Here is a 144179-nt window from a genome sequence, read left to right as displayed (position 1 = left end):
ATGTTCTTCCTCAACTAATATGTTTGGTTGCCAAGGAAATTAAAAAAATCAAGAACATGCCAACATGGAACACATAAAATCAAAGGGCACAGATCTACAAAATACAAAGACCTTCAAAGATTCAAAATACAAAGAACACAAACCTAAACCCAACCCTCAATCTCTAGCAAACACAGAACATCACATGAAAAATCAAACCCTCCATACAAACATCAAACCCAGTTTTAAAAAAGCCTAACTGAATCACCAAATGCAACCATCTAACTAAATCACCAACAAAAAAACTACTACTTCAAACAACGCCGTTCTCCTCAGTTCTCAACCTTGCATGCTCTCTTCCTCTCTTTCACTTTTTCTTCTTCTTCACCTTCACAATTCTCTTCTACTTCAAAACCCTAAAACCTTCACAATGAAGGATCGATTACGTTCCTCCGCACCACCGCTTATGCTCCGTCATTACTACTCCCAACACTTCCTCTGCCACCACCACAATCGCTGGTTCCAAAGCCGGAGCAGCAGATATCGTCGACTCCAAGCTCTGCGAGCCTCCACAAACTGCTGTGATAAGCCCTAGACAGACTCATAGTCCTTACTCACAACAAGAACAGCTCCACAACAAGATTTCACACTTCAATTCGCCGCGGCCTCCGCCGCCCTGTGATGATTCCGTCTCTGAAGAAGGCTCTGATCGTGAGTTCGATTCCTTTCCTCTACCCCTAGATCTTAAAAAGGATAATTTGAGTTTTGTGGGTTTGATGTTTGTATGGAGGGTTTGATTTTTCATGTGATGTTTTGGGTTTGCTAGAGATTGAGGGTTGGGTTTGGGTTTGGGTTTGCATTTTTTGTGTTTTGAATCTTTGAAGGTATTTGTATTTTGTAGATCTGTACCCTTTGATTTTACGTGTTCCATGTTGGTATGTTCTTTATTTTGAGGAAGAACTCATGATGACTAGGAATAGCATAATGTAAAGAATTTTTTTTAATTTAATTTCTTTTTTAAACAATCTATTTTTAATTTTTTTATTTAGTTAAAATTAATAAATAATTTTTTTTAATTTATAAGCTGACGTGGCATTTTTAATATTCTTTTATTGGCCACATCAGCATTTAATGTGCCAATAGTAGACGTCGTTTGCCACATCAGCAATTTCTGTTGAATGAGAAACGGTAAGGACTAAAATGGAATGCGTTAATTGATTTAGGGACTAAAAGTGGTGAAATGAAAATGTAGGGACCAAAATGAAAAAGATACAAAATGTAGGACTAAAAGTGCATTTACGCCTTACCCAAAAGAGAGGTGCCCTAAGTACCCAAATCTCTTTTTGAGAGCACCCCTTCAAGGAGCGCGGTCTCTCACATGTGTGACTGGAAAATGAGTCAATTTTAAGGGAGTTACCAAAGGTAAGTGATGTTGCCACCAATCATTAGGTTTTCTCTAAGGTGTGATTGGTCACCTGACTCTATTTAATTTTATTACTGATCCTAGGCTAAAAAAAAGGTCGTTTTTCCTAATCTAATATGGATGGATAAAAAATCTTGATTCTTGAGTTCGGATGCCTGGTTACGTGTGGGTAAGGTGTCAGGCACCCTACAACGCTTGTCCGTAGACAGTCCTTTGTTTTGGTAAAATCCTAATTTTCGGACATTGACAATTGAAAATAAGCTATTGGCATTAGGTTTCGGGGCTTTAAACGAATTGGGTTTTGAGGTTTGGTTTCAGAAAGGTTGTGTTCTTGATTGATACTTCCCTAGTGTGTTTGGAATCAGTGCCAAATTTCCACGACGAAAATCCGGCAGCATTTTGCCATATTTTCATGGCAAAAATTTGGCAACACTTTGCCTCAGGTGCGTCATAGTACGCAAAACACTATTCTTACCAAGCTTTTGCTGTGAGAATACAGCAACGGAAGTGCCCCATTTTCATAGTGAAAATCTGGCGAAGTTTCACATTTGGTGCGCTATGGCGCACCAACAGAGTTCCATGCCTATGTATACGGTGCTTGCCAACATGCTCATGATAGGACAAGCCGGAGCCCCTTAAAGCAACAAACATATTGATGCATGTCGAATACACGGGGAAATCGATGTCACTTGGTGACATGGATCAGGACTGTCGATGCCTTGTGGCGGTTCAACCACCCATCGCAGTGACGCTCGCGCACATAGGCTTGGGAGCTCAAGTGTTGTGGAGGAGGGTTATACCTTTAGTGTGTGACTAGGATATGAGTCAATTTTAATGGAGTTACCAAGGGTAAGTGAAGTCGCCACCAATCATTGGGTTTTTTCTAAGGTGTGATTGGTCACTGGACTCTATTTGATTTTATTACCAATCCTACGCTAAGAAAAAAGTCATTTTTCCTAATCTAATATGGATGTATAAAAAATATTGATTCTTGAGCTTGGAAGTTTGGTTACGTGTGAGGAAGGTGTTAGGTACCCCATAATGCCTGTCAGTAGATAGTTCTTTGTTTTGGTAAAATCTTAATTTAAGAATATTGGCAATTGAAAAGGAGTTATTTGCATTAGCTTTCGGGGTTTTAAACAAATTGGACTTTGAGGTTTGGTTTCGGAAAGGGTGTGGTCTTAATCGATGCTTACCTAGTATGTTTAGATTCAGTGCCAAATTTCCACGATGAAAATCCCGCAGCATTTCGCCTTATTTTCATGGCAGAAATCTAGTAGCGCTTCGCCTCAAGTGCGTTATAGCACATAAAACACTATTCTCACCAAGCTTTTGCTGTGAGAATATGGCAACGAGGGTGCCCAATTTTCACGGCGAAAATCAGGCAGAGTTTCGAGTTTGGTGCGCTATGGTGCACCGGTAGGGTTTCATACCTGTGTATATGGCGCGTGCCAACATGCTCGTGCTAGGATGAGCTGGGGCCCCTCAAAGCATCAAACATATTGATGCATGTCACATACACGGGGAAACCAATTTCACTTGGTGACATACATCGGGACGATCACACTGCGATGATTGTGCACACAATATTGCATGAATATGCACCTACAGCAATTGCCTTGGGCACATACCCACTTTACAAGGTCAAGAGCACTCATGGCTAGAGAGGGTCGCTCATATAGCCATAAAGGGTCCATCATACACTGTGCACAATCACCCATATACAAGCATATATAGATATACATACATCATGCACAATACTATCACACAGAGTAGGAAAATAAAGCAGAAATTGCCAATGTCTTAAGGGTAGGGCCCAATAAGGTAGATGAAATGTGAAATAGACATTCTCATACCTAGGAAACGCGGCCCAAGCAAGGTGCATGAAAAATAAAGGGTACATGGAGAGGAAACCCTAATACAATGCTCTAGAGAAGAGGCTAGAAGAGAGGGAGAGAGAAAACCGCTCGGGGAGGCTAGGCCTCCTAATCTACTGAACATTGCCCTTTTTGGACTTGCGTCTTCTTGCTTGCATCCTTGCCCTTGTTGCTTGTGCCTAGGAGGTTGCACCCTCACTCCAAGCGTCCATGCTTCATGCATGTACATGAAATGACAAGGGAAATAAGCCAGCAAACAAGCAAAGGAGATAACAAAGAGGGGAAAGAAAGCATACAAAGAGACACGCTAACAAGGAGAGCCACACAGGGGCCAACAAATATGTTATCAAACAAAAGGGGGTGTCCTAGGAGGACAAATTTAGGTTTGGATTGGGTGTTCGGAGTTCCATGAGATTGGAGTAGGAACGACACACGTGCCATCAAACAAAATTCCTACAAAGGACTCGAGGTCTCGTGTATCAAAGACAGGTGTGAACTCGCACGAGATAGTAGGAATTAGGCTTGATGACCAACATGTAGGCAAGCGTGCAAAAATGCAAAAAAGCAAAGAAAGCCAAACGGGTGGCACAAAACAAGCAAGGCAAGCATAAAATCATCGCATGTAGTGGAGAAAGGTATGTATCAAGCACGCCAATATCACGTTGATGTGTCCCACAAGTGGTTGCATCCAAGAAATCCACAAGAGGGACGGATGTAACCGCACAAGCAAGTGGCCCCAAGGACTAACAAGCACAAGCCCACGAAGGGCAAAAAGCATGGCAAAGCCTAGATCTAGACGAGCAAACATGGATATTAAGCAAAGAAGCAAGCAAGCATAGCCATGCGTAAAGGAAATGATTCAAACCCTTTGATATAGGCCTAGGTGTATGGGTGTAGGCCTAAACCACAAGATCTAGATCTACACCTTACCTAAAGGGCCAAAACACAAGAAAAAGACATATCAAGAGATAAAAAGGCTATAGAAGCACATGACATAGCAACCAACATGTAGATCTAGACATGGCAAGGAGCATATAAACCCATAGATCTAAGTATAAGCATGGCAAGGAGCACATAAACCTATAGATCTAAGTACAAACACAATATGTAGACCTATCCTAGCCCAAGAAGGCTACGCCAATATCATCAAAGAGATAAAATATGATAGAAAGCAAGGAGACATGCTAAAAACGCTATAAAACATACTAGGAAGCAAGATAAAGCAAAGTTATACTATGGAAAGCAATAAAACTTGTTATGAAGCAAGATAAAGCAAAATGTGTAGATTGTAGCTAAAAAACTACATCTACACCCTTAGAACCTCAAATCCAAGGTCCTAAGACCAAGGAGAGAAAAAAGAGTGCAAGAACACTACCTATTGATTGTTGAGAAAAGAGAGGAATCAAAGGTTTTTGGATGCATTTGGGAGAGAATTTAGAGAGGAAAAGAGAGAGAATCTGCCTAGAAAAGTGCTCTAAAATGCCCAATTTTTTGTTGTTGTGAATTTGAGGGTCTAGAGGGTATTTACAACTGTTTGTCATGCGTTTTGAGGCCGGTGGCTGTACGTACCCCTTAAAACACAAATTGTTTAATCTAGTTATTTAGCCAAGTGATTACTTAGATAAATTATTCAGATCTAGGTTAACACAATCAAATTATATCATGTAAAGTAGTGCGGAAAAGTAAATAATACACGATATGATAACCTAGCAAAACCAAACCAGTAAAAAACCTGGAGATGATTTAACCTAGCTATCCTCAAGGTAAACAAGATCTACTATGAAAGAATTGAAGTTTTACAAAAAGACTAAGACCACTAACATCCTAATGCTACCTCGAGTAGAAAACTTACTACTACAGCCACATGACAGCTCCGAGTCCACGGACTACTTCTTTCTTAGATTCACAGCAGCCACAAGTTCCCTACTTGTGTTTTTCTTTAAACTCTTGAAAATAGCAATTGAAGAGATCACCAAGTTCTCGACATCAATCTTAATCTTGATAATCCTAAGTGTGTATAAAGGTAAACACCTCTAGATCTCACAAAAGATTTACACACACAGCATATCAACAACCTCTAAAATGTGGCTAGGGTTTTTCTATTTATATGAAACATAAAACATAAAATCCTACATGTTAAATGGGCTTGGGCTGAGTTGGAAAATCAGCAGAAAAAATAATCTGCACGAGGTTCGATTGATTGAGTCTAATTTTTGATCGATTGAGCCTTGCAGATTTAGTCCAATAAATCCTGCAGTACACTCGATTCCAACTTTATACATAAACACACTTTGAGCAGCCTAAATCTAGACTCTAAGTTTTGATCATGGTTTGCCAACATTACACATTAAAGTTCTAATACATTTAGATCTTGAAGTCTTAGAACCTAATAGTGGCCACTTAGTGGCTGCCAAGTCGGGTATGCTGACATCATCAATTTTGTCTTTTTCCTCCAACTTTTCGGTTCTGACTTCAATCACATATTTGAAGGCCTTCCCGAACTCCGATTAAGCTGATCTTAGTGTCCTTGGAAAGTTCTTGATGTCTAGTTTCTAGAATACTAAAACAATTGAAAATCAATGGTTGGATCGAAAGTTATGGCCTTGGGAAGCGATCTGGTGCGCCCAGCATGATTTCAAGATATCTTTACTGTTTTAACTTTGATTTTGACCCATGAATAGTCGTTAGAAAAGCAATTTGCTGCTCTTCACAATGAAGCTAATTTCAACCCGTTTAGGTAGTTAGATCAAAATTAAGGATTTCTGTGCCTTTGGGAGTCAACCTTGGGTCAAACTTGATCAAAGTTGACAAAATTTTCGAGTAGCTCGGGTTTGACGTAGAAGCATGAAAAATGTTGTTTTAGAATATTTTGACCAATTTTGACCTGGGGTCAACCCAAGGTTAACCAAGGGTATTTTGGTCATTTTAACCTAAAATGACACTTCTAGTGCTCCGATGCCTGAACAAGTTGTACCATGTCAATGTAGGTGTTTCCGAGGCCCATGGAGAAATGTTAATATTTTTTGGAATTTTCAAGGTTCGACACACAAATCGAAGGCAGACAAAATATGGTATCTACAGCTGTCCCTTCTTTGTCTAACATCTCGATTGCAATGAAAGTTGTTGGATAAAGAACGTAATTCCGCAATTTTTCACCCGCAAAACGCGGGCAAAAATTGCACTGTTCACAAGCTAAAACCGGTCTTACCTTGATAAGGTTGAGTTGCTACAACAGATCTGAGAATAATTCCATTTTTTTTAGGCAACATAAACGATCATGCAAACATTGGATGCTATGAAAACACACTAACAACTATGTAACAACTATGAGGAAAGCTTGGTAGATACGAGAAACTATGAATGATAAAACAAAAGATTTTTGGGAGATTTAAGACATGGTGATGATGCAACTTTGATTTAAAGGGGACACCAATAGGCTTGGCGGCAAGATATTAACATCAAACATACCCAATCATATAAGCATAGTATCCAAACAATAAACAAACATGTTCATCACCAAAAATGCATGTTCATGTGAATGCATAACTTACCTCACTTACCTTGCTGCATCACAACAATTATGGCATCAATGCATGATCATGTGAATGCATGTTCATGGCGTTGAAGCAACATATAAGAAAGAAACCCTAATCTAGGATGTTATAGGCAAGCAAGTAATTAAATAGATGAATAGAGACTCAAAAACATACAAGAAGGTCAAAACAGAGGCATATTATGTAAAAGAAATGAAGAAACAAAAGTAGAAAACTCAGATTACGGTTTTTGGGCACGAGTATGCGTGTGCATACATAGGCCTGCCTACACAGGTCAGTTGTATGCATACATATACTTCGAGCCTGTGTACGCATGTAGAATGCATGCGCACACAGACACACCCTAAACCTTAACCCAGAAACATGGAAACGCAAAAAATGAAAAAAACTAAAATCTAACAACCTAACATGCATGAAATCATAAAGCAAAGAAAACCTAAGCTAAAAAAACATATTAACATATAAATATAGCAAGAAAATAGAATAAAAAATAATCAAAATGAAGAAATGAAAAAGAAAATTTTTAGAACTCAATACCATAAACAAGAAGTTTTTCAAGCTTGATTTTGACCATTCCCCTCAATCAATCTATTCACAATCAAATATAAAAGTGATTAGTAATCTAAGATCAAGACCAGAAAAGGTCCCAATCAAATAAATTAACTTGAGAATGTTTTGTAAAAAACTCCCTCTTTGATTCATTATTTCAAGTAAATCTTAAGTTTTCCTTTAGGATTTTCTGGGTGTTTTTAAATATACCATGTAAGGCTTTATATAGTTGAAAATTTGGGGTTTGGAACTGCTCCCACACGATGTGAGATTCATTCCAAACCTCAGTCTTTAATGCAGAAAACTTGTCTTTCTTAGGTTTCTAAAACCCTAGCTGCATGCGCTGGTCCGTGCTTGCGTAAGCATGCATCAGACTTGCGTACGCAGATTTATTTGCTCATTAAAAATTATACTTTCCATTTTAACATATCTTAAGTCAATTTGTAATCTAATTGGGCCCTAAACCAACCTTGGGCCTTAGAATTTCGACATCATTGGGAAACGAAGGCCTAAGTCGTAAGGGGTATAAAATGTAATATCTACACAACCCACTGACTCAAGAGTATAAAAGGAAAATGATTCAAGGAAGAGGGTGTAGGACGGTTTCTGAGAGAGAGAGAGAGAGAGAGAGAGAGAGAGAGAGAGAGAGAGAGAGAGAGAGAGAGAGAGAGAGAGAGAGAGAGAGAGAGAGAGAAAGAGAGAGTTTTGGTAAATCAGGGAAACACTGAACCTAATTCCATTGTTGCATGCATATTAAGCAACTAGAAAATCACCTCGGATAGCTTGGAAAAAGGGTTTTTTTTTTTTCCTTCAGGTTTTATGCTAGTTTCACCATCAATGTTACTATTCTTTTCTTTTTGGGACCTCTCATTGTGAGCTATTCTCCCTAATTTCACATATAAATTAGTTGTGGTGTCTAAACAAACCAGGTGTAGTGGGTTTTAGCTCCCACAAGAACATAGAGAAGTAAATGACATAAAGTAAAGAACATGGAAAATACGTAATATAATGTAAAAAAAATAAATTAAATGACATAAAGTAAAGAGGGTGAGGGTAGTAGCTCTAGGAAGAACTTTGGAGGCTTACCTATGAGTTTTTCTTGGAGAAAAAGGGCTAGAATTTCTTGCAGGAGAAAGGCTATTGAATCCCATTCTAAGCTAGGAGGGAGGGAGATTGGGAGACGTTTGATAGGTGTTGGAATTTTTTTTTGGAGGTGGGATTATAGTTTGAAGATTAAGAGGGAGTCCTACTTATAGAAAGGGCCAAGTGGGCGCACACCATGGTGTGTGCCTACTGTCACCTCATTAACCTTCTAAAATCTCCTCTATTCTCTCCTTCCCCATATTTTATTTTTTATTTTTATTTTTTCCCTTTATCCTATTATGTTTTATGTGTTGCTGTTTGGAGGTTTTCCAGAGCTCGATTTTCTTCAAACTTGACATTGCTGAAAAGTTCTAGATGTCTAACTTCCATAGGTTTTAACCTTATATAGTTGTTGAGATATTGAGTTGAAAAAGGAAGTGATGCCGTGGAAAAAATTATGTAGCACTTTTCTTGAAAAATTAGTTCCTCTAATTCCATAGGAGATATTATCGAGCCCTTTTTTTTTCGTAGAGTATGTAATCTTTTTTTTTTTTTTGTTGATATAAGATAGAATTTCTACTCTAGCATAATCTAAGTGTATATGTGTGTAATACTCCCTCCTGGAGACTTGAACCCCGGCCCTTGCCCCCCACACCCCACAAGCATTTATACTTGTGGAGTAACCACCACACCAAGGGTGCGTGGTGGTGTATGTAATCCATTATACATTAATGTGGTCTAGGTTATTTGCACCCATTATGGCTGGATTTGTATAATTTATTGCGTGAGAAAGCCCCCAAAGAATATTTTTATAAAAAATAATGAAATAGTATTTTTAGTTAGAATTTTGATGTTTTATTGAATTTCATCTATTTCAACTTCGATTTTAGCCCAATAAATATCATTTTGAAAAAAAACTTTATCTCGATCAGACGGTCACTTTTTTGGTCAACATTTTAACTAGACCCGATTAGGGTTAGTCAACGTTGATCAATTTTGGCTAAAAATACTAATTTTGGAATTTGAACTCTTAGAGCATTAAAATGATTTATCTAATGTCGGATCGGGATAAATAGACTTTTCCATGTAATTTCTTATTTAAAAACATAATTTTTACTTTTTAAAACTTAAATCAAAATCTTAAATACGTTAATCGAAACCAAACAAAATACGGAATCAACATGGAATTTTTGCAAATGCTTTGTTGCTAATTCATTTCATTACAATTCTATATAACGTTGCTTCACTACATATATTTATAGAAGTACTAGTTCGGTTTCAAGCTTCAGCAATACTATAGAAAACAAACTCTAGAATTTGCTTAATTTCTCATTGAATGACACCCAGCCATTTGAGGTGTAAGTTTCATGTTGCTTCCATTCATTTTGCTGTCACATATAGATTGAATTGCCTCTTTCTTTGACAACTAGAGAGCCATTAGTTAATTACAAATTACTTTTCAGCATTTCTAGGGGGCGTTATGGCTATTTAACTACAAACAATTTGGCACCATAATATTCTTGAGAAACAATAAATTTGGTCTTGTGAGAGACTTTTAGTTGTGGCTATTTTTGTTTCTAAAGTATAATTTACGATTTCTAAGTCTTATTGATGGGTCTTATTAGTTGTTTTTTGATTGTTCGGTCATGTTTTTTACTCTAATTAAATGTTTTGGTATTGAAAATGTAAATTGTCATTCTTCATGCTCGGAGGGTTGTTCCAAGTTGGTGTAATATAAGCTCTAGCTCATGTGTGAATAGAAATCAGACAGAATGTCGAGTGTCATTTTCAGACTTTGGCTTGTGAGAAGAAGGAATTTCTTCTGGTTAAAAACTAGTCCCTCGGTGGATTTTGATAGGGGACGAGTTTCTTTCGCTGTATTTTTTAGGTGGAATATTCCTTAGAGTAGTGAGTGTTATATTCCCTCAAAAAAATTCTGGTATTTCATATCCCATCCACTTTTTGATTGAACAATGTATGTGTCTCCAACAAACCAAAGCATGCAAACCAAATTTATGCTACATTTGGATGAGTTAAATATTGGATTTTAATTTGCATCAGTTCCTTATATAATTTTAAATCGTCATTCGAAATTTGTCGTTCGAGCAAGCCATTTCTTAAAACATTTAAAAGTTAATATTTCTATTGAAATAAATCTAATGTCATTAGAGCATTTGTTTATAGACTAATTTAAAAAAAAAAAATTATTCTACTTTTATAGAAAATATAAAAAATTGTAAAAAAAACACATAACGGCATGTCTTCTGAAAATAAATCAAAATCGCAAGATTAAAGAAAAAAAAAATGTCAGAATTTACGTGATACAAATAAATGGCAACATTCATAGGTGGAGGCAAAAAAAATTTTACTCTAAAATGAAGACATTACAATTCATATGGGACAAAAAAAGTTCGGTTATAAAATAAAAACATTTATGTCAAAAAAATAAAATAAAAACACTTTTTTTTTTTTGGTTAACAAATAAAAACATTTAAATAGTACCACACAGACACAGTAATAGTATATTTATATTAGTATAGGTCGGCTGGCACTTACTGCACAAGTACCGTAGGCAACAAGACTCACCAACTCAATAAATAGTTACTCCGATTAAAATTCCATTAAATTAAATTCCAACTGGCAATTACTAGTTAATAATTATTCCGGCTAAAATTCTACTAGCCAGTTTGGTCCCTAGCTAACAACCAGCCTCTACTAATTTGTGCATGAAAGGAGGTATTTGTATTAAATGATACCCATGTCAAAGGTATTAAAATTTAGTAAAGGTGAAATACCTTAGTAAAAAATAACTACTTCTAATAAATGATGAATATATATTAATAAATAATTAATTTTATACACGTCTCTTATTATTGAGTTTTAATATGAATAACGTGGTATTTTTTGATACAAAATACTTTTTTCTATAAGAGGGTCGTGAATGTAAAGCGAACATAAATAGTTGCCACACTTTGTTAAAGATAAGCAGTGTGTGGAAAAAAAAATGATGATGGACACTGATATCATCTCAAGAGAAATCATCCGACCATCTTCACCAGCAATTCATCATCTAAAACCCTTCAAACTCTGTCTCTTGGACCAATTCACTCCTACAATTAACCTATGTTCCACTTATCCTCTTTTATTCCAAGAGTCCCCAAACGGCCCAAACGGCCAAACCTCTTCAACTGATCACCTAAAAAAGTCACTCTCAAAAACCCTAAATAGCTTCTATCCATTTTCCGGAAGGATAAAAGACAGTGACGGAGGCATTCATTGACCAAGGGGGGCAGTGGCCCCCCCTAATTTTAAAAAAAAATATTTATATATATATATATGCATTAATTTTAGCAATTTTGTTCTATAAAATTACATTTTACCCCTTTAACAATATTATTGAATTTTTTTAGAGTAACTTTAAAGATACAAACTTATTTACAATATTTTTATAAACTGTTGGAGTACAAATTCTTATTGGTTCGCATTTGGGTTTATTACTTGCATCACTTTTTTACTTATCAATAATCACTCGCTATATCATCAATATACTTCTAGCACTTTTCTCATTTTAAAGGCCATTAAAAAAATTTATAGATCTAAAATCTAAAACAACATATACTAGCCCAAAAACATTTGTGCAACAACAAAAATCACCAATAGTAAAGCTAAAAAAAATTAAGTCTAATTAACCAATTTTACTCAAATATACAACTGCCCTTTAAAAAGTTTTAAATAGAATAATTGTCTTTACCTAGCAAATGCACACATTAAAAACTAAAAAAAAAAACCTCTACAACTAAAAAGTTGTCAAACTAGAGGTCAAAGTCGCCCCCCTTAACTTAAAATCCTGGCTTCGTCCCTGATAAAAGACAACCTCTTTATTGATTATTATGAAGAGGGCATTCCATACAATGAGGCCTGAGTCCTTTGTTGTCTGTCTAAATTTCTTCAAAATCCTAAAACGGAGTCTTTAAAGTTTAAACCATTTTCTTCCTTGTTCTCCATTTCGCAAAGAACCAAACCCAATGGAAGCTGCCCAATTTGCTGTACAAGTGAACATATTTGACTGTGGTGGAATAGCAACCGGTTTATGCGCGTCACCTAAGATCATAGATGGAATCACCCTGAGTGCTTTCCTCAACACTTGGGCTGCCACTACAGGCGGGCCTTGTAACAAATTAGCACATCCTAATTTTTTTTGAGGCATCATCGTCATCACACTTTCCTCCACAAATAATATTGCCTTATATTGCTAAACTTTTAATGGAAAGGCTTTGGTTCAACGAAGGCAAGTACAAGACAAGGAGATTTGTGTTTGATGCAAAAAGATAGCTACTTTAAGGGCAAAAGCAAAGAGTGAACGAGTGGAAAACCCAACTCGAACTGAATCACTGTCTAGTTTCATTTGTAAACATGCTAGAGCTGCATCTAGATTAACGTCTGGTTCTCCAAGGCCATCTATACTAGCCCAAGCAGTAAGCATCCGGAGAAAAACAAAGCCACGCTTGTCAGATTCTTCCATGGGTAATATCTTTTGGTGGGCGTTAGCAGCCTGTGATTATAACTCAGCAGAGTCGACAGAGATAGAGCTGCGTCGCTTAGTGGCAACCCTTAAAGAAGATGTGGCAAAAATAGACAGTGATGTGGGAATTTTGCTAGGTCATGAAGGTTTTACAAGCATGATCAAGAAAGTAATCCAGAAAGCTACAATGGAACTATTCTCCAAAGAAAACCTAGAAATTTTTGCTTTCACCAATTGGATAACATTTGGTTTCAATGAAATCGATTTTGGATGGGGAAAACCCATTTGGGTTGGGCTCATGGGGGAAGCTGGTTCCGGCAGGAAACTCACTGTACTCCAAAAAACAATATCTGGCAATGGAATTGAGGCATGGGTAACCTTAGAAGATTACGTTATGGCCATATTGGAGCAGGATGCTGAATTCCTTGTTTTGGCTACATTAAACCCTAGTGTTTTAAGCCAATAAGGCCTTACCTTTGATAATACCTATCTCTATAATAGTCTCTATATTGTTGCATACCTATGCCTTCGAATCAAACTAATAAAGGTAGTGAGTTATATTAAAAAGGGGATGGTTATTACATAACACATTGAGTTAAACTCACGATTTCACTCACAATTTCAGCTTTTGAATATACACGTGTAATAGATTTTTCCCATACAAAAAAAAAAAAAAAAAAGGTTTGTGAGCACGTTAATTGCTACACTAAATAGAAATTATGCTAACTAGGGTGTTCATCAAACCGCAAATAGAGTAATTGCATTGCACCACAAATAACAATATATCGCACCGCACTGTGCAATGCTGTGTGAGGTTTTAATGATAAGAAAACTATACAAAATCATATCACACCATACTCATATATATAAATATATATATATATATATATAAATATATATATATATATATATAATTTAATATTATATGAAGTAAGCGGTCAGCCCATCATTAGTATGTTCAAATTTCATATTGGTATGGTCATTAATCACTGTCTAGTTTCATTTGTAAACATACTAGCTAGAGCTGCATTTGTGTTACTTTATTTGTTATATATATATTTGTTTTGAAACTTACTATCATATTTTTATGGTCATTAATTGTAAACTAGTAATTGGTCATGAAATTTTGAAAACCAGCTAAGCTGCGCCTTGTACACCACACCAAATTATACATGTGACTGCAAAATTGAGGTGCGCACAAGTTTTGGCCAAACTATACAGCAAAGTGCAGTACTAAAATAGACCAAAAACTGCACCGAATCCCACCGCGAGCATAACTAGTGCACATCATCTCATCCTTTATAAGTCGTCACCAAAACCCCATGGGTATGCTATCGGTGTCTTCCGATGTCAACAAACATGAAATCAAACTCTCATGTTTATCAATTTATTAGAAAACTATCCATGAATTAACCAAATTGGGTTAGACAACTACAAATTGTGTAGTCAATAGCCATTATCTCACTTAATTGTTTAAATTCAAGTTTTTGTAGTTTAAAATAATTTGTAAAATATGAGTTTATAGATCAAATGGTAAATTACATTCGATGGACATGGAAATTGACATTCATGCTAAGAACATATAGAACATGTAATAAAACAGTGAGATTTTCAAAATGTGAATTCAATAACAAGTTATTAGTGTTAGGATGTGTGCCCTTAAATCCTATTGTATGATGCTATGTATTTTATTATGTATGACTTAATGTTGTGTTTAAAAAAGTTGTTTTGCTATTATCTAAAATAATGGTAACATGAATATTGAGACATTATCATATAGTCCATGAAATGCATAATATGTGATTTATGTGAAAAGTCACAGAAGATATAAATCACAAGTTCTTTGTAAACTCAGAATTTTAGTTTGTAGTCGGTGATGAAATTGGACATTTCATCTGCGAAGACTATAACATATCAACTAAGATAATTTGTCTTAATCATGGAAATTGAGATTTCTAGTTGATATGTTGATATGTTGATATGTTTTAAGAGTTAAAACATATTGAATTGGACCGGTGTGAGATTTATTATTCTCTTAACGACTGTCAAATGAATAATAAACTCACGACTTATATTTGCATGAACTCTTAATCCTGAGAGAATAATGGACTTGATCATGAGGTGTAGGTTGCTTTGATATATCAGAAGTGAGATCTAGAGTAACGGTCAAAATCTCAGTATGTTGGGCAACTACATTTAATGTTGATGGAACGTATATTCTCAAGATGGAATTCATAGTCTCTTAACGAAGATACAAAATATTAGGCCTAACTACTTTAGTAAATAGTTACTAAAGTATATATTTATGAGATTAGATTTCATAAATATATGATGAATAACTTAAAAGATTAAACCGGGTACTTAATGATAAGATGTAGTAATTTACAAAGTGACAGTCTATATTTATGCCTTTGTGTTACTACGAATATTTTATGAAATGGTTGCATGTACAATAAAGTCTTGGGATATAATTTATAAATAAGGCCTAGAATGCAATTATATTTATATAGTGGCATTAAATATAGTTAATGGTAACTTTGGACTTGTCAAGAGTTGACAGAAAAGCCCAAGGCCCATTGAAGCTAGTGTCTTATTGGTCCCTTTTGGTCCTACTCCAAGCCACACACTTAAGCCCAATTGGAAAGGCCCAAAAGGCCAGTCCAATTAGATAATCGGTTAGACACAAAGGGAGAAAAATACAGAATTTTTTGTAGAGAATTTTGTAAGAACACTATTGCGAAGTGGTGTAAGAAGCGTTAGACACTCCTTGACCTTCTCCCTTTGGAACTGATTGAGAGACCATACATCTTGGGCGTTAGTGGAATTGGAGTGAAGATTGAAAGTCTTCCCAAGCGTTTTTGATTTTCAGTTTTGAAATTCACCGCTTCAAGGTACACTCTCTTGTTCTCTAATTCTGAAACTTACATAGTGCATGTTAACATTTATGAATGAAGTAAATCCGTTATTTTTCCACTGCGCACATGCATATTTCCTTCAATTAGATGGTGTAACATTATTTAAAATGCACTAGGTGTAACTTGAAACTTTCTGTATGTGTGTGTGTATACACACACACACATTGGTTATTGTTGTAGTTGTGGAGTTTGAACATTAGATCTGTGAAAATAAGTAGGCCGAATAAGTGTGTTGGGTCATGGGCCGTGCCCAAGGACACACAGAAGCCTGAGGATGGTTGAAAGGTTTGTTAAGTGTTGGAGCCAATGGGCCGAGGACAAGGGAAGATAATAATGGGCTGGCGATAGTTCCCGAGGAGCCGAGCCTCCTTGGGAAAGCGTTATGGAAGGTTGGAACCCAGCTATCTCGGGAATGCTTTACAAAAGGTAATCATTCTTCTGAGAATAAGCATCAAGAAATGTAGCCAACAACAAAGGAAGAAATATCTTGGGAGAAGGCTGCCACCACCACATTAAATACTCTGCACCAAACCAACTGGCTGCATTTATAGGGAAATGACACTTGAACAGTGCTATCTCAATTTACAGCTATTCGCAAAGTTTCCAAGAGGTTTTTGATAGGACAAGAATCTAAAAGATTACCTATAAGATCAACAAGTGGAAGGCTGGGATGGAGGATGGAAGGACTATATAAGGGAAAGTCCCTCGTGAAAAATGGGGCAAGTAATTTGAGGAGGAAGAAAAAAAGAAGAACACATTGTATTCAGATAAACTTGAGCTATTATAAGAACATCTCATCCTTGGACTTGACCGAGGAGTGTTATTTCTCCCAATTTGTGCTTTTTGTCTTCTTGGCATGAATCCTGTTAGTTATGGCCCATACTTAATTTGCTGAGACATTTTCCTATAAAATCTATTTTTTAACAAATATATTGTTTTGGGCTTGTTAGGCTATCATCCATTGTTCTTGGTGGGTTGAGGTACAAACACGAGTCCTTACAATTGGCACCGTCTGTAGGAAACAGGGAATCACTTACAAATTTGATTAGCCATGGTGGATTCAGGACCAAATAGAGAAGAATCTGTGGGATCACAGCGTGTAGATTAGTTTGTTAATCTTGAAAGGAGGAGAGATTGCGAGGTTAACCACCCTCCCAGTGTGCATACATTCATACCAATAGGAGCCACCCTAGAACTGGAAGTCATGTCTCACATAGGGAGGAAACTCAAAACCTTAGGTTGGAGATAGATCACTTGTGTAGGAAGCTACATCATAAACAACGAGAGATGTCCCCTCTTAGCTCCGGAACAAACTCAAGTGAAGATGGTAGTTATAGGACAAGGTCTAGTACACCTCCTAGTGAATCCTTTTCTGTACCTTCACAATTGGATAGAGAGGAGCGATATCACAGGCAAAGGGATAAAAGTTCGACCCTTAGGAGCTTGGGGAATGACGCAATGAGTAAGGCTTTGTGCTAGATTTCAAAATCACCGTTTACCAGCAGAATTGATAGGGCTAAACTCCCTTGCTAGTTCACACAACCCATTTTCATTATATATAATGGGGGAACCAACTCCGTGGAGCATGTCAGTCATTTCAATCAGAGGATGGCTATTGATTTTAGGAATGAAGCTCTGATGTGCAAGGTTTTTCCCTCTAGCTTGGGACTAGTCACAATGAGGTGGTTCAATGGGCTAGATGAAAGCTGAATTAGCTCTTTTGAAGAGCTCTCTAGGGCTTTTAGAGACCGATTTGTTAGATAGGGTTCCTCGTTCTTTAGATTCTTTGTTGTCCATGGTGATGAGAGAAGGTGAGACCTTGAATACTTATTCAGATAGATACTGAGAAATGTTTAATGAGATAGATGAAGATTTTGAAGACGTGGCAATAAGGACATTTAAAGTTGGCCTCCTTATTGAGCATGATTTGAGAAAGTCCTTGACAATGAAGCTTGCGTGAAGCATGCGCCAACTAATGGATCGGATTGACAATCACAAACGGGTTAAGGAGAATCAGCAGTAAGGGAAGGGGAAGGCAAAGGTGATTCCTCCTGACCTAAGAGACTTTAGGTTAGAGAGATATAACAACAATCGACCTAAGAGTAATTTTGTTGGACATACTGGGCATCCTAGTGATGGAAAATAACATGCTTGTATCGCATACAAAACATGCGTAACAGTGGTCTCTCAATCAGTTTTTAAAAGGAGAATAAGAGAGTGTCTCACACTAACATACACACCATTTCATGTTCATACAAAAATTATGTATGTCTCTCTCCTTATAATTGATTATCTAATTGGGCTAGCCTTTTGGGCTTTTCTAATTGGGTTTTAGTGTGTGGCTTGGAGTGGGACCAAAAGGGACCAATAAGACACTAGCTCCAATGGGCCTTGGGCTTTTCTGTTAACTCTTTACAAGCCCAAAATTACTATTAACTATATTTAATACTATTATATAAATATAGTTGCATTCTAGGCCTTATTTATAAATTATGTCCCAAAACTTTATTAAATATTCGTAGTAATACAAAGTCATTAATGTAGACTGCAACTTTGTAGATTACTACATCTTAATCATTGAGTACCCGGTTTAATCCTCTATGTTATTTATCATATATTTATGAAATCCAATTTCATAAATATATACTTTAGTAACTCCTTACTAAAGTGTTTCGGTCTAACACTCTGAATAACCAAATCCATTAAACTTATCTCAAGGGAAAATTGTGTATCTCCGTTAAGAGACAATGAATTCCATCTTGAGAATATATGTTCCATCAACACTAAATGTGACTACCCAACATACTGAGGTTTTGACCGTTACTTTAGATCTCACTCCTGATATATCATAGCAACCTACATTTCATGATCAGGTCCATTATCCTCTCAGGATTAAGAGTTCATGTAAATAGAAGTCGTGAGATTTATTATTCATTTGACAGTCGTTAAAAGAATAATAAATCTCACAACAGTCCAGTTCAATATGTTTTAACTCTTAAAACATATCAACACATCAAGTAGAAGTCTCCACTTCCATGATCAAGACAAATCATCTTAGTTGATATGTTATAGTCTTCACAGATGAAATGCCCAATTTCATCACTGACTACGAACTAAATTTTGAGTTTACAAAGAACTTATGATTTATATCTACTGTGACTTTTCACATAAATCACATACTATGCATCTTATGGACTATATGATAATGTCCAATATTCATGTTACCATTATTTTAGATTACAATAAAACAACTTTATTAATACAACATTAAGTTATACATAATGTCTTACATAGCATCATACAATGGGATTTAAGGGCACTAATCCTAACACCTAGTGCGTAGGTGGTTAGTACAGTGTTTAAGGAGCCTAATGATCAGATTCTTGAGAAGATAAAGTTTGAATCATACTTTAAGTGGCCAAATAAAATGAGACGTGATCCCATGAAGCATAATTAGGGTCTTTACTGTCAATATCATCAAGATTTTGGGCATAAAAAAGAAGATTGTAGAACTTTTTGTGATTATTTGGTGCAATTGGTCAAGGTCGGGATACTAAGACAGTTTATGCATCAGCCTTCTAGGCAGATGGCCAAGTTGGATCGGCACACCAAATGGAATCTATCTCAAGACCATCCCTGGGAAAAATTAATATTATTCTTGCGGCCCTAGGTCGGATTGAGGGATGTCCCTCCGGGGTTATGTTCATAGCAAGACCAAACATCGAGGACTGGGTCCTTGAGTCTAAACAAGGGAGAGTGGAAATCTGACCAGCTTTAAGCTTTTCTGATGAAGACAAGGTTGGAACTTATCAACTAAATGACGATGCCCTAGTGGTAACCCTTCGGATTAGAGGGTACGATGTAAGGAGGGTCCTGGTCGACCAGGGCAGTGGGGCATAGATTATGTATCCCAACCTGTACAATGGACTTAATCTGAAACCCAAGGACTTAATTAGTTATGATTCCCCTTTGGTAGGGTTTGATGGGAAGACGGTCATCCTAAAGGGCCTGATCAAGTTGCTTGTTCAGACAGGGTTAGAAATGGTTGAAGTAAGTTTTATTGTGGTGGATGCTTATTCACCTTATACTGCTATTTTGGCCAGACCCTGGCTCCATGCCATGGGGGCCGTCTCTTTGACTTTGTATTTGAAGGTGAAGTACCCTTTAGGGGGGCAGGTTAGGGGGTTGATAGGAAGTCAGACCATGGTAAGGCAGTGCTTGGTCGCCACTATCAGACATCAGTCCGAGGTGAGCATCTCAGCTACCCACAAAAAAGCCTTGTAGCAATTAGCAGAAGTAATTGAACCCCCAGATATTGGAGATGAGGGGGTAATGTGTGAAGCGCTTAAGAAGGTTATAAGTATTTTCAAGTTGGGGTTTAGTTGCCTTCTCGGGAGAAAGAGGGTTTATTAGTTTTCCTGGAGTGCATATGAAGCTCTTATGGTGGATCCAGATTTCAACTGTCATCATCTGAATATGAACCCGGCAGCTGTCCCTAAATAGAAACCACCTCGATGCTCCTGTAAAGAGCACGTTGAGGCTGTTAAGGAGGATGTAAATAAACTTAAGCGCGCGGGGGCAATCAAGGAGGTGTTCTATCCAGAATGGTCGGCTAATACAGTGGTGGTGAAGAAGAAGTCAGGGAAATGGAGGGTGTGTGTGGACTTTACTGATTTGAACAAGGCTTGCCCCAAGGATCCCAATCTGATTCCTCAGATTGACTAGTTGGTTGATGCTATGGTCGGCCATCCTCAAATGAGTTTTTTGGATGTCTTTCAGGGATATCATCAGATACCATTATTTTTGGCTAACCAAGAGAAGACTGCCATCTTGACTACCACTGGAAATTATCACTACCGGGTGATGCCTTTCGGTTTGAAGAATGTTGGATCCACCTACCAAAGGATGGTGACTAGAATGTTAGAGTTTCAACTTGGAAAAAAATGTAGAATTCTATATAGATGATTTGGTCATGAACAATAAAGTAGCAATTGAGCACTTAATTGATTTGGGAAATGTGTTTGAAATATTAAGGAAACATAAGTTACGTCTTAATGTGTTTGAAATATTAAGCAAATTTTTGGGGTATATGATTACGTATCGGGGGATAGAGGTTAATCCTAATCAAATCTGAGCAATAAGTGACTTACAACCTCCTTGAAATCCAAAAGAGGTGCAAAAGTTGACCGGAATGACGGCTGCCTTATACAGGTTTATCTCGTGGTCAGCAGCTAGATGTAGACCATTTTTTTAGCTCCTTCATAAATGGAAGGGATTTGAGTGGACTAAAGAATGCGACCTTGCTTTCAAAGAGCTGAAGGAATAATTGTCCCAACCACCTATTCTTTCCAGGCCGAAAAATGAGGAAGTCCTTTTTGTTTATATTGTAGTAATGTGTCATGCCATGAGTTTAGTTTTAGTAAGGATGAAGGTCAGGGTGCAGAAATCGGTCTATTATGTGAGTAAATCGTTGTAGGAGGCAGAGGTCCGTTACTTGCCACTGAAGAAAGCCATTTTAGTCATAGTGCACGCTACGAGGAAGCTCCCTCACTACTTCTAAGCGCATACCGTTGTGGTCCTCAACTCCTTTTGCAATCATTACTTTTGAGGTCTGATTATATGAGAAGGTTCACCAAGTGGGGGATGATTTTGGGAGCATTTGACATAAAGTATATGCTCGTACTACTATTAAAGGGCAAGTGCTTGTAGACTTAGTGGCAAAATTTACTAAACACCCAAGAGTAGTTGTTACCGAGGAGGGGGAATCAGTATAGGTGCAGGTCACAGTAGTTGCTGTCCACAGACATCTAGCATGGAAGCTTTATGTTGATGGGGTGGCTAACCAAAAGGGGCCTGGAGTTGGGATAGTGATAGTATCCCCAAAAAGGATTACTATTAAGAAATCCGTGAGGTTGGGCTTTTCAGCCACTAATAATGAGGCCAATTATGAGACCTTGTTAACTGGGGTAGCTATGGTGAAGAAACTAGGTGGCAAAACTGTTGAGATCTTTACAGACTCAAGGTTGGTCGTCGGACCAATTCAGGGTGAGTTAGAATTCAGGGATCATAACATGCAGGGATATCTTAATAAAGCTCGACAATTACAATTTGGTTTTGAATCTTTCTCTATACAGCAGGTCTTGACGAGCAAGAATACTCATGTAGACTCTCTGGCAACTTTAGCAACTTCTTCAGAGCAGGGGCTTCCTCGGGTCATCCTCGTCGAGGATTTATTAATGCCTGCCGAGGCAGGATTAATGAGGGTTGGAGTGCACCAGATAAGGGTTGGTCTAAGTTGGATGGGCTCCATAGTTGCATTCTTGAAGGAGGGAACGTTGCACACTGAGAAGGGAGAGGCAGAGAAAATATGACGAAAAGCTCATTGTTTTTAGCTGTCTGAGGAGCAAAAATTGTATAAGCGCTCTTTTTCAGGGCCGTTTTTACTTTGTGTTCACCCTGAAGTGATGGAGCCACTACTGGAGGAATTGCATGAAGGAATCTGTGGTAGTCATACTCAGGGCTACTGGTGGCCAAATATGCAGAAAGAAGCTCAAGATTATGTTAGGAAGTGTGATAAGTGCTAGAGGTTTTCCCCGAGCATCCATCAACTTGGGGGCATGCTAAATCCTCTTTCTAATCTGTGGTCATTTGCACAATGGGGCTTGGATATTGTAGGACCATTTCCTAGAGTAGTGGGAAACTGAAGATGGCTTCTTGTTGGAACAGATTACTTCACAAAGTAGGTTGAGGCTGAGCCATTGTCCAATATCAGGGGTGTTGATGCAAAAAAAAATTTGTGGAAGAATATGGTTACCAGATTTGGGATTCCCCATACTCTTATCTCGAAAAATGGGCTCCAGTTTGATAGCAAGGCTTTTAAGAGATATTGTGGTGAGTTAGGCATTAGGAATAGGTACTCAACCCGGCTTATCCGCAAGGGAATGGGCAAGCTGAGGCAGTTAATAAGGTCATAGTTAATGGGTTAAAGAAGAGGTTAGATGAAGCTAAGGGCAGGTAGGCTGATGAGCTCCCACATGTTCTTTGGACATATCGTACTACTCCTCGTTAGTCAACTAGGGAAACCCTGATTTCCATGACCTATGGCTCCGAAGCTGTGATCCTTTTGTAGACAAGATTTCTGACGTTGAAAACAAGTCTATTTGATCCCAACAAAAATGATCAGTTATTCTGGGAGAGTTTGGATTTAGTTGATGAATGGAAGGAAGTGGCCATAGTCCAGTTGACACATTATTAGTTGACACATTATCAGCAAAAACTTAAACAGGGCTACGATATGTGGGGTGAGGGTCAGACCATTAGCACCAGGGGATTTGGTGTTGAGAAAAGTGGTAGGAACTACAAGGAACCCATCTTGGGGAAAAATTGGTCCTAATTAGGAAGATCCATATCGCATCACCTCGGTTGCTGGAATAGGTGCTATTTTTTGGAAGATCTGGATGAAAATGTTGTACCACGTTTGTGGAATGTAAATAACCTTCAAAGGTATTATTATTAATGAAAAGTAGTGTTGCCATCTTTTGTTCAGTCATTATTGTTAAGAGTTCTTTTTGCTAGTGTAAGTGTTAAACAGAACCTCGGCTATGCTTGGTTCCTCGGATCACATGTCTTGGGTAAATTAATGCATTTTATTTTACTAAGTATTAAACAAAACCTTGGTCATGCCTGGTTCCTCTGACCACGTGCCTTGGGTAAATTTACGCCCTTTCTTTGACTAAGTGTTAAACAGAATCTTGACCATGCTTGGTTCCTCGAACCACATGCCTTGAGTAAATTAATGTTTTTTATTTGACTAAGTATTAAACAAAACTTTGGCCATGCCTGGTTCCTCTAACCACATGCTTTGGGTAAATTAATGCTCTTTCTTTGACTAAGTGTTAAACAGACCTCGGTCATGCTTGGTTCCTTGAAACATATGCCTTGGGAAAATTAATGCTCAATTATTTGATTAAGTGTTAAACAGAACCTTGATCATGAATGGTTTCTCGAACCACATACCTTAGGTAAATTAACACTGTTTATATGATTAAGTATTGGTTTACTAACTACTTTGGTTTATGTAAGCATGTTGGAGAAGTGTTATGGCAATTTTCAATCTTAAAAGCTTGCAATTCATTTTTACGATTTAAACCTTGGGCAAGGCTAAAAGTGGGTTGTTAATAGTATAGATTACGCTTTGCCTGAATGAGTTGTGTTTATTCTCTAAAAAAAAGGGGTGTAATAGTAGTACATACTTTGAATGAACTGAAACCTCTCATTAAGTTAGAAGGAACTAAAACTTCTTATTAAGTTCTTCATTGGTAAAAAAAAGGGGAGCACATTTACTTTCTTTAAAAAAAAACAAAACCAACAAAATAGAAAGAGTGAAACAAAAGTAATGTGGAGCAATGGTATCCTAACTGCCAATAGATGGTGGAGGTTGGTCTTAGCTGCTACTGGTGGGTTAGAGTGCTTAATTTCCTTGTCCTTGGCAACCTCCTTTTCCTTAGAAACCTCTTTTTCCTTGGTAGCTACCTTAGTAGGTTTTGAGCTGGCTTTGATGGTGCTAGCGTCAGCAGGCTGAGTAGTTGCAGGAGCTTTAGGAGCAGTGGCCGCTTGGGAGGTTGGTTGTGTTGCTATTCGCAACACTGAAAGGTAGAAGATGTTCTTTGTTTTCCTCAGATCTGAGGAAGCATCCACTCCGGCCAGATTCAATGCCTTGATCATACCTGAAGGTAGTAACCTCGGCTTTGTGAATTGGCCCCTTAGAGCATCCTCTGTCTCTTTCACTCCAATGTCATAATTGGATTTCTCGGCCTGAGCAAGAGCCTCCTCTTTCTTCTCTAGCTTTTTTTTTTTTTTTTTTTATAGCTTTAATATGCTTTCGAGCAATGGCCAGTTGCTCCACAACTTTGTGAAGTTGTTGACGTAGATCCTTAGCCTGCTTCTCAGTGCCGGCTAAAGCGGCTTCAGCACTTTTTCTCTCTCTATCTGCCTCGGTCAACTTTGTACCGAGGACTTTAATCTTCTTTTCGGCCATGGCCAGAGTCTTGATAGCAGATACTCGGCGTGCCTCCTTATCTTTCAACTGAGCATGGGCATGATCCACCCATTCTTTAGTGATGTTTGGTGTTTGGATTGCTTGCAAGAAAGAAACAATGTAAGGAATGGCCAAGAAGTCAAATTTTCCAATTAAAATGTGTGTGTGTGTGTGTGTGTGTGTGTGTGTGTGTGTGTGTGTGATACATGAAATAGGTTGAGGTGCATACCACGGCTAGGTCCCTCTTCAGGGTTAAGAAGATCTCATGCTTTTTTAAGGTCCTCAAATCAGCCATGGCCTCTGGCAAAAGCAGGGGTTATTCTAGAGCGTTGGCCACATAGCTCGTTTTCTCCTTTTGAAAGTTCCTAATGGAGGAGTCCAATGGGAGTGGGGCTCCTTCTAGCTCAAGCGATGGGTTCTAGATTGGAACCCTAAGGTGGCAGTCAGAAACCATCTCAGTGCCCGAACCCTCCTTTGTGTTTTTTTCTTTTTGCCCCTTTAGAAAATTTTCCCCTTTCTAAGGCTCAAGGTCTTTAGAGGGAGCAACTTCACTCTCCGTAGATACTTATTTACCCTTTTTGTCCATTTTCCTCTTCTTTTCTGGTTTTTTGGAAGGGGACGTATGGGTAGGAAGGGGAGTTGGGGGCTGAGGTTGGACGGCTATCTCAGGTGTGGACCCTCTTACGTGTGACTCCAGTAGCTTGTGAAGACTGGTGTTCTTTTTACATTGAAGTACCATGGCTTCTGGTATGTCAGCTGGCTCTTGATTGCTACTGATTTGAGCGGAGGGTAGAGGCCTAGAAGTGGTGCCTGGAGATTTTGTAGGGTCTGGTCAGTCAAAGACTCCAAAATCTTCTTTTGAATCTACCATTTCAAACACTTTGACCATTTCTTCTTCTTGTGCCAAATTTGAAGAAGTCTTTTTTTCCTCGATTATGTGTTGGATGGGCAGACAACTTGATGAGTACCTTTAGAGGGAGAACTGGTGAGGAACCTAGGTACTGCAACGATGATTTAGTGCAGCTGAGGATCTTTCACTTTAATGATGTTCTTAGGGGACTAAAAGCTAGATGAGATTAGCTTGTACCCGAGGACAACATGGGTAGCACGCAGTTGGCCGTCCATGTGAAGGAAGATCTCAAACTAAAGAATTTTGTTCAAATCTGCTTCGTTAACTAGACTAAAGTTGGAAGCTATAAAATTATTATTTGCAAAAACCCAAAAACAAAAGTATGATTAGAGAAGGGGTAGGAAAAAGCACTCATGAACTAAAAAGAGAAAGGGCCTACAAAATTAAAGTTTTCACTATTGGGATGGGAAAGAACGGGGTACTTATGCCTAGAACATCCCACTTGGCTTCCCATCCATCGGACAATGTAAGCCATCATGCCATTCACCCGAGACGATCAAGAAATCCTAGTCTAAGCCCTTGTTGGATTCGGGGAGACACGAAATGAGCCTGAATGACCCAAGTTTTGAGGTAAAACTCGATGTCCTTAAGGTATTGACTATTATATACCTAGTTAACATCGTGGTGGGTAAGGTTCACCCCCATTTTTCGGTTAAGGGCATCAACACTACCTAGTATCCTAAACAAATTTGGTGAACATTTAGTAGGGCAAAGTCTATGGGCAATTAAAAAATCCCTAGTTACCCTCCTTATAGGTATTTGCATTCCCCCTTTATAAAAGCTATCATAGGGATTACCACAACCCCTTCTGGCCTAAGAGCATGCCAATCTCCTAAAAGGCAATGCTGTATGGTAACCCTAGGTGGTATGTTGTGTCAGGTTTTAAAGGCTTCTATGCCCTCAAGAGTATCTACCAAACTAGCGAACCTACCCATCTAGGAAGTAAAAGGAAAAACTGCTAAAGAATAAGGAAAAGAATTGTAGGCCAAGGAAGAACAAGAACCTAAAGTTGATATATGAACTAAATGGTACTTACAAAGAAGTATGTAAGGAGCACCTCAGACTACTTCTTTGGAAGACTGAAGATTTAGGAAATGGAGGAAATGGACCTCCCGCTTCCTTTATATAGGAAGGCAAGGTGAGCGGGAAAATTCCCACTCGAATTCCCATGGGGAATCTCCACCATAGGATTTTTATCGCATTGTAGAATGTTAGGGACAGAGCGTTGTGTGAAGCAATAAATGGGGTGTTGTGGATTCCAAAGTATCAAAAGCGTGTTCAGAGCAGGTTAAAAGACATTATCACGTGGGAATGTTCACTAGGTGTGTGAAGTTTAGAAGCAAAAATCAAAAGCCGACTTTCATCAGTGGAGAAAAAAGGTGGTGTTTTGAGGGGCTATTGTAAGGATAAGTAGGCTGAGTAAGTGTGTTAGGCCGTGGATCGTGCCCGAGGATACATAGAAGCCCGATGATGGTCGAAAGGTTTGTTAAGTTTTGGGGTTAATGGGCCAAGGACAAGGGAAGATAATAACGGACTGAAGATAGTTCTTGAGGAGTCGAGCCTCCTTAGGAAAGCATTGTGGAAGGTTGGAACCTAACTATCTCAGGAATGCTTTACAAAAGGTAATCATTCTTCTGAGGATAAATATCAGGAAAGGTAGCCATCAACAAAGGAAGAAATATCTTGGGAGAAGGCTGTCACCACCACATTAAATGCTTTGTACCAAACCAATTGGCCGCATTTATGGAGAAATGACATCTGAATAGTGCTATCTCAGTTTACAGCTATTCACAAAGCTTCTAGGAAGTTTTTGATGGGACAAGTATCTAAGAGATTACCTACAAGATCAACAAATGGAAGGTTGGGATAGAGGATGGAAGGATTATATAAGGGAAAGGCTCCCGTAAAAAATGGGGCATGTAATTTGAGAAAAAAGAAAAAAAAAGAAAAAAAGAAGAACACATCATATTCAGATAAACTTGAGCTATTATAAGAACATCTCATCCTCGAACTTGACTGAGGATTGTTATTTCTCCTAATTTGTGTTTTTAGTCTTCTTGGTGTGATTCCTGTTAGTTATGGCCCATACTTAATCTGCTGAGATGTTTTCCTATAAAATTCATTCAATAACAAATATATTGTTTTGGGCTTGTTGGTCCATCATCCATTGTTCTTGGTAGGCCGAGGTACAAAAACGAGTCCTTACAACATCTTTTATTTGACAACAAGAAATTTTACCAATTGAGTTAATTGAAATCTACCACTATAATCAAATTTATAGATTTTTATTTTTTACTTTATTGAAATGCGTTAGATTTTCTGCCTGTCAAAATCTATTTACAAATCCTGTTGTTGTTGTTTTTTTTTTTTTTTTTAATTTATGAATGAAACTTTGAAAATCATATGAAAAATACATAGCCAGACATTAACACTTGAACTGAATTTAATATAAAAATAAAGAGATGTGAACACTACATGTTAGAAGGTATACAGCTTGAGAACATATAATAATGGGTGCGGAATAGAAATCACATATGAGCATAACCTATTAGTGGTTTATTTTATTTTATTTTTTATTTTTTATTTTTTATTTTTTATTTTTTATTTTTTATTTTTTATTTTTTATTTTTTTGAACTCTCACACATTGACACTACTGCAAAGATAAATTTGTGTTTTTTAAGTAATTTATAGTAGTATCAATGTTGAATGCACCATATGATTTTTAACGTTTTTTTAATAATAATTTTCTTGCAAGCAAAATAGGTTGATACTCATGTGTCATGACTTCCCGTCCATTGAAAATGTTGATTAAATTGAAGATTGAATGTATAATTTTAGCTGGCGATTGCTTTTCTATTTTTTTTTTTAAAATCGTTGTGATGTATTAAAATGTTTTGATTTGCAATTTACATGATGCTTATTTTCTTATTCATTGAATATGATTTATAAAGTATTTTTCTTATAATTTTTGACATTGACAATTAGTTAATAAATCTGATTTGTTTGTGTTCATTGGTTGTCTAATTTCGTCTGAATATACAACCTTGATTTTAAAAATGATTGATTAGTTATGATTTTAATTTATACATTAATACAATACGATCTTTTAAATGCAATATATTATAATTACAATGATATTATTTATAGCTGGTTTGTCTTAATAAAAGTTTGACCATCTTTCTTCTATATTTGAAAAAAAAAAAAAAAAGACACTATTTATAGAAAACACATTCAATAAGGTTTTCCACGTAGGTCATTGCATATATGGTATATATCTCTGGTGGTTGTATAAAAAATTTGAGATTCAATCCTCGCCTATACCAAAAACTGATTAGTGTCTTGGTCTATTATTATAAGCGGATGTCATAAGTTGAAACTCTCTAAAAAAAAAACTAAACTACACAACCTATTTTTCTAACTAGAAACATAATGAGGCTAGTAGTTATCAAAATGTGACCAGTTCCTATGTGGCTATAAATCTCACTACTATATTCATTAACTAGTCTCTAAACCCGTGCAATGCACGGGAAAAACTATAGAATGAGTTTAGAAGAATATCATTATATTTAAGTTGAAATAGTTAGCATAACAATAATTATAAAAAAATATTTATCATAAATGTATGAAATGCTTGAAAATAGGAGATGACAAAATTTTTTTTTTTTTTTTTGGGAAAAAATAGGAGATGACATTCACAATACAATTAAATTAAGTAAGATACATGTAGGGTCAATGGGCCCCGGAATATGTGTTGGGTTGGCCCAAGAGTATGTGTTGGGCCAAAGGCCCAATCCGAGGACACCAAATGGTCCGAAGATGTGAAATGTGTCAACCCACAAAGCAATACTAATAGGTAAAAAAGTGATATCTGGTCAGGTATATTTAAGAGTGTGGTCCGAGGAAGAGTATGTCCTCGGATATGCAAAGCCGAAGTAGAATAAAGGCTGGTTAATCTCCACGGACAATATTCTAGAAGATCCTATAGGTAAGGATAAGCATGGTATACATAGAAGATAAGAAAAAAGGCGGTGGGATATTTAAGAAAAAGCTGTTACCACCGCCACCGCATTAAATACTCTGACACTGCTTCTCTGGCCGCATTAATGAGGAAGTGATGCCTAAGCATCAGAGTTCGATCTTACAGCTGCCTCCAAAGATTTCAGGGGAGATGGATGAAATAAGGATCTAAACCAGCAATCGAACCCTTATGTGGAGGATGAGAAGAAGAAGAAGGATGATATAAAAGGAAGAAGGGACCTTCAGAAGAGGGGAGGGAGAAAAGAGAGAGAGAGAGAGAGAGAGAGAGAAAACACTGTATGCATCACCATCCTTAGTTGTAATCTATCTTTGAAAGAGATAATACAAATCATCATCGGCTTGTGTTCGAGGATAAGATTCTTTCATATAAACAGTTTCTTGTGTGTACCATTGTGATCAAGCCCATCATTTTTTGTTATCTAACATCACTAAAACTTAGATTAAAAGCCCACTCTCTACAAATTTCATTATATTGGGTTTTTTGGGCCCATCACCTTCTCATTGTGGGTTTGGGTGCAAATTGTGTCCTTACAATATCAATTGAAAATTACTGATATAACTGTCCAATAGACATGGCATTCATTCTAAAATGAGTTGTAATCATAAATAACATCTTTTTTTAGAAACAAATCATAATAATTTTGTATAACAAAAAGAAAAGAAATTGACATAATAAATTTGACTAAAAAATTAAATAATATATTCATAGGTAATTGCATTTTTTGTTATAATATGTTTTCTTTATAATTTATAATATGATGTGACGATAAATATAATTAGTTAATATCAATAACATAATAAGTAAGCTTAAAAAGAAAACATAATACATAAACCTTTAAATTATTATTTTTTGTTTTTTGTGAGTAATGATGTTTTAGCCAAATCTAGCAAAAATTTATATTTGCCTTAGCATTACTATTTGTTTTTTTATTGTCTATTCCATAGCAATTTTTGTTTTAGAAACAAATCCATGCCAATTATTTATATAAGGCTAATGACAGATAGTTGGAAACTAACGGCAAGCACAAGTGAAAGATTAAATAATAATAATAATAATATTAGTAACCAGATTTTGTTTATGAACACCACCACATTTACTCCAAAAAATAATAATATTATATATATATATATATATATAAATTATGAGGAAAACAATTTTTGAGCACTGACTTTTATAATACTGTACGCTACAGTAAAAAAGTGTAGAATAAAAAACAAAAAAATGGAAATCATAAGAGTATGGATATTCTCGTGATAGTGAAGAGTCATTGGAGCTTTACAACATTTTGGACTTTTCACTTTTGGCAGGTGAGATAGCCAAAGTCCAAATCCGGTCCATCCGGCCATTAAATTTTGGACCTACTATACTACGACGTGCGTTACACTTCACAACACGGTTTTATTATTAATAAATTAGATTTTTAAAATAATTACCAAAAAAATTAGATTTTTTAAAATTAAAAAAATAACTAATGTGTAAAATTATGGAAATGTCAACAAAAAGTTAGAGAGGCCTCCATCTGCTAGACAAAACGTTTGTTGCAACAGAGTTTATTGGGAGATAAGAGAGGATGCCGGAGACATCAGGTAGACTGCTTATTATGTCATTGTCATCTTTGTCATCATCTCTTTCAATTCTTTGTTTCTTTTGAACCTTCAAGCTTCCTACCATGGCTTCAATTTGTTGTGTGTGTTTTCTTTGTGAAAATTTAAGTGAGTATGAAGGGTTTCGACCTTGGCAGGGGTTTATATTTGTTGAAATTTTTGTTTTAGAGTTTTAGTTGAAATAAAATTTTCAAGCTCTTGAAATATATATCTAATAGAACTTTACTTAAACTAAACTATTGTAACACTTGAGAACATAATTACGGCGTTAAAGAAAAATAATAAATATATAAGATATAAAATCTAAAATAAAAAGAATCTAAAATAAAAAGAAAAAGAATATAGTGGTAATGTGGAAAACTGTGGGAGTTTTAGAGTTTTACTTAAATTAATATTGTAATATTTGATAAGATATTTACGCGTTAAAAAGAAATAATAAATATATAAGATGTAAAACTTAAAATAAAAATAAAAAGAATATAGTGGTAGCGTAGAAAATTGCGAGAGTTTCAGACGCTTCGGTTATATATATATATATATATATATATATATATATATATATATATATTAATGAATATATACTGTGGTGAGATTTTAGCAAAAGTAATGTATACTAGTGAGTTTCACACACACAACCTATAATCTCACTAGTATACATTACTTTTGCTAAAATCTCACCACAGTATATATTCATTGACTATACAACCTATATCTTTCTAACTAGAAACATAACGAGGCTAGCGCTAGTTGTTGTCAAATTGAGACCTGTTCATGTGTGGCTTTAAATCTCACTAGTATAGTCATTAACTTTACAACCTATCTTTCTAGCTACAAACAATTCAAGGCGTGTAGTTGTCAACATGTAACCTGTACATATATGGGGCTTTTAACAAGAGGTGTTGCACAGGTTTGAGTCGTTTCCACAGTAAGTCACCTAACTGACTAGTGACTATTTGGATTTCTATTCCTACAAAGCTGTAGCTCGTTTTGGAATTTTATGATATATATTTTTCGAAAAAAGTCAAAACATAATTAGAATTCAAATTAATTTTAAAATTATTATCTAATTTTCTGCCACTTATTCGAATTTATTTTCTTAATTGTAGTGTCTAGTGATCCATTCATAATATGCAGTTAAAAGCCGAAATGATCTCCTTACTCACTTAGATAAGAGTATGACCACCTTATTATCACTACTGTATTGTTTCCACTTTGCATGCATGATAACTAGTTACAACCCAGTCTAGAATGTGCTCACGACAAGCTAACTTTGGCGTATTTCATAATTAATTTCATAATTGCTGTGTGAACTTGTAAGCCACATGTCCAATTCTTTGCGAAATCTGGAAAGGGCCAAAATACCTTGGAGACAACCTGTGAAACCCTTAGAATTGAGGGACAGCTACCTATAAGGCAGCCTAAGGAAAACCCACTCACCAACTTGGAAAGACTTGTCTAACTTATGCATATCAACTTGAGCCTTCATCCTGGCCTGGGCTGCAATCAAATTCTGCTTGAGAAGGTTCAATAGAACAGTCCTATCATGAAGCACAGCATCCACTGCAGCAAACTTAGTAAGACCAAGCACATAATCCAAGACCCTAGTAGGGGGAAAACCATAAAGAGCCTCAAATGGAGACATCTTTGTAGAAATATGATAGTTGGTATTGAACTAGAATTCAGCCAAGTACAACCATGAAGCCCAAGAATGAGACCTGTCACCTACAAAGACCCTTAAATACTGTTCCAAGCTTCTATTCACTACCTCAGTTTGCCCATCAAACTGAGGATGGTAGGTTGAGGACATACCTAACTCAGTGCCTTAAAGTTTGAACAACTCCTTCCAAAAAGCAGAGGTGAAGGCAACATCCCTATCACTTACAATGGACCTAGGCAATCCATGTAACTTAAACACCCCCTTCATGAAAGCTTGAACTACTGTAGCAGCAGTATAAGGATGGGACAATGGCATGAAGTGAAAAAATTTAGTAAGCTTGTCAACCTCTACCAAGATTACTTCATAACCTTGAGATATGGGAAGACCAAATGAAATCCATGCTTATATTCAATTAGGGTTTGTCTAGAATAGGGAGTGGCTACAACAGACCAGTAGGTTTAATTGTATCCACTTTGATTCTCTGACAAGTCTCATAAGTTTTGATATGCTCTTTGATGTCTTTCTTCATACCATGCCAAAAGAAGTCCTATTGTACATGATGCACAATCTTCAAGTACCCTGAGTGACCTCCCAGTGGACTACTATGAGCATGCTGAAGGACCAAAGGTTTCATAGGTGAAGTGGAACTTAGAAACACCTTATCCTTATAAAGTAGTAGTCCATTTTGAATAGAGAAGGGTGTATCAGATGGGGCAGCAGCTGGTAAGTTAGAGAGCAACTGCTGATACTCTGAATCAGTCTTATAACCATCCTTCAAGATATCCAGCTAAGTAGGACAAGGAAAAGAAATAAGGTATAGTTGAGCAGTTTGAGTACCAATCTCTGTCAAGTCATTAGATGAAGCATCAGGGCCCTCCAATCTTCTAGAGAGTGCATCTGCAGCCTTGCTTTCCATGCCTTTCTTATATTCAACTAAGAAGAAGTATCCCAAAAGCTTGGTAATCCACTTCTATTGAGTAGGAGTTCCCACTCTCTACTCCAAAAGAAACTTCAAGCTTTACTGGTCTATCTTGATGACAAAAGGCTTGCCAATTAGATATGGTCTCCATCTCTTCACTGCAGTGATCATGGCCAGAAATTCTTTCTCATATGTGGACAAATGTAAGCTTCTTCCCTTAAGGGCTTGACTGTGGAAAGCCAAAGGCCTATGATCTTGCATTAAAACAACTCCAATGCCAAGTCCAGAAGCATCATACTCTACTACAAAGGTCTTAGAGAAATCAAGAAGATGTAGAACTGGTGGATTTAAAACAACCTGTTTAAGAGCTACAAATGCTAACTCAGCCTGTGAGGACCATTGGCATGCATCTTTCTTCTATAAAGCAGTCAATGGTGCTGCAATAACACCATAATTCTGAATGAACTTCCTATGGTACCCTGTAAGTCCCAAGAAACCCCTTAAAGCCTTCATTGACCTAGGAATAGGCCACTGCTACATTGCCTCAGTTTTATTAGGATCAATCCTAACCCCTTCAGCAGAGATAATATGGCCCAAATATTCCACCTCACCACAACCAAAGACACACTTGGACTTCTTGGCATACAATTGATTGGAAAGTAGCACAATAAGACCGTCCTTAAGTGAAGTATATGATCTTCCAAGGACTTACTGAAAACCAATATGTCATCAAAGAAAACTACGACAATTTTCCTCAAATAAGGCATAAAGATTTTATTCATTAAGGACTGGAATGTGGAAGGGGCATTGGTCAAACCAAGAGGCATAACAAAGAACTCATAATGTCCCTCGTGAGTCCTAAATGCAGTTTTATCAATGTCACTCTCATTCATTCTAATTTGATGATAACCTTACCTAAGGTCCAACTTAGAGAAAAGGGCAGCACCACACAATTCATCAACTACAAGGATAGGGTACTTATCCTTGACAATGGCCTTGTTTAAAGATCTATAATAAATGCAGATATGCCAACTTCCATAAGCCTTTCTAACCAACAAAACAGGAGAAGAGAAATGACTTTGGCTAACTATACTAGAACTAGTTTCAAGCAATTCATGCACAATTTTCTCAATTTCAGTTTTTTGATAGAATAGGTCCCTATAAGGCCTTTCACAGATTGGTGAGGAACCCTCCTTAAAAATGATTTGATGCTCATGCCCTCTTAGGGGAAGTAAGCCAACTGGTACTTCAAAAAACTTAGCAAACTCCAAGAGCAGATCATCAATGGTTGAGCATTGTTGTACAGCTAGCAGTGGAGAAGAACTGGACATAATCTGCAATACCAAGCCTTTCTTAACAGTAGGTTTGAAGAACTGATCCCCATCTTGAAATGTAAGAACAGAAGGCTTGAGACCTTGAAGAAGAATTTATTTGCCAAGGTAAGCAAATTGCATAGTGAGTTTCTTGAAGTTCCACTGAATCAAGACCAACGAGTACAATCATTGTGTTCCCAATACTACATCATAGCCTCCTAGAGGTAAAACATTCAAATCAACACCAAAACCCGCCTTGAATCTTGAGTTGAACATCAAGGCATGCTCCCTCAGTCTTGAGAACAGCCCCTTTAGCTACCTTAACCTCAAAGCAATCCTGAGTTGATATAGGCAACTACAACACCTTCCATAATGTAACATCCAAGAAATTATGGGTGCTTCCACTATCAATCAAGATCACCATCTCTTGATGGTTAATTCTGCCCCACACCCTCATGGTGCCTAGTGATGGACTTCCCAACAATAAAGAGTTATTTCTACCACTCACTTAGTAACTCTGTCCAACTCATGCTGCAATTCCAATTGAGAAGCTAGTTTATCACATACTCCCTCCAATTGAAGATCTTGCACACTCTGGTGTCCCACTTCTGAAAAACATTCCATATAGAAAGTTCTTGGAGCCTTACACTTATGCCCCATAAACCACTTGTCATCACAATAATAACATAGTCCCTTCTTCCTCCTTTCCTCCATTTGAGAAGGGGAAATCTTCTGGATGGCTATCTTTGCACTTTTAGGGTCATTCTTGATCATTGGTGGAGGACCAAGAATTGAAGCTTTAGGTCCTTCACCCCAAAGATTTGATATTCCTCCTACTAGCCAACAGATATTCTTCTTGGATTTTAGCTAATCCAAATGTTGCATTAAGGTTCTAAGGATTAAGCATTCTGATAGGCAGTCTAATCTCATCTTTCAGACCATTCAAGAAATAGCTCAATTTATGCTTCTCTAACAATTCCTTGATTCTGTTTGATAAAGCCTCAAATTGTCCCTTATACACAACCACATTGCCCACTTGTCTCAACCTAGTTAGGGTCTCCATTGGATCATTGTATGTTGATGTTCCAAACCTCACATGCAGGACCTCACAAAGGCCTCCCAACTAGTGAATTGGCCAACCTCTTCTACTTCTTGAAACCAAATCAAGGCCTCCTCCTCCATATGGTAAGAAGCTAGTAGAATCTTCGGATTAGGGGGAGTGCCATGCAATTGGAAGAATTGATGAGCCTTATAGACCCAACTTGAGGGATTTTCACCCTTAAATATTGAAAATTCCAACTTCACACTTCTTGGAATGGTTGCCAAGGTTGTTTCTTGATGACTTGGAGATGAAGGTCTTTCTAGTGAGGTTGATTTCTGTCGCCATTGATTGCCAGCTTCAATCAACCCTTGCATAGTCTGAGATAAGGTCTGCAACATGCTAGTAACAGCATCCAACTTCTGGTGAATTCCATGGAGTTCTTGATCATGTTGTTCTGAAGTTTGGGAAAGAGTATTGATCTTATCATTAAGAATAGAAAAGGATCGAGTCTATGTCACGGTGGCAGAGATAGGCTCTGACACCAATTGATAGGAATTAGCTTATTCCTATCCTAATCAAGAAATGAGCAATGGTGGCAATTTTTCGAGGGAACTAGGCCTCCTTAGAGAATGAATGAAACAGTGAGGGGTTAGAGAGAGAGAGAGAGAGAGAGTAGAGAATAGGGAATTGCATGACATTCTCCATTAATTGATACCCTTAACAAATTCACCCCTTTATACCTGAGGGATTAGCAATGCTATGGTACAATGATATCTCCCTATAACTACTTCTAACTAACTAACTACCCATCCAATCACTTTATAGCGGTAACTAACAGAATAATCCCAATTATAACTACTAACTACTCAATTAATGCGACTATTACATTCTAGCTTACAATAGCTTATACAACATATTAACACTCATTACCACATAGTAGTAGCAAGACTTGATCACAGCCACACTTGATCACATCAGCATCTAATGCACAAGAACATTTAAGCAACTCCTATCAAGCACCTTTGTTGGCAACACCAACTTTTACCAGTAAATTAAACTGCTGCAGATTGTGGTTCTGGCATTGGGAAAGTCACAAAAAAAAATCTTCTCATATATTTCAATGAAGTAAATTATTTATGACCTTAACCAGTAAAGCTTACAACCTTCGGCACCTTATTCTTTCTCTTACTTCTAGAAAGGAAAGAAACTTGGACTTGTATATCTTTTTTATTTTGGCTCCACTTGGTAATCTTCTTAACAGATTCATCTTAGGGTCCTTTTATTTATTCACTTTTAAATCAGCAAAAGTCAATGGAAAATAAAACTTATCCTAGTTGAGTTAAGCATATGCACCCAGTATTAAATATGGCTAATTCCTACCTTTTGTGTTCTTCCATGGTTTTTCTTTTATCGGGCACAGGATTTTATTACCTATATAACACAAAGGCATTCCTATATTTCTAGTTTTTAGTGTTTGGATATCAAGATCTCTACCCATGCATGCTAACTGTTATCTTTACTTCACATTTGGGGAGGTTTCTAATAAGGATAACTTTATAATTAGATCTTGACGAAATGAAAGGTGACGGGAATAACGAGCTCGTCAGCTTCGCTCATTAAACTACCTTCTTGTAACGACCGCGGCTCCATTTCATAGCTGGCAACATTAGGCTGAAGGGAGTAAGTTGACGGCATTAAGCTGAAGGTCGTAAGGTGACGACCCTAATGAGATCAACACTGCAAGCTGACGACCCTAATAAAGGGACAACTCGGCCGGCTGACGGGGACAAAGCTGAAGAGGATAAGTGAACCTCCATCCATAGCCTTACTTGGTCTCCACGCATATGTGTATAAAGAGAGTTCTTGCGCTACACGCTTGACCCTAATTAAAGAGACTCCTATAAGGAAAAGAGCTCTAAGAGATATGCAAAATCCACGAGTTACTCTCCTAGAAGGAAAGAACTTCTTGGCCAAGGCGTAAATTTCGGCCCTACACCATTATAAATACCCCAAAACCCTCATGAATCAAGGTACGCATAATTCATCCCACACTGGTACTCCTCTTAAGGTCTTCAGCTTTTTGTGTTGTGCAAGTTTTCTTCGAGAGCACGTGAGGACCGTGTGGTTTACTGACGATTTTCGGCATCATCAATTTCCATCAGAATCTGGAGATCCTGCTTTTGTCTGTCTTACTTTACATTACATGATGCGTATTAGTTTTATTAAACTTTAAAAGAGATTATTACCTGATATATATAACCTGTACAAAATTCGGGTCATACGTCCTCAGTCTAGAGACCACAGCATCCCAAAGAGTAGTAAGCTGTGTATTAAATACACCATCCCTAATGCCCGATTTAGGCAGCCATGAGAAATGGGTAAGAAGGGCGATGACCTATTGGCTAAGAAGGGCTGCTCTATGAGGGATGATTTTGCTCAGTTTGATTTTCCCCCTTCTCCTGATTTTGACTCTGTAATAGCCACGGATTGTAATGGGTTGTATGTTTGTAGAATTGTATCTGCCAATGTGGCTGCTGTACTGAACTAGCTTTGGCTTCTTTTGTTTAATAATATACCCTATTAACCAAAAAAAAAAAATTATACCATGTATTCTTGACAACGGCCTTCGAGCTTGCACCAACTTGCATCTGGGGTCTAATCCCTACATACTCACTAAAAAGATATGTAATTTTTATGATCAAATGGCCCATCATGTTGCTATAAAAGGACTCTGCTTGAGTTCAAGATTTGTCACAATGATGACATGGGTCATCATTGTGACAAGCCCAGTGTAACTGGATAGGAGACCCAATCTTCATCTTGCCATAAAATGGTGTTTTAGTACAAAGGTACAACCCATTAGTAACCTGTCTCTTGCAGGTGGCAGGGTGGGCTTTAGGCATGCTTCCAATAGTGAGCCTTAAACACATCATTCCTACACCTTAGTTTTGTGCTTTGGTAGAAAGGGGTGGTCAAGGCTCCGCTGCATGCATTTAAAAAAAAAAGAAAAAAGATAGAAACATGCATCTAATTTCTAACTCAAAATATATACACCTGCACCATTAGTAGGACATTCTTCTTCACCTCCCATTACTTGAAATATATACATCTGGTATAGTGTATTACTGCTGTATTCTTAGGTGCAGTAGATGCATATACAAAGTTAGTTGGATCATGCATTAGAAGATTGTACTTGGTTAGTTAAGGGACTAAGCTGCAATGTATTGTACTTTGTAGTAAGCAGTAGTTGTACTCTGTTAGTTAGTGAGTATAACACTAAACTGATTGTAATGTGAAGTTCATTGAAGAATAATACATTGAATAGTTCTCTTTTTTGAGATACTATTGGAGGTTGATTCCCTCAAAGAATCAGTGGAGGCATAGTTCCCTCAAAGAACTGCTAGAGTGAGAGTAGAGAGAGATTAAGGATCATTTGATTCCTATCATTACAACATTAATTTAAATTGTGTTTTGAAATAATTTAATTTCATGACTTCAAGATTCATTTGAAATAATTTAATTTCAAAACTTCAAGATAATTGATCTATTTCATAGTTTATATTAAATATTATAAATTTAAAGATGTACCAAACATGTTATAATGTGCCCTCTGTATTGTTTTAGAGCTAAGAAATGAAATCTTAATTATGAAATACTCTTTCAATTTTAGTGGGCATAAATAAGTTTTCGACAATAAAATCATTTTCTTCCAAAATACGTTGCCTAAATACTTAACACCAATATATTTTACGCAAATTGTAATTAGATTTGACTTTCTCATTAATTCTAAGTGAAGAGCACACAATCTAATATGAGAATTACTGTAACTTCATACTAATATCCTCTCTCTCTCTCTCTCTCTCTCTCTCTCTCTCTCTCTCTCTTTGAGGGGCAATGTCAGGTGTAGTTCAAGGTGGTTAAGAGTCAAGACAACCCTGACTTGAAAAAAAAATTGTATACCTGTGGTGGGCCTTTTTGAGATGTTGGGCTGGACTGCCTCCCACTGCACTAAGGCCCAAGTATTCTTGGTAAGAGAGTTAGGACCGATCCAATTGCAACTCACCTTGGTTTGACTTGTGCACAAACTATGCCCATTTTTGCTGAAACTTTGATCACATACCCATGGCAGGCATAGCTGTTATAACAGAGTTATGACAGGCAGATGTAATAAAATAATAAAAGAAATATGTTTGCTGTTAGACAAAGTAAATAAAGAATCCTTAATTAAAATGAAGAACGCAACAACAGGAAACAAATCTTAGATGGAATGGTAGAAATAAGAAGGGAAATAATAATAATAATTAAATCAAAGAAGGAAAAGATTAGTCTGCCGTGTTAAATTGTGTTACGGGGCTAAGACCAGGAAGGGAACCACTTTCTCAACATTAACAACCTCACATGGAAATCTTGCTGCAGAAATTATCCACTTTAAGGGAACACGCCTGAATGGTTTATGCCTAAGCAAATCCTTTTTCCTTAACAGAGGATGGACTTTTAGAGGGAGGGAGGGGATTAGCCTACTGGTACATACCTGTCATTCCACGCTCTTCCTTTTTTCTCTGATTCTCATTTTTCCTTTCTTTCTTAGTGTTTTACTCGTGTAATGCTATGGTGATGGTGATACTGTGATTCTTTCCTAGTGGTTGTTATTGTTCTTCCCCCCTACTATGCACGGTGAAGGCCCTATATATACTGTCTGCTGTTACTGGTTTTTACCCTTTTATCCTTTAACTACTTTTGTCTAGATTTGAGTGTCCTTCCTAACCACCCACTGGTTTGTCAGCTGCCTAGCCACCACCACTTGCCTGTGCTAGCTGTGCCACTACCTATTACCAAACAAAGAAAACTATTTTGTTTGCTTGTTCACCGTGGCATTTTTATCCTATACGGTGTGAGTATTCTCTCCTGCTATCCCTTATGGCATGCACCTAGTGGTTCCAGCTCATCCTCCCTCTTTTGAGTGGTATGTTATCCCAGCAGGACATTTCTCCAAAAAGAGTTTGAGTGAGAACCTCAGAATAGACTTTCCCTTCTCTCCATTACTAGACCATAGCCTCTCTTACCTCTGACCCATGACCCACCACTCTTGTATTGGCTGGGTACAGGTTGGTGGTGTCTGGGCCTTATGTGTGCTCCACTTCCATTTATGTCCAAAGCTTATTTGCTGTTCATGTGTTCGTCGTGGACTGGAGGTTGGTCTATGCGTTCTGCCGTTCATTCTTGACCTTTTACGGTGTGAACTATCTTTAATTCTTTCATTCTTTATTGGCTTACTCTTTTCAAGGGCTGGGCTTTACTTGATTGTGGGTTTTCCCCTCTTGAGCCCATTCTTCGCTCCTTCCGTAATCTTGTTGTTATTCTTGCCATACCACTCTGCTATTCCTGCCGTGGTGTTATTTGACCCGTGCTTATTAGGCTTTTTTAGGCCTGTTGCATGTTCTCCTCTCAATTGGTTACAATGACCCAGTATGATCATTGGACTTATATTCATGCTACTTTGGGTTTTCTTGACCTATTACATTGTTTGTAGGCTCCTTTGGCTCATTTCTTTCTCCTTGGGCATCCTTAGCCCATTTGCTTTCCTTGGGCATCCTCGGCTCATTTTCTAATTATGCATTCTCATGAGCTTCTACTAACTCTTTTGGGCCCTCCTAGCCCAATTACCTTATCCTTCATCCTTGGGGCTCATGGGCTTTCCATCGACCCCTTACTTTCTTACTTCATTACTTCGGGCCTACTGTGGCCCATTCTTACTTTTCTACATCACATAATGCCCATAGGTTTACTACTTCTTTCTCTGGACTCCTCTAGCCCCATTTGCTTTCCTTAAGGCCCATTTATTTACTTTATGGGCTTATGATCCATTATTCCTGTCATTTGGGCTTAATGGATTTTTTTTTTCTATCGATCCATTAACTCTTTTCTATCTATATTGTTGGGTTTCTTCCCGCTGCTGGGCTTTTCAAAATGAGCATCAACAATACCTAAAAAAATAAATTTTAAATTAATATGAGTTGTTGACCACACAAGAGAGAGAGAGAGAGAGAGAGAGAGAGAGAGAGAGAGAGAGAGAGAGAGAGAGAGAGGGGAAAAAAAACTTGAACAACCAAAATGAAAATTCGAGCCCATTAAAAATATAATTTGATCTCTCCAAAATTTTGGTTCATTGAAGATTGAAACAAAAAAATTGCATGAAATGCCATGTTCACAACATTTCCACAAAGGATTTGTTAAGAAAAATGTTGTGAACATAATATATCTCAAAAATTGCCCAAAAAAAAAAATTGCCTAAAAGCCCAAATCAAATGTTTAATTATGATATTTTAAATTTATTTTTCAAAATACATATTTTAAAATCGCTATTTAAAAAACTCTATGTGTGTGTGTGCATATTTTCAAATAGTTAATTAGTGCTTGCTTTAGTCTTTAACTGAATTTATTGGATTTATGTGATACATCTTGTACATATGCATATGCACTAAAAGAATGTTTCAATACTTTGTTGAACATGATTAATGTAATGGTTTAATGCTTAAGTTGAATATGTTGAATGATCTTATAGTTTAACATTTATTCTTTTACTAGCATTATGGGCAAATTTCTTATAAGAAAATCAATAGTATTGCAAGATTAATCTTCTAAGCAAATTCATATTGACGTGAATAATCTTCTTTCAAATTCTAGGCTATGAGAAAATGTCTCATCTTTCCATCCTAATGATTTGGGTGAAATAAAAAGAGCATATTTACAAAAAGGTTATTTTCTTAGGGAGGCCAATGTGTAAAAGTGAAGATATACTTTTTTTTATTTTTTGTAGGAATTGCAAAGAAGTGGAGGGATTTTTTCAAAACCTAGGGGGGGGCCATGCCCCCCCCCCCCTTCCCTCCGCCAATGGTTAGAACAAATTATAAAAAATGATTGAATGAGAAATCAGTAGTTTAAAGATTACTTGGTTGTATGCATTGAAAAAGATGTAGATGATAACACTAATAATGAAACTATCATATAACGATTTTAGAATATGAAATTCTCATTTAACAAAATTTTAAAACTCTATATATTTGCATGTTTTATTTTTTTGTGATGTCGATATTTTCAAGTTTTATTTTTATTAAATTTTACTTAATTTTTAATCTTCTTAATGACCACCTAAAAAACATTTGGCGGCTTGGGTGCTGCCACTGCTCTCTCTCTCTCTCTCTCTCTCTCTCTCTCTCTCTCTCTCTCAAAAAAAAAACAGTTGCTTGGTTCAATAGGAAAAATCAAACAATTTATAAGTTTCATTGCCTTTTGTAGTGAACGCATGTGAGTTGTTTACCACTTTTTCTAACATGAAAAACTGATATTGGTTGATTTATGGCCGAGCACTGGAGGATACTAAACTGTAGAGGAGTATTGTAGGTTGCTTTTATGTAGTTTCTTTCCATGCTCTTGTGAAGAAAAGGAACAACAAAATCATCATTAAGTTGAAATGGAACCTCTGCTGCCGCTTTTGCTTGGTCTAAATATTGGTGCTCCAAGCTCCAATTGCAGGCTAAAGTTAAACTTAAACTACTTTCTTTGATAAATAGGAGAAATGCATTAAACGTAAATGGTTAAATTGTTCTAGTAACAAATGAGACCAATTACAGGCCAAATTACTTTTACTAACAAGAAGAAGTCAACCTAGTCCTTCGAAAAGCTTTATCCCAATCATCTAAAGAAAAGCTTTATTCCAATCATTCAAGAATATAATTTCAATAAAGTCATAAAGTAAAATGGGACCAGTGTCCGAAACAAATGCATAATCATAACTGTGTCAACCACTTTTCTTTTTAAAAGCAAAGAGTTTGCTTTTTTTATTAAAAGCAAGTTTTGGATACAATAGAAAGAAGATAGATTTGTCTACATCATCAACTAACATTGCAAATGGCAACTGTTCCTACTATAGACTAAACTCATTGGCTATTGCTATGTCCTTAATTTGAATTTGAGTTCGTTTAATAAACAAATATTTATAAACTTTTTCTTTGAATAAGAGTCCGGGCAAACCTGTAACCATATTAAGTACGGAAATGAGTTGTCTATAAAGCAAGATTCGATAAAGGTGGAACTACACAACTAATGAAGTTTCAAACTCTTTTTTTTTTTTTTTTAAATGAAAGAAAAACTTTCTTTTTTACCTAGTAAAAGAAATGAAGTCTGTGTAGTGGTTTGTGATTTTTATTAAGGTTATCTCCAACTACCTCTAGGCTGCTTGCTTCTGGCACAAAGAAGTGTTGGTTGATTGGAGCAATAGGGTTAATGAGTCAGATTGTGGATAAGTTTTGAATGGGGACCAACTTTGCTTGGAAAGCCAGCCATATGTGAGGGGATCTCTGTATTTGTTTGTAATTTCTACTAAGGTTATCTCCTACTCTCTCCAGGTTGCTTGTTTATGGCACAAACAAGTGTTCATTGATTGGAGAATCAGGTGAATGATGAACCACTTTACTTGGAAAGTCAGCCATGTGTGAGGATATTTGGCAACTTCACAGATTTGGCTGCTATAAAAATGTCTGCAAAATTTAGCTAAAGTTTTGGAATGCATAAAGCCTAAAAAATAATTAGGCCGAAGTATGGCCTTCGCAACAAGTCCTCAGCCCACAAAGATTAAAAATGAATTACAGATGTCTATAAAGCACTCATTTGAATTACAGATGAACTGTCTACAAACTACAAGGCACTCGTTGGAATTACAAATGAAATTCATTATTTAAACTTGTTCCACCAGAGCGTGTTATAACATGATGTTCTACAAATTACTAGCACCCGTGCCATAAATAGGACTCTAGATCCAGGGCCTTGACTGCAGCTGTGTCCTTAAGGCTGTAAAGCCACTGTTTTGGTGCATTGGAAGAGGCCATGGACCTGTCCCCTATAAAGAGAAGATTATCATTCCCTCCACTAGCCAATTGTTGGTCTGAGGAAGACCATTTTAGTCCACACCTCCTGAATGTGTCCCTCCATAGGTTTCAACAATGTGGGATCTCAGCCTCACATCATTGTTGATAATTTTACCATCCATTCCGCCAGATGTAAGGACATGATTTTTCCAATCCAGTGAACCGACTTCTTGGCTGTGACCGCCTATCAATGTTCTTAGCTGCATTGACAAAATCACAATATATCATCAAGCATTTCACAGGAAAACCATTAACAAGCAGAAAATATTTTGAGTTAGATATATTTAAGACCCTGTCTGTTAGTAGCAGAATCCCCATAGCTGGACACTATGAGGCGACGGGGCCATCCTTGTCATCAATTGTGAAAAGTTCTGAAGTGGAGCAATTTGAAGAATCCCAGAGGTATACTGCGCTGTGTAGAGCAATGGCAAGAATATTGCATTTGCTGCTACCCCAGTCAAGTAAATTCAAACTGAAATCGTGAAAATATTGGGAGCATCCAATATCCTCTCAGAACTCTGTCAGAATCAAGTTGGAACAATTAGGAGTAGTACACAAACATGCATCAGAAGCACAGAGACAAAGGCACCAAAATACAATACAGATTAAGCCTTTTACTAATTTCGAAGCACACCCATGTTCCAATCAACAATTCAAAATCCTAAAACCCATGTCTTAAAATAAATCCTCAATTTCAATCAATCATCGATTCAAAATCCTATCCTAAAACCCATGTCTTAAAAAATAAATCCTAAATTCTTTCATTCAAACACATGGATCAATCAATCATCAATTCAATAAATTTGAGAAATGTTATGCAAATATACCTGAGGAATGTGTTTCCGGGGTTTGTCAGGTTTAGTGTGTGGAATAGATTATGATGATGATAAAAGCCATTCCCGTGGGATTGGGAAGGCCAAGATTCGAGTCCGAGACCGGTTCATGTTGAAAGCCACGGAAAGTTTTCCTTGGAAGCAGCGGAGGGAACCAATGGATCCTGCATAGAGAAAAACAAAGAATGATTATAAATAGCAAAAACAGAAGATGAAAAACAAGAGAGAGAAATAGAGTACAGTGTTGATCGTGGCGAGAGCTCTTTGTTGTTTGCAGAGAATGAATGAGAGACTTCAAATTTGATCGACATTTGCGAGGGAAATGGACTGTCTCGGTGTGTGAGTATTGCGTAGAGTAGGACTATGAGTGGTTTTTGTGTTTTTTTTTTTTTTTTTTTTTTGAGAATGACGAGTAGTAGGCCCTTAAATTTATGACAAACTAACGGCTAACTCCTACAATGCACGGAAACTTAAATTGATTATGAAATTATACAATTGCATAAATTGCTCCTATCTAACTTAAATTTATGTCATAATTTGATGAAAGAATCAAAGATTAAAATATTCACAAATCAGAAAATTCATTGCCTAGGAATTGTTAAAATAAAACAAAACATATATGGCTACACAATAGAGAAATATAAGAGAAATAGTAGTTATCTTCAAAAAAATTATTCATAGTATGGTTGTTGAAAACTACCAAACACGTTCAGATATTGCTAAAACTAATGCAAAAAGTCAGATGTTAAAACTTCTAAAATGCCAAAAAAATCATTTTAAAAGAGAAATATAAGAGAAAGATGCCGTTGAAATATGCCAGACGATTTCATATAATGCAAAAAATAAATCCAGAAATTCAGATGAAACTAAAGAATTAGAAAATTTGGTGCCTACAAATTAATGAAACAAAATATAAACAAAAAAAAATATGGAACTACACATAGAAAAATATAAAAGAAAGATATTCTACCCTCAAAAGAATAATCCATTGTTATAATTGTTAAAATCTCAAAGAAAATTTTAAATGTTACAAAAAATTAACCAAAAAGTCAGTAGTTAAAACACAATGAAATTATCTAAATGAAACAAACTACTGGTGGGTTGAACCTAGCGCCAAGTTTACCCTAGGATAATAGCTTGTTGTTAAGACTTGAGATCAAAATTATATACATAATGCGACTTCTTTTTCTTCCTCACCAATCATGCCGTCACCATTGAGAGCCATCTATGCTGGTGCCAATAATTTCTCCACCAAGCGGTTAGTCTCCCAAAGTTCTAATATATCATGATCTTTTAGTATTCGAAGAGTTCAATTATTATATATACATAATTTAAAATAAAATAAAATAAAAAACTCTTTCAATCTGTTTAATAATATGATTCAGATTTAGATGTTGGTTTTGATGTAGGTTTGTTTTTACCCTTTTGTAAGTGCACAATTTGTACCCGGTCCAGTCACTAGATGGATTCAGGCCCAAAGAACCTTATACAATAAAATTTGTAGAGTGTGGGCTTGAAACCTAGGTTATGGATGTTGGGTAAAGAGAAAAAATAGGCTAGATTGCCGTTATCCGCGCATTCAATAGATGAGAATAGCAAAGAAACTATCCTCGGACATAAGCCGAGGATCACTTGTATTGCCTTTCCTTCTTTAAAAACAATATTACAATTACCGTCCAAATATTCAATCCCCTCCCCCTCTCTTTTTTCTTCTCTTGTTCTCTTATATCCATCTTATTCTTCCTTTCTTCTTCCACGTGTAACAAAGATCTTCCCATTAGATACTTGTCCCATCCAGCACATTCTTGAAATCTTCAAACACTAGCTGGAAGGCTGAACATTACTATTCAGAGGTCATTTCTCCATTAATGCGACCAGGGAGGTAGGTGCAAGGTCTTTAATGCGGTGGTAGCAGCCTTTTCCCCTCTGATATTTCTCGTACATTCCTCCTTCCAATAACTGTGTGGATCACGCCTTTACCCAACAGATCTTCCGAAATTCTCTCTTTAGACACCTTGGCATGTCCTATGACCTTTACTTGACCCATCCGAGAAGATACTCCTCCTCGGCCAGCTCCTCCAACCCTCGTAACATGAATTGGCTTGCGGGCCTCAAAGGCTCTGCTTGGACAGGTTTACTCCACCAAATCAAGTCCAAGACCCAAATACATATTTTATTCATTTTACCCCCACAATAGCCCCTCAAAACTTCATTTTTCTCCCCATCCGAGGAGAGAAATGGAGTTTTGAACCAACAGCACAGCCTTCACACGCTTTGCGTATCGCCACATGTGTAAGGGTCACTTCGCTTCTTTTAAACCGCCCTTGACGCTTTGAAATCCGTAACATTTGCATTAATGGTTGCAAGTTACGTCTTGTTCCCCACGTTCAACGGTGAGATGCGCATCTAACGGTCTGGACCCCTTCTAAAAATTTGGGCAGAATAACTCCGATTTGAGGCCGCCTCCCACACGCCAAAACGCTTAGGAAAATCGAACTTCAATCTATCCTTTCAGAAATCAATCAAACCTAAGAATTGCTCATTCTCTTTCCTCTCAAGAAGCTCGTGAAGAATCGTCTAGCTATTTCCCGTAAGTTCTCAATCTTCTTTATTCATTTCTCCTCGGCCATTGTCCTCGGCCACTAATTACGTCCTTTCCCTCTCTAAACATCCATTCTTACCCCCACCAAATTGGTAGATTCAAGTGTTTAGTAGATACCGATGCCGGTATGGAGGGTTTTCGGGCCAAGTACCATATTCCCCAAGACGTAGGCTTAAGATACTGCCCTTCAGAAGCCATAGGTAACGCTAGAGAGGAGGGGGAAGTTATTATCCCCATTATCGTACTCTTAAAGGGTGGGATGACCCTTCCTATGAAAAACGTAACCAGCGAGTACCTACGCAACCATAGGTTATGCCCAAATCAATGTACACCCAACGTGTTTAGAATCCTAGGTTGTGTTGACGCTCTAAACGAGCAAATGGGTCTGAACCTAACATGGCACGACATTGTTTATATGTACGAGTGCCATAAGCTTAAAGGCGTATGGTATTACCTTAAATCCAGATCTAGCATTGTTAGGCTCATATCCTGTCTTCCCAAATCCAACAAAGGCATGAAAGACGACTATCTAATCGCTTCGAGAAACTGGTCTAACGGTCCTCATTGCCCAGTCAAATGGGGAGACCCAGGTGTGACTCTATAGGAGTTAGATTCCTTAACCTGTGACTTAGTCCTATTAACTTCACCATTTCTGGTTACATTGTTTGTTATTACATTTTTAGTTGGCATTCATTGTTGACCTAACCATACTTGTCTCTTCGGATGTTTTTTGTATACAAACAACACGTACGGCCTCGTCTAAGTCTTTGCAATGTCGCGGACTTCAATCGTGTTCTTCGATCCGAAGTGTTCGTAAGCAAAGACCTGCAAGTGAGGGCAGCCCATCTGATATTAGGATACGATCCTTTATCAGATGACTTCCAAGAGATTGGCAACGCGATCACCACAAGTGACCAGAGACGTAAAAGGATAGATATTTCAAGACAGGGCTTTCTTTCTGCCCACGAACTTCCGGAAGACCCCTCCATCATCTTGTACTCACACCCCATCGCAGCAGTTCCTCTCTCGGTGCATTCTCAGACGACAGCCATCCGAGAAGAACCAACATCTTCGCAACAATCGCTCGAAGAGGAAATTGATCAGTTTCACCTTGAAGAAGCTGAAAGACCTCAAGAGGATCACCTCATCATCCTCTCGGATGAAGAACACGTGCCTGGGGAAACTTCTGGCATAAAGGGTTTGGTAATAGCACAACCCGACATTAGTTTTGAGGAAGACGACATGTCTACCCGTAGAAAGCTGATGACCAGGAAGGGCACACAAGCTTCTAAAAAGGGCGTGGTTGGATCGCAACCCCCTCCCATACTGCCACCATCCCCTCCTCCCACTGATCCTAAGATTCAAGCCCCGGACCCAAAGAAGAAGAGGAAGAATGAAGCCGAGGAGGCAGAGATGGAAGGGCAGAAGAATCCTAAGCAACAGCAACAACAACAACAACAATAGAAAGTAGGCAGAGGTAAAACACGTGCCTCTTCAGTAGAGAGTGGCGAAAGCCGTGACCTGGCCGAGGTACGCCGTACATAGGCCAATTGGTCTCCTACGCTGAAACTGGATGGCGCCCCCATTTCTTGCTAGTCCAGTATCAGGGCGTTCCAGCAAGGACATGCTCATCACCTGGCTGACGCTCTGGAGCAACCTCTTCTCCTACTGAAGGACATGGAGGCTCTAGATAAGATGACGCAACCACATCTCTTTCTCTCCCTCAAAAGGGACTTGGCTTTGGTGAGTGTCCTCCAATCACCTCCATCTTATTGCTTTCATTACCCTTTAGCGTAAAGTCGTTCATACGCATTTTGAATTTGCTTTAACAATAATGCATTTGTTCAATATTTCAATGTAGACCATTCAAGAAGTCTGTGCTGTAGAAAAATGGGAGAAAGACTCTCGAAAAAAAAAAGGCTATAGCTGAACTCCAAATCAGAGTTGAGACTGAGAAGGCCTTAGGCCAAGCCCTGGCGAAGAATGAGGATCTGACCAAAAAGTTGGCAGATGAAAAAAGGGAGAGGAACGGTGCCGAGGCTAGCCTTAAAACTACCAGAACCCAGGTGGAGGGGCAACGTAAACTCTTGCACCAAAAGGAAGAGGACTTGTCCAAAGCTCAACAAGAAAACTCTGACTTAAATAAGAAGCTTGCTCAAGCGAAGGAAGATGCTCGTACCCTCAAGGAAACCATGGAGGCTGCCAAGAAGGCTGCTTACAATGAAAGGGTCGAGGCGACAGAAGATTGACTGACAGAAGAGTTGGCCGAGTTATGTAGAGAGTATTGCCAACAAGTGTGGGCAGAAGCCCTGAACGTGGCAGGGATCCCCATGACTTCTGAATTAAGGAAACCTGATAACATTTGGATTCCCCGGGACATCCAAGTGTTCGAAGAGCTTCCTCCTGTCACTCCTACCCCCGAGACAGTGCCTTCAGCACAGCCATCCACCATTCAAGAACCCATTCCAACTCCTAAGGAACCTGCTGGTTCCGACAAAGAGAAGGAACAAGGTGATGAAGCCGAGAAGCATCCAAGCAAGGATGCCGAGCCAAATGTTCCTACACCAGTGGCAAAGGATAAAGGGAAACCAGTCCAAACCTCTTTCGAAGTGGAGCTTAAACAGACAAAGGAGGAGGACAAAACCAAAGAGGCTGCCAGCAAGTCCAAGCAGGACCTCCCCACCAAGACTTAAGGCATAGGCCAGTTAGGACCCCTTTTCTTTATGTAATAATTTTTTGTATTAGGGCTTTTACCTTAACCTTTTTATTTCAGAGTTTTATTTCCAATGTATCCCTTGACAGAATTAATGAAAAACTTGAAAGGTTGCTCTTTAACTAATTTCCAATCTCTAATAGAAAAATACTAATTCGCTTTACCTTAATGTAAATTACATGTATGGAACAACTAACTCAATATTCCAATGCACAGTGAAGCCTTTACAATACCTCAATCATCAGTAACCTTACATAAAAGTACATTCACTTTATCAATCTCAATTATCAGCAGATAAATTATGCATCGAAACTGTAATATATGAAGTACAACAACACACAGTCTAAGGCTTAACTTGGTATTTAGTTTGGGGCATAAAGTAAACCGTCAAACTTACCATGGTTTATCAATACGTCAATTTCCATGAGGCATGTAACCACAAGGCATGGTTTCTGTTTGATGCTTAGAGTAATGGATCGAAATGTTAATTTCCCCAAAATAGAAGGTCCGAGGACCTGACGTAACTAAGGTTCTGTTTAACATTCAATAGGATATCAATTTCCACGAGGTACGTGGTCCGAGGACCATACATGGCCAAGTTTCTATTTGATATTTATAATAAATAGATCGAAATGTTAATTTTCCCAAAGTAGAAGGTCCGAGGACCCAACGTAACTAAGGTTCTTGTTTAACATTCAATAAGATATCAATTTCCATGAGATACGTGGTCCGAGGACCATACATGACCAAATTTCTGTTTGGTACTTATAATAAATAGATCGAAATGTTAATTTCCCCAAAGTAGAAGGTCCGAGGACCCGACATAACTAAGGTTCTGTTTAACATTCAATAAGATATCAATTTCCACGAGGTACGTGGTCCGAGGACCATACATGACCAAGTTTCTGTTTGGTACTTATAATAAATAGATCGAAATGTTAATTTCCCCAAAGTAGAAGGTCCGAGGACCCAACGTAACTAAGGTTCTGTTTAACATTCAATAAGATATCAATTTCCACGAGGTACATGGTCCGAGGACCATACATGACCAAGTTTCTGTTTGGTACTTATAATAAATAGATCGAAATGTTAATTTTCCCAAAGTAGAATGTCCGAGGACCCGACGTAACTAAGGTTCTTTTTAACATTCAATAAGATATCAATTTCCACGAGGTACGTGGTCCAAAGACCATACATGACCAAGTTTCTATTTGATATTTATAATAAATAGATCGAAATGCAACATAATGATAATTGAACAAAAATGACAAAAGTGTCTTTCATTAATAGTAATACCTTCGTAGGTTATTTACATTCCAAGGGCGTTGTACAATTTTTTCATCTAGATCAGCTAAGCGATACGACCCTATTCCCGCTACAGAAGTGATTCGGTACGATCCTTCCCAGGTAGGTGATAACTTTCCCCACGCTGGATTCTTGGAAGTACCCATGCTTTCCTCAAGACCAAATCTCTAGGCGCAAGTGGCCTTAGTTTCACATGAGCATCATATCCTCATTTGAACTTCTGCTGATAATAAGCCAGTTGAATCATGGCGGCCTCTCGTCGTTCCTCAACTAGATCCAGGCTTTTCTTTAGCAAACCATCGTTATCATCTGGGCTGGAAGAGCTCGTCCTTAATGTCGGAAACCCAGATTCCAAAGGTATCACTACCTCGGCCCCGTAAGTCATGGAGAAGGGTGTTTCTCCTGTGGATCTTAGCAGTGTAGTCTGATATGTCCACAAAACGTGTAGTAACTCTTCTACCCATCTACCCTTTGCGTCATCCAGTCTCTTCTTGAGTCCACTGACTATTACTTTGTTAACGGCCTCGGCCTGCCCATTTCCCTGAGGATAAGCTGGAATGGAGTATCTATTTGTGATGCCCAAGTCACTACAATACTTTCTAAAAGCTTTACTATCAAACTGCACACCATTATCTGAAATAAGTGTGTGAGGTATCCCAAATCTAGTGATAATATTCTTCCAGACAAACTTCTTGGCGTCACATCCCTAATATTTGACAAAAGCTCAGCTTCAACCCACTTGGTGAAGTAATCAGTTCCCACGAGTAGCCACCTTTTATTTCCCACAGCCCTCAGGAAAGGTCAACTATGTCCAATCCCCATTAAGCGAATGGCCGGGGACTAGACAAAGGATTAAGGACACCACCAGCCTGATGGATGTTGGGAGCAAATCTCTGGCATTGGTCACATTTTCTCGCGTAGTCTTGAGCCTCTCTCTGCATATTGGGCCACTAATATCCCTTGGTCAAAGCTCTATGGGCTAAGGATCTCCCTCTAGTATGACTTCTACAAATCCCCTCGTGCAATTCTTCCAAAAGTGCCTCCTTCGCTTCAAGGTGTACACACAGCAGGTATGGTCCAGAAAAGGAGCGTTTATACAGATTTTGATCCTCGGACAACCAGAATCGAGGTGCCTTTCGACGAATCTTATCTGCTTCAGACTTCTCTTCGGGCAAAATATCACCTTTTAGAAAAGAAACTACGGGGTCCATCCAGCTAGGCCCGAGCCTTACCTGATGAATACGGATGGCATTTGTAGTGGTTAAAGCAGGTTTCAGCAAGTCTTCGATGAGGATAATCCTAGGCAAACCGTGAGCCGAGGATGTTGCCATAGTGGCCAATGAATCTGCATGTGTGTTTCCACTTCTAGAAACATGCGTCAGGATAAAAGAATCAAACTTGGATTGTAAACATTTGACCTTGGTCAGGTATTCTTGCATTCTTAGATCTCTTGCCTCTATGGTCCCCATCACCTAGCCCACAACTAACTGGGAATCCGAGGACATATGAACTGACTTTCTCCCCATTTTCTGGACCATACCCATACCAACTAAGACAGCTTCGTACTCAGCCTCGTTATTAGTGGTCGAGAACGCCAATCTCAACGATTTTTCAAAGGTGATTTCTTCAGGGGATACCAAAACAAGTCCGATACCTGACCCTCTTTGGTTCGCCGTGCCGTCAACATATACTTTCCAGACCGGAAGTCCTTTACATGTGATTATGCCAACTGATTTTTCATCCATGTGTAACTCCTTTGCAGTTTCTTCTAATGAGGGTTCGGCAAATTCTGCCACCAAATCGGCAAGGACCTGGCCCTTCACGAAGGTGCGAGGCATATATTTGATATCGAAAGCTCTCAGAATAGTTCCCCACTTGGCTACCCTCCCTGAGTAGTCAGCACTTCGCAACACCGACTTGAGAGGAAGTTGAGTCAAAACCACAATGGTGTGGGATTGGAAGTAATGAGGAAGCTTCCGTGTAGCATGCACTACGACCAGAATCGCCTTCTCCAAAGGTAGATAACGTACCTCAACTTCATTCAAAGATTTGCTAACGTAGTAAACTGGTCTCTGTACTCCACTGTCGTCCCGTATTAAAACCAAACTGACTGCATGGATAGTTATAGCTATATATGCAAATAAGAATTCATCGACCTCTGGCCGAGACATGATGGGTGGCCGAGAAAGATACTCTTTAAGTTAATGAAAAGCCGAAGCACACTCCTCAGTCCATTCGAATCATTTCCACTTATTCAGCAACTGAAAAAAGGGTCTGTACCTATCAGCGGACCGAGAGATAAACCTGCTGAGAGCAGCAGTCATCCCAATCAACCTTTGAACTTCCTTTGGATTCCAAGGTGGTTGCAAGCCATGGATGGCCCTGACCTACGTCGGATTTACCTCTATTCCTCTATGAGTCACCATGTAGCCTAGGAACTTACCAAAACCCACCCCAAAAGAGCACTTAGAGACATTAAGGCGCAACTTTTACTTCCTAAGTGTTTGGAAGGTGTCATCCAAATCTTTCACATGCATAGGTATCGTCCTGCTTTTCATCACCATATCATCCACATATACCTTAATAGTCTTTCCAAGTTGCAACTCGAACATCCTGGTCATCATCCTTTGGTAGGTAACTCCTGCATTTTTCAAACCGAATGGCATCATTTTATAATGATAATTTCCCGTGGGAGTAATGAATGCGGTCTTCTCCTGATCATCCAACGCCAAAGGTATTTGGTGATAGCCTCGGAAGGCATCTAAAAAACTCATCCGAGGATGCCCAACCGTAGCATCCACCAGCTGATCGATGCGAGGCATTGAAAATGAGGCTTTGGGACAGGCTTTGTTCAGGTCTGTGAAATCCACACATAGTTTCCACTTCCCGTTCTTCTTCTTTACTACAATAGTATGCACCAACCATTCCGGGTAGAAAACTTCTTTAATAGCCCCAGCCCTTTTGAGCTTGAGCACCTCCTCTTTGACGACCTCGGCATGTTCTTTGGAAGAACGCTGAGGTGGTTGCCTCCTGGGAATAATAGCAGGATTGACGTTCAAATGATGGCAAATGAAGCTTGGATCAACCCCCGGAGACTCATAGGGATCCCATGCAAATACATCAATATTGTTTTTCAAAAACATCACCAATTCCATCTTCTCTCGATGTGGTAGTCGTACCCCGACCTGGAAGAACCTTTCAGGATCATTATTAATAAGAAATCTTTCTAACTCTTCACACGTTGCCTCCTCTACTGTCACCGCACTAGGCGCATCCAAAGTCGTTAATTGTTATAAGTTTTCCGCAGTGGAGGCCAAGGATTCCGGTTTAGCCTGACACAGTATTGCAGCCGATATGCATTGCCTTGCTACCGATTGACTCCCAAGAATCTCCTCAATTTGTCCTCACGATGGGAACTTTACTTTAACATGTAGAGTTGAGGAAACGACACCCAAAGCATGCAACCAGGGCCTTGCGATGATGGCCGTATATGGGGAATAAGCGTCAACCACAATGAAATCCACGTCAACCGTTCCGGACCTGACTGCACCGGTAAACGAATTTGTCCCTTTGGTATGACGGCCTTCCCTTCAAAACTTATCAGTGGTGAATCGTAAGCCGTAAGATCTTCGAGCTTCAAATTAAGGCCCTTAAACAAATTAGGGTACATAATATCCGCACCACTACCCTGATCAACCATCACCCTCTTTACATCGTAGTTCCCTATATTTAAAGTAACCACTAGGGCGTCATCATGCGGTTGGATGGTCCCAACTTATCTTCGTCTGAGAAGCCCAAGATAGGCGGAGAAGCACCTTTAATTCTTTTTGGCCTGGAACTAGACTCCTCGGCTAGAATATGTGATACGGACATCACCCTAGTAGGACAGGAATCGGTCTTGCTTGGAGCTGCGAGGATGACATTAATCGTTCCCAAAGAGGGCCGAGATGAATTATTCCTCTGGTTAACCGAACCCGAATTGCTCCCTTGCCCATTGGGCTGATATAAATGTTGCTTCAACTTTCCTTCACTGACTAGCTGTTCCAAATGGTTCCAAAGCGTCGGTAGTTCTCGGTAGTATGGCCTACATCCGGATGGTATTGGCAAACAAAGTTTTGATTCCGCTTCGTAGGGTCCCCAGCCATCTTACCAGGCCACTTGAAGTAGGGTTCCTTGCGGACTTTCTCCAGCAATTGGTGCACTGGTTCTTGAAATACGGTGTTAACTACTTGAGGAGTGGCTGAACCAGATTGCCCAGAGTAATCTCTCCTCGACCTATTGTTATTGTACCTATCCGACCTGAAATCCCTCCCCTCCTGAGGGATAACCTTCGCCTTACCCTTACCTTGTTGCTGATCTTCCTTAACCTTTTTATACTCTTCAATGCGATCCATGAGCCAACGTACACTCCATACGGACTTTTTGGTCAGAGATTTCCTTAAATCGTGATTAGTTGGGAGGCCCACCTTAAAAATGTTAATCGCCACTTTGTCAAAATTGCCGTTGATTTCATTAAACATCTCCTAGTATTTGTCAGAATACGTCTTCAAGGTCTCACCCTCCCTCATGGCCATAGACAACAATGAGTCCAAAGGCCGAGGAACTCTGCTACATGTAATAAATCGAGATGCAAATGCCCTAGTGAGTTCTATGAAAGAATCAACAGAACTCGCCTTCAGTCCATTAAACCATCTCATAGCAACAAGTCCCAAGCTAGAGGGGAAGACTTTGCATATCAAGGTCTCGTTCTGAGAATGTACCGCCATCCTCTGATTAAAATAACTCACATGCTCAACTGGGTCTGTCCTGCCATTGTAGATGGTGAAAGTGGGCTGGGTGAACCGTCGTGGAAGCTTTCCCTTCTCGATCCTACGTGAGAAAGGGGACTTAGAGATCTGGTGCAACGCCCTACTCATAGCGTCGTTTCCCAAGCCCCTGAAGGGAAACTTTTTATGCCTTACGACCCGGAAGCTCATCCTTCTCGTACGAGAAGGTTTCACTAGGAGGAGTCTTGGACCTTGGACTGTAACTGCTTCCTTGGGAGCCCCTAGAGGAAGGATCGGAAAGAGGTGATGCTTGCCTCCGTCTCACACGGCATAATTTTTTCTTAAAGTGGTCAATCTCTTTCTGCATGGCCTTAGCATCATTCTCATGGGTGGCTCTACTTCCACCACAGGAATGGCTTGCACCGGGGTGCACCGTATGCACACTATCCTCTGGAATCCTCTGACGCTCGAGACGTTCGAAATGATCTTCACACTAGGACCCCTGAGACTCTGCATGGTGCGAATCTAAGCCTGCCATGATGTTCCAATTCCTTCCACTAAGTTCCCGCAGACGGCGCCAATTGTAAGTGCACAATTTGTACCCGGTCCAGTCACTAGATGAATTCAGGCCCAAAGAGCCTTATACAATAAAATTTGTAGAGTGTGGGCTTGAAACCTAGGTTATGGATGTTGGATAAAGAGAAAAAACAGGCTAAATTTCCATTATCCGCGTATTCAATAGATGAGAATAGCAAAGAAACTATCCTCGGACATAAGCCGAGGACCACTTGTATTACCTTTCCTTCTTTAAAAACAATATTACAATTACCGTCCAAATATTCAGTCCCCTCCCCCTCTTTTTTTTCTTCTCTTGTTCTCTTATATCCATCTTATTCTTCCTTTCTTCTTCCACATGTAACAAAGATCTTCCCATTAAATACTTGTCCCATTCAGCACCTTCTTGAAATCTTCAAACACTAGCTGGAAGGCTGAACATTACTGTTCAGAGGTCATTTCTCCATTAATACGATCAGGAAGGTAGGTGCAAGGTTTTTAATGCGGTAGTAGCAACCTTTTCCCCTCTGATATTTCTCGTACGTTCCTCCTTCCAATAATTGTGTGGATCACGCCTTTACCCAACAGATCTTCCGAAATTCTCTCTTTAAACACCTTGGCATGTCCTATGACCTTTACTTGACCCATCCAAGGAGATACTCCTCCTCGGACAGCTCCTCCAACTCTCGTAACATAAATTGGCTTGCAGGTCTCCAAGGCTCTGCTTGGACAGGCTTACTCCACCAAATCAGGCCCAAGGCCCAAATACATATTTTATTCATTTTACCCCCACACCTTTCAATCTTAGGGTTTCAAAAAAGTGGTTTCGAAGTAGCATCCAGTTTTTAATTACAACTTTAGTAAAAAACATGATTATGTACATTCTCCGTTTGTATATATCCCCCTCCAAAAAATAAAAATAAAAAATGTATGATATATACATGATATTAAGGTAGAGTTCAAGAATTTTAAGGCATTTGATTTTTACTTGGACTCCTTTTAAGTGGAGAATGTATATATATATACATGGTTAGTTGGTGTATTTTTTCTTTGGATGAAATTTTGTGTTCTTTAGAACTCTACTTTGGATTGATACAATTTATGTTTGTATTTTTAAGTTTTTTTTTTTTTCAATCTAATTGAAGAAATTAAAAAATAAAATAAATTATAATGAGGTGTAAAAAATTTAAATAATTTTGTTTTTAAAAAATAACAATGATGTTGCAAGTTTGGGAGAAGTCAACAAAAAGTCAAAGGTTTCGGTTTAAGTTTGAGCTTAAGTTGGACTTGTTAGAAAGATAGAGTTTTATTTCTTGTTAAATTTGGATTAAACAAAAATTAATTTTCTTTAAAAAAATATGATAATGATGAGTTTGAGTTTAAGTTGGACTTGTTAAAGAGATAGAGTTTCACTCCTTGTTAAGTTTGGACTAAAAAAAATAATTTTATTTAAATATTATGCTGACGTGAAAAATAATGGAAGTTTCAGAGGTTTCAGTTTTATATATATATATATATATATATATATATATATATATATATATAGATTGCATATTTTTAACTCTAACCCATAATTATGAAAATCTTAGGTTATGTTTGGTAATAGTTTTTGTTTTCTAATTTTAAAAACTTGTTTTGGGAAATATAAAGAAAAAAAAATTTCTTGTATTTTTGAAACCAAAAATATGTTTGGTTAGTTAAAATTAAAAAAGATAGTTTTTTGAAAAAAAAAAAACTAAAATATGTTATTATTAGGATTTGAACTCTAATGCTAACTCATTAAATGATACAAATTCATTAAATCAAATGCGTGTTTTCTTTGACTTTTGAAAACTAGAAACTGAAAACAGTTTTTTACATGTTTTCAGTTTCCTTCACAAATTGAGTTTTGAGAACAGTTTTTGTTTTTTGTTCATTTTGAGTTGCCGAACAAGTTTTTTAGTTTCAAAAATAGAAAATTATTTTTAAAAATAGAAAATTATTTTTAAAAATAGAAAATAAGGAGAAAAAATAGTTACTAAACATACCCTTAACATTTTTTCTTAACTAATATAAATCAGATTCAAGCATTACAGATGACCTCTCTTGGAGAAATCTATCAGCATGTCCTTAATTGGTGTGGGGCCAATTATTGGGGGCTATAAGAGGCTGAGATGTGTATATGGTTTGGATTTCTGGATCTGAATCATCTGTAATGCTTGAATCTGGCTGCAAAAGTATCTGGTACTTGAGAGGCTCATCTGTAATGCTTGAATCTGATTCTTCTTCTATATATATATCCTTAAGTTCTCTACCTACAAAATCAAAAGAGTATGTAAGAAGAAAAAAAAGGAGTTTGTTTTTGGAAAATAAAAATAACTTTTACTAACACTTTTTTTTTTTCCGGATTTCTCAAAGGAATAAAGAGATTTACTTAGTTATATATTTTTATGAACATATGCTTAATTGACACCTCCTCTTAGTATTTCCAACGGAAACATACATGGCTTGAATCTTTCCAACCTCAATTATCAATGTTAACAAATCTAAAATAAATGAGTTAAACATGGCAAAAAATTTGGTAAATTGCAAATTACACCCCTATAGTTTGGGAGTATTTGGATTTTACACCCTAAAATTTTAAATTTTAGAATTTACCCCTTAAAGTTTGGGAGTATTTGGATTTCATATTCTCAAATTTTGAAATTTTGGGGTGTAAAATCCAAATACTCCAAAACTTTAGAAGTAAAATCCAAACATCCATAAAATTTAGGGGGGTAAAATTCAAATTTTGAAATGTTAGGTTATTAAATTCACACACCCCCAAACTATAGTGGGTAAAATCCAAATTCTGAATATTCAGAGTATAAAATCCAAACATCCCCAAACTTTAGGGGTATAATTTGTAATTTATCCCCCAAAAAAAGAATAAATTGGAAGGGAAAAAAAGGAGACAATAATACTTTAAATCAGTGTTAGTACAATTTTTAAAAAAAAATATAAAGATGTTCATTAATACGTATATGTTTTTTTTATTAATATATGCTATAAATACTTCTAAAATTATTGAGTTATATATAGTAAAAAAAAAGTGAATTTTAGAAGAAAAAATTTTTAATACTCATGAGTTTTTTACAATTTCTTTTGAAGTATGAGGAGGGGGCAAATAGTAACATTTAAACAAAATTTTAAATTTTTATTAAAAAGTATAAGGGAAGGGGTAGAAAAAAAAAACTAGGGGACAATGTCCCCCCCCCCCCCACCCACCACCTCTACTATTGATTCTTAATTAAATCCATCAGACTCATTATTTTAGGATTAAAGATTTTATAAGTTTTTTTTAGGAAAAGATTTTACTAGTTGAATTAACTGAAATTCACAATTTGTTAAATATATAAATAAAAAAAGAACATATTATCATGTCATAATTCTGAATTATATCTATAATACCCACTATTATCTTGATCCAATGTTAATATACAACTAACATAAGGTACATGGATTCAAAGGATCAAAGTTGTGGGTTTCAGTTAGCTTAATTGTAAAATTTCTAATAGTTGAATAAAAAATATGGTGTTCAATTCCTGTTTATACAAAAAATTGATTGGTGTCTTAGATTGATAATAAATAGCTATTATCGCAAATGAATGTCATAAGTTGAAACTTTTTAAAAAAATATTCAAAGTTTAAACTATATCCTTTGTCCTACAAAAACATTCTAATTGCTTTTATTTATGTAAAGAATCATTATTCAAATCTTCATTTTCATTATTGTAATTATCAAATTATTATTAAAAATGAGAAAAGCTAACTAATTTTCTAGAGGTATTGTTATAGAAAATAGTTTTTAAAACTTATTATTGAAGAAGGGAAAAATAATTGATTTTTTAAAATATTTTTTACATTGCTCATAAAAATGGTATAAAATTTTACTTAACCAACAAATGCTCAAAGGATTGATGGCCAAGTTCTACAATTATTTAGGAGGGATGTTACGTCCACAATATTTTCACAACAAATTATAGGTGGTTAGTTGTTATTGGTTCAAATTTGAACCTAAGACTAAGATTACTTTTTGCTCCAACAATAACAATCAATAACAACCTGCCACTTAAGACTTGTTGTAAAAATATTATAAAAATATTGTGGAGATATTATTTCTCATTATTTTAAGAGCAAAAATGCATAGATTATGTAAATCTACTGAGAATCTATAATAATTGCAGAGGATATGAAGTACAAACTCCTAGTTCGACATATATAGAACAGAAAGGGAAAGGTAATCCAAACAATGATTCATTCCATCAGAGTAATATTTGACTCAATCCTTCATCAACCTCCAATCATCACCATTAATTTTATTTTCTTCCCAACAACAAAAAAAGAAAAAGAAAAACCATTTCACTAGGTAAATAAAATTCCATCATCAATTCAATAGAATTCACCATATTCCCCTATCTTCTCCAACCCCCACCCAAAAAAAAAAAGAACCCAAAGTCCCAGGAAAAGAAAGTTTATGCTGTGATTAGTTGTAGGGCCCGACAAATCATCAGTCACCAGATCAAAATTACACACATCCCAACCAACCCCAAGTCCATTTTTACTCATCCACAGCCGTCAATCTCTCTCTCTCCTCAAAATTATCTCTATTCGAAAATTATGGCTCTCTTTCTCTCTCTCCCCTTCAACTACATCACGAAAACCAAGAAAAAAATTAAGGAAAGCGAATAATAAAAGAGAGAAATCGACTCAGTCAGTCCACGAGGAAAGAAACCAAAAAAACAACAAAGGAAAAGAGAAAAATCTGTAGGGTTCCTTAAAAATATCCAAATCTCTCCCTCCCTCTCCCTCTCTCTCCTCGTCGATTTTTCTTTCCCTCCAAACAACATTTCCTTCTCTTTCTCAAATTTTTTTCCCTCTTTTTTTTTGGTTTTTTCCTAGAAAGCGAGGGAAAATATATACCCATTTTCCCCGGGTTTTTCGTAGCTAGGCCTCTTCCGGATCCGAGTTTTCTGTGAGGAAGAAGATTTTATTTTCCCGGGAAAAAAATAAATAAAATTCGCCTCCATTTTCAGCTCTCCCCATGAAGGCCTGCTCTGCTCCATGGCTCTTTGAATAATAAAGGTAATCGTTCCTCTCTCTCTGTTTGTTTCAATGGAAAGTTGTTTGTAGGAGATTGTCCGGGAAAGTTTTTGATTTCCCGGGAAATTGGAATTCTTCGATTTTGAGGGTTTTTTTTTTTTTTTTTTATATATTGATTTTTTTTTTTTTAATAAATTTTTTGGTTTAGGAGTATTGCGTGTGATTTTGTTGTTTGGATGAAAAATAGGCGCTGGTAGTTGAGGTGAGGGATAGAGAGGGGAATTGTTGTTGGAAGATCTATATTCAAGAGGGAGGATTTGGGTAATCAAAGATTAGATTTTTCTTTTGGATTTTGTTGGGTTTCTTTTCATTTGGGATTTAGCGGAGGATTTAATGCGAAGTAGTTTATGGATTCCGAAGCATTTCCATCTTCGAGCGATTTGGGTAAATGCTGTAATTGTGGATGTAGTTGTTCATTGATCAGTAGTTCTTCGGGGTCTTGGCTTCGATCCGTAAAAAGAAAGTATGATGAGTTTGAGGATGCAAACCGATTCATTATACCCGGGCTCAATTTACCCTCAATTGCACGGGTCCAAATTGAGAATGAATGTGTTGCACTGCGTGAGATGGTTGGTAGCCAACAGCAATCCATACAGGATTTGTATACTGAATTGGAAGAGGAGAGGAATGCGTCTTCGTCAGCTGCAAATGAGGCCATGTCAATGATATTGAGGTTGCAAAGGGAGAAGGCAGAGATTCAAATGGAGGCCCGACAATTCAAGCGTTTTGCAGAGGAGAAGATGGCACATGACCAACAAGAGCTTTTGGCATTTGAAGATTTGTTGTATAAGAGAGAGCAAGCTATTCAGTCGCTTACTTGTGAAATACACGCATATAGGCATCGGATGATGAGTTATGGGCTCACGGAGGCTGAGGCGGATGGTGAGAGAGGTGGGCTTAGCCGTGACCCTAGTATGTTGGAGTTTGATGCCCAATTTGAACTCCCCATGTATAACTACCCGCCTTTGAAATGCAATCCAAATGAACCCCATGGCCCTTTGGAGGATGATAATGATGTTGAAGATGTTGAGAAATATGCATTTGGTGAGACCCCACATGCTAGAGATCATTTGAAGAATTTGGATAATAGGATATCTCAGATGGAGAGTCCCAGCACCAGTAGGCTGGATGGAGATGTCTCAGGTTCCAAGAACATTTTAGAAAAGGTTGTAGTTGGTCACTCTCCTAGGCGAACACGACATTTTAGGAGGTTTTCCAATGATTCAAGTCCATCATTCAGGGGTTTGGCAAGAGAAACTGGTAGAGATTTCCCCACAGAATCTCCAATGACCATTAAAAGTTACAAGAGGACAGAGTATGCCTCACAGACAGAGGACTATGCCAATTTTAGAAAGTTGGATAATGCGTCTGAAGTTGAAGATGACATGAGTGACAGAGTTTATACCATTGATTCCGTCCATAATGGTGCACCGAATAATGGTTTTACTGATCCAAAAGCTGGAGTTGGGATTGGTGAAGATTATGCAACCACTCCGAGGTCACTGAATCAAGTTGATTATGCGGATCCAGATATTAAGAAGCTCTACATGAGGCTTCATGCACTTGAGGCAGACAGGGAATCAATGAGGCAGGCAATTGTTTCGATGCGTACTGATAAAGCTCAAATGGTGTTATTGAAAGAAATAGCTCAACATTTGTGTCAGGAAATGTCACCAGAAAGACGAATGACTGTTAAGAAGCCATCTCTTCTTAAAAGCTTTTCATTCATGTCAGTTTTTAAGGTAATTCTGATGTTTTTTTTTAGTGTAACTGTTTATCAATGGGAATATACATTTTTCTGCAACTAGTATTTGTAGAATTTCTGTCAATTTTTTTAGTAATATATTTTTGTTTGGTGTCACCATTATTCTGTCGATATATGGATCTGAACAAGCCCTTCTTCCATTCATACCCTGAAGATCTTTCTATTTTTTATTTGAATCTGAAACTCATCATAATGGGTTTGCTGTTTTATAGTTGAAAAGTATGATAAACGAACACATTGAATGATGTTGTAGCTATTATTTTTTTCCCATTAACTTAGCATTCTACAGCATGACTTTTTTTAGCTTTAGCACTTATGTTATGTATTATTTTTCATGTTTCATGTTCAGTGGATCACATCATTCTTTTTCTGGAGAAAGAAAGCCCGTCGAAGCAAGTAAGTAGATTCTAGTACTTATTGGCTGGCTTTTTTCCTGAATAGATCACATTGTTCCTTTTTTTTTTCCCCCCCTTTTATTAATATTCAATTAGCTACAAACTGCCTCCGTATGTTATTTAATAGCCTTTAAGATTAATTCAGAGAAAAAAAAAAGTCCTAACTTAATTTTTTTTTTTTTTTTTTAAATTCCTGGAACCTTCAACACCATTGACCTCAAAAATGTAATACTCCACATAGATCCATTAGCAATGAGACCCATACCATCTATGTCTTCAGAGATTTTTCATCTTTCTTTTACCATAGTTACTTGCATAAATATTCTTTTATTGAATCTTAGAATAACATGAAAAAGATGAAATATATATATATATATATATATATATATATATATATATATATATATATATATATATACATACACATATATATTAAGGGAGAAAACAATTTGTTTAATAAAACAGTGGCTTGTCTTTTTCAGAATGCTTAAAAATTTGATGATTATCTTGGGAACCCTATGCATTACTTAACCTGGAGAATGTTGTCCCCTTGGTGGCAGAATTTGTAGTGTGGATCCATAGGATACAAGGTGTTAATTGTTTGTCACATTTCAAATGTAATTGCAGGTACATGAGTGGGTTATCAGCCAGCAATGTGGGCTTGCTAATGCTTCTAGACAAGGGCCCTCACGTGAGGTCGTGGAGATGTCTTACAAGCACGCAAGTTACATAACTTCACAAATTTACCATATCCATTTGGAGTCTATCCTCATATTTGTGAACAGCGAGTGGATTTTGGTCACACTACTACGTTTAGATTTTGCATTCTTTTTCTGGATTTCTGGTTGCTGCAAAATTCGTTGAATTGTGAGGTTTTTTTACCTTCATATTATTGGGATTGAATGTATTTGGCTGGTTGAAACATAGATGCGGTATAGGCATGTTTGTTCTTATAGTTGGAGTTAAGCTTGAGGTCCTCCTCTGTATATTAAATCTTCCTGTATGACTTCCCAATCAAAATATGCAGTGCATTCTTTTTGCATTCAAGCACAAAACCCCCAATTCAGGCTTGTTCCATTACTAGGGTTGCCCTTGTCTTAATTCTGGATTTTGTTTTCCCATATTTCTTTATCCTGAAACTGATCTGTGTGAACCGTTGCTGCTTCTCTCTGCCTGGTAAAGGTTGTGAACAGCTCCACAGATTGTTGATTTTGCCAACAAAATAGCGTGTGGATAGGTTTTGTCAACCCAGTAGGGGAAAAGAAAAGCTGAGCCTGCCAACTATTTTCTGCTGAGTGAGAGACTGCCAACTTGGTCTAATTAATATCAGTCTTATTATTAAGGGGTCCTGAGGGCGTATGTTTATTCAACTATGAATTGTAATATATGTGCCTTTGAAAGAGAAAATGTACCTATCAAAAAAAGGGTTAGAAAATATACCGTCCAGAATTCATTGGTTGGTGTAAAGAAAATCAGGGTGGGTGAGTGATTTTTTTTGTTATTTGTGTAATTTTTTTGATTTTATTTTCAGATGAAAGTATTAAATGTATCTGAAGTCGTACTTCTATAGAGGTAAAAGAGGATATGTTGTACTGTGCACATTCGGTAAACTTTTGGTTATTGCGATTTAATCCATTTATTAAATGTGCGTTTGGATATCGTTTATTTTGTTGAAAACTAAAAAAAAAAAAAAAAATTAGTGTTCATTCTGCGGTTATTGTTCATATGCGTTGATGTACTGTTCATAGTGCACCATGCGCTGGGGAAAAAAAAAAAAAACAAACTAACAAACGCAAAACGTGAACGTGAGATAAGCTATCCAAATGGAGCTGGAGGTTTTGCAGGCTGAGTCTTTGGACCTTAACTTATCAGCTACAAGAGTGACAAATGTAGAGGAATGGATGTAGAATCCTAATACTCAGATTCCTTCATGGTAGACCGTAGTTTGTTCTTTGTGCCCGTGACAAAGTGACATCCTGACTTTTGAACTATCTATTGTTGGCATCAATTATGAGCCCATATTATCAATATTAATCACTGAGAAATATTGCGTTTACAAAATATTCATAATAAGTTCATAAAAAATTCTAAATGTTAGGTCGTTACCGGTTCTAATCTGAATATAACTGAAATTACTTTTTTGCACATGTTACCGGTTTTAATTTGAATTAAATATTGAAATTATTTTTTACTCACCAATAACTATCTGCCATTTAAAATTAAAATTTGTTGCGAAGTTGTAATCTAACATTTCTCTTTCTAGTACTCAGTTTTCTTCCTAGCAAAGGCAACAATTCTGATGAATAAAATAGCCCAGGATGTGCACTTCTAATTCTTGCGCTTTCCCTCACCAGCCAAAACCACGGAGTGAGGAAACTTCGTGTTGAAGTACTAATGTACAAACTTTCTGAACAAGCAAGCACGAAATTTCCATAATGCTAACACGTCTCTATGGTTGAATGCATGCCTTTTGATCTACTTTGTCCTCTGTCAAAGAAGATGAAGACAGCTTTACAAAATCTATTTCAATACCTTTCTCATGAGTATTGACTGAAATGGATTGCCTTTGTCCGAAACCAAATTTCACCAGCCAACCATTTTGTATTATTATTTGGCCTCAAGGCTCAAGCACTCTTGAGCTGTAGAAGGCATGAGGCTGGGTGAAACTCAATATTAAAACAGAAGACAATGGCTACTAAGCCAGCCAGGAGCAAGAAATGGGCTATCAAACAAAGTAGAGCAGTTTTGACTTTTGAGAAATTTCTACAGGAAATAATACTTGTCAACAGATAGATGATAAATCACAGAAGTTCTCTTAAGCAAAGTCTAAGAACCATAAGCTTGAACTTTAAATGAGAGAACCGTAATAAAAGATTTATTTGCCAATGAGCCCAAATTCAAATGTTAGTTCCTACTCTACTAAAAATGATAGAGAGAAAGGTAATAAATTCAGGACTCACTATTGCGTGTATATCTAGGAAATTAAAAACAAAAGAAAAAAAAAATTTATATGATTCATTTCATAATTACTGATTACCTATCTATTTAAACTTTCCAACTGCCTCCAACATTTAAACTGTTTTCTAGTTTCTTGTAACATTGTATGTTTCTATATACAGGAACGGACCCAGGATTTTAAACTAACAGAGACCGGAGTATAAAGAAAAAAAAAACTTCAAATAAGCATTCATATAGTATTAAAAAATTATAAGTACACAAAATCATTGTTTCTAAATATATTAAGATACAATCATTCACCAACAAAAACAAAACCAAAATAATGTTTTTTTTAATACTAGGCTAGCTAGGATTTTTTTTTTTTTTTTGGAAGTTAGAGCATTCACAATGGTATTGCTAAAAACTTTAAACTTTTAGCACCTTAAAAAGTTACTTTATTTATTTTATCACCTCACTTTACAATACATCTAATATTAAATGTTTTATTTTTTTTAACACTTCATTTAAAATAATATAAACAACTCATTAAGATAATAAAAGAAGAGGGATAATTTAAGTTTTTTAATTAAAAGAAGAGATATCTTTAAAGTGGGTTTGAGTTTATTTTGATTTGATTTTCTTTTACCTCCTGAAGTTCTTAAAGTTCATTGTTTGATTAGAATTAAGTTGTTCAATTTTTTTTATTTACACATCGCAAGCCTGGAGGACGCAGGATTTATTAGCCTCTTCTCTGAAAAAGCCTTCAATAATCATATTGAATTGATCGCATCATTATTAAGATGAGCCTCTAAAAGTTTATTACGGCCCACTCGCTTTATAAGTATTTAGACTTGTATTGGTGGGGTGCGCCAGGCCCGTGCAACAGTGCAACGCATGGGCGACGCTTAAGAGCCCCAATAGCAAGCTACTGTGGTGGGCTCTCCCCCTCAAGAAATAAATTTAATATCGTGTGGGCCGATGACCCACATATCAGATATTAAACTGATAAGAACAGATACTACACTTGATCTTAGCCAAAAGGCCGAGAAAGGTATGAATTTGTGCAGAGGCCTGACATGGTCTTTTATTCCTTGATTTACTTCCTTCTCCTGTTTCTTATACGACGTGGGATTAATCAATTGAAATAGTTTGAGACCAACAACGGCAGCGATGATTCATTGTGGCCGTATATTATCTTATCTCTATGCCTGTCCCTTATTACAGTTCCAGTGACTGCCTTCTTCAATTGGCATTTAGATTCTTTGTTTTGTTCTACCAACTTGCAGCTTTTCACATCAAAACCAAAGGCAGTTTCAGTGTGGGCAAATAGATATGGAGGGGGATGGTTTCAAGTAAAAGGTATTTACAGCTAGTACCCCTCAAGGTCCCTTGGTTCATAAAATGCAAACCCCTTTCGCTGCAGTAGACCATTAATGCCTGGGTAATTAGCTATAGCACAATACTGTTCACTTACCCCACGTTACTCCCACGCACACAGAACACCTCCCAGTAACCTCTTGTTGTTTTTTTTTTTTGATAAGTTTCCTCTTGTAGCTTAGTTATATTTATCGGTGGCTGGCTGCATCTCCTAGCCTTTAAACCACGGAGACCTTGCAAAAGTTGAATAATTTTTTTTTTTTTTTTAAGAAGGTAAGAAATTTTATTAAAATAAATCGGCCAAAATTGGAAATTAACTCAATTTGCCAAACAATATAATTAATAGGCACTGTTACAAAACTATATTTTTTACTAACATCTCGACTTTTAAAGACTCGATTTTTTGCCTAAAAATCGAGTCTTTGAGAGTTGATTTTCATGTTCTGATCAGATCTGAGTTGGCATTTTTTCCACGTGACATCTACATGAAAATCGAGTCTTAGAGACTCGATTTATATCTCGATAGTTGAAAGCTCTATTTATCCTACAAGCCACAAACAGACTTATACGGAAAAAAAAAAAAAAAAAAAAAAAACCCAACTGAGTTCTTGTTCTTCTTCTTCCCAAGTCTCTCCCAGCCTCCTCTCCATGCTTTTTGACAAAAGCACGAAATGGGTTCGCTTCGTATATGGGACTGCATCTGTTATGATCGATACAGGCTCAACCTGGACTGGGTCATCAAGCGTGTCACCTACGAGCAAACCAGGGCCACGCGCCGTCGTACCTGATCATAACCAACCACCGTCAAAGTTCAACCCCGCCACTGTAACCAATGCCCATCAAAAACAAGTGAAGAAGAACCAAAAAAAAAAAAAAGCAGAAAAACCACAAAAAAAATTAGTAGATTGACAACAACCCAGATCAGAAACACAAAATGAGAGGCCGAAACCCACAGATCGACAACAACCAGCAAAAACCACGCCCGAAACACAAACCAAGAGGCTGAAAACCCACGCCCGAAACATAAGAGAGAGGCTGAAACCCATGCCTGAAACACAAACCCAAACCGAAACCCATGCCTGAAACAAAAACCCAACCCGAAACACAAACACAGCCCAAAACTTAGCCCGAAATCCACTTCGAAACACAAGCACAAACGTTGAAAACAGAGAAGAGAGGCCAAGATGGGTCAGCGTGGGTCGGCGGCGATGGGCTGTGGCGGCTGGGCTTGTGCAGATCAGCGTGGAGGAAGAAAGAAGCAGATGAAGAGGTAGTGAAGAGAAAGACATGAAGAACAAATGCACAGAGGAAAATGAAACGCAGAAAAAAGAAGGAAAATAAGGCACAGATGATGAAATGCAGAAAAAAGAAGGAAAGGAAAGGAAAATAAGAAAAGTAATGTGGAGGCAATTTTACGGATATAAATCAAGTCTTAGAGACTCGATTTTCAGGTAGACGTCACGTGAAAAAAATGTCACATCAAACGTGATCAGAAAACTAAAATCGAGTCTCAAAGACTCGATTTTTAAGCCCAAAATCGACCCTCTTAGACTCGAGATGTTAGTAAAAAATATAGTTTAAAAACAGTGCCTACTAATTATATTGTTTCGCAAACTGAGTTAATTTCCAATTTTGGCCAAATAAATCACTTTGGAATACACCCTTGATCCTCCAAGTCTAGTGGTAGATTTTTTAACCACACATTGGTGTTTGCAAATAGAACTGCTTGTCTAGCAAAAGCATGGGCTAACTTAGTAACTTGCTACCCTCCACTTTAACAGGATGAAAACTACAACAAAGCATAGAAAACATTAAACTATCTAGTCTCTTCAATAAAATGGCCAAACATGGTTCTTGTAGGCTTGGGCTTATTGATAGTATTTCACAAATTGAAGTGGAGCCAACCTCCTGTTCAATTTGTGAAATACTAATTTGTTTAGCAAAACTAAGAGCCCTGTTAGCAACCATAGACTCCACCATATCAACAAAATTAGGGAGTCCAATCTTCTGACTAAGAGCTGCAATAACAAGTCTTGAAGAATCCTGAATGACTATGCCTAATCCAACCAAAGAAAAATCTTGAAAAATTGCACCTTCAAAGTTGACACTATATCCCTTAGGAACTTCCGTTGCATATTGGGGTACTCTTGAAGTAATTCTGAGGCTCTCTTCACCACTTCCCCTTCACCCCATGACGACTGCTATTCCTTGAGTTTGTTTCGGCGTTGCCACACACCCTAAGCTATCATAGAGAAGAGAGCAGCCTTACGTGTTGATGTAGCCAAAAGCACAAAACCAAACAACTCACTAAAGTTTAAAAAACTTCTTGGAATGAAGGAAATTAAAACTGTGATCTGGGAACTATATAGTTTTGACATGATCACACCACTACAACACATGGATACTATCTTCTGAATTATCATTACATAGATTACACATCTCATTTGGGACTACATGCCGCTTGTGCAGATTAGATTTTGTAGGAAGAGACTCTCTTGAAGCATGGCAAAGAAAATGCCTAACCTGATGGAAAAATACATGTCTGTATCGCATACAAAACATACTTAGCGAAAAATTAATGGATCTACTTTATTCGCAATTGATAACATGTACTATGAAAATTTCAGAATACAAGAACAAGAGAGTGTACCTTGGTATTGTGAATTTCAAAATAAAGATTAAAAGTACTTGGGAACACTTTTAATCTTTACTCTAATTCCACTAACGCCCAAGAATTGTGGTATCTCAATCAGTTATATGTGTTTGTTCAAGAGAGAATTAGAGAGTGTCCAACACTCACATACAAACAATTTCATGTTCTTATATGATCTTAATGAAAAACCACTTATATGAATTCTCTTATTAAAACCCCTTAATTAAAATTCTATATATTTCTCTCCTTATATATAACTGATTATCTAATTGGACTAGCCTTTTGGGTCATTCCAATTGGGTTCTAGTATGTGGCTTGGAGTGGGACCAAAAGGGAACAAATAAGACTCTAACTCCAATGGGTTTTGGGCTTTTCTGTCAATTCTTGATAAGTCCAAAATTACCATTAATTATATTCAATACCACTATATGAATATAATTGCACTCTAGGCCTTATTAATAACTTATATCCCAAGATTTTATTATACATGCAACCCCTTCATTAAAATATTCTTAGTAATACAAAGTCATGAATATAGACTGTCACTTTGAAAATTACTACATCGTAATCCTTAAGTACCCGGTTTAATCATTTATGTTATTCATAATATATTTATGAAATCCAATTTCATAAATATATACTTTAGTAACTCCTTACTAAAGTGGTTGAGCCAAACACTCTGAATAACCAAACCCATTAAATTTATCTCAAGGGAATATTTTATATCTCCATTAAGAGATTATGAATTCCATCTTGAGACTATATGTTCCTTCAACACTAAATGCGGCTGCCCAACATGTTGAGATTTTAATCGTGACTTATAGATCTCACTTCTGATATATCAAAACAACCTACATCTCATGATAAGATCCATTATTCTCTCAGGATTTAAAGTTGATGTAAATAGAAGTTGTGAAATTTATTATTCCTTTGACAGTCATTAGGAGAATAATAAATCTCATAGCGGTCCAATTCAATATGTCTTAACTCTTAAAACATATCAACTAGAAGTCTCCACTTCCATGATCAAGACAAATTATCTTAGTTGATATGTTATAGTCTTCACAGATGAAATGCCCAATTTCATCACCGACTACGAACTAAAATTTTGAGTTTACAAAGAACTTGTGATTTATATCTTCTATGATTTTTCACATAAATCATATACTATGCATCTCATGGACTAAGATAATGTCTCATTAGTTCATTTATAGATAGTCTCATATAATTAAGCAATTTAATTATTTATGACATGCTAAGAAATTTAATTATTTAGTTTCTATATGTCATTCCATAATCTTTTGCTGGCGTCAGTATTTGAGGAGCTTGGTTGAACATTATGTTGCTCTTGTTAAGGACATATTTTATGTAATTGGCTAAGCCTTTGGCAAAATACATTTTACTTGTAATTTGGTAGATCTATGATGGATTTAATACTTTAAGAAATAAGAGTTCAAGTTAAGTACTAAAGCCATGAAGATTGGACCAAAAAACAAGTGAAGAAAAGTTATTCATTAAAACTCGATAGATACCTCAACAGAAAAGTATCTATCGAGATTTAAGAACGAAACTCGATAGAAGCTGAATTTGTCAAGATCTACAAAATCAGAATTTTCAGATCTGATTTTTGGCCCTAGCTGACATGTATGTGTAGGGTTTCTTTTCTCACAATCCTAGACATATATAAAACTTATTTTAAAGGCCGTTATACAGGGAGAACACATGCAGAAAGTGACCCAGTGCCGTATTCTCTCTACAAGAAGTTATTACATCTTTTGCGCCTTAAGGTTTTGTAACCAAGTACTTCTTGATCTTTATTGTTGATGAAGTGAAGAACTTTGCAGCTAACAATATCTTCAAGTTGTTGGAGTTAGTCACGTACTGGGATCCGTGCAAAAGGGTGGCGTTTATATATTGAAGAGTTTAGAAGTTCTGAAGCGGTAAAAAATTGTGTGAAGACAAATTTTTCACACCATATGGATTTATTTCATTGGCAACCCACCACATCAATATTATCATGGATTTTAGGAAAATCTCTTTTAAAGCCCAAAAGAGCCCATATTTACACAAAAATGCGTCAAAGCTCATGGTTCAAGCTCATGACACATCATCTCATTTTCAACTTATGATCCAAGCTCATGAGTTTCATCGCGGGAATTTTGGGAGTCTTGGTTTGGAGGACCAAGAAGTATGTTCAGTAAAGCTCTAGCGATTCAAAGTGGATAAAGGAAAGTGTGTTGTTTGGCATGTCTTCCCCAATTCCCTGAACTCTGACGGGTCAATGTGCAATAGGTAACATTTGGTAAGCCTCTCATATCACATAACACTTAAAATGATAAAACTCTCCATGCTTAATACATAAAAATTAATGTTCATCATATAATATAAGTTTTAAAAATGTAATTATAGTATTTCTTATAAATTATATTATTATTTTCATTTAAATCAATTCCAAGCACATGGCTAAATATATATTAATATTTCATATCTAGTATTAAATACTCTCCTTACTCTTCAAGATTTGGTTAAAATACAAAAAGACCATAATTACATTTCTAAAACTTTATCAAATATCAACCAACTAGTCTATTACATACCAAAATTATATATGGACTAAACATATAATTTTTCAAAAGAGAAAATTTAGCCAAAAATACCAACAACAGCTCCAACAGAAGCTACAACAGCTCCAGCGGAAGCTACAACACCTCCAGCAGAAGCTACAACACCTCCAGCAGAAGCTGCAATAGCTTTAGCGGAAGCTGCAGTAGCTCCAGCAGCAACTGCAATAGTTCCAGCAGCAACTTAAGTAGTTGACACATGTTCTAAAATGACATCACTTGCCTATTAATGCCCAATTCTAGTAGTTTGCTGCCATACCCAAAGAAGTAAGGATCCTATAAAAGAAATCCTACCATTTTAAGCTAAGATTCTTAGCTTCCAGCTGCAGTACCAGAAATAGGAAGGTCCCATGAAGGTTATATTACAATTTTTAGCCAAACCATGAATTTAATGCTAAATATTTTCCTCCAGTAGAAGATGTCATTCATATGACATCATCCGACAGCTACTACTGTAGAGCTGACAGTTGTAACAGTAGCTCCAGCAGCATTAAAGGCTCAAACTTTCTTCTTTTAGCTAAAAAACAAAAACTCACTAATGAAACCACTTACTTTGTCAAAGACTTTTCTTTATTTGCTAAATTTCCCTTCAACTAGTTCTAATCTATTTACAGACTTGGCTCTATATAAAGAAGACCAAGCCACACACCATGGAACAACCATCCAACCCTCTCTCATCCTCAATATTCTAAAACTTCATTCACTTTGCTGCACATATCTCTAAACATTTCCATACTTCTCCATCTCCCTTACAAAAATATCTCTTTTTAGATAAAACCATTACATCACACCTATTACACCATTCCATTACACACTATCCATCTCTCCCACACTTTAATATTCTGAAACTTCATCATTTTGCTGCCCAAAAAACACATCTTCATCTCATTCTTTATTTCTCATACAAAATCTCCCTTCTTAGAAAGCAACATAACCCATGACATAACACAAAAAACCACTCTAGTAGCAACTATAATCTCATGTATCTACTATATTTAACCTTCATATTATCTATCTCACACTTCTATATATTTCACAAACACATTCCTCACAAATTACCCATACTTACTTCTCATATATCTTTAAATTCCATGTCTCACAAAGTATACATATACAAGATCCATGTTCAACAAAGTATCTACATATAATTCCTATACATATTACAAACACCATATCTCACAATATATATATTTCTTACCATACCATCTCGACACATCTTAAAACATATCAAACACTCTTCCAATAACTTATTACTAAAAGTTCTTTCTCATAGAAGACATATATTTTTAATGCTAAAAGCCCTTCTTATGAAAGGCAAAAACTTATAATACTAAAAGTCACTCTCATGGAAGGCAACATCACTCATATTTGACTAAAAACTAAAAGAGCATCACATGAGAAAAGTCATTTAAGTGCATGATGAAAGGGGATAAACTTAACCAACCTATGTACACGGCTGGACATACTCTCTCTCCCTCCGGTTGCATCCATTTTTCCCCTTTAATTATGAAGTCACCATGGAATGACTCATAATATCATATTGGACCACTGGACTCATTTTATCATGCTGCTAAAATGTCATAAGTCCACTTCTGTTCTACGGCTGGAGCTACAAACTGTGAAGATAAGTCATTATATTTTTACTTCCAAAATTATATTATTGAGTATGTTTTAATTTATTATCATTATACTGTTGTACTCATATTTTTCTGTTGTTGGAATGTTATCAGCTCATTAATGACATGCGGCTGAAGTCACAAATTATATAAAGAACAAAGTGATGCTATACGGCTGGAGTTAGAGACATAAAAGATAAGTCAATGTTTTCTCCATCTTGAAGATTACATTATTAAGAACATGTTAATTCATTGTTATTATACCGCTGGATGCAAGTTACTTTAATATAATCTCACTATTTAATAAAACATGATCTCACTAAGAGCAACCACATCAGCTCGTGTAAAAATTTCGTCTATTTTACACAAAAAACCTCCTTTTAAAATTTTACACATTCATTTTTACAAATCACCCACATCAGTTCATCTATCCTACCACCTCTATTAATTAAATAATAATTTTCTCACTTTTTTTTATTATTTCTCTCTAACTACCGCGCGCCTTCTCTTCATTTTTTGGCAATTTCTCTCTCTCTCTCTCTCTCTCTCTCTCTCTCTCTCTCTCTCTCTCTCCTTCTCTTCATTTCTGATTCATGTCTCTCTCTCTCTCCTTCTCTTCATTTCTCTTTCGCTCTCTCTCTCTCTCTCTCTCTCTCTCTCTACCCATCTCTCTACCCATTTTCCAGCTCCGATCTCCGATCTACAGCACCGATCTCCGATCCCAACCGCGATCTCCGATCCAAGCCGAGCCCAGCCGCGATCTCCGATCCACACCGAGCCCAGCCGCAATCTTCGATCCACGCACCACCAAGCCCAGCCGCGATCTCCGATCCACACCGAGCCCAACCGCGATCTCCAATCCACGCAACGCCGAGCCCAGTCGCGATCTCCGATCCACGCACCACCGAGCCCAGCCGCGATCTCCGATCCACGCACCACCGATCCCAGCTCCGATCTCCGATCCCCAACACCACCGATCCTAACTCCAATCCGCAGCTCCGCCGACCAAAGCATCATGGGTGTGTTTGTGTATCTGTGTGTGTGTGTGTTTTTTTTTTTTTTTGGAGCAAGTGTATGTCTGAGTTTGTTACTGAGTATCTGTGTTAATTTCTCTGTGGATGATACTGAGTTTGTTGAGTTCGTTGAGAACGGAGAAGAGAGAGGAAAAATGGATCGAACTATTCCTGGAATAAAATAATCCATACACGAGCTACAGTACCCGTGTATATTTACACGGTACTGTAGCTCGTGTATGGATTTCCACATTTTTGGCTATTTATACACCCACTGATGTGGGTGTTTTTTGCATAAAATGTGTAAAAATTGTACTTTATTTTATTTTACAAATTTTTAACTGAGCTGGTGTGGATGCTCTAATACTTCATTAATAAACATATATATTAATAAATCGATCTACCATCGTTGGACATATTATTCAGACATAAACCACCGCTGGGCATATATTATTTGCACACGAACAACAACTGGATATGAACTATTTGATGTACACAGACCATTGCTGGACATACCTTATTATATTGAACATGAATTATAAACCGCTGCTGGAAATGGACTATTTTGGACTCATTCCATTACTGGACATATGCCTCCTAATTAATTATTCTCTAATATTGAAAATTATATAATATATATATATATAATAATGATATTCAACTCGTCATTTAATCAAATATATCCAATTAAATATACTATTTATTTATTTCAACTATTATTATGATTCTAAGACTTTGGGCTTTATTTATTTTGTAAACTTAAAATGCATAGGAAGCAATTGGTCTATGCAGCCCAATGTCGAGTTCCGAATCGGACTCCCCAAAACAAATTCGGGTTTAGCAAAGTCACACTTCCGGCGAGAGACACGTGGCTACATGCTGAAACTGCCTCGACAAAAGTTTCTGCCCTAAGTTCATCTACGGGGATTGTAAAGTCTAGGGACAAAAGTTTTGTACTAGATCTGAAACTTCTCTTTGCTATAGTAAATTGTTTTTCGAGAAGGTTTCCCCCCAAGTTTTTTATTGTAAAACTAGTTTGTTTCATTGGTTTTCCTAGATCATCATATCTTGTCTTATTTACTATTTCGTTGTGCATAATATTGACATGATATTGATGTTTGTTTGTTTTGACAAGGTTTATTCATAATAAATCTAATTAACAACTTGGGTTTTTTATCACCTGTCCTTATACTAAGCCATGTTCCTTATGAGTATAAAAGGAACAAGTAGCTGAACTTCTAGGGCAAGAACCTAAATAGATATTTTGAGATGAAAGTGGAGAATTGGTAGGAAAGAAAAGCAACTTCATTGTAAACTAATCTCTTTTTGATACATAATACAAGCTGAGCCAAGCAAGAATGTTATGTTCATGCTCAAATCGTGGTTTTTTATCCCTTCTCTAGGGTTTTCCACGTACGTTCTGTGTTGTTTTGATAGTCAACTTCTTCTTCTTGTCTAAATGTGCGTCTTTTTCATATCCTACCATCACTTTCTTTATTTCTTGTTTGAGTGTGATGTCAAAAATTTCATCTTTACAAGCTTTCTTATGTAAATGTACTATTAGATAACTTATTTCACTTGCACAAATAAGTTCAAATCCAACTTGCACGTACATTTTTGGCGACTCCACTGGGGATCTCTGGTTATTTTCCTTTTTAAGGGTGTTTTTGTTGGGTTGTACATCTGTCTGTAGTCATTTCTCATGCCTCCGAGGAAGAAGGTGGTTACTGGGATATTGACTGGTGTGGGTGAGAACCATCAGTCAAAACCAACTACAGACCATATATCCATGCATTTTGAGGGCACAAACTCTTCAGGTGGAACTACTCATCATGAGAGTAGGGAGATGATGACTGCCATTGAAGAACTTCAACGTTCTCAAGCCACTATGTGGGCAGAGTTTCAGTCTTTACATTATGAGACAGTTGTACCTGACTAGGGAAGAGATACATGCTATTCTATTTGAAGCTAAGAAGATGGATAGTGTTGTTTATGTTGATACCATGCCTCTTTATTATGAAGAAATAGCTGGGAAACCTTACCTTGCTAACTACACACCTTCTATATTCCCTAAGTATGATAGCATAACAAGGAACGCTAGAGAGCATATCAGACAGTATGTAGATGCGCTAACAGCTCACTCTCACGACCACGAGTTGAGGCTCAGAGAGTTCTCTAAGTCCTTAGAAGGTCGAGCTTTTACTTGGTACACCAATTTTTCACCAAAGTCAGTTCTAAGTTGGAATGATTTGGCAACACAATTCATGAAAATTTTTTTTGCTTTGGAAGAGAAGCTCATGTTGTCAGATCTTCAACACGAGAAGCAAAGGGTGTCTGAGGGATTGTTGGAGTATATTCGCAGGTTTCGAGATCTATCTTTGTTGTGTTATGATCCTATGGAGGAAGAAAGGCTGGTGGATGTTTGTATCGCGGGTATGTTGTATGAATATCGGTCGTACTTAGAGAATCTTCAGATCTCTATTTTTACGAGACTTGTAGAAGCTGCAAAGAGAACAAGTATGTCTGTAAGGAAGCCTTCAAAAGGTTCAACTTCACAAGCTATGAGTGCTCCTAGACAACTGTGGAGAAGAGAAAACAAGAAAGTGGAGGTTGTTGTGACAAAAGAACCTAAGAAGGTAACCAAAGGAAAGAAGAGGGATAGAGGTGGCATTCCCCCTCCTTTTACTGTGTCCACTGAAAATTTGTATAGCATCCAAGAAACTTGGGTGAAAGATGGTGTAATGACGTTGCCTGAATGTAAACATGAGCCTACAGAAGAGGAAAAGTGAAGTCCACTTTATTGTAGGTACCACAAGAAATGTGATCACCATACTATGGATTGCTATGCTTTGAGAAATATCTTCCATGATAGGGTAGCCAAGGGAGATTTGGTTATCAAAGCTGGGAAGAGAGCTAACCCAAGAATACGTAGACCAGAGGTAGCAATGACTTTCTTCATAGGTTGAGAGGATCCTATGGAAGAAGAAGCAGAGAATATGGCCATCAATAGCTCAGCACCGCCACCATTGGTAGACGAAGAGATGATAGCAAGAATCTAGCAGGAAGATAAAATACTTTCATTTCTTGAAGGAACAGGTCTTAAACCAATGGCTGGAAGAGAAACAGCCCAAGCCTTGACTAGGGTGATGGAAAGGAACCATGAAGTGGCCGTTGTTGAAAGGAGTTTAATGCAAATGGCATACCAAGAAGCAAAGGATTTAGTCACTTTTTCTAATAAAGATCTAGTCAATCGAGCTGTTGATGGAGATAGACCTTCATATGTCACTGCCTTGTGGGAGCATCTCAAATCAAAAAGGCATTGGTAGACACTAGTGCATCCACTAATATTCTACCTCTCCCAACTTTTGATGCCTTAAGAATTTCGAGGGAAAGAACTATTCTAGAGCCAATGGAAGTGGCAGGAATAGGAGCTTTATGTTAGGATTAGTGCCATTAAATCCTATTGTATGATGCTATGTATGTTATTATGTATGACGTTATGCATGACTTCATGTTGTGATTAATAAAGTTGTTTTATTATAATCTAAAATAATGGCAACATGAATATTCGGACATTATCATATAGTCCATGAGATGCATAGTATGTGATTTATGTGATTTAGTCACAGAAGATATAAGTCACAAGTTCTTTGTAAATTCAAAATTTTAGTTCGTAGTCGGTGATGAAATTGGGCGTTTTATCTGCGAAGAGTATAACATATCAACTAAGACGATTTGTCTTGATCATGGAAGTGGAGATTTCTAGTTGATGTGTTGATATATTTTAAAAGTACATATTGAACTGGACTACTGTGAGATTTATTATTCTCCTAACGACTGTCAATTGAATAATAAATCTCACGACTTCTATTTGCATAAACTCTTAATCCTAAGAGGATAATGGACCTGATCATGAAATGTAGGTTGCTTTAATATATCAAGAGTGAGATCTAAGGTAACAATCAAAATCTCAGTATGTTGGGCAGCCACATTTAGTGTTGATGAAATTCATAGTCTCTTAACGGAGATATAAAATATTCCCTTGAGATAAGTTTAATAGGTTCAGTTATTCAGAAAGTTAGGCTTAACCACTTTGGTAAGAAGTTACTAAAGTATATATTTATGAGATTGGATTTCATAAATATATGTTGAATAACTTTAAAGGATTAAACCGGGTACTCAAGGATAAAATGTAGTAATTTACAAAGTGGCAGTCTATTCATGACTTTGTATTACTACGAATATTTTATGAAGGGGTTACATGTACAATAAAGTCTTGGGATATAATTTATAAATAAGGCCTAGAGTGCAATTATATTTATATAGTGGTATTAAATATAATTAATGGTAACTTTGGACTTGTCAAGAGTTGACAGAAAAGCTCAAGGCCTATTAGAGCTAGTGTCTTATTGGTCTATTTTGGTCCAACTCCAAGCCACACACTTAAGCCCAATTGGAAAGGCCCAAAAGGCCAGCCCAATTAGATAATCAGTTAAATACAAAGGGAGAAACATACAGAATTTTCTGTAGAGAATTAAGAAGAACATCATTGAGAAGTGGTGTGTATGTAAGTGTTAGACACTTTGACATTCTCCCTTTGTAAACTGATTGAGAGACTACACATCTTGGGCGTAAAGTGGAACTGGAGTGAAGATCAAAAGTATTCCCAAGTGCTTCCGATCTTTGTTTTGAAATTCACCACACCAAGGTACGCTATCTTGTTCTTGAATTCTGAAACTTACATAGTGCATGTTATCGATTGTAAATGAAGTAGATCCGTTATATTTTTGCTGCGTATGTTTTGTATGAGATACAAATCATGTTTAATCCTACACTTTACAGCAGAATACTCTGGGGCATGTGTCTTTAGATCTTAGAGTTTGGCCAATTCGGGTACTCACTTTCATGCATATGATGGAAGGGAATACATCTTACCACATCATCTTAGTACGTCCATGGCTGAAGGCATATAAAGCAGTGGCTTTCACATATCATCAATGTGTGAAGGCTATTTGGAGGAACAAGTAGGTAGTTATCGTGGCCACCAAGATGCCTTTTGATAGAGCAGAACTTCATTTCACTGAAGCAGATTTATATCAAGAGTACGAACCTGAAGGTGAGAATAGAATTCTTCCTTTCAATCCTATTGCCTTGCAAGCAAAAGAAGAAGATGATGGTGAAGTGGCAAAATAAGAAAGGCCTTCCACGATAAGAAGGATCACCGGGCCTAATGGCTGGGTGGTATATGAATTCTAACGGTTAAAGGAAGGGGATGAGAAGAATGGTGAGCCTAATTCCCTTAATCCAACACACCAACCAGAGAAAGTTCATACAACTGAGGAGTTTGTGAAAGAAGCCCTTAAGTGTATGAATGATGGTGTTAAGAATGTGCAAGAAGAACTCATTGAAGTCAACCTGGGTGATGGTGAAAAAGATGAGAAAATGGTAAAAATTAGCAAGAATTTGTTCGAAAAGGAGAGAGGAAAGCTGATAGCTTTGTTGAAAGAATACAATGATGTTTTTGCTTGGAGTTATCAAGAAATACCAAGTTTAAGTCCGAACCTGGTAGTGCACAAACTGAAGGTCGATCCTAATGCTTGATCTGTGAAACAACCACTGAGGAAATATCGTTTAGATGTGGAGGAAAAGATAAAACTTGAAGTGCAAAAGTTTTTAAAGGAAATATTCTTTGAGGAGATTGAATACCCAAGCTGGTTAGCTAACATAGTTCCTATAAAGAAGAAAAATAGTCAGATAAGAGTTTGTGTAGATTTTCAAGATCTTAATAAAGCCTACCTAAAAGATGAATTCTCATTTCCTAATGTTGATATTATGGTAGATGCAGTGGCTAGTCACTAGCGTTTCTCTTCTATGGATGGTTATAGTGGGTATAATCAAATCCTTGTGGACCCGACAGATGCTCTGAAAACTGCTTTCAGGACACCTTTTGGGAACTACTTCTATATGGTGATGCCTTTCGGACTAAAGAATGCTGGTGCAACGTATCAAAGAACCATGACCTTGATCTTTGGAGACATGCTGCATAAGTAAGTGGAAGATTACATTGATGAACTTGTAGTAAAAGCGAATAATCCTTTTAAGCATTTGGTGCACCTGAGACAAGTCTTTAAAAGATTTAGAAAGCATAGTTTGAAGATGAACCCTTCCAAGTGTGCCTTTGGGGTATCTTCAAGGAAATTCTTGGGATTTCTTGTTCATCATAGGGGAATTGATTTAGACCCTATGAAGGTTGAAGCAATAACTACTCTCAGTCCTCCTACAACTCTAAAAGAGTTGAGAAACTTTATGGGAAAAGTTTCTTATTTGAGGAGATTCATTCCAAGCTTAGCCGAGATCTTAAAGCCTCACGTGGAGCAAACAAATAAAAGAGTAACTTTTGTATGGTGTGATTAATGCCAATATGTATTTAAGAAAATTCAGATGATATTGGCAGATCCCCACACCATGGTGGCCTATGTACCTAGGAAACCCTTGCTATTGTACATAGCAAATATGGAGCAATTCTTTGGAGCAATTGTTAGCTCAGGAATAGGAAGGGGTAGAGAAGCCAATGTACTATATAAGTAGGCTTATGAAGGGACTAGAGCTAAGATACTCAACTGCTGAGAAAGTATGTTTGTCTTTAGGTTTTACTGTGACGAAGTTCAATAATTACTTTCTAGGACATAATGTGCAACTGGTGACTAAGAGTAATCCTGTGAAGTATCTTTTGACACGATCTCAATTATCAGGAATGCATACGGCCAACCACCATTAAAGGCCAGGTAGTGGTTGATCTGCTAGCTAATTTTCTTGTGACAAGTGATTTTTCACCCCCTTAACAGGAAATTATGGTGACAGAGGAACAAGAGTGGTCAGTGTATTTTGATGGGTCATCTACAGTTCAAGGAAGAGGGATAGGAGTAGTCTTAAAGTCACTAGGGGAAAAGCATACGTTTGCCTATAAATTAGATTTCCCTGGTTCTAACAATGAAGTAGAATATGAAACCTTGTTGGTAGGACTGAAGGCTGCTAGAAGGTTAGGTATAAAAGGGTTGAAGGTATTTGGTGACTCTGAGTTAGTGATAAAACAAGTTGAGAGAATTTATGGAGTGAAGAATCCTAATCTGGATGCTTACAGATTTGCGGTGCAAAAAGTCATGGAACACTTTACTTTCATAGAGTACAAGGTGGTTAACAGAGATAAGAACAAGCTTGCTGACTCGCTAGCTACTCTAGCCACCAAGTCTGTACTAAAGAAAGAAAATATGACCCTTCGAATTGAGAAGTAGCTTAGTTTAGTTCAAGATGAACTATGTTTCCCTTAGGATTTGTGAGAACCCTTGTTAAAAGCAATGGCTCAAGGAAAGTGTGTTAAGTCAAAGTTACTAGCAATTATGAAAGACTTCCTTAGGATCAATGGAGATTTGTTTCTTAGGGGAGTAGAAGGTTTGCTAAAGAAATGTGTTTCAAGGCAGGAGGGATTGACGTTGTTGCATAGATTGCACTATGATATTTGTGGTGTAAATCTTGATGTCAACCTCTATAGGAGATTGCAAAGGCTAGGGGTCTTCTGGCCAGAGATGGCCAGTGATGTTAAGGATGAACAACGGAGTTGTAAAACTTGTTATGTTATTCCTCTAGATCAAGCAAAAGTGCTTAATGGTGAGTTATTGGAAGAAGATTGGTAGGATCCATACTTAAGATACCTTTTACAAGGTATTTTTCCTATTGATGGTGTACAAAGAGAGAAGTTGAAAAAATATGTGACTGGGTTTAAAGTGGTAGATGAGAAATTGTTCAAAAGAAGTTTCCAAGGGAGATGGATGGTATGTATTCCTACTAAAGAATTTAATAGCGTTCTTTCAGACTTGCATGAAGGAGAACCAGCAAGACACCCGGGTGGGAGAAAGCTATGGTAAAAGGATGCTCAAGACTTTGCAAAAAAATGTCAAGAATGCCAAAGGCTGGGAGATGAAATACACACCAACCATCAGAGTCTTCATCCAACTGTGGCTCCATATCCATTCCACAATTGGGAGCTGGATTTTATAGGACCTATAAACCCCCCCCCCCCTCTAAAGGATGTACATGGATATTGGTAACCACTGAGCTATTTACCAAGTGGGTAGAAGTTGTGGCTCTAAAGAAGGCAACAGGTAGCTCAGTGGCTAATTTCTTGAGGGAGAATATAATATGTCGTTTTGGGGTACCCAAAAAAATTATTTCTGACAATGGTATGCCATTCCTAAATAAGGTGCATCATTTAATAGACTGATACTCCATTTCTCACACGACATCTACACCTTATTGTCCCAAGGGAAATGGTCAAGTTGAGGCCTCTAACAATAGATTGCTGAAGATATTGAAAAAAATGACTAAGGAGAATGGAAAGGGGTGGAAGGAGGAGCTTCCTATAGCTTTATGGGCTCATAGAAAAGCCAAATCACAAGCTACAAGAGCTTCACCCTTTTCTTTAGTCTATGGCACAAAGGCTATTATCCCAATAGATTTAGTAAGGCCAGCGGTGAAACTGGCAAAAATTGCAGGAATACCCAGAAAAGACACTTTGAAAATTATGGAGGAAATGCATGACAACGCTACCTCTCATTACCGCCTTTACCAGGCTAACATGAAGGCTAAGCATGAAGGCCAAGTCAAAGAAAGGAAGTTTCAAGTAGGAGAACTTGTTAGGAAAGCTGCCCCGCATGTACAAGGAGTTGCTAGAGTTGTAAAATATAAGTTTTCTCCAAAATGAGAAGGACCATACATAGTAGAGGAAGCACATGCAACAGGACATTATTGGCTAAAGGATCAAGTAGGTATAAAGGCGTATAGCCCTATTAGCGGAGCTCATTTTAAGAAATATCATGCTTAACCTTGTAAAAACATTTTTTGTGGCCATCATGTCAAAAAAGATTTTATGTTTTGCAAAACTCATGCTATAAACTCATGTTTTGCAGTTATTTCATATGATGTTGTCCATAATATGCATGCAAAGTCTAAATAGTTTGGTAAAATAAGGCATGGTAAAGTTAGAGTACAACCGCATGGCCTTTCAATACCACAAAAATATTACAACTTGAAAATTAGAGAATGTTTGTGAAAAAACTAAAATTTTCAAGGGAAAAGTCTGGATCACTCAGAGCTCCTAGCTCGGCTTCTAACTTTTCAATCTCTCTTCTTAAAGAGCTACGTTTTATAGTGACACCTTCTATTTGATCTTGAAGGGTAGAACTTACTTCTTACTGAGATGACAATTCCACTTGAAATCTATTGATTAAGGGTGGCAAAGTAAGCCTAAACCCATTTGCCCGCCCAAACCCATTTGCCCGCCCAAACCCACCCACTCTAATTGAACCCAAATCCACTCAATTATTAGTTGGGTTAAATGGGCATTAACCCAATTAGACCCAGTGATTTTTGGGTTTTAACTAAAAACCCATTGAGACCCATTTAACCCAAAAACAATATATCTAAATTCAACCCAGCCCTTCCCATTAAAAAAAAAAAAAGCCCTTAGACTTTTCAGTGTTTTAGGGTTTTCATTTTCCTTCATTTTCTCAACCTCCAAACACTTCTCTCTCTCTCTCTCTCTCTCTCTCTCTCGCTTGAAACAAATAAAAAAAATAGAACCAAGCAATCGGAAATTTCATATAAACTAATACCGATTTCTTGCGCTAAATTTCACACATGAAAAAAAGGTTAAACAAAAAGACAAAAACGCAAAATTTCCTACATTTTCTCATCAAACAAACAGATCAAACAAAGAGAGAGAGAGAGAGAGAGAGAGAGAGATCATGTTTTTCACCGCCAAGGACTTTGTGGACGGGCTTTTCTCTGCCGAAGAGCCTGTAAACCTTGGCTTTGGCAGAGCCAAAGGAATTGAACTTGTCGTCGGCTGGGCCAGTCAACTTCGATGGCTGCCATTTCCAGTCGCCGTGAAATCAATCACAGCCATCGACCTAAGACGAAATCAATGGCCCTGATCTGCCAGATGCAACTCCTTGTAGATAACGACGACTACGAGATTATCGATGGTGGCAATCCTGACTATATCTTTGAGTTGCCTGATGAGTGCTTGGCTTGTATATTTTAGTCTCTGAGCTCTAGTGACCGGAAACGTTGCTCTCTGGTTTGTCACCGATGGAAAGTTTTGAGCTTGAAATGATATTTCTTTGTATTTGTTGCACTGTTTGGTTGCCAAGAAAGTGAGAGAAAATAGAAAAGAAAAGAAATTTTTTTGTATTTGGATTTTTAATATAATTGCTGATGTGGATGTGCTTATGTGGAATTTTTTAATCCCAAGAATGGAGACTAGAGAGAGTGGAAAAGGGAATCCAAGAAAATGTTGGGGTTTTTACTTTAATGGCATTCTGGTAATTTTGATAATTGGGTAATTGGGTGAGTTGGGGCTTACCCATAATACTTGGGTTGGATTTGGGTTAAAAGTAATTAGTTAAATGGGTTTTAATGGGTAAATGAGTTTTATATACCCAACCCAAATATGCCTACCCCAAATCCACCCATTTGACACCCCTACTGTTGATTGATTGAAGTGATATGCACCTGTAGCACTGATTTTGCTTCCTTCACTTTGTTGATACACAAGTTCTCTTTAACTCTTAATTCACGAAGTGAGGACCAAGAAGCATGAGCAGAGGGTCCTTCCTTCTTTAAGTCCCTTAATGCCATGACGCGGCTCTTTAACCAAGTGACATTGACACTTAGGCTCTCAGCCTCACTCAGTGTGGAAAGGAAATTGTCAAGGGGGAGAGCCAGACACTTCTCTTTACACTTTGACTGCAATTGGGATATGATAGACCCAATTTGCTATAAGAGAAAGCCTCTAAGTGACAGGGTCCACTTGCTGGTTTCCCTCATGGTTTCGAAATATTTGGAGAGTAATAGAGAACAAGTTACTCTTAGATTGGGAGAAACCAGAGAGAGCAATGGATCAGATGCTTTCAGAGCACTTTCACCCTCTTGTTCCTTGGAAGTGGCTTCTGTTAATTCTTCTTTCTCTTGAGGATTTTTGGTGTACACTCAATTTGAGTCCTTCCTTTTAGTGTTAAACTCTGTCTCTTCATTGGAAGTTATTTATTGTATAGAAACCTCTAGGGTTGAAGAAGTGACTTTAGCTTTGGGGTGAGCTTGAGGAACGGAGCATGTAACCTGTCAAAAGTCAAAAATAGAGAAAAGAAGAAAAGTTACTTGAGTTCAAGGATAAAAGAAGAGGTTACAAGAAAGTCACTATAGAGAAAAGAATGTACCTTGGGCTTCTTATTAGAAGGGTTTTTGCATTCTTCTTTCTCTTGGTGCTTAAAGGTTTGGCTTTTGGAAGGGGTTTCAAAGTCAAGTCTCCCTGAAAGATAGGTGGAACTTCCACTCATTGGGCACCACTTTCCCCAAAATTCCTAACACGTTCTCTAATGTCGGACCACCATGACTTGAACCTGGGTGAAGGAAATTCATTTTTGGTAGGGGAAGTGAAGGGGATCTCAGGGCTTGATACTAAAATCTTGATGAGGGTTGTAGGTTTGAGTTTCATACTCATCTTGAAAGCGAGCCTGAAAATGAGAAGGAAAAGCACAAACAACAAAAGAAAGTTCTTCCTCAGACCAGGGGATGTCTCTGTAACAAAAAATAGAGATGCTTTCTAAGGAAGTGAATAGTGGAGAAAGTCCACCCTCCAAAGTAGAATAAGGTCTAGCTGTCTAGTCAGTTGGGTCATCTAACACTTTGCTAAGGAAAATGTTGGAAGATACTGCTACTTTATTCTAATGCCAAGATCGTGGCAAACCTTAGGGTGATGGTAGACTGGTCTCATAAGAGCTTAACGCTCTAAGGATAGGAGCATAATTTCTAAAGTGTTCTCATAACCATATTTGTAAAAAAACAACGGGTACGGAAGTTTCAACTTGAAATCTACCCCAGGAGCGTTGCAAGTCAAGGGTAAAATAATCTAGGTGAGAATATAAAGTTCCTAGAAAATATGGGGCAAGGGGGAAAGATTGTTCTCTAGCTAGTTTAACAGCTAAAAGGAAATGTCTACTTAGAATCTTTTCATGATATCTCTCAAACAGATGGCAGAAAAGTAAAAAGGCAATAAAGGCTTCAAGTTCATAGGAACTAAAGTTACCTTCTCCAACAACAAAGTCAGTACCTTCCTTCAGGGAGTCTCCATTGGCTTCCTCATCCACGCCATCAGCATATTCCCTCCAAAAACATCTGATCCACCCTACGAAGTTAGCACTGGAGCCTTTGTCTCTGCCAACACTAGCATCCTCTGGTACTTCCTCGTTGGGGGCTTTCCTTTTCCTTGCCTTTTTTAGAACAGCTTTCTTCAAAGTTTTTTTCACTACATCTTCAAAGAACTTCACAGCTTTAGACTTATTAGGAGATAAAGAAATGTTAACCACCTTACCATCTCCGAACAGGGGAAGTCTCAATATCTCATGGACATCTACTAAAAATATAGAGATTTCTTGACACCCTATGAAGTGTTAGGACATATGTGGTTCACTTGATAAGAACATATGTCATTCATTTATGTAATTGACTAATCTTTTGACAAAAACACACTTTACTTGTAATTGGGTAGATCTATGATGTTTTTGATACTTCAAGAAACAAGGTTTCAAGTTTAGTATTAAAGCTATGAAGATTAGACCAAGAAACAAGTGAAGAAAAAGTGTTCACAAAAGCTAGACACCTGCGGACAAATAGCTGGACACCTGTGGACACCTGCGGACAGCTGCTCGACAGATAGCTATCTATCGAGATTTAATAAGGCTTGACACCTGCTATCTATCGAGGCATCTATCGAGGTTACGGAAATCAGAATTTTTAGATCTGATTTTCGGCCCAAGCTTTTGTATTTGTGTAGAGTTTCTTTTCTCACAACCCTAGGCATATATAAGGCTTATTTTAAAGGCCGTCACATAAGAGAATACAAGGAGAACATATGCAAAAAGTGACCAAAGCCTTATTCTCTCTGGAAAAAGCTATTGCGTCTTTGTGCCTTAGGGTTTTGTAACCAAGTGCTTCTTGATCTTCATTGTTGATGAAGTGAAAAATTTTGCAGCCAACATTCTTCTTTCTCAAGTTGGTGAGTGAGTCACATACTGGGATTCTTGCAAAGGAGTTAGTCACGTACTGGGATCCGTGCATCAAAGGGTGGCGTTCATATATTGAAGAGTTTAGAGGTTCTAAAGCAGTAGAAGGTTTCTGTTGTAAGTTCATCTACGGGGATTGTAGAGTCTAAGGACAAAGGTTTTGTACTAGATCTGAAACTTCTCTTTACTATAGTGAATTGCTTTTTGGGAAGGTTTCCCCCCAGGTTTTTTACTGTGAAACTGGTTGATTTCATTGGTTTTTCTGGGTCATCATATCTTGTCTTATTTATTTTTTCGCTGCACTTAGTTTTGACATGATATTGATGTTTGTTTGTTCTAACAAGTTTATTCATAATAAATCTAATTAACAACTTGGGTTTAAAACTTGTTAATTCTATCTATCGGGGTCTAAATTTCCCAACATGAAGAATGTGTGAGTAACAGAATTCCAGCAATATAGAAGAGAAAGTAAGCTTTCACTATCCTTGCTGATCTCTAAATTAGAGAATACAAGAATGGTCTCCATAGGCTTTACTTTCTGCAAGATATCCATGAAAGGAGGATGAGCTAACACCCTTCGACACTAGCTTCTCCAACCTCTGGAAATTCAAGTGAGATTTGAAAACCACATCTATGGTGGGAGCAAAATCTCCCCTGTAAGTGCCAAGCCTTGGAATGTGCTTTAATTCCAAATTCATAGTTTGAAGATCATCACGTTCTCCACATGCTATATAGGGAGGGTCTTCAAAGCAAGGAGTTGAGTCCCAATTGAGACTTTTGTCAAGTAAGTAATCTTCAAAGATGGGAGGGGTGATCCACTATTCTTCTATAAAAGGATATTCATCTCCTCTTAGAAGGGGTTTGTTACCTTTTGAGGCAGAAAATTCTACAAATTTGGCAGAGCTAGATCGAAGACCGCGTTTCATACCCATGGTTTGATCTGTGAGAAGAGTTTTGGGTTTCGGGTTAAAGAATGAGAAGATAAGGGAAAAAGGAGAAAAATAAGGAAGGAAATATTTGTTTTTCCTTTTATACTTTGAGAAGTTAGTGTTTTCCCTCCAAAAAAAAGACATCTTTTCAAAATTGACACGTGTCAACATAAGGACGAAACTGAATTTTTGACAAGGAATGATAGTTAATGGTGCTAAAATCAAGAACACCGCATTTACAATCCAAGGGCAAAGGCATAACCCTTCACTAACAGGTATGATTTAATTCATTGCATTTCACATTTTATTAACTGATATGTTTATCCTTATGTGTTATGTAGGAATTTGATATATGATAAAATAAACATATAATACAACATTAAAGAAAGACAATAAACATATAGTAAATAACTTTCTTTCTTTTATATATTTTTGTGTCTAAAAGTTTTTTTCTACAAAACAAAAAAGAGGGATTTACATGATTTGGCCCTTATGGCCTATCACCTCTATCCTAATTACAAAAGAACACAAAAATTTATACCCCAAAATAAGAAAAATAAAGTTTTTTTCTTTTTACAACTTAAGCCAAAAGATTGGCTAAACAAAATAAACCTAAATAATAAAAAAACAACAATTAAAAAAAAAAAAAGAAGAGAGAAATAGCAGCAAGTTCAACGATGAGCAACTCAAGAAGACCTTGGCATATAGGTATCCGTGTCATCCCTAGAGTCCTCTTGGGGATAAATCGGAGCCAAATACTCCATCTCCTCTTCATCATCATCATCATCATCCTCTTCTTCCTGCTCTTCGCCTTTATCATCCCCCAAGTCGGAGCCATTAAAGGAGCCCTTAGAAGAGCTGTCAGAAAAGTCTGCCTCTTGGGAGTCAGAGAGCCCTGAAGCGCTGGACTTCAAGCTTGAACAACCAAACCTTCGCCTTCTCCTACGACGAGTGGGTGCATTCAAGAACGCAACGGTTGCTGCCTCTTCAACCTCCTATTCGGCCCTCAACCAAAGGTCTTCAAGAGTTCTCCTCCTTCTCGTCACTCCAATCAAAGGGAGCAACCTCCTCGAGAATGAAAACCTGAGGAGGCAGAGGGTGAATGGAAAAAGGGAGAGGAGGATGCACGGGGCTTGGTGGTGAGGAAGGAGTATGCTCACTTGAAGCACTCTCGAAAGAGCTGGAGGAGTGCTGTGGGGAGTTAGAGCCATCGGAGGAAGAGTTTGACATTTTTTTTCGTAGAGGTTAAGGTTTTGAAGAGAGATTAGAAAGATACAAAGGGAATGAAGGTTGAAGAAGAAACATTCCCTATTTAAATCTTCAACTGCAGTTAAATGAAGGGACATGACATTTATGAGGAGTAATGTCTGTCTACCAAAACGCAAGAAACGAAGAAGCACCAAAACGGCTAGGAGCACCCTTTTAAGCCACATGTCCATTTTGAACATCACAAGGCATGATTACTGGAGTTTTAATGCTTGAACCAATGTGACTGTCAAAGGCCTTTGCCATTAAATGCCATTGACAGTCAGGGGGCCAATGTACATAACACCACTAAGGCATGGTAGAATGCATAAGTTGTTGAATCTAGACTCTACACATGGAGCAGCTGTGAGGTAAGGGTGAGTAGGTGATTGAATCTGGACTTCACACGTGGAGCAGCTGTGAGGTAAGGGAGAGTAGATGCTGGCTAAGAGATTTTGTCTTGGTCAGTGCTAAAGGCATGAATGCCTTGGGAAGGAAGTGAGATCTACACCTGACATGGTACTCAAGTATTACCAAAAAGGGACATAGTGACTTTTTAGCGTTGAAGGCTATGAGGACAACCCTTATTGGTTGAACCCAAATAGAATTTTGAGGTGAAAGTGGAGAATTGGTAGGAAAGAAAAGCAACTTCATTGTAAACTAATTTCTTTCTGATACATAATACAAGCTAAGCCGAGCAAGAATGTTATGTTCTTGCTTAAATCATGGTTTTTTATCCCTTCTCTAGGGTTTTCTATGTACGTTCTATGTTGTTTTGATAGTCAACTTCTTCTTCTTCTTGTCTAAATGTGCATCTTTTTCATGTCCTGCCATCACTTTCTTTATTTCTTGTTAGAGTGTCATGTCAAAGCTTGCATCTTTTCATGCTTTCTCATGTAAATGTACTGTTAGATAACTTATTTCACTTCCATAAATAAGCTCAAATCTAACTTGCACGTACAGCATGTAATTGAGGCAATAGATCACAAAATTTTATTTTAAATATTTTCATAAACTTAGAAGAGTATATCTTATGCTTCCCATAAGCAAATGTAGCTTGTATTATAAAGCATGTGTGGCATCCAACATAAATTTTTGGTTCGGGAAGTAGATGCTCTAAATGTTATCACATTGGTCCATGGAGCACCTCATTAAGGAAGCTAGAAGTATCTTCAAATATTTTTTAGGTTGGAATGTAAATCATACTTTAGAGAATCCAATTTTGTTACGCATAATCATGGCCCCCCCAAAAATTTTAAAACCTTTTTAATAGTATGAAGAAGTAGGTCTCACACCTTATCATTTAAGAGCTAGCCCACTTGTAAGAAAAGCTTGGCCCCTCCTCTAATATGTTAGCCATAAAAATTCCCCATCCCAAATCCCTACTTTTCATCTTTTGACTTTTCCTTTCCTCCTCTAACTATGTCAACCATATCCCTCATTTTTTTTTTTTCTTAAGTGAGACCATATCTCATGTAGTAGGGAGGCAAAAAAAAAAAAAATGGTTACTTGGGCCTGGACCCTCAATTTATTTGTTATTTGGTGATGTTCTTGCCCACAATGGGAGATCCCAAAAATAGTTGGCTGTTGTGATGGATTGGGCCTTTAAGTTAATCCTTGCTAGTTCTTTGGAGGTCGAGCAAAGGATATTATCCTCTTGCTAAGCCCACACTTTTATGTCCCTAGCTGGGCTTCAATTCCCTGGTATTTTAGTCTCTCCTTTCTCTCGTGTTTCACACCCCAATTTTTTCAACCCCTCTCACTTTGACCTCCTTTCCCTTTTATACTTTCTCGTTGGTGGAGTCCTCATGATGATAGATTCGCTCTCCAATGTGTGGGACCGACCGAATCAGAGATTCAAGTGGCTATCTAGGTTTGTGACACTGTTCCTTCTTGTCAAATCGGTTATCAGCAGTGGGAGGGGGATTGTTTGGTAACTTGTGACTGAATTCAAGTTAGGTGCTCAAGTACATGTTAGTCTTTGGATGGGACCATGGGTCCGAGCGTCGGGCCTTTTCATAGCTTGCTCATCCTCGGGTCGAGCGTATTCTCTAGAATGGGCCTCTAAACATCTTCGGCCCAACTCTGGGATGGGCCAAAAACCTATCTCTCTACATCTCATATCCATTAAACTCTGTGAGCGTATTTAATTTTTATGAATATTATTTTTTGTTAATATAGTCTGCTTTTTGTTAGATTTTATTTTATTTTTTTCCTAAAACTAATGCAGGAAAACATGTATATATGTATGTATGTATGTCATATTTTGAATTTTTCTTAAATTGCAAATCAATATGATTGTGTTATCTGATCTCCAACCAAAAATTTCTAGTTACACCCCTGTGCATAATGTTACTAAATGGACTCTTTTTTTTGTAATATTTTTGCAATTGATCCACGTCTCAATCATTCCGGACTTTTGCTTTATTTTTTTGTTTATTTATTTTAATAATAATTCCAGACTTTTGCTATTATCGTCGAGATAGAGATGGGGATAAATCTCCTACTTTGTTGTCATGTTCCTCAATCTAGCTTTTCTTTTTCTTTTTGTGTCCTTTAATGGAAAATTCACTTAGCAAAGAATTAAAAAGAATAGATATGGATATCAAAAAAAGAAAAAGAATAGATATGAGTATATGATTTGACCAATAGAGACATGAGGTAAACTTGGTCATCTTGGCAAGGTGGCCACCTGGTTCAATGCCCGTTTGGTTAAGCATTTAAAACTACTGTTTTAAAGTACGGCTTTTTCTTTCTTTTTTTTAATTTCTTTTCTTCTTCTTCTTCTTTGCATAAACTTTACAAACAATTCCAATTTTCAAAACACTGAAAAATAGGGGTATCAAACCACAACAGGCAAAATATATAAGTATATAACCCACCAATCCTCGTTTGTGCTACAAACGACAAGTCGTTCGGCTCCACTGGGTTTTAGGCCCATATCTCTCTCGGGCATTTTGACTGGTCTTGTTGCGAAAGCCCAGCCTAGCCCAGCCAAAAAAAACACAACGAAACGTGTTTCACTTTTGCGTCGAAACTCAAAACCGTTTCTCAAATCACCGAGAGAAACGCCTGTTTCTGTTTTCACCCACCAAATGCTAAACGCCTAAACCCTTGGCATTTGTATACCAGAACCAACAGCGCCACACAAAAACCTCGGACAATGCTAAGCTGCAGGAGCTTATTATCTCAAACCAAAAACAAGAAGAGAAAAAAGAGCAGAAGCAAAAACAAGAACAAGAACTCAAACACACGTGTTTCCAAAAAACACAACTTGGTTTCCAAAAAACAAAACTATGAAGAAGAAGAAGAAGATTGTGAAGAACGCTTCAACCTCAAGACCTCAGCTGCTCCATCACACACTCATGGGGTTCAACCGCTGGGCAATCTGTATATCAACCCGGGTTCTGTCAACTCCAGAAACACTGGCTTAGGTAACCTCCAAACCCTCACTGATGAGCTTGTTCTTGACATTTTAGGACTCTTGGGTGGGACCCACCTGGGGGTCTTGGCCACTGTTAGCAAATCTTTCTATGTTTTCACTAACCATGAACCTCTTTGGAGGAACCTTGTATTGGAAAATCTGAATGCTGGGTTTTTATATAATGGGTCTTGGAAATCTACTTATGTTGCGGCTTGTTACCTTTCATTTGATGTTTCAAGTGTTGGTGTTTCGGGTTTGAGAGTGAGAGATTTTTATTCTGATTATTTATTTCAGAGTTGGCTCTGTGCTAATCTGGAAATGAAACCTGAATGGCTTCAAAGGGATAATATTATACGAAGGAAGGGAATTTCGGTGGAGGATTTTGTGTTGAACTTTGAGGAACCTAATAAGCCGGTATTGTTGGAAGGTTGTTTGGATAATTGGGTTGCATTGCAAAATTGGGATAGAGATTATTTGCTTCAATTGTGTGGTGATGTTCAGTTTGCAGTTGGGCCGGTGGATATGAAGCTTCAGGAGTACTTTAGGTACGCGGATCAGGTGAGGGAGGAAAGGCCATTGTATTTATTTGACCCAAAATTTGCAGAAAAAGTACCAAAATTGGGTTCGGAATATGAAGTTCCGGTGTACTTTAGGGAGGACTTGTTTGGTGTTTTGGGCAATGAGAGGCCAGATTATAGGTGGATTATAATGGGACCTGCTGGGTCTGGTTCATCATTCCATATTGATCCTAATTCAACATCTGCTTGGAATGCAGTGATCAGGGGGTCCAAGAAGTGGATCTTGTTTCCTCCTGATGTGGTTCCCCCAGGGGTGCATCCAAGCCCGGATGGTGCAGAGGTGGCATGTCCTGTATCAATTATTGAGTGGTTCATGAACTTCTATGGTGCAACAAAAAATTGGGAAAAGAAACCTATTGAGTGCATCTGCAAGGCTGGGGAGGTGATCTTTGTGCCTAATGGATGGTGGCATTTGGTGATCAACCTGGAGGAATCCATTGCCATTACACAGAATTATGTTAGCAGGTATGATCCTTACAATGTTTATTTGTTTCATGGCTTAAAGCATCCATCAACTGCATGTTGAGATCGCCTTTGTTAACAGGCAACTGTGGTGAACAATGTGCTCTTACTTTTATCAAAATAATAATATTTTTTTAAAAAAAATTAACAACTGGCCTTTACTACATCCCTTAAGATCCACTTCTTAATGATTTACTTGCCAATGACCTTTAGGCCAACTCATACATCCCTCCCTAGTAGGGGGGACATGTCCAGGGGTCAAATCCACTCAACCAATTATTACCTAGAAAAAAAAAGTCTTAATAATTTACTTGCCAAAGTTGATAGCATAAAAAGTTCTTATGCCTGTTTTTTCAATAGCTACAGCAACCTATAGTCAATTTGCGCCATAAATAATTGAGCCAATTTTTTAAGCATTTGCTTGTAATGCTGTTGTTGTAAATATGGGTTTATTAAGAGACAAAAAGTTGGAGCGATTTGCAAGTCAAAATGAATACTAAAGGAAAGTTGTGGGAAATTCTTCAGTATTGACTTATGTCATCAAGGAAACAAAGGTGATTTGCTTGTTCCCATCAAGAGTCTGAAACTTTGCTCATTATAAGTGGTCATGTTTCAAATGAATATTTTGTTTTTGATGATTTAAATTCAGGGACTTCTTTTGGACGATTGCTTCTGGTATTGGCTCAATGCAAAACATAGATCATAGTGTAAACAACTCGAAAGGAACTAATTTTTAGATGAATGGTGTTGATATTATCTTTTATTGAAATTTGAAGTACCTAATGGGGCAATGTATTCAGTGGGTGTTTGAGGAAGTAAGTTGATGGAGAAGAAGCTCAAGGACCATTTAGGCTAGGACTAGGAGCAAGGCCATTATATTTCCTCAAACAACCTTCAGTGAGAAAGCCTAAAGTTAATATTTGATTGTAATGTAGTTGCCATTGGGTTCTGACTTAAATGACACTTTCTCCTCCCACAAAATTAGGTGGATGGTGAGGTTTAGGTTTAAAACTCATTGTATGCATGTGTAACTTGCCAATTAAAAAAATAAAGAAAAATGATTGTATCATTGTAATGTTCTCATGTACCTCAAAGAGCACTTCTTCTTCTTTTTTTCTTTTTGAGCACTTAGCTCACTGTTTTGAGCAATGAGATTTGAGATTATAGTTTAGATGCAACTGAGCCATCCCAAACATGTTTTCACCTAACATTATGATACCCATATCAAACTTAGGTGTCCAGTAAAAGTGGAATAGTTGATGAAATCATGGAATATTATGAGATCCTTATGAACAACCTTTTTAAATAACAAAGCCTTTTATCTTGAAATTCATTCCTCAAGTTGATGGGATAGGCACTTGTCAAGAATAAAATTGATGGGATAGGCCTATGAGCTCTAGCTCAAATGGCATCTCCTATTGAAAGAGTAAGGTGGGGGATGAGGTCGTGGGTTCAAAACCCACTCTGCTTGGGTAATTTTTTTTTTTTTTTTTTAAATGATGGTACGGTCATGGACATATGAGTGGACAGTATGCCTTTGTTACTTAACCACCCCTTGGATAGGGGCCAAGCAAGGGTGGCAACAGGTAGGAAGGTGGAGTTGAATTTAGCTTGGAGTGCAGACAATAATCAAGGGTCAGTAGATGTTTTGTTTCCCCTAGTACCTTTTTCTTTTTCTTTTTCTTTTTCTTTTTTACTTTTTTTTTTTTTTGTTGATAAGAAAATTTGCAAAGTCAATGGTCCATTCACATCATCTTGTGGTCCGAGTAACCCCTAGTATGATTGCCCAGGTGGCATAATTACATTAGTCATGGATTAAATTTTTTTTTTTTGTTTTTTTGATAGGTAAGTGATCATGAAATGTATGCCTTACTGCTTTAGTTTTACATCAGCTAGGCTTTTATCAGTGCCTTGTTACTGCTTTAGTTTTACATCAGCTAGGCTTTTGGCTTTTATCAGTGCCTTAGGGATACTGCCTTTCCTCCTTTATTTTGTTTCATCTGTAGATAAAAATTCTTTTCTCTCCAGTTAGAGCAGTAATTCAAAAAGAAATTGCTTATGTAACTAGCAACAACCTTGCCTTTACTTAAAAAGTGTCGTACTCAATGCACAAAGCTCCCACTTTTATGGGGTTCAGGAGAGGTCATGGTAGGCTGCTTTACCCCGATTTAACAACCATGCATGTACTACTTCATATTAAACCCAGGCTTTTTCACCACCTGTAAATTTAATTGAAATGCATTGAAGAACTGGAGTAACTTATACCAGTGATATAACGACATTATTCTTCTATTTGTTTCAAAATAAGCTGTATAATTTTCCTATTAACTTTATTAAAATTATTCATGGATCTATGGTTTATATTTGGCAGGAGAAATTTGTTGAATGTTTTGGATTTTCTTAAGCGGCCGAATGCAAACACACTAGTATCTGGAACAAGAGATCGGGTGAATTTGCATGATAAGTTTAAGAATGCTATAGAAACTTCTTTCCCCGGGACTATAGACCAATTGGTTCAAAAAGCAGAGGAGAAAAAGGCACAGCAGAAACAGTCCTTCTGGGATTCAGTTACAGATTCAAAGGTGGGTGCTTTCAAGTTTTCTTTCTAGGCAGACACATATGAAGACCACAAAACCAGACTAATACTCTGGAATGACAGCTGATTTTTTGGAATGAAACAGTTTTTGTTTCTGCCGCAAGCTTTCTGAGAGATGTACCATTTAAACAATTTTGACATTGATTTTTTGATAGACATCAATTTACATCAGTATTTATTTTTTACAGTATTAATGCACTTTGCTTCACAATTTGTTTATGTTTTAATGCAAGTGATAAACATATTAAGAGGCAACTCCACTCACAATTTGTTTATGTTATAATGCAAGTGATAAACATATTAAGAGGTAACTCCACCATGGGATTCTACAAATCCTATTCATCTGCTATGAAACAAGTGGATTGGATTCTGCTATATCAACATTTTAATAAACATTGATTGGTTCTATTTTGATGACATGACAAAATTCAATTCACTTTTTTTTCAATGAATGGATAAGCATAGCATTTTAAGAATTCCACAACAAAGACATCCTAGAAGTTTTAAAGGATCTTAATCACTAGGAAAAAATTATCATTTTATACTATTGAGCCTAGAAGTTTTAAAGGATTTTCACCCCTAGGGAAAAAAAATTCATTTCATAAATCAATAATGAAAGAATGATAAATTTCTGTTTTATGAGGAATGAATGATTTATTAATTGCAGTTAAAAGCAGTGTTCCCAGAAGCTAATGCATAATGGAAAACATTGATTGCTTATGGTTCGAAGGCCAGGCGACAACATGGGAGTAATAAAACTGCCCGGCTTGATACAGTTGGCATAAAAGGCAATAAATTTGAATGGGGTCTTTTAGATTAATATCAATTAAATTTAGTACTAACAAAATCAAGGTTAATTTGATGAATTAAACAAATAGTTTGATGAATTAATACTAGCCAAATTAAATAAATCTCATATAGTGAATGATATATTAATTTGATTAGTTAATACTAAGCAAATTAAATAAATTTTATATAGAGAATCAAATATTATGGTTCAAATATAAAATTTAACAAAAAAGAAGAAACTTTTTTTTTTTTTGAGAACCAAAAAAAGAAGAAACTTTATTATTTTTTTGGAAAAGAAGATTTACTTTATCTTCGATAAAGTAATACATCGTTATCAATTTTGGTTTTGGTGTTAAGATGGTGTTAATATTGATAATTTACCTTGTAGGATATTGGTTTACAAATTAAATTCAATGTCTCAAAACTTATTTTTTTTCCTCAAACAATTTATGATTTTCAATTGATTTAATATATTCGTGTAGATGCTCATTCTTTGCAGGCCCAAAAGAGAGGAAGGCCCAAAGTCATGGGCTAAAGAAAGTAATGTGGAAGTGCCATTAAGCAAGTGGCAGGAACAACGAATAGTGGGTCTAACAAGCAAATAAATGGATCCTGAGAAAGTAAGTGGGCCTAAAAAGGCCCGGAAGAAAGTAACCACGAACCCATGGGCTGTATGAATGTGGAAAAGTGAGAATGGGCCATAGCTGCTACGGCAAGCCCAAAATAGTGCAAGTAAAGAAAGTAAGGGACTGTGGAAAACCCATGAGCCCCAAGGGAAAAGTGAGAAATACTTGGGCCGAGGAAGCCTAAGAAATTAGTAAAAGCTTATGGGAGACGTAGAATTGAAAAAGGGCCGAGGACGCCCGAGAGGGTAAGTGGGCCAAGACGCCCGAATGGAAATAGGTGGGACAATAGGAGCCTGCAAGTAGCAAAAGGGCCCAATGAGATCATTGGGCCTTCAGAGAAAGAATGAACAAAAAAGGTCCAAGGTGGCCCAACAGGCTTGAGGTCAAGTAGGCCTCATGGCAGGCATGATAGAATTGTGTGGCAGGAAGCAAGTAACAAGGGCTGGGAATAAAGGCTTGGAACGGCCCACAAACAAGCATGGACCAGTCCTCAGAAGATGCAAGCCACAAATGAAAGGTCGGGCGAAATAGCCCACGCCAAAAGAAGCCAAAAATGAGCAACAGGCTGGGCAGTTTGACGTTCAGACCGCGGCAGACAGATGAGCAGTAGGCAAGATTTGAACAAGCGCGGAGGTAAGGCACGCGTAAGGCCCAAGCACCACTAGCCTGTACCCAGCCAATACAGGAAAGGGTGAGGTCATGGGTCAGAGGTAAGGAGGGTATGGTCTGGCGGTAGGGAGGGGAAAAAAACCTATTTTTGTGTTTCTTGCTCAAGCCCTTTTGGAAGCAATGTCCTGCTGGGAAGGCGTGTGAACCAAAAGAGGCAAGGTTGAGTGGGAACCACTAAGTGCATGCCGTGAGGGGTAAAGGGAAGGGGAGTATTCACTCCATGGCAAGTAGGAATACGGTAAGGAGTGAGCAAAACAAAAAAGCCTTCTCTGACTGAAACAGGATGGCACTGGCTGGGTGACTGATCAATCAGTGACGGTCGGCAAAGGAGCCCATGCTAGACAAAAATGGTTAAGGGCTAAAATGGTAAAAAGCCAAGCACGGCTGGCCCTATATAAGAAGCCCTACAGTGCACGGCTGGGGGGAGGACGAAACGTGGGGGGAACCTCTGTAAAATAGTGGCAAGAATCATAGAAAACAGGGGAATAAGAAAACGAAAGAAAAGGAAAGGATTAAAAGAAACAGAGGCAAGAAAGAAATAGAGTGCATGGAGTGATTGGCATGCACCGAATGGATTAATCCCCCTCTCCCCTTCCAATTCATGCTATCTGTTAGCCAAAAAAAAAAAAAAGAAAGAAGAAATCTCATTCAACCCAAGTCACTTAGGCCCATTCCTTCAAAGCAACTAATTTCCCCTCGGAGAAATTAGTCGCGTTGAAAGAGTGGTTCCCTTTCCTGACGCAAGCTCTGTAAAACGACCCATTGCGGCAGGCTAACTTTTGTTTCTTTAATACGCTCCTGACTCTCTATCTAACATTCATTATTCTGATACTATAATGTAAAACGGCCACCCTTCATTGAGGCCCACTGACTATATTACTTAAATCTCTATTATTTTTCTTTTCTTCTTTATCATATCTGTCTGCTGTAGCTAACGTGATAATTCTGTCTGCTATAAAGATCTAATCACCAAAGGGCATTGTTTGTACACAAGCCGGACCAGGAAGGTTTATTCTCAGACCGGTCTCAACTCCTCAACCCAGCAGAAAATCTTGGGCCTAGTGTAGCAACGAGCGGCCCAACCTGACACTTGCAAAAAAAGCCCACACAATTGGAAACATTTTTGGAGGTAAGAAAAATAGAGTACAACTCTTTTTTATCTTCTAAACCACTTTATTATCATAGAATTCCATAAAATGCCAAAAGTAGTACAAATTTTACCAGATAAATATATAAATTGATATGGTAATAAATGTGATTAATGAGTTTCAATCACCTAATAAATGAACATTTGAATTTTTTTTCTCTCTCATAATTGACAACACATCAGTTTGTAAGCTCATATATAGTAAAATTTGTAATATCACTAACATCACTTTACAATTTTGGACATTTTTATAATAAGGTGTGACTTTTTTATAAAAGGGTTTAACTATTAAAAAATGAGCACCTTAGGCCTCAAACGGTATCTTATGCGCCCGTCATATAAAACCTTGGCCCTCACAGGTATATGCAGCCATACTCTATAAAACGGATACATAAGATAATTTTTTTGAGTCCTAGGACTTGAGCTGCCATTAAGACACACTGGCCAACCCATGAACTTCGAAGGCTCCGAACTCCAACATAAACTTATCCGAAATCCTGAAATCCAAACCGAACTGTTAACTAGGCGTGGGTACAAGTTATAACACAAAGTTTTAACCTCTGCTGAACCATGAACTTACCTGCCTGGTCTTGTAACATTGTAAGCTGAGGGCCATTAAAACTTCTAAAAGTTATAACATAAGCTATTTGCTCACTCCTAAAAGTTAGAGGTATATAATCTTAGAAGAGTTTCACGTAGAATTTAAAATTGTGATAAATTTTTAATTTTTAATTAATTTAAGAATTATAAGTTAAACATTAGATATTGCATTCTCTTCCCTAAACAATATAAAAAAAAATGTTGTGTACGTTTCTATCTTCTTCTTCTTTATTGTTTGAGAAATAAATGTATGTTTCTATGTCATTTAGCTATATTGGACTTTTTTTATTTATCTTCTTCCTCTCTTTTTTCCCTTTTTTAATTACCATCTATATCCAAAAAAAATGTAACAATACGTGAAAAGCAATTTGATAAATTCTATTTTATTTTTATATAAAAATATATTGGGAGAGACTTATCTTCAGTGGCAAGTTCTACTGAACACACTAGGATACAGATACATGTCCAAAACTGGACACATATACACATATCAATGTGTCTAATAGCCAATTTCCCTGGACACAAGTTCAACCCAAAAATATATAAAAACTATTAATATTTCATAAGTGCAAAACCGTATAAATCCAAAAAAATCAACCAATCCATTGGGTTACCATGTATATAAAAATAAAGTAGCAAGAACCATAAGAACAGGTTGTTTGTTCTTAAATATAGTATATGATAATATAAATAGATATAGAATTTCACTAAAAAAATTGTTTCACTCTTGAAGTAGCAAGAACCATAAGAACAAGTTGTTTGTTCTTAAATATAGTATATGATAATATAAAGAGATATAGAATTTCACTAAAAAAATTGTTTCACTCTTGAAAGGCTGGGCAGTGATATGTTGTTTGGCTTTCCACTATTAAATACTCTATCTTTTTTTATTTTATTTATTTTATGGGATATCTTTATTCTTTAATAGAAGTTGGTGTACCATTAATGAATGGACAGTAAATTCAAACTAATAGTATTGCATTTCCTTCTCAAAAAATAACACGTTTGTACGTAAATTAAAATTATAAATTATTTTATTATTTAATTTATTTTTGTTAGTATTAATAAGTCTTACTGTATTTTTTAACACTATTTATAGACTCTACTATAATATTTTAACTAACTTTTACTTTTATTTATAGCACTTTCAGTAATAAATTTTTAATTTCAACAAAATAAGCAATATCTAAACAAAGTATGAGTAATCTGAATCATAACTTATAAAATGACAAATATATATATATATATTAAATTTTAAAAAAAAATCATAGGAAAAAATAAAGACGACCCAGCCCAACTCGCCACTATATTAAACTGACATGTTTCTAAGTTACTTATTAAAATGATTTTTTTTTTTTACTACATGAACCCGTTTTCAGCCGGAACGCTATTGACGGGCCCAACCCACCCGTTTTGCCGCATCTAATTGTAAGGCAAGGTAGAGCCTAGAAACGGCTTGTCACGCTCTCACTGCTTTCGTTTTTTTTTAATTTATGTGGGCATAATTACTAGCTCCAAACGTGTACCTCACAAGTTTGCATTTTTAACTCCATTGGCATTTGGGGTGTTTGTAACTGAAACATGTTGTAGTGTTTTAGACAATGAATGGTAGTAGTAGCAGCTTAATATTGAAGACACTGAAGCTAAAGAATCCCAAGCTATTGTTACTTGAATCCTGCTCCACCCTTTCCCACCTGAAGATCATACATGGTCATATGATAAGAACCCATATCATCTTCGATGTCTTTGCGGCCAGCCGTTTGATTGCCTTTTGCATTGACAGCACACTCAAAACAAGTAGTTTGCTAGACTATGCCACAAGGCTCTTTTCCCAGATTGAAAATCCCAACCTCTTTATCTACAATGCATTAATAAGGGGTTATTCAGCTAGTGAAATCCCACACAAGTCCTTTCATTTTTATACCCAATTGCAGCGCCTAGACATATTGCCTGATAATATAACATTCCCATTTTTGGTCAAGTCATGTACTCAATTGGGGTCTGTAGCTATGGGCACTCAATCCCATGGTCACATCATCAAGCATGGTTTTCAATTAGATGTTTATATACAAAATTCCCTTGTTCATATGTATGCTACATTTGGGGATATTAAGGCAGCAAGCCACATTTTTCGCAGAATAAGTCGTTTAGATGTTGTCTCTTGGACTTCCATGATTGCAGGTTATAACAAATGCGGGGACGTCCATTCTGCACGTCAATTGTTTGATAGAATGCCGGAGAAAAACTTGATTACATGGAGCATAATGATAAGTGGGTATGCTCGGAATAATCATTTTGAGAAAGCTGTTGAATTGTTTCAAGTTTTGCAGTCAGAAGGGGTACGGGCAAATGAGACTGTCATGGTCAGTGTGATATCTTCATGTGCTCATCTGGGGGCTCTTGAACTTGGGGAAAGAGTTCATGATTATGTTGTGAGAAATAACATTACTATGAATTTAATCCTTGGAACTGCTCTTGTGGATTTGTATGCAAGATGTGGGAGTATTGAGAAAGCTATTCGGGTTTTTGAGGAACTACCAGAAAGGGACGCATTAAGTTGGACAGCCCTAATTGCTGGACTAGCTATGCATGGTTTTGCCAAGAGGGCACTTGAATACTTCTCAGAAATGGTGAAGACAGGGCTAACCCCTAGAGACATAACATTCACTGCAGTGTTGTCAGCTTGCAGCCATGGCGGAATGGTAGAAAGAGGTTTCGAAATATTTGAGAGCATGAAAAGAGATTACGGGCTTGAGCCTAGATTGGAACACTATGGATGTATGGTTGACCTTCTAGGTCGAGCAGGGAAGCTAGCAGAAGCTGAGAAGTTTGTTCATGAAATACCAATGAAGCCTAATGCTCCAATATGGGGAGCATTGCTTGGAGCTTGCCGTATTCACAAAAATGCGGAAATTGGGGAAAGGGTGGGCAAGATTTTGATTCAGTTGCAGCCAGAACACAGTGGCTATTATGTGCTACTATCAAACATATATGCACGAGCAAACAAGTGGGAAAATGTTGCAACCATGAGAAAAATCATGAAGGAGAAAGGAGTTAAGAAACCCCCGGGCTACAGCCTGATTGAGATGGATGGGAAAATCCATAACTTCACCATGGGAGACAAAACACATCCAGAAATAAAGGAGATTGAAGAAATGTGGGGTGAGATTCTGAGGAAGATAAGGTTGGCAGGGTACACTGGGAATACTGCTGATGCATTGTTTGACATAGACGAAGAGGAAAAAGAAAGTGCTCTTAACAGGCATAGTGAAAAGCTTGCCATTGCATTTGGAATTATGAAGACTAAAGCTCGGTCACCAATTCGGATAGTCAAAAACTTGAGGGTATGTGAGGACTGCCACACAGCTACAAAGCTGATCTCAAAGGTATTTGAGAGAGAGTTAATTGTGAGAGACCGAAACAGGTTCCATCATTTTAAAGGTGGTGCCTGTTCTTGTATCGATTTCTGGTAGAAGCCCGCAGTTGACAATCCCTTGTTTTAAAACTTACAAGCTGTACTGCTGCTCTTAGCAAAATGATCAAGATTAATCAATTTTTTGGATTAATATGACAAATTGAGTAATGGAGCAAATAGGAGAGAGCTCAAGCTTAATTATTGAACCTAACAAATTTGACCTGAATCGCCCAATCTTCAAAGCAAAACTTGTTAGTGATCATAAAGCTAAGCCCAAGTTTGTTGAAGCACACGACACAACTCAATCTCCAGTAGAGCACTGCAACTGAACTAGTTTTGTAATCAATCAGCAGTAGTGAAGTTAGTTTATAAGTTGTTAACCATTTGTAACCAAGTCAACTGTTTTACAGTTAGATTCAGAGAAGCTGGTGCTCATTATACAATATACATTCAATCAGATGGTGGAATTCACTTGGATTGTATAGGATCTGTTATTTAGCAAAACACTACTTTTCTGCAATGCATTGTTATGTGATATATAAACGATGCCTTTAATATATTCGGGGTGGCAATGCTTGATGGGGACTCTCCATGGGAATAAAACTGTGAATCCTCAGGTAAAACAAATACAACTATTTGTTATAACATATACAACTATATATATTGGGAAAAAAATAAAAATAAAAATCAGATATATTGCTGCCTTTGTTGGTTTTATTCCAATTTGAAGGTCCCACATCAGTACATATGAAGCAAGAAGTAGGGAAGTAGAAGTACTATAAGACAAAATCAAATTAGAAAATTTCAACCATACTAGCCACATCCTCCAAAGTGTTATTGTTATTTTTCTCTCCATACTAGCCACATCTAACATAGCAAAGTAATATTTTAAACCTCTTGGCACTGAGTTTCTTGAACCAATATCTTTAGGGCCTAAACACACCATATACTCTTCATATGGAATGAAGAGGCATTAGTACCTCTAAGAGCCTTATAGTAAGAACGAACATCAGACTTTGCCACTCCCTTTGCAATCTAAACCTTCCTCCTCCCTAGCCACCTGTGAATAAAAAAGATCTCAAACAAGGGAATTCGCCTAATGTAATTCCCAATGCAATTTACATTATTTACTGCGTTTTTTTAAAGGAAGGATAATATCATCGATGTGGTTAATTAGAACATGGTATACTCAACATGTTGTCCAGTTCACATTTTATTATTGAAACTTGAAAGGATTGAAATTTGATGACTAGTGAGCTCGTATGTGAAGGGACCTTACTGGAAGGTAGCTTTCGATCTAACAAAAGCACAAATTGTTGTTATATTTATAAAACGGCAATGAATATGGATTATGTATATGTATGTGTATATATGAATTTGATGAGAGTGGATCTATGATAATGTATAGAGTTTGGAAAGATTTAAACCTTTAAAAGTGCAGCTAGTGAACTATGTCTCACTCTCAGTCTTGTTTTGAAGATGCCATGCTTTGATATGGTTACAAGCAAAAAAACTATGTTAACAAGCTCATATATGATAATGACTCTAAAAATTTAAGGGATGTTGCCTTTGTTAATAGACTGACTGAGCAATATACTTGGTTATTTGTTTAGAGTATGTTTGTTTTAGCTTAAAACGTTAGCTTATTTCCAGTGTTCTCATTGTCACAGGAAATTGGCTGTAGCTACGGGCATTGGACTGGCTGATCAAGTACCATGATGGTTGCTGGAAACTTGGTGACAATTTGTTGTGATGTAAAAAATCCTTGAGGGACATGCATTTTGTGATGTAAAACAATTGTTTTGTTCATGTATTTAATGTTTTGGCAATGAACTTCTTATGATTGTTGGCAATTGGTTGGCAATTGATAAGTGTTGAAAATTTGTTTTGTTGGTTCCAATTGGTTGCATTTGAGTGTTGGCAGGAATTACAGGTCTTGTTTTGGGCAGGTTGCAGGAATGTGTTTAGGAAGAAATAATTGAAAAAATAAATAAATAAATAAAACCTATAGCCGCGTTTTTAAAAACGCGGCTACAGGAAAACCCAAGGTAGGGACCTATAGCCGCGTTTTTATAAACGCGGCTACAGTCCCCTTATAGCTGCGTTTTTAATATCCTATAGCTGCGTTTGTAAAACGCGGCTACAGCTCACCCTATAGCTAGGTGCGTTTTTCACATCCATGGCTGCAGGACCTATAGGCACGGTTGGGGCTGCGTTTAGAACGCGGTTATAAGTTGGACCTATAGGGTGAGCTGTAGCCGCGTTTTTAAAAACGCAGCTACAGGTCCCACAGCCTAGTGTCGCACAGAATAGGCCGCATTTGAAAATGCGGCTGTGGAAAACGCAGCTATAGCCTATAGCTGCGTTTTTAGGGTCTATAGTGGCGTTTTTCAAACGCGGCTATATCCCTCGTTTTTTGTAGTGCTGGTATAAATAAAGTTGTATGGTATCAGAACCCTGTGTTATGAAATACAACTTTCATTTCCTTTCTTCATTTTGTTTTGTCTCAATTTTCTTTCTTTTTTGGTTTTCATTGCCTGTGTACCCTTTCTTTCATTTTGATAAAAACTCACAACTCCTTTCTAATACAACCATTTTCATCAGCATCAAGAACCCTGAGGGCAGTGACCATCCAATCGATAGAAATGAGATCATAATGAACACCACATTGCATTGGATGCCCATCAAGCTGTGATGTGTGCCAAGTACTATCTAGTCACATGCATAGTTACAAGAATAAAGAATGAAGTAAATAAGAAAGGTTTCATTAATTTTCACAAAAAGAAAGCGGTTAGCCACCTCTCTAACATTTTTGGTGCCTTGGAAATTCATTTGGTGAACTACACAATGGGAGATAACTCTGTATCCCTTACACTCTTTGGTATGAATTGATCCATGATACCTACAGTTTAATCTACGAGGCTTTTTGACTAAAGATCACATACCTCGGAAATGGCTGAGCCAAGTTCAAGTTCTTTTACAACCCCGCTGGGGTGACATACCCACAAACTTATCCCAATTATCACATGATATGTATCACAAACTACATGTACAGCATGCCCAAAAATGAGGCGTCCTTAAGCACCTGAAATCCAGGTAAATGGCATAAACTAAACACTGGCCAAAATAGGCATTGCATGGTTTGACACTGTTATTGGATGTATCCCCCCCCCCCCCCCCCCCCCCCCGCGGGCGGGCAGTAGGCACACTCATGCACAGGGGCTCTCTTTGTCAGTGCCCACATCCTTACTAAGATTTTCACATAGTGATGGATGGCCAAGGTCTTTTTTTTTTTTCTTCTTTAATTCTAGAGGGGATTGGGTTTGTGGTAGAGATCGAATGCATAACAGAAAAGGAATTTAACAATTGGTTATACGTATTCAGACATAGCCTTCATACTTCAAACACTCCAATAAGTCGTCAACATTTGTCCCAACTGCAACGCTTTTTTGGTTAGGACTCAAGTACCAACAGCAATGAAAAATTGTGCTTGGAGTCGCAGGCATATTGACTAGGAACAAGAAAATAAACTTAAGATAACATCATTCTCTTGAATAATCTTAATTAAAAGGGGGAAAAGTATTCTAATCCTTCCAGGTTTCATCACCACTACCACCTTGGAACTTTATAAATTATCCTTGCTGGACTGAACTGTTTTTTCTTTATTTGATGAGTAAACCTTGCTGGACTGAATTGTTGTGAACTGGGATAATTAAAAGATATATTAGTCAATTCAAGGTGACTAGCCTCCTAAACTCAAAGGGAGAATAGATTTTTTTGGTTAATTTTCTGCTTGCCTCTTATTTCTCACACTAACATTTAAATACATATTGGACTGATCTAATCCTATCCACGAGAGTCCTATCATCAGATAGTCCCTATCCTAATCCACAACTTAAATTCAAATAACAACTAATACTTGAGGCATTATCATTGTCTCAGCTTCACTATATGCTACAGCTGCATCTTTTTGGTTCCACGTGTACATGGGACATAACATGAACACAGCCAATTTGTGAGGCAAATTTCACTTGGCCAAAATGGAAAAATATTTTTAAAAGAATGAGATAATAAAAGACTTTTATAAAAGCATTAGCCAAGAAATATAACTCATAAAGATTATACAAAATCAAAATGCAAAAAGATCGGAACAATCTGGGTTTGAGGATCAAATCAATCAGCAACAATTTGTAAAAATAGGATTGCTGTATCTTTGGATCATGAAAGCAGAATGTCATATAGGAGAAAGAGAAGCTGTATAAGAACCATTGTCGTATTTCAACCCTTTTAATAAACCTGAGCACAAGGATGGAGTAACAATGGCTTCTGGTATACCAAAAGCAAAGCTACTTTCTTGCAAGCCTTCGCCTGCTGCAGCTTGAGAATCAGATTTGTCACAAGTTGCTCCGAGGGCTACATTCAAGCCAACTGAGGTAGGCTCTGTTATAAAACTGAAAAACCACCCAAAACTAGTAAGTACTAAATAACAGTAATCATCATCCAGTAATTTCAAAACATGACAATTGCTATTAATGCACATGAACCTCTATTTAATTTGTAAAATAAACTTCAGGAGCTAGCACAGTCTATCAGCGTGGTGTGACAGTTGCAAAACAATGATGACTCAGATTCAGGACAATTTGGGTGCAACTGGGTGTAGTAAGCCTAGGAAGACATTTTTGGGGGAAAAATACTCCACTTCAAAATCAAGTGATACTCATAAATAAGTTAATTCATGCAACAACTGGGTGAAGCCTAATGGCTTAGCATGAATTCTGAGGTGGCACCAACACAAAGAGGGAAGGAGGGCAGCAGTCAGAGAGTGTGTGTGTGTGTGTGTGTGTGAGAGAGAGAGAGAGAGAGAGAGAGAGAGAGGCAAGACTTTTGAGAATAGTATAGGATACGTATAAAAATTAAATTAAATATTTTATATATATCTTTTGGGGCAGGCAAAATCCATTCCCACATGGGACAGGGCGAAGCTGGTCAGGTCAATGTGGGGCAAAGGCATTTTGACATCTCTATGAATTCACCTCCCAAAAAAGAAAGGAAAAAAAAAAAAACCCGCTTCTATCATTTTTTGCATCAATACCTTCCCACACTTCCAGCAAATCAACTGAACCATCCATCATCATAACAAAGTAATTGAACCACTTAAATACTTGATAGGCTCTCAACCTACCTTGTCCAATTTTGCTAATTTAAGAGTGGCAGCACTTTCTAGCTGTTCCAACTACAATTGAAGACTAGAACTGCTAATTTTAGCTTAAAATGTGACAGTGGACCAGTGGTAATGTCACTCTCTTTTAATTGAATAAGTAGCGTATTTAGCAGTTACTAGTGTAGCAATATTACAGTAACGATTACATCTTATGCTTGCTCAATTAACATATGAGAAGAATTATACTTAAATGAGCAATTTACAATAAAAAGAAAGTCGCCGTGCTTTTTTCAGCCATAATCTCTTTTAAAAAGGCAGATAATGGCCCAAGCATTTTAGCTTTAAAACCACAAACAAGTTTTGCCCTTGGTAGCATTAATTTTATTTGTCCAGATTAGCCTCCAAAGACAGACAATTATCAGATCAGCTGGGCTTCGCTACAGAGCCAATCCCCCAAAACCAAAGCAATTTTATAGGAAATGATAGCTCAAGAACAACTCAAGAATTTCAATCATGTGAGAGCTAGTATGACTTTACAAAAGATAATTTTTTATGATACCTTGCCTCAAAGCTTCTGCCTTCAGAACCCATAACTGCACATACACTGCATATAATCCATGGCGGAAGATATGCATCCTTAATTTCAATGGTATAGCAGAGACCAGCAGATGAACCTTGCACGCACTCACCATCTTTAGTGGAACCTTTGGGAGGAGCAGCAACATGATCTGCTCTTTTCAACTCCATGCATCTAACCTGGAAGAAGAAGAAGAAGAAGATACAAAGAAAGAGAGATTTATACAAGAAATTACAATAATGTGTTTCACAGCAATGAGCAATAACAACAAATATTGATTGACTCAAAATAACAAGTGTTGATACATTGTAGAAAATTACAAGGAATGGATGATTCAAGTCAAACAAAAAACCTTCTCTAAAGCACCATAGAAGGTAAAACCACTTAGCAACAAGTTACTAGCAATATATAATAAAGGCAGCAATGCAGGTGTTTGACAACAAATAATATTTGCAAGAGCAATGATCTTTTCAAGCATTATGCTCCAACCAAAAAAAGACTCTTAATGAAATAAAACTGATGATTTAAGGCAACTACCAGATATGCTGACTCATGAGTCTAGCAAAGAGAATAACGCAATATTTGGTGGTTTGAGCATGTTCTGAACACTAATAAGACCTATGATATGTGAAACTCTCTTGTTTGAGGAAGCCTAGTATATATATACACACACACCTCTGGAGCAGAAAGAGCAGCATTCTGAAATGGCACAGGTGAACACAATAAAGGAACATCCATAGCAGTCAAGGAGGTCAAGAAAGATCTGGAGACAACCACAAGAAAAAAAAGAGTGAGATCTGCAACAGGATAACCGATAATGGAGAGTAGAAGTGAGAGTTCAATCCATTTACACTGATCAATGTAGTATCTGAAAACTCAAGTTACTAACAAAGTTGTCTTTTAGAAACTTAATTAACTTCATACGTACCTATAATTTAACAAAAAATCATACAAACCATGTACATTCTTATTGCCACTGAAAACCAGCAAAGACTGTGAGCTATTATCGATGTCAGACAAGGAACTCAGGCGCCGAGTCTGCATTGCATTTTATCAGAAAGCCCAATAAGTTAAAATGCACAAAAAGCAACATCAAAAGTAGTTGGGCAAGACCCAAGTACACAACTACTCATACAGAATACTTCCCCAATGATAAGACAGACCAAATTCTTCCAAACAAACAAGAAGTTCAGAGGGGTTGGCATGCATGATCACCATGCTCCAACCAAATCTTTGCCAAAAGGTTGCCCTTTTGGTTTTATTTACAAGCCAAAAACTGTCATACATCAAATGGTCATTAAGTCCAACAGTGACCATTGCAAAACTAGGATAGACTTCTTAGCAGAAAAATGAAGTGACTAGTCTCAACTACCAGTATTCAACATGTTGCAGGGAAAGTTATCTAATGGTCCACCCCAAGCATGAATGCAGGAAAGCCAAATGAGAAAAGGACAGAATTAATAAGCATCAATATAAACCTGGCCCAAATTATGCTTCTCGATCTCTGAGAGCTCAACCAGATCTTCAGTAGTTACTTGCTCTACTTTGGAGTGGCAAAGAGGCATAGAGAAACAAACATCCTAAAAAACATTAATTGCAGTCAAAATAAGATGTCAGACATCATTGGACAAATAGGACTTTACAGAAGGAATACTATGCATGTGACAACATGTAGAAGTCAACAAAAACAATCTTTGACGACTACAGTTCAGCAGTACATAATTTACACTAACTGTAGAGGTCTACAAATTCCTGGAACAAAATTGACTATTGTGACAAGCACAAGTGTGCAATCATATTCTGTCACGGGAATCTTATCAAGAGTGAATATCAGGTTACAATGCTGAAAAAATCCAGATTAAATATAATTCTGTCAGTGTGGGTTGTTAACTCAGTGTTATTAAAATGAACCAAATATACCTTAATCAATCCAAGAAAAATTTGAAGTAGCAACAAGACATACTGAGATAAATATAAGTGTACTGTCACTGTCAGCATTAGCCTTTCAGTGCAGGCATCAGCACCATTTCTACCTCTTGATACTGTAACTTAGATTATGGTCAACCTGTGACTGTCATCTTCTCATATTATCTGATATAAAGACTTGAAGACACTAAATTAGTCTTGATTTTCTGACATGTTTAAAGAGTCCAACAGCACAATTAAGTAACATTCAAACAGAATTCAGTTTCGGGTTTTATTGAATTAATCATATTACTAGATAGAAATCAGATCTTTGCTTATATCATAAAGGATTCAATCCCATTCATAGGGCCAAAAATATGATAAAACAAAACAAAAGGTCCAATCCTCTGGCAGTCCAGAACATATTAATAAATTTTATGGCTTTATAAGAGGAATTAAAGCACTATTAACAACCAAATTGAACAAAACCTCGTCAGTATTTTCAATATACACTCCAGTTAACCTGAAAATCACAACCCAACTAGAGCTTTCTTTTAGTAACCACAACATGAGGTAAAGTTGAGTTATAAGATCCTTGTTCAACTATACGGGTTGAACTTGGGCAAGGCTTCTACCCAACTCCCCATTCAGTCCCAAATAGCATCTCAAGGCACAATCCAATTCCAGTGGCTATGAAGCTATGATGCTACCTAACTTAGGGAATAACAGCACACCAGTGACCAAAACTATATAACACTAGAGTTAGTCATAAGCAAGCCACCAGAACCAGAAATCTCCAGTGTTTCTTCATGCAATCAGCCCATCATAAGCCAAATAATAAGGTGGTTATAATACAATGGCACCACCACTATTTTATTTTCCCAAGCAAGAAAGTTTTTCAATTCAGAGATCTGAGGAAATGTGAAGGCCAACAAATCCTTGAGTTATCCACTTTAACCACTACTTAAGTTAATCTTAAATGCAAACAAGGCAACATAACCAAACAAAGCTTGATTTGTTCCAAGTACAATGGGGAAAATAGAGTCAAAGATTATCAAATTAACATTTTGATTATAAAAATTAAATTATCACTTTCACATAAGAAATGCCTAACATGTTCTATCAAAAGAAAAACTATTTTTAGCCACAAACTAACAGTATATAAATAAAATAGAACACTTATAATGATCAAAGTAACAAAATAATAAAGACAAAATATTTGTATGGTTAAAAACAAGTGCAAGCTCTGGACAAAAAGATTAAAAAGTAAAGGGGTACATCTTACATGCTCTCTTAACATTGACCTCAAACCTCTCGTTGACCGGGAGATATAAGCGTTGCACGAGCGCTTGTTCCTCCCCGAGCTATCACCACCATTGAACATCACCACAAAATGCGACGTACACACTAGAAAGTTTTCCACCCCAAAAAAAAAAAAAAAAAAAAAAATCAGCATGTCATTGTAGAATTTCAAACTAAAATGAGAGTTCAATGGTTAAAGAAACAGGCAAGAGCATAAGACTCCATAAAGTTGTCTAGGCAAGCCTCATAAACGAATAAAAACACATAGATTTTCCTCAACATAGTTATATTTTTGGGCAAATCTAAAACAATTCTCCTGAAACAACTACAAGAACAAGAATGTAGTGAATCTTAAGAAAATAACAAGGTCCCCTCATCCCTGATTGTCGCAACTCACAAATATCATTAAGGCATAACATAATAATTTAAATTCTAAAGGTATTGTGTGTGCCTTATGATGCTAGCATAAGCTATGTTTCAAATGTAGTAATGTACTCCATGAATAAATACTACAAAAGGCGTTGATAAACAGTACTAGTGTGAAAAAAGGTGATTACCATAAAATAGATTACAAACATTATTCCGAAGCATGTAGTAGAGACTCCGAAAAGAGTCCTCCCATGCAAGCTGTCGTTTTCTTAAGAAATCCATTTCCACTGCATAAATGAGAAAAGCTGTTATAGAGCATCAGGGCAAGGGGGGAAGACTTATCCCTATAGGCAAGCAAATTTATTCGGCATACCTCCCTCTGCTGCTGATGAAATCAACACTGATATGAGAGAAGATGGTAAGGTAGATTGAGGGTAAACCCATGAATGCATAACTTTAGAACTTAAAACATGTGAAGTGGATGTGGGAACCGAGCTATGACTGTTGTTTTGATCCTCAGAATGACCAAATTGGAATGTGAACTGAGGCATGGTACCAGAGATTATTGACCTATGAATCCTTATTATTGGGAAACAAGATAAAGTTAGTCAACCAACTAGAATAACCAGCTTTATATAACTCATACTATCAAAATGGACAAACAATAAGCAACCTAAACAACTAATACCCAGAGGTCATGGCATGAGCACCCACGTATGTATACAAGTCTACTAAGAAATAGCAGTAGATCTCCTAACCAAAGGGATTTCCAAATCCCATGGAATGGTGTCATGTCCAAGCACTGGCAACAAAAAAACTCTTAAGAATGTGACAATCTTTGATATACCAGTACACTCACCGATTCACTGGGGAAGAGGACACCATTCGCACACAAGTTTTCAGAGTAAAATCTAGAGGAGCCTTTCGGCCAGGTAAATGGCACTCTGAGCAGAAATTGCCAGAATAAGTTGATGTAGGATCCCCAGGTCTTTCAGAAGAATCAAAATGTGAACCAGAAATGGCAGGGGGGTCAAGGGCAGCCAGACCCTTTAATGCTTTATCCTATGAAAAAAAGTGGTGACTTAATCTTAACAATTCTTAGCTTAAATAATCTGAAAAGAAAACTGCAGAGAATATATACCATATCAATCGTTGCCAAGCCAGATGATTTATCACTGACTGATGAAATCTCGTTCACACTACGAAATGTACTTTGACTACACTTTCCAATTGATTGAAAGACTTGCGCCACACCATCTTTGGCATCTTCAGAAGAAGTGACAGAACTTTCTCTACTGCAGGAGATAACAATGTAAAATCAAAAGAAAATGAGGACTTGTTGATTAACTAAAAAGGAGCAATGAGGGCCCTGATCAGATTATTAATCAGGTATACTCTCTGTTTGATATCTTGTACTCTAACATCCACAGTGAGGGCCATAATTGCATGAGGTGGAGGTTGACTCAAGATGATAAATTTGATGTTTGCCCATATTATGAGGTTTTGATAAATTTGATGTTTGCCCATACTCTCTGTTTGATATCTTGTACTCTAACATCCACAGTGAGGGCCATAATGCCCATATTATGATGCACTCAATGCAGTGTTTCCCTAGAAAAGTATTTGGTGGGTAAAGGCTCCAAAAAGGGTGGCTTTCTTTGTGTGGACAGCAACTCCTAACTGGTGACAATCATATTAAAAGAGAGTACATTGGTGTTGTATGTGTAGAAGTAGAGGTGAGACAGTAGATCATTTGCTGTGGCATTTTGCCATTGCTCATGAACTGTGGACTTCTATATCTGTGTTTGGGTTTCATTGGGTAATTTCCAAGAGTGTTGTTGAACTACTTAATAGTTTAACAATTGGTTTGGTAAACATTCTTCCATTGTTTGGAATTTAAGCCTGTTATGCCTGTCATGGACCCTATGGAGGGAAAGGAATTGGTGCACATTTTGAGCCCTGGTGAGATACTTTCTACTGTAGAATTCATTGGTTTTCTTTCTTCAATAAAATTAATTAAATTGTAAAAAAACTAAAAAGGAGTAGACCATATAGAAAGGCATACCTTAAAAGTTGGCGACGTCTCTTGGCAGCCAAGGATGAAATTAGAGATATATTTTTAAGACCACCAGTTTGCTCAATTGAGTTATTTTCCTGAACAAAATAAAATAATTTTTATTTAGTATTAACCGCATGCACATTCAAAGATTTAAACTACACTAATAAGGTACTCCAGAGAAACTAAAATTAAAGAAAAGTGTTACACCGACAACATTTTCACAACAAATCCTAGGTGGTAAGTTGTTATTGGTTCTAATTTGAACCCACCACTGAAATTACTTTTTGGTTCACCAGTAACAACCTACCACTTAGGATTTGTTGTGAAAATGTTATGGACTTAGCATTTCTCAAAAGTAAATCACTTACACAAGGAAATGTATTCACCTTAGCATTTTCTTTTCCAGAAAGCATTCTAACCCTGGACTTTTTTACAGGAAATACTTCATCCATACGGGTGTCGATGTATCTTGGATTCTTTGAGATTTCAGGTTTCTTGAGCCCATTATCCACCTCATTAGTGTCACTGACAGAAACAAGTAAATTTTCAATGAATTATATAAACCCAAAAAATTAAAATTAAAAATAAAAATAAAAGGGAAGTAAGGAAAAGCATACTTTGCTGTACCAACCAAAGGGTCTGGAGATTCATCTACAAGGTCTATAACATTTGTCTGCTTCAACTGCTCCCCCTGTCATGCATTCACCAATGAACGAACCATAAGTACTTTTGTCTCTATCAAATTTGTTAGTGCTCATTAGCAGGAACAGGAGACTTCTTGAAAGCCAAATTAAAATTAAAAGCAATTGAAATTGTCTCCTGAGAGCACTAAGCTAGAAACATCAATCCCAATTCAAAAGAGAAAGAGAGAGATTAGCAAATTTTCTTCAACATAATACTTAAATAGAGCAAATTCACTGGAAATGAACACAAAAGTTCCGCATGAAAATGAAAAGGCATCCTATGCAATGATGAGGGTTACCATGGGTGACGCAGGATCTTTGAAATTCAACACTATACTAGATTTCATGATGAGATCTTGAAGGGTTCTTGAATAAGGATAAATGGTTAAGGGTTTTAGGTTAGAGAAGAATGAATCTTGATGGCTGTTTGGGTCTGAAACAGGGGATAGAACAGAGAACAAGATGAATAAAACACTAGGCAATCACACCGTCAAAGCTTAAAAATAAGCTGCTGAATTAAATTAGAATCAAAAATCACTATGAATATTATTGACTACAATAAAGCCTTTATATAGGCAATTATTAAACCCTTTCCTAGGACTAGGACTCTAAATAGGTTATCCTAGAATGACTAAGAATACTAATAACACACAAAAAATGACTTAGTAACCTCTAAACGAAATGGGAAAATGACTCAAAAGTCAAAACATAAAATAATATTCAAGGACCTTTGGTACAACCAAGGACAGCCCATTCCAGAAAATCTTGAAATTACCAAATTGCCCTTATTTCAGTAAACTTAATTAAAACTGATCCAACAGCTTTCTAACCTAAAAACCTCAATTCTAAGACTTAATAAGCACTAAAGTAACCTATTAAAGGTACCAAGGAAGTCCCACATCAAAACTAGACCACAAATCTTGAATCTTTATATATTTAATATTGTTTTTTCTTGAACTCTTCCTGGTCCGCATCAATACGCTAGGCAACAACAACAAAAACAAAGTGTTAGCCCCAAAACAATGAGGTTGGTTATAGATCTTCAACAAACTAATCAGGCTCAATTACAAGTATTCTTCTCTGTCATTCTATCCTATCCAACATCATACTTTTTGTCACCTCCTTAATTAACATGTTATTTTCTATTACTTCTAAAAACTATTGCTTTAGGTCTTCCACTAGCATTTTTTGTTTACTTGACTTAAATCGAATCACTCTTTCTCAATGGTATATTAATCACTTTCATTTACACAAGACCAAACCATCTCAAATGACCCCTCACCTTTTCATTAACAGAAGCTAACTCTATGAATAAAACATGGATTACAAGACATATACAATAATTCATATCCTATGATATGAGACATGGATTACAATTCAATTCATCCCCTGATCAGTGTGCTCTGCGTGACAGATATTATTTATAACAACCATATGAGCATGACATAACCAATCAATTATATGTTCATTTCAGTTGAACCATCGGGTAAGTGTTAGGGGTATGGTCTTTGTATGATAATGTCGATTCCACTCTTCCAGGAAGATGTCCAACTCATGGTGGACACAAGTTACAGAGGCCTATAGATTTTCCATCTCATGGTCTAGACTAACTCCAATTATGATCACAAATTTCTTTCAAACTAACAAATTTTTTGTTTAACAGAAAGTGTTAGAACAATGGTTAAATGATTAAAATTATTCTTTCCTAACAACTTAAGTTGTTGGGGCCCGGTCTCTGTGATATCCAGGTAGGTGGTCCTGAGTTTGAACCCTGCCTCCAATCTACCTCCCATTTAAAGTTAAAAATCCCACACGTTAGACCCCTCACTTATTAAGGCAGTGTTTAGACTCACACGGGAGGAAGAGTGTTAGAATAATGGTTAAACAGTTCAATGATTAAATTCATCCTTTTAACAATTGATAATTTATTAGAAAATGTAATGCACTGTTCAAAGTCAAATGTCCATGAAATCCTTGTAAACAGTTGCACAAAATTTTCCTCCAACCAACAACTGTCTCAAATCCACCTTTCAAATTTCGTTTCCTTTCTTTCATTTTCCCATCATCCAATCAAAACACAAACCAGGACAAAAACTAAAATAGATATGCCAAATTTGTCAAGCGTTATCAGATACATTTGAAATCTAGACTTATTGAACATATATCTAATCAAATCAAGAAAATTAAATAAATAAATAAAAAAGTAGTCAAATCAATGGATTCTCCAAAACCTATATAAGAAGCATGAAAATCATTCATTTTCTATAAGTTGAGCAACATACTCTGAGTTCTGATGGTGTTTTCCTTCTGAGTCCCGTGCTAGCCTTCATAGCTCCTCCTCCGCCGATTTGCAAAGAACTAGGTGCTTGTGCAGCGACCTTTGCCATTCTATCTATACTGTTCAAAACACCACCGCCACCGCCACCTCTACTCAACCACTCAACTCACCACCTTCTACAATCAATTCAAATCAATGTAAGCGATTCATAACCACCAGATTATCTTTGCCTGTGCGACGAGAAAGAAGCATCAAGGGGAAAGAGCAATGAAAATCTAGGGTTTCGAATCGATTTGTTTGCCCCAAATGTTAGAAAATAGGGCTTAGGGCAAACCCAGAGAGAGAGAGAGAGAGAGAGTTGGGTTGTGGTGTGTTGTGTTGAGTGGAGTGTGGAGGTGGAAAAAAAATGCGGTAAAGTTGAGGAATTTGGGAATTGTTTGAACGAAATTTGATTTCCCTCCTCTCTGTGATTTGACGCCGTTTGTGCTTAGCGTTAGATACCGTTTGTGTGTCAGAGAGCGTGAAATAGAAAAGAGGGAAGTCCTCTTACTGGTTGGTTGCTGCTGTTGCTCTAGCGCAACATTGGAAATTTGAAAATTTCGGAAACTTCTCGAGGGCCTCTTTGAAAAATTGTGCTTTTTTTAAGAATAATTTGTAAATATTTCTATACTTTTTTCTATAAATTTTTTTCATTTTTTTTTATAATTATAATAAGTGAGAAAGGATTCTGATTGTATAGAAAGAAAAGGAGGGAACAAGATGTCAATTGAATTGTAATATTACATACATACATATATTTTCTTAAAATTTGTTCCAGCAATAAGTTAAATTTTTTTTTTTGTGTGGAGAAATAGCAATAAGTTAAAGTTGATCATGCCCAATTAGGCTATTACAATTTGTTCCAACAATAAGTTAAAGTTGATTATGCCCAGAATTAATGTAGTTATGTTTTTTTTCCCTTATATATTTTATTAACACCTTTGAAGGCACAATTTAATAGGCATTTAATGGTCAGTTTGATTTTTTTTTTCTAAATAATATAATCATATTGTATTTTTTTTATTTTCAAGTAAAAGGTAAAAGGTTAGAATTTCATTAATTTAAAGAATGGGTGTGCAAGAGTCGAGTTGGGTTTTTTTCAACACAACCTACTATGGTGGGTTAAAAAAAATCCAACTCAATCCAACCTATCATTAAAGTCCAACCCAACCCATCAAAAGAGTCTGACCCATCCTGACCCAACCCAGGCCAACCAAACTCATGTGGATCAAGTTGGAGTCATGGGTTAGACAATTTTTTTTAATTACTATTATTGTTATTAAATTAAGTATTAAAACAACACCACTATAAATAAGAGTCAATTTATAATCAAATAATCATGAGCATAACACCAAACCAACATAAACTATGAGGAGAATTTAGGGATTGGGTTTATTATTTAGGAAGATGAGCAAAAAAGTAAATAACAAAATTGTATAATATATTTTTTAAATTTTAAATATATATTAAATATAAATGAGTTGGGTTGGATTAGACGAATTTATGAATTTTATAACCCGAATCCAACTTGACCCACTATATAAAAATAAATAAATAAAAATCATAACCCAACCCAACCTACCAACCTAGCAAGTTGAGTTGGATCTAGTCGGTTTTGGCCGGTTGACGGTACACCCCCAAATCAGATACGTGCAGCAAAAAAAACGAAAGGCAATTCCTTCATCCCAAACAGTAACATCCTCAGTGATATGAGCGAATGAGGCTAGTTGTTGTGCTACCCTATTACAAGACTTAGAACCCTAATTGAACTGAGATGATCGTATTTACAACAGCTACTTAAATGCATCTTATGCCAAGTGACTACAACCTGCTATGAAGTTGCAGAAATAACGTCCAAAAATATTATCCAAAAGGCCCATGTCAAGAGTAAACCTTATCAGCAGATAAATAGGAAACCAGGGCATCATAAAACACAGGGATCCTGTTACTCATTGATGTGATCACCAAACCACGATGATTTCTCACAAATCACAACAGCTCCAACCCCATAACATTGAAGGGTTTTTCAGAGGCTGTAAAGCCCAATTAATCTTAGGGGAAAAACTTTTTCACAAAGTATGTAATTATAATTGAAAACGTGAGTTTAACTCACTTTGCAGTTTAGAAAAACACTGTATGAAAGAAACACCGCGTTAATTAATCTTATATCTTCCTTGCAATGAAGGCTGCCAACGCACACTTAGATCTCGGGAACCACCTGGATTTTGAGTCAATGAAGTTTGCATTGAACTAACATTACTTGACTGATAATCATCCTATAACTTTAAACTTGCATCAACTAAAGCCTGAGGTTGGTGTAAAACCCCTCCATGATTGATGAACTGAATTGCGCTAAAACCATATCCGCCAGGCAATAATTGCAACAACAAAGATGTCCTTATCAAATAGAGAAATCAACAACTCAAAAAACTCCCTAAAATCTTGTTGGTTTTGACTTTTGAACTTAAGATCAACTTTCTGGATCCTATTTTCCATGTAGTCCATACGCCAAACGCAACAGCACAAGACCAAAGGGAATGCACTACAGATTCTTCACATTGATGTCATAAAAAACACAGAATCAATATGGACATGACAAACTCTTAAATTCTGCATAGTAGACAAAGTATTGCTAAAAGGTAAAAGCTCTCCAAAGAAAAAGGCAAATCTTATGAGGAATCTTAAGAGTCCATTATGTCCATATTGATTTCCACAGCTGATGATTTCTCCTAGATGATGATGGAAGAGCAGAAATCGTTCCCTTGTGAGTTGTGAGAGAGTTTCAAAAATTAAGCACTACGAACTGAAAAATCTCTAATTTAGAAGCTCCCCACATAAGCTTATCTGGTCTATTGTACTGAGAATCTGAGATAGAGGAATCTGCTAACTTTTTTTCTGCATCACACGATTGAAAATTTGGCGATTCAATTGGACATTCCATGAACGCAGGTCACTATCCATTAGATCACATACTTTCTCCTTTTTTTTATAAAATTGAAATATAACTTCTTCTTTTTTGAGAAAGAAAATTGAAATATAACTATATATAACTATTAAGAAAAGTATACATAAGTACCTTTAATTTGTGGGCATCAACCAAAGGTGTAGCCAGAAATTTTTGTTTGGGGGCCAACTTGTGATATTAATTTATTAACCAACACAAACTTTCATATACATGCACAAACGCAAACATTTATACATGCATAACTTAGTATTATCCATATTGAATCCTTAAAATTTTCATTTTTAATATAAATTACTAAATTATCTACCAAAAGTGAGTCAATTTTTTTAATTAAACTAATAAAGTATTCAAAGATGAGTACATATTTTAATTGAACTAATAATTCAAAATTTTAATAGAGATGAATACATATTTTAAAATAAAAAATGAATGTGAGAACAAAAAAAACATTCTCTATAGCTACTCGACCAATTGGACAATTTTTTAAAAAGTATCATTGGACTAACTCAAATATTTGGGGGGCCAAGTCCCATTTTTGTAGGCTAATTATTAAAATGTTAAATCTTTATATAGAGTATTAAAATATTTTGGGTAAATTGCAAATTACACTCCTAAAATTTATGGGTGTTTGGATTTTACACTCTGAAGTTTCAAAATTTGGATTTTACCCCCAAAATTTGGGGGTATTTGAATTTTACACTGTTGGGAAATTTAGACCTCAGTTGATAAAATAATAAATTTTAAACTCAAGTTGTTAATTAGATTCATTATAAATAAACATTGTTAAAACAAACAAACATCAATATCATGTCAATATCATGCACAGGGGAAAAGTAAATAAGACAAAGATATGATGACCCAGAAAAACCAATGAAACAAATTAGTTTCACGGTAAAAAAACCTAGGGGAAAACCTTCCCGAAATGCAATTCACTATAGTAAAGAGAAGTTTCAGATCTAGTACAAAACCTTTGTCCCTAGATTTTTTTTTTTTTTTTGGTAAAGGGGATAAAAATAAAGAAAACTACACTAGCAAAAGGCCAGTAGGACAGCGCCTACTTATAAATAACCCAGACAGGTCATGGTTGAAAACAGGGAGTAACTCTGTCAGGGGCGACGCTACGTACAGCTCAGGGTGTTCCCAGGAACACCCTGACCTGAAAAAAACCTGAAAAAAAAATTATATAATAAATTAGGAACATCCTAATTAGGAACACCCTCAATCACAAAATTAGGAACACCCTCAAATTAAAAAAAAAATTTATTTGCTCAATTGCTCTACTTTCAAGCAAAAAAAAAAGCCCAAAAAAAAATTTGAACTAAAATCTGGAAAAAAAAAAAAAAATTGTAACAGAGCCAAGCCCACGGCAAGCCCATAGCAAGCCCAATAGATTACAGAGGTAACAACCTTACCCACGGATTCTCACCAAAAAAAAAAAAAAAAAAACCCCAATACAGGTAACAAAGCAAATCACTTCTAAATCTATCCATCAGGACCATCACTAAAGGTTTTATCAAAGAAAAAGAAATCACTAAACTTCTAAAGGCCTAACCTAAAGCAAACCTATTACCTAAAGACAGCAACACCGTTACGCCTCAGTCCCTCAGAGCAAGAGCAACACCGCCGGAGATCTGATCCAGTCCAGATCGTCGTCAGAGACCGATAGTCCAAATCGTCGTCGCTCGCCCTCATCTCCGTCGGAGATCGCTCGTCGGTCGTCGCGACGTCGCCACTGTCACCGAGTCTGCCTCAGCGGCCTCAGCCTTCAGGCCTCTCTACTCGGCTGCTTTGGTGCTCCCTCCCTCAAGGTATTTCATTTTTCTCTCTGACTCTCTCTCAGTCTCTCGCTCTCTCTCTATTAAATGAAATGAAAATTATAAAATGAATGAAACTCTCTCTCTCTTTATTCTTTAATAAGACTAACTCTCTCTATTAGTCTTTTGAAATTTGAACTGTGTCTCTCATTGGCCGAACCAAACTTCACCTTTATTAATTTTTTTGTTTGTTTTTGACTTTTGTCTTTTTGAATGTGTTGCTTTTCATGTGTAGTGTGTTTGTCAGTTTATCTTAATATCTTATCTGTTGGGTTGGTGTGTGTAGTGTGTTGGTGTTGATATTAATTATCTTTTAGACTAGTGTAATGTGTGATTGTGACTTGTGAAATTTTCTGATTGGCAGGGGGGCATCAGGCATCATTAGGCCTTCTTGTCTGTTGAATGGGGTGTGGTGGGGTGGGCACATGGGGCTGGATTGCACACTGCTTTAATTATTGTGCTACATATGGGATGTGTAAATAATGTGCACATCAGTGCCTCTTTTAGTGTAATGTGCACATCATTGGCTCTTTAGTGTAATGTGCACATCAGCATATGGGGCTAAACAATATAACAAATTAAAGCAGTATAATTCATGACAAACAAATTATTATTAGGCTAAACAAAAATAATCAAAGCAGTATAATAAACCAATACATTATAAAAGACAAACAAATTAAATTATGTTAGGCTAAACAACAATTAATAATTTTATAATTAATGAAACAACAATTGATAATGAGACTATTATGCAACGATTTCAAAATATGAAAACTCATAAAAGGTAATTGTAAATTTTATGTATTTGCGTGTTTTTTTATTGTTGTTGTTGTCAATATATAAAATTTTCTTTTTATTAGATTGTGTAATTTATGCTTGTTAAGGAACACCCTGAAAAAATTTCCTGGAGTCGCCACTGAACTCTACAGGAGGATACTAAAAAATGCAGAAAACTTCATCTTATTTCACACCCTTTCTTGCAAGAGAGTTAGTGCATCTATTGGCTTCTCGGTAACAATGGCTAAACCGAATCTGCAAAATCTGAATTGCCAGCTACTTATAGTCATCTAGGAAGGGAGAAATAATGGGATTTGTTTGAGTGGGATTTTGAAGAACATCTATTATGGCTTTTGCATCCAATTCTACTTCAACAGCTTGGAAATTTTTGTTCATACAAATGGTTAGGCCATCCTTTAACGCCCATAACTCTGCTTCAAAGCTCGAAGTAACACCAATCCTTCTTGAAAATCCTACCACCCAATTACCGGATTCATCTCTGATCACACCTCCTCCACCAGCTAAACTCAGGTTGCCTAGGGAGGACCCATCTGTGTTTAGCTTTCTCCAATCACTTCTTGGCCTCTCCCATCTAATATTCTTCATTACAAAGCTGCTGGCTTTCTTCCAATCCGCGGCACACCAGAAGAAGTCACTGGTTTGACTAATTATATGGTCTGCCGAATTTGGGTTGGGATTACTATTTTGGAAAATTACTTTGTTCCTTTCCTTCCATAACATCCAAATGGCAAAAAGGAAGACTATGTTCCAAGGAGGTTTGTTGGGGCAAAAACATTGATCATTCCTTGCATTCACGAACAACCAAGTATAAAGATCACATGTGAAAAAATTCCTATCTGCCTCAAAGATGCCAAGCTGCTTCCAAAGATCCTTGCTGCCTCCGCAATCTCGTAGTAAGTGAATAATAGTTTCCGGCTCGTCACGACACCGAGGACAAGAAGGGTCAAAACTGATTCCTTTTGATGCTAAACAATCTTTAACACCAATGCTATTTTGAAAGCATTTCCAAACAAAGAATTGAATTCTTGGAAGGATTCTTATTTTCCATATCCAATGTCCCCTGAACTCATGGTTAACATTCCCTGAAGTTGCCAATTTATACGCGTTTTTAGATCAAAATTCCCATGGGTATTTGCTGCCCATGACATTCTATCCTCACTCCTAGCAACAATGGCGTAGGGAGTAGCCTGAATTCCTAGCTTTATACTCTAAGGAAGATCAAAGGAAATTTTCGACCAATTCCACCCATTTGCCGATATCACTTCCTTCAATTTCATGTTATCTTCCTCCCTGTTCAAAGGGCCCTGCACTAAATCTCTGATAGGACCTTGAAGAGACCAATTATTGGTCTAGAACTTGAGATTACTGTCACTCCCAATGCCCCATTTTGTTTCGGCATTAAAAACCTCTTGCCTTTTTCTCATACCTTTCCACACTCAGGAACAAGGAAGTTTATCGTTGTTGGCCGAGTTTGTTCTCCAACGAGTGCAGTATTTGTTCCTAAGAACTCTGGCCCTTAAGGTTTCTTTTTCTAAATGGAACCTCCAATTAAGTTTTGCCAACAAAGAGGTGTTTCTTCCCTTTGCAAATTGCAATCCCAGAACACCCTCCTTCCTAGTCTTTGTCACCTTCTGCCAACTCACCCAATGCATCTTTTTAGAGGCCTCTGTTGAGCCCCACAAAAAATTCTTGCTGATCCCGTCTATGCCTTCCAACACTTTACTTGGGAGGTAAGCACACTGCATGGAATAATTGGGAATAGTAGATAAGGAAGATTGGATAAGAATTGTTCTGCTCGCCGTAGACAAAAGGTTTGCCTTCCACCCCGAAAGTTTTTGCTTCATTCTATCCAAGATAAAGTTAAAATCTTGATTCAACTGCCCCTGTTGAGTAATAAGAATACCCAAATATTTCCCAATAGAAGAAGTCGCTCTAAACCCAAGAAGACCGCACATCTCCTCCCTACTCTCCATATCAACATTTGGCAAAAAAAACACCCTAGACTTGGACTCACTAACAGTCTGCCCAGATTTTTCACAAAAGGTATCAAGCACCTCATGGATGGCAATGCAATTAGCTTGAATGGCTTTAGCAAAAAGCACCAAGTCATCTGTGAAGAAGAGATGAGAGAAGCTCGGACCACTCTTGGACGCTTTAACTAGATTCCACAATTTCTCGCTGCATTTCCCCTCAATAAGTTGACCCAGAAATTCCATACACAAAATGAATACGTAAGGGGACAAAAGGTCTCCTTGTTTGATACCTCTAGAAGGTTTAATAGGCTCCAACATACCCCCATTAAATAAAATAGAAGTTGAGACTGCGGAAATACAGCTCATGATGATCTCCGCCAGGTCCATAAGGAACTTGAAACCAAGAAGCCTCTCCCTAATGAATCCCTACTCTAGCTTGTCATAAGCTTTTTCAAGATCTATCTTTATAGCCATGAATCCCTCTTTACCTTTGGCTTTACTAATGGAGTGAACAAGCTCCTGGACTATAATCGCATTATCAATACCCTTTCTTCTTAGAACAAAAGCAGTTTGAAGGGGGGAGACGAGCTTATCCAAGAAAGGTCTAATCTGAGCCATTACCACATTTGTGATGACTTTATAAATAGTATTACACAGACTAATAGGAAGGTAGTTGCCCAAAGTTTCAAGGCCTTGGATCTTAGGAATAAGGGCAATAAGGGTTCTATTAAGATAATCTGGGATTTTTTTCCTAGAGAAAATGCCTTTAATTTCCTCAACCACCAACCAAAAGCACTGATAAAAACCTGCATGAAGCCCATCAGGACCAGGCGCTTTAAAAGGCTTCATCAACCAAAGGGCATATTTTATTTCCTCCTCCATGACCTCAACACAAAGGGATTCACAATCGTCCTCCTAGAGATAGGCCTACCCCTGAGTCAAAAGCGGGGGATTCCTCTCTGATAATGCTAGAGAAAAGCAGAAAAGGCCCTCAAAACCCCCTCTAATATGCTCCATAACATCTCTCTCATCATACAGCCACTCCCCTACACTGTTCTAGACTTGAGAGCCCAAATGTCCCTTTCCTGGTCTAAAATAATTTCCAGCTCTCCTTTAAATTGCTTTTCTAACTCCAACAAATTAGAAGAAGGTCTTGAAGTAATAGCCTTTTGAATGCCATTGAGCCGAGCCATAATCCTCCTCTCCTTACTGAAAACATTACCAAAATGATCCTTATTCCATCGCTTCACTTCAGTAACAAAATTATTTATGGCCCCCTGAAGGGAATGAGCCTGATTCCAAGCAGAAGAGACCACTACAGGAAAAGACAGATCAGACAACCAGCAACTTTGGAACCTGAAAGGTCTAGGAAGTTGAAGCTGGTAATGCAGTGCGGTTTCTAGAAGCACAGGGCTGTGATCAGAGTGGCAGCGGGTGAGATGGGTAACTTTTTCCTTTGGAGAGTTTGAATACCAATCAGGGTTTACAAAAAATCTGTCAATTCTCTCTTGAATTAGCGCAAAAATTTCTCTTCCATTAGACCAGGTGAACCTCGGCCCTGAGAACCCCAAATCAACCATGTTGCATTTATCAATACAATCTTTGAATTGCAAAGATCTATTCATACTAACAGCTCTACCACCAAACTTATCATCCTCCACCAAAGGTTCATTAAAATCCTCCGCAATAACCCATGCCATACTATGAAGCTCAGCTAAAGCAGAAAGATCACTCCATAGGATGGACCTTTCCTCAAACCTAGGACTAGCATACACCGCAGAGAAAATCCAAGAAAAGTCAGAGGCACATACCTTAACTGTGACATGAATTTCCTGCTCAGTCTTCAAAATCAATGACACCTCCACTCTATCTGAATTCCACAGCAACCATAAACCCCCAGCATAGCCAATAGTATCAGAATGAATTGCCCTATCAAATGGCAATCTATCGATAATTGCTTTCGCTCGATCACCAACTATTTTTGTTTCCATTACCACCAGAATTGCAGGGTTGTGGTAATGAGCAAGATCAGTAACATATTTCTGGAAATTTGGTTTCAGAGAACCCCTACTATTCCATATGATAATATTCATGGAAACAATATGAATTAGAACAATCACATATCAACAAGCAGGGTATATTCACCTCAACCATCAAACTCCATCCTGTCTTCCTCTATCACTTTCTTACCTTGTCCCTCCTTGGCATTAGAAATAGCTGGTAGAGCAGAAGTCCCATCACAATGGTCTCTAACCTAGACTGAAGCACCTAGAGAACATTAGGCTAAACTTCTATCACCCTTCTCACCCATTACTTCATCCATGGGTTATGTTGCATCAAATTGGGGTCGGTGGGATTAAGTACAGTACTTCCCAAATTGCTCATCTCACCTACACCATCTTCAATTAGTAAATTCGAGCTTGCCCCCAAGGAGTTGGACTCATTTTTCTCGTAGGATTGGTGAGCATCAGCGGACCCAACCTCGCGTTCTCTTCTTATCACTATGGGACGGCGCTCTAGGCTTCGTTAAGCACTGAACTGGACTACCTTCATAGTCGCTACTGTGTCATCCTTACCACTACCCTCACCACTTGTAAAACTTCCATGACAAGACCCCCTAGAGTGATTACCCATCTCAGCACCCATGGCAGACAATGAAGCACTGTGGGTAACTGGAGTAAAAGAAGCAGATGTATGCTGATTAGACTCTACAGCAAACTTACAGATATTGGAGGCTACCCTACTTTTGGAGAGGACCTTCTTACCCTTAAGAGTTTGTTTTGGACTTAATGATTTTGGGCTGAAGCTAGAAACATTAAAGCCTACGGGGTTAAGGCCCATGAAAGTTGGGCTCACTTCTTGTTGGTCTGGATTTAGGATATTTGGATTTCTCTTATTAAGCTTGACCCATTGAGGCCTATTACTAGTCTGGGCCATACCATTCTTCCTAATGCTATCATGTTCACGCTCCTTACTGGTGTCATTTTTATGAAAGGTGGCGCCAGTGGGTCTTTGTCCTTCCTCAAGATAACGGCTAGTACGAGGACTGCTGCTATACCTGCTGGATTTGTACCCATTTCTTTTGTGTGTCACAACTAGCCAAGGTCCGTAGGTGTTGTCCTCATTTGTACTAGCACCTAATTGCTGATCCTCAACTGACTAAGCATCATGCCTTTCGTGTGGGCTTCCCTGAACCTTATCCACCCCCTCATCTTCCTCCTTAGTCGGTGGTTAAACTGGTTTAACGTGCGAGGGCAGGCTTCCTTCTGGTGTCCAATCCAACCACAGGAAAAACACAATTTATGGATTCCTTCGTAGATAACGGGCTGTTCGAAATTCTCGATAAGTAGAGCAGTGATCAGCGGCTTCTCCACATCTATCTGCACACATATTCAGGCGTAACGACCCCTTGCTTCCAAGCCAGTATGAGTGTCAATCCTTAGGGCCTTCCCAATGGTGCTGCCAATCTCCTTCAATGCTTCCACTTGGTAGTATTCAATAGGAAGTTCACTGAGTCTTACCCAAACTACAATAGACGATACATTGGCAGAGCATGGTCTGAAATTTGGAACCCAAGGCCTTATAGAGAGGAAGTGCTCTCCAATGAACTAGGGACCTTTATATAGCACTAAATCATAGTCCTCCATCGCCAAAAATTTGACTAGAAAAAAATCCTTACTCAGATCCACGTAGTCAAGTCTTCCCTTTGGTTTCCATAAGGCTGAGATTTTTTGTTGTAAGAAATTAAATCCCACCGTTCTCCATAAACCTTAACAATCAACGCTCTTGCCCATAAGGCCCTGATTTTTTGCTTCAACTCATCAAATAATCTCATTGCAACAAGTCCCTTCCTAAGGCCAAAGGTGTCAAGTTCAACCTCAAGGGACGCTTCCATCTGGTCCATAAGATCAAAAGCTCATCAATATGCCCCTGGGAACTCACCCACAAGTTTATCTTTAAAATATAACCGGTGCTTTGCATGGCCTTACCCCACGAAAACTCCTTCTCTATGTTAGCATTGTCTTCCATAAAATTTGCATGATGAATGTCTTTAGCTTTTTTGTTACTCTTGGTCAGTTCAGCTTCTTCCTCTGAAGAGAGACCCCGAGAAGTTCCCCTAGAGCTCCGCAATTGAATATTTTGTCCTGTGACTCTAAAAACCCCGTAGATGAACTTATAGCAGAAACCTTCTACTGTTGCAGAAACCTTCTACTGCTTCAGAACCTCTAAAATCTTCAATATATGAACGCCACCCTTTTGCATGAATCCCAGTATGTGACTAACTCCAGCAACTTGAAGAAGATGTTGTTGGCTGCAAAGTTCCTCACTTCATCGACAATGAAAATCAAGAAGCACTTGGTTACAAAACCTTAAGGCGCAAAGACGCATTAACTTCTTACAGAGAGAATAAGGTACTAGGTCACTTTCTGCATGTGTTCTCCTTGTATAACGACCTTCAAAATAAGCCTTATATATATATATATATATATATATATATATATATATATATATATATATATATATATATATATATATATAGGGTTGTTAAAAAAGAAACCCTACACATATATGTCAGCATGAGCCGAAAATCATATTTGGAAATCCTGATTTCGTAGATCTATATATATATATATATATATATATATATATATATATATCTAGGGTTGTTAAAAAAGAAACCCTACACATACATGTCAGCATGAGCCGAAAATCATATTTGGAAATCCTGATTTCGTAGATCTTGACAGATTCAATTTTTGTTGAGCTTCTGTCGAGTTTCGTTCTTTAAGTCTTGATAGATACTGTTTTTGTCGAGGTATCTGTCAAGCTTTAATGAACAACTTTTCTTCACTTGTTTCTTGGTCCAATCTTCATGGCTTTAATACTTGGCTTAAACAACATGTTTCTTGAAGTACTAAACCCATCCTAGATCTACCCAATTACAAGTAAAGTGCATTTTGTCAAAGGATTAGCCAATTACATAAAATATGTCCCTAACATACACCTTGACATTTTAGAACTTAGATTTTACCCCCTAAAGTTTGGAAGTATTTCGATTTTACACTCACAAATTTCAAAACTTCAAGGTGTAAAATTCAAACAACCCCAAATTTTAGGGAGTAAAATCTAAACACCCTTAAAATATAAGGGGTAAAATACAAATTTTGAAACGTCAGAGTGTAAAATCTAAATACCCCCATACTTTAGGGGGTAAAATCCAAATTTTGAAATTTTAAAGTGTAAAATCCAAACACCCCCAAACATTAAATATTAGGAGTATAGTTTGCAATTTACCCAAATTTTAGAAGTATATTATTTATTTCTAAAAAATGTGTATGCGATTGATAATTAAAAATTTAACATACAATAACTTGTATCATAATAAGTAATAATTTTAATTGATCACCAAATTTTAATTTTGTTTATTGTCTTAATAGCACTTATCAAGCCGGCAATAATAATTTGGTAATCTGAGCACAATTTCACGTGCACTAATTCACACCTATATAGACAAACATTTTCTATACATTAGGAATGTTACTTTTTTAGAATAAGATATTCTCTTATTGATTTCTAATTTATGCTTTCATGGTATTAGCTTGATAAAAAACAAAAGCCTTTAAGAAAACTAAAGGGTAAGAGGACTAGAGACCCTTTAATGGTTTATTCACTTTATTGACCGTTGGTGTCATATATAGAGATGTCAATTCTGTCTTTCCCCATCTCGCTTTGCTCCTCACAAGTTCTCCCCACTTCGCATAAGTGAAAGGGTGGGGATGGGGTGAGTTTTTTGCCCTGCACCTTATGGTAGGGCAAGGATGGATTTAAGCTTTTTAGCCCCTCCCCGACCCACCCTGCAACATGGTGAAAGAAATTGGAAATTATTTTTGAAAAACTAGTCAATATAAATTTTGTTATGTATTAGGAGTTTGGATTATGTTGTTATGTATTAGACTATTAGTATTAAAAAATTGGTTTGTATTACTACTAAATATTTAAATGCATTGATATTAATGCTTTTTGTTTTGTTGTGATATTGTCTTATTAAACAGTTTGGATTTTTTTTTTTTTGAGATATGGATAAGATTATTTTGTCCTTGCTAAAAATTGTTTTTATTTGATGTTGTATGTTTTTAGACTCCTTAAAAACAACCAGTTTAACCTAGTTATTTAGCCAAGTGATTAACTTAGATAAATTATGCAGATCTAGGTTAACTCATATAAATCATATCATACAAAACAGTGGAAATATAAAGAACACAATGATATGATGACCCAGGAAAACCAAACCGGTAAAAAACTTGGGGAGGATTTAACCTAGCTATCCTCAAGATAAAATTGAATCTACTATGAAAGAATTGAAGTTTACACAATAGCGATTTAGACCACTAACATCCTAGTGCTATCTCGAGTAGGAAACTTACTACCATGACCACGTGACAGCTCCGAGTCCACAGACTACTTCTTTCTTGAATTCCCAGCAAGCACAAGTACTCCTGCTTGTATATCTTTAAGCTCTTGAATCTACAACTAAATTGATCACCAAGCTCTTGACATCAATCTAGATCTTGATAATCTTAAGTGTATGTGAAGGCAAACACCTCTAAATCTCACAAGAGATTCACACACACAGCATAAAGAGCATCCATAAAACGTGGCTAGGGTTTTCCCTTTTATACCTAGGGCAAAACATAAAATCTTACACGTAAAACGGGCTTGAGCTGAGTTGGAAAATTATGCAGAAAAAACAATCTGCACGACTTTCGATCGGTCGAGTCTAATTCTCGATCGATCGAGCCAGACAAATTTACATAGTAAATCCTACAGCAACTCGATTCCAACTTTACATAAAAGACACATACTTTGAGCACGTCTAAACAAGACTAAGATGTTTTGATCATGGTTTGCCAACATTACAAATTAGAGTTCTAATACATTTAAACCTAAATGTCTTTAAAACCCAACAGATGTGATCGATTAATTTGTAATTTTAAGTATACTTATATTAATGAAATGAGTTTTATAAAAAAAAAAAAAAAAAAAGGTAAAAGTGTGGTGCAGGGCAGGGATGGGTAAGGAAGTTTTCCCTGTCACAGGGGGTAGGACGAGGACTGGGCAAAGACAAAACCACGTGGGGTCCTTTAGTCCCACCTTACCCTATTGCCATCTCTTACTCGTATAGTCACATGAAGTGCTGTATTTTTAGCATGGGTCCATTTCATGACATTTGTTTGTAATAAATTTGAAGTTTATATTGGTATAATTTATTCATTGTAAAATGTGTTGAACTGGGTCAAAAGCTATTGAAAAATGACAAAGTTTTGAATATTTAAGGCCTTGTTTGAGAGGAGGGAATGTAATGGAATGGAAATGAATGAAAGAATAATTTTAGAATATTCTTTCCTTCCATTGTTTGGGAGTTTAAGTGGGAGAGAATGGAATGTGTAGTAGGGAACAATCATTCCTCTCTATTCCCTTAAAACCTCAAATTTTCATTCCCCAAATCTCCAATTAAAAGGAATGAGAGGAAATGAAATTAGATTTAATAATTTTTTACTAAAACTCCCAAAATACCCCTATATATTCAACCCTTTATTTTGAAATAGGGGTCTAATAGTAATATTGTTATAAAATGATTCTATTCCAATGATTCCATTCCATTCACTACATGTTGCTCCCAAATAAGATTACTTACATTCCATTCATTTTCATTCATTTCCATTCCTTTATTTTAAAACATCCAATCAAGGTTACCCAATTTCATTCCATTCCATTCCATTCCTTTCTCTTACTTAAATACATTCTATTCCATTCCCTTATGAACTCCCAAACGAAGCCTAAGTGGAACTTGTTTGATTGGAAAGTAGATATTTGAGACTTTAATAAGGACACAAATATAACCTTAATTGAATTTGAAATAAATGAGATATGACCATTTGAAGACGACATAATTATGTTATTTTGGAAATCTTGCTCAAGCAATAATCACTTCACTCAAGCGAAATTATAGCGAGAATATATCTTATTTTTATTAGAAAAAGGGTTTGGGTTTAGTTTTAATCCTACTTTGTGCACCTATATAAAACACCTTATGCACAACTTTTTGTTTAAGGGAAGGAGATTATACCAGAGCTAAACAAATCTTTTTTTTTTTTCTCTCTGATGGAACCTAAGCAGAGAAAAGAAGGCCACAATATATATTGTTCAGAAAGAAAACCTTGTGCTTCATGGAAAACTTCTTGTTCTTTGTCCACTAATCTTGTGTCCTAAAGATAGCATTTGAGATTTTCAAACTAGGAGTTTTATCTAGTCAGTTCAAACTTCAATATAAATTAAATTTTCAAAGAGGTGCTTTAGAGTGTGCCATAGGTTTTTATTCGTTGAAGCGAACGCATCATTCATGAAAAAATCCATATATGAAGAAGTTCAAAATTCTAAAGCTATTAAGAGTTGCATTAGTGAGCTAACTACTGAGATTGTAGAGTCTCACTTGCTCACTCCCAAGTGCAGGAGATCGTAACAATATAATTCTCGAAGTACCGAGGTCGAACCACAAGGAGCGGGATAAATTCAAAAACAATATAATTAAACAATAATTTGGATGAAGAAGAAAAATACTTTTGCTTGGTGATTGTTAACAAGAATAATAATAAAAACTTATTTAAATCAATAATGTAAATACCAAGGCATTGGGATGTTTCCCTATATCGATATGAAATTCTTAATGATCTAAGAAAATATGTATTTCATAATTAATTATTCTTATACAATTAAAAACTTATGATTCGGTTGAACTGAGACAATTTAAAAACGCATGATAACCTAGATTAATAATGCGGTTAGAAGAGTTTTCAGAAAAACCCATTCAATTTAAAACGTGATTTCTATTTGAAACTATTAGAAATTCATCTAAACAATAAGAAAAATATAATTGAGCTTATTGAAAGCATGGAAGAATTAATACATCAAAAGAAATCTAATTGAACAATCAAATAAGTTATTGTCTAAAATCTTAGAAAAAATCACATTGAATATTCATACCGTATAAAAGAAACATAACCCTAGCCCTAGCAAAGAGTTCAGGCTACCATTAGAGAAAGGAAAATACAAGATTTTCTCTGCCAAATTTTTTCTCCACAGCCTCCATTCAAAAGCCTAACATCAAAGTCTAAAGAAAATAAATCTTTTACTATTTTATTTTTTGTCCAGATTTATAGCAGTAACTTGTGAGTTAATTTTGGCCTTCAAAACTTGTGAATTTAGAAAAACTCAAAACTGAAAAGTTGTAGATATTTAAGTCATGGTTCCAGCCCATCTAGCCCTGTGTCAATTGGATTTTTGAGGAGAGAGATACAACCAAAATATTGATCAGTGCTCAAATCTGATTTTTCCTTTTCAGATTCTACCTCTTTGTTTTCTTTCCTTATTTGAAGCTTCTAAACATGGTACGTGACCCAGGCACTCCAGCTACACCTCCTTAGACATTTAAGCATGATCCTTTATCTCCACTTTAATTCTAGTTTGGCCTCCATTTTCTCACAAACTCCTATAAACTCATATTTTTCAGATGATTTCCTAACAATAGAAAATTATACGCAATGAATGACATCTTATTCAAGAAATTATGTAAAGATAAATAATAGGAACTAATGCAAATCATGACTTAATTATACAAATTAAGTATGGTAATAAGGAGATAACGCTCACATAAATATATAACAAGTATACATTTTAATGTGTTATCAAGTCTAGAACACAGATTTTTTTTCCCTCATTCTAGATTGTAAAACTTCTTATTTTATAGTGGATTGCCTTAAATGGGAAAAGTTATCCTTGTAGTGATTTTTCCTTCGAAGATTTGTCCATTGGTTTTCTACTTTGTCAATGTATCATGTACCTCATTCATTTATCACTTTTACATTTTTGCTTTATGATTTGGTGACTTGTTATTAATTTTGTGGTTATTAATATTGATATTGTGCATCACAATTGAGATTATTGGTAAGCAATTAATAATTCTGTTACACAGGGGTCAATCTAAACCGGATTTCACATGAAGGATCAAGATGTCAAGTATAAAAATTATTGCATTTGAGAAGTACAATGCATATAACTATAGACACTCTATTTTGTATTTCATACGACTTAGGCTCCCACTCTATATTGATAACTGTTAAAGTTGTAGATGGCAATACAGAGTTGAGGTGCATGAGACAGGCAACAGGCAGTGCAGCACCTAGTGACGAGAGGTGCACTAGCCAAGCTACGAAGGTAGCATCAGAGCCTACCTGGGTTAGCACAGAGATTCTAGAAGTAATTGAGGAGATACCTTATCGTCAGCTATTCATCCAGAGCTTTGAGGAGTTAGTTCCATGAATTTAGGGAGTAACAGAGTTTGTTATACTTGGATGACACGTGTACAGGTCTAAAAGATTCTAGTAACAATTTTGGCGCCATATTAGGATGCTAGTTAATATACTTGGTTAGGACTGTGTATAAATAGAATAGGCTATGTATTTTTCAATTCAATTGATTGTAATTCTCTTTTCTCAATCAATAAAACTCTCTCAGTTTTACTTAGATTCTTCTAAGAATTTTACATGGTATTAGAGCAGCTAGCACAGTTTTTACTGATTTCCTAGCTTTATTTCTTTGATTCTGGAAGTTTTTTTTCTCTCCAAACAGAAATTTTCTCATCTTCTCTCTTTAATTCAGAGAATATTGATCTTTTCGTGCAACTTCTTCTTAGAAAGTTTCTTGTTTTTCTTTCAATTCTATCATTCTTCCAATTTAGGTACCATTGAAGCTTGTGAAGAACATCAATGGCCTCTGCTAAAGGAAGTGCTCATTCCAACCCCACACATACTCAATCCACACAACCAGGCTCAAATTCTAATACTAAGTCTAATTCTCCCAATCCATTCTTGCTTAGTGCAAATGAGAATCCAGGTAATATCTTGGTTACTCAGCCATTGCCTGGGATGAATAACTATCAATCTTGGTCTAAGGCTATGGTTCTAGCACTCATTGCCAAGAAGAAGATAGGTTTTGTGAATGGAAAAATTACAATACCTAATGTTGATTCTCATTTGTATGAAGATTGGGAAAGTTGAATACAATGGTTCTTTCTTGGCTGATCAATTCCATGCATGTTGATGTTTCTACCAGCATCATGTATTGTGAAACTGCAAGAGAGATGTGGATTAAGTTGCAAATTCTCTTTCTCAGGGCAATGGTCCAAAGATCTACAATCTACAAAGAGAAATTTCACATATTTCTTATAATCAAATGTCAGTAAGTGAGTATTACTCAAAGTTCAAGAAGCTTTGGGATCAATTGCTTCATTATGAACCATTACCAGCATGTACTTATGGAGCAATGAAGACTCTGAGTGTTGCAAATGAGAAGGCCTATGTTATGAGGTTCTTGATGGGGCTAAATGAGAATTTTGAGACTGTGAGGAGTTAGATACTCATGTCTGAGCCATTTCCCTCAATAAGCAATGTGTATGCTTTGGTTCTTCAAGAAGGGTTTATGAACATTGGACATGGTTCTACCTTCACACTAAGGCTTGATTTAGTTTCAATGTATGCTAACACCAAAGGTAATTCTAGTAATAAGGGTGGTAACAAGAAGGACAGACCTTTGTGCACTCACTGCAACATGCTTGGGCACACTATGGACAAGTGCTACAAACTCCATGGGTATCCACCTAGATACAAGCACAAAGGCAAGTCCAATGTCAATGCTAATCAGGTTTCATATCCATAAGGCAATGCTGTTGAGACTCCTTCAAATACACCTGTTTAGTGTCCTATTTCCAAGGCACAGTGTGAACAGCTACTTGCTCTTTTCAACACTAGAGTTGATTTTGGTGACAATCATCGTGCTGCATCTGTAAGTACAAGTGGTGGTGTCTCTAGCCTATTTTCTGGAGCTTTTGGTGTGTCTGCTATAGCTGGTGTGGCTTCCAAATCATCTTTACCATTAGCTAATGTTAATTCCAATTTTATTGACACTATGTCAAGTATCATTCCAAACTTGTCCTTCACACCTACCTTAAAACACTTTATTTTCTCTGCTAAAATAGTTAATAGAGAGTGTACACACAATTTTCGTAAAAGATAAATCACACGATCACGAAATGGTGTAACAAATTATCAATTTATATTGATTTGTATATGTGTGAAGACAATTCTCTGTATGACTCTTTATAAATGAAAGAATACAATAAACTCCTCTGATTCGATCTCCAAGAAATTTTACGATCCGAAGGGCTGTGAAGCTTGATCTTGAATCATGCCTTAATGCCTCTAAGTTGAATGAGTAGTTGAACGTACTTGATTTGATGCGAAGGCCATTGGCTTGATCTCGATTTAAATTGAAGAAAAATCCCTACTTTGATTTGAAAAAGTAGGAATGAGCTTGATTTTTGAGGGAGCAAGGGTGTTCTTTTGGACTTAAAGATGACTCTCTATTTTGGCAGAGTGTCAGTAGGGTTTTTATCTCTAAATTTCTCCCTCTTTTCTTATATGAGAAACCTCTATTTATAGGCAACTCAATAGCATATGATTTGGAATTTTCTCTCAGCATTTATTGAAAGTTAATTATGAATTTAATTTGGTTTTCCATTTAATAAGAACCTTCCATATGAGTCTTTTCTTCTGACATTGCCATATGGCTTTCTTCATTTGATGTTGCCACATGGCTTGATTTCATTTGCTGATTGTTCACATCATCGATTGGAAATTAATTTGATAAAAAAAATACTCAATCATGATCAATTTTACGGTTGTGGATACATCATAAAAATTTTGATGTCTACAGAGAGGTTTTTTATGCAACTGATTGGGCCATAGACATAGGGGCTACTGATCATATGGTACATTCTACTACCTTGAATATTCATGTCAATCTGCCTAATGGTGAAATTGCTTTAGTCACACACATAGGAACTGTTAAAATTTTAGAAAAGCTTACCCTTTATAATGTCCTATGTGTTCCATCTTTCAGCTTCAATCTCATTTCAGTCAGTCAGTTAGCTAAATCCACCTTATGTTGTCTTATCTTCTTCAGAAACCTATGCTTTATATAGGGCCTTGCTCACTGGAGCACACTTGGCCTGGGTAGGGAATGCAATGGTCTTTATTTGCTGGATGAGAGCAAATCAACTTCACCTTCCATCTCTGCAAGACTTTATGTACATAAAATTCCATCTCATGTGTGGCACTCCAGATTGGGACACTTGTCTAATGCCAAATTGGCTTTAATGAAGAATAATGGTGTACCCCTTTTTACTTCTGTTGAGACTTTTACTTTTGAGATCTGTCCACTTGCTAAGCAAAAAAGATTGTCTTTTAATAAAAGTTCTCACATTTCTAATAATTGTTTTGACTTGACACATTGTGACTTGTGGGGACTTTTTTCAATGTCCACTATTGATAATTGCAAGTATTTCTTAACTATTGTGGATGATTGCTCAAGGTGTACTTGGGTTTATTTGCTGAAACATAAGTCACAAACACAACTAACTTTGGAACAATTTTGCACTATGGTGGAAACACAATTTTCTAAAAAGATTAGAGCTATATGGTCTGATAATGGCACTGGATTTATCATGAAAGATTTCTTTGCTAAGAAATGGATTTTGCATCAATTAAGTTGTGTTGAAACACCACAACAAAATGCTGTTGTTGAAAGGAAACATCAACACATCTTAAATGTGGCAAGAGCTCTCATGTTTCAATCTAATTTGCCATTACACCTATGGGGTCATTCTATTCTTGCTGCTGTTTATTTGATAAACAGGATACCAACATCAGCTTTATCACATCAGACTCCTTTCAAAATTCTCTTTGGTCATGTATCAAGTTATTCACATTTGAAAGTGTTTGGATGCCTATGTATTGCTACCACACTTTCCAATAACAGAACCAAATTTGCTCCTAGAGCTAAGAAATGTTTTTCTTGGGGTATCCTTTTGGGGTGAAAGGTTACAAGGTTCTTGACCTGTCTAGTCACAATGTTTTTATTTCTAGAGATGTTATTTTCGATGAGGATTCCTTTCCTTTTGCCACTTTTTTCTCTAATGTTGCAGATCCTTTTGCTTCTTCTTCTGAAGTTGATGTTGCTCCTTTTTCCTCAGTTGGTAATGATGCTTTTGTCACTCCTATTAGCATAATTGAGGTTGCTAATTCACCTACTGTTTCTATTCATTCCTCACCTACTCCATCTTCTTTTGTTCCTTTTAATTCTAATGTTGCCATATCTCTGCCATTATTGCCTAATGGTTCTTTTCCCAGTGATCAACAGCTTCTTACCACTGATGTTTCAGTAAGTTCTTCCCAATCACCTACACCAGTTCCTTCAGCACCATCAGTACCTCTCAGAAAATCAACTAGGGACACTAGGCCACCCGCTTACTTAAAAGATTATGCATGTATTTTTGTTACTCCTAGTGCTCCTTATGATCTTGCTCAATCTCTCACTTATTCCCATTTGGAGCCTTGTTATCAGTCCTACCTTTTGACAGTCAATTCTTGCCCTCAAGAACCCTAGCATTTTTACCAAGTTGTTCAAGATCCTCTTTGGAGATCTGCCATGGACAAGGAAATCCAAGCCCTTGAGAGTAATCACACTTGGGAACTCACTACTTTATCTCTTGGTAAATCACCTATTAGGTGCAAGTGGGTGTACAAAGTGAAGCTGAATCCTAATGGGAGTATTGAGAGGTATAAGGCAAGGTTGGTGGCTAAGGGCTATACACAAAGAGAGGGACTTGATTTTCTAGAAACTTTCTCTCTAGTGGCTAAAATTGTTTTAGTAAGGGTGCTAATTGCTCTTGTTGCTGCTCGAGCTTGGCCTTTACCCCAATTAGACATTAATAATGTCTGTCTTCATGGGGACTTGGATGAAGAGGTTTACATGACTCTGCCTCCTAGTCTTCACAATAAAGGGGAGTGTGTTTTTGCTTCTTCTCCAACTGCTTCATCAATTGCTCCTAGGGTCTGCAAGTTGGTCAAATCCTTTATGGCTTA

At 37.0% G+C, this 144179-nt stretch overlaps 7 protein-coding genes, 1 long non-coding RNA gene, 1 other non-coding gene and 1 pseudogene across 11 annotated transcripts; 6 read left to right on the top strand and 4 right to left on the bottom strand.

The window, feature by feature from the left end:
* The first annotated feature begins 12330 nt into the window (after positions 1-12330).
* LOC142608929 (limonoid 7-O-acetyltransferse-like) lies at positions 12331-13453 on the top strand (annotated as a pseudogene).
* Positions 13454-45143: 31690 nt separating this feature from the next.
* On the bottom strand, positions 45144-46551 carry LOC142609445 (uncharacterized). Of its 2 annotated transcripts, XR_012839602.1 has the most exons (4): positions 46422-46551; positions 46176-46345; positions 45640-45866; positions 45144-45548 (listed from the first exon to the last, which is right to left on the bottom strand). It is a non-coding gene; the product is annotated as an uncharacterized LOC142609445 (long non-coding RNA). The 2 variants fall into 2 exon arrangements; XR_012839601.1 differs by having other exon boundaries at positions 45144-45866.
* Positions 46552-62729: 16178 nt separating this feature from the next.
* On the top strand, positions 62730-67063 carry LOC142610624 (myosin-binding protein 7). The gene is made up of 4 exons (XM_075782487.1): positions 62730-63225; positions 63392-64985; positions 65358-65404; positions 66031-67063. Exons 2-4 carry the CDS (start codon positions 63591-63593, stop codon positions 66134-66136), a joined length of 1548 nt encoding a protein of 515 aa, XP_075638602.1. The 5' UTR covers positions 62730-63225; positions 63392-63590; the 3' UTR covers positions 66137-67063.
* A 2136-nt stretch (positions 67064-69199) lies between these two features.
* LOC142611486 (U2 spliceosomal RNA) lies at positions 69200-69395 on the bottom strand. Its single transcript, XR_012840068.1, has one exon. It is a non-coding gene; the product is annotated as a U2 spliceosomal RNA (small nuclear RNA).
* Positions 69396-85994: 16599 nt separating this feature from the next.
* Positions 85995-86378, top strand: LOC142608928 (uncharacterized). Its single transcript, XM_075780584.1, has one exon. It carries the CDS (start codon positions 85995-85997, stop codon positions 86376-86378), a length of 384 nt encoding a protein of 127 aa, XP_075636699.1.
* Positions 86379-95977: 9599 nt separating this feature from the next.
* LOC142609425 (arginine-specific demethylase JMJ22) lies at positions 95978-100166 on the top strand. Its single transcript, XM_075781007.1, has 2 exons — positions 95978-97379; positions 99748-100166. Exons 1-2 carry the CDS (start codon positions 96076-96078, stop codon positions 99983-99985), a joined length of 1542 nt encoding a protein of 513 aa, XP_075637122.1. The 5' UTR covers positions 95978-96075; the 3' UTR covers positions 99986-100166.
* A 5137-nt stretch (positions 100167-105303) lies between these two features.
* LOC142610969 (pentatricopeptide repeat-containing protein At5g06540) lies at positions 105304-107775 on the top strand. The gene has a single exon (XM_075782957.1). The coding sequence runs from the start codon at positions 105405-105407 to the stop codon at positions 107274-107276; it is 1872 nt and encodes a 623-aa protein (XP_075639072.1). The 5' UTR covers positions 105304-105404; the 3' UTR covers positions 107277-107775.
* A 3506-nt stretch (positions 107776-111281) lies between these two features.
* Positions 111282-122086, bottom strand: LOC142609657 (uncharacterized). Of its 2 annotated transcripts, none has more exons than XM_075781304.1 (14): positions 121557-122086; positions 119209-119282; positions 118960-119116; positions 118598-118686; positions 117674-117827; positions 117392-117594; positions 116906-117111; positions 116721-116819; positions 116147-116268; positions 114435-114536; positions 113885-113994; positions 113632-113719; positions 112939-113135; positions 111282-111669 (listed from the first exon to the last, which is right to left on the bottom strand). In XM_075781304.1, the coding sequence occupies exons 1-14, from the start codon at positions 121659-121661 to the stop codon at positions 111453-111455; spliced, it is 1923 nt and encodes a 640-aa protein (XP_075637419.1). In that variant the 5' UTR covers positions 121662-122086; the 3' UTR covers positions 111282-111452. The 2 variants fall into 2 exon arrangements, with proteins under 2 accessions (XP_075637419.1, XP_075637420.1); XM_075781305.1 differs by having other exon boundaries at positions 118978-119116; positions 121557-122085.
* Positions 122087-130187: 8101 nt separating this feature from the next.
* LOC142608927 (uncharacterized) lies at positions 130188-131234 on the bottom strand. Its single transcript, XM_075780583.1, has one exon. It carries the CDS (start codon positions 131232-131234, stop codon positions 130188-130190), a length of 1047 nt encoding a protein of 348 aa, XP_075636698.1.
* A 9382-nt stretch (positions 131235-140616) lies between these two features.
* Positions 140617-143700, top strand: LOC142608926 (uncharacterized). The gene is made up of 4 exons (XM_075780582.1): positions 140617-140898; positions 140953-141138; positions 142238-143045; positions 143135-143700. Exons 1-4 carry the CDS (start codon positions 140617-140619, stop codon positions 143698-143700), a joined length of 1842 nt encoding a protein of 613 aa, XP_075636697.1.
* The last annotated feature ends 479 nt before the right edge of the window (positions 143701-144179 follow it).

This window comes from Castanea sativa, chromosome 9 (assembly GCF_040712315.1).
Source record: "Castanea sativa cultivar Marrone di Chiusa Pesio chromosome 9, ASM4071231v1".
Taxonomy (NCBI): Eukaryota; Viridiplantae; Streptophyta; class Magnoliopsida; order Fagales; family Fagaceae; genus Castanea; species Castanea sativa.
This window is presented reverse-complemented; position numbering and strand designations above follow the sequence as displayed.

Excerpts from the sequence above, each read along its gene's own strand:
- LOC142610624 (XM_075782487.1), top strand. The coding sequence starts at position 63,591 with ATGGATTCCGAAGCATTTCCATCTTCGAGCGATTTGGGTAAATGCTGT. Across the intron at positions 64,986-65,357 it reads CATTCATGTCAGTTTTTAAG|TGGATCACATCATTCTTTTT; the intron begins GTAATTCTGATG and ends TTTCATGTTCAG. Across the intron at positions 65,405-66,030 it reads AAGAAAGCCCGTCGAAGCAA|GTACATGAGTGGGTTATCAG; the intron begins GTAAGTAGATTC and ends ATGTAATTGCAG.
- LOC142608928 (XM_075780584.1), top strand. The coding sequence starts at position 85,995 with ATGACTAAGGAGAATGGAAAGGGGTGGAAGGAGGAGCTTCCTATAGCT.
- LOC142609425 (XM_075781007.1), top strand. The coding sequence starts at position 96,076 with ATGCTAAGCTGCAGGAGCTTATTATCTCAAACCAAAAACAAGAAGAGA. Across the intron at positions 97,380-99,747 it reads ACACAGAATTATGTTAGCAG|GAGAAATTTGTTGAATGTTT; the intron begins GTATGATCCTTA and ends TATATTTGGCAG.
- LOC142610969 (XM_075782957.1), top strand. The coding sequence starts at position 105,405 with ATGAATGGTAGTAGTAGCAGCTTAATATTGAAGACACTGAAGCTAAAG.
- LOC142609657 (XM_075781304.1), bottom strand. The coding sequence starts at position 121,661 with ATGGCAAAGGTCGCTGCACAAGCACCTAGTTCTTTGCAAATCGGCGGA. Across the intron at positions 119,117-119,208 it reads CCTTTGGTTGGTACAGCAAA|TGACACTAATGAGGTGGATA; the intron begins GTATGCTTTTCC and ends TGTTTCTGTCAG. Across the intron at positions 114,537-116,146 it reads GGTCAATGTTAAGAGAGCAT|GATGTTTGTTTCTCTATGCC; the intron begins GTAAGATGTACC and ends AATGTTTTTTAG.
- LOC142608927 (XM_075780583.1), bottom strand. The coding sequence starts at position 131,234 with ATGAATATTATCATATGGAATAGTAGGGGTTCTCTGAAACCAAATTTC.
- LOC142608926 (XM_075780582.1), top strand. The coding sequence starts at position 140,617 with ATGTCTGAGCCATTTCCCTCAATAAGCAATGTGTATGCTTTGGTTCTT. Across the intron at positions 140,899-140,952 it reads CCAATGTCAATGCTAATCAG|TGTCCTATTTCCAAGGCACA; the intron begins GTTTCATATCCA and ends ACACCTGTTTAG. Across the intron at positions 141,139-142,237 it reads CATCTTTACCATTAGCTAAT|GGCCTTGCTCACTGGAGCAC; the intron begins GTTAATTCCAAT and ends TGCTTTATATAG.